The sequence below is a fragment of the Macaca nemestrina genome, chromosome 9 (assembly GCF_043159975.1).
Source record: "Macaca nemestrina isolate mMacNem1 chromosome 9, mMacNem.hap1, whole genome shotgun sequence".
Classification (NCBI taxonomy): Eukaryota; Metazoa; Chordata; class Mammalia; order Primates; family Cercopithecidae; genus Macaca; species Macaca nemestrina.
Genome location: NC_092133.1, coordinates 30,924,508 through 31,054,988, shown reverse-complemented (window position 1 = coordinate 31,054,988; position 130,481 = coordinate 30,924,508). Strand labels below are relative to the sequence as shown.

The 130,481-nt window shown below is 46.6% G+C and overlaps 3 protein-coding genes across 10 annotated transcripts in view; 2 read left to right on the top strand and 1 right to left on the bottom strand.

The window, feature by feature from the left end:
- Positions 1–9,240: 9,240 nt before the first annotated feature.
- Positions 9,241–57,071, bottom strand: LOC105478341 (ARF like GTPase 3). The gene is made up of 6 exons (XM_071069204.1): positions 56,930–57,071; positions 47,225–47,368; positions 40,625–40,741; positions 27,306–27,356; positions 22,402–22,587; positions 9,241–12,486 (listed from the first exon to the last, which is right to left on the bottom strand). Exons 1-6 carry the CDS (start codon positions 56,930–56,932, stop codon positions 12,439–12,441), a joined length of 549 nt encoding a protein of 182 aa, XP_070925305.1. The 5' UTR covers positions 56,933–57,071; the 3' UTR covers positions 9,241–12,438.
- A 123-nt stretch (positions 57,072–57,194) lies between these two features.
- LOC105478340 (sideroflexin 2) lies at positions 57,195–82,296 on the top strand. Of its 7 annotated transcripts, XM_011735501.3 has the most exons (15): positions 57,201–57,333; positions 58,897–58,992; positions 68,542–68,602; positions 68,782–68,855; positions 70,238–70,423; positions 70,613–70,783; positions 72,368–72,466; positions 73,261–73,336; positions 73,665–73,750; positions 75,573–75,633; positions 76,002–76,068; positions 76,710–76,759; positions 77,052–77,101; positions 79,246–79,293; positions 81,046–82,296. In XM_011735501.3, exons 5-15 carry the CDS (start codon positions 70,263–70,265, stop codon positions 81,143–81,145), a joined length of 969 nt encoding a protein of 322 aa, XP_011733803.1. In that variant the 5' UTR covers positions 57,201–57,333; positions 58,897–58,992; positions 68,542–68,602; positions 68,782–68,855; positions 70,238–70,262; the 3' UTR covers positions 81,146–82,296. The 7 variants fall into 7 exon arrangements, with proteins under 7 accessions (XP_011733804.1, XP_011733803.1, XP_011733805.1 ...); XM_011735502.3 differs by lacking the exon at positions 58,897–58,992 and having other exon boundaries at positions 57,195–57,333; XM_011735503.3 differs by lacking the exon at positions 68,542–68,602.
- A 5,277-nt stretch (positions 82,297–87,573) lies between these two features.
- The window catches only part of LOC105478335 (WW domain binding protein 1 like), a 79,319-nt gene continuing 36,411 nt past the window's right edge, over positions 87,574–130,481 (top strand). The window contains exon 1 of one of the 2 annotated variants that reach the window (XM_011735494.3): positions 87,574–87,773. In XM_011735494.3, coding sequence (XP_011733796.1) covers positions 87,684–87,773 — 90 coding nt within the window. In that variant the 5' untranslated portion in view covers positions 87,574–87,683. Of the gene's footprint in view, positions 87,774–117,135; positions 121,204–130,481 lie in introns of those variants that run through there. The other variant, XM_011735495.3, reaches the window with a different exon arrangement.

Here is a 130,481-nt window from a genome sequence, read left to right as displayed (position 1 = left end):
CTGTAATTCCAGCACTTTGGGAGGCTGAGGCCGGTGTATCACCCGAGGTCGGGAGTTCAAGACCAGCCTGGCCAACATGGTGAAACCTCGTCTCTATTAAAAGTACAAAAATTAGCCAGGAGTGGTGGCAGGCGCCTGTAATCCCAGCTACTCAAGAGGCTGAGGCAGGAGAATCATCACTTGAACCTGGGAGGTGGAGGTTGCAGTGAGCTGAGATCACACCACTGCACTCCAGCCTGGGTGACAAGAGTGAGACTTTTGTCTCAAAAAAAAGAAATGGCACAGAATTCCATCTCAGAAGTAGAATGCGGTGAGGGGTGTTCCAAGAACTGAGTGTAAGGGTGGTGTGAACTTCTGGTCCACCTGGAAAAAAAACAGCAGTGAATCATTTGACATCTAAATGTCCTGGGCTGGGCGTGGTGGCTCATGCCTGTGATCCCAGCACTTTGGGAGGCTGAGGCAGGCGGATCACCTGAGGTCGGGAGTTTGAGACCAGCCTGGCCAACATGGTGAAACCCCATCTCTACTAAAAATACAAAAATTAACTGGGCGTGGTAGTGGGCATCTGTAATCCCAGTTACTCAGGAGGCTGGGGCAGGAGAATCGCTTGAACCCGGGAGGCAGACGTTGCAGTGAGCCAAGATCGCATCATTGTACTCCAGCCTGCACGACAAGAGTGAAACTCCATCTCAAAAAAATACATAAATAGGGCCAGGCTCGGTGGCTCACGCCTGTAATCCCAGCATGTTGGGAGGCCAAGGCGGGCAGATTACAAGGTCAGGAGATCGAGACCATCCTGGTTAACACGGTGAAACCCCGTCTCTACTAAAAAATACAAAAAATTAGCCGGGTGTGGTGGCGGGCACCTGTAGTCCCGGCTACTTGGGAGGCTGAGGCAGGAGTATGGTGTGAACCTGGGAGGCAGAGCTTGCAGTGAGTTGAGGTAGCGCCACTGTACTCCAGCCTGGGTGACAGAGCGAGACTCCGTCAAAAAAAAAAAAAAAAAAAAAAAACAACCCCATAAATAAAAATAAATGTCCTGGCTGCCTGGTTGTGAATTGGATGTTGCCATCAGACACTATCCATGTGGACGCCTGCTGCAGGGCACTGAGCTGGGAGGGGGCATGAATGCAAATGGGCAGCTTGTGGCCTAAGAGGGACTTACCAGCCACACCAAATGCCAGTCCCGCCCGCTGCAGCTCCCCAGTCTCCACCCAGCACACCATATACTGGAAGTCAGTCCGCCCACGGCCTGTGTGCTTCCATGCCCCACTGGCTTCAGACTTGCTGACCCCTCTACCTGGGCTGACTCTCTAGCCTCAAAGTCTCACCTCTGTGCAGCCCTCCTGGCCCCGCCCCCTCTGCAGAGAGTGGCTAAGGGGTAAGGAGACGATGTATGTGAGTGCCAGGTCTGGTGCTGGCATAGGCGACTTTCAGGCCACCGCAGCTATCACAATGTTTATGTTCCTTTGGGCCAGCCATACTCCCATGCACTTCGCTCCCTCACTTTGGGTTTTAACTAATTGTGGTTCACAGGTTAGGTTGCAAGCTGCCTGGCTTAATGTCCAACTAGCCTGTGAATGCCTGGAGGACGTGAATGTGAATCAGCTCTGATTTTTTTTTTTTTCAGAGCCTAGCACAGTGCCTGTATGTTTGTTTAATTAATTCATTCAGCCATTAAGTCATTATTGAGCTCCTTCTTGTGCCAGGCATTCCTTCAATGTCAGAGATATAGCAGTGAACAAAACAAACTCTGCCCTCTTGGAGCTGATCGTCTGTGGGGAAAAGCTAGACAATCAGCCCTAAAGAAGTCACCATGAGAGGCCGGGCATGGTGTCTCACGCCTGTAATCCTAGCACTTTGAGAGGCCAACGCGGGCGGATTGCCTGAGCTCAGGAGTTTAAGACCAGCCTGGGCAACACGGTGAAACCCTGTCTCTACTAAAAATACAAAAAAATTAGCTAGGCGTGGTGGCGCATGCCTGTAGTCCCAGCTACTCGGGATGCTGAGGCAGGAGAATTGCTTGAACCCAGGAGGTGGAGGTTGCAGTAAGCTGGGATCACACCACTGCACTCCAGCCTGGGCGACAGAGTGAGACTCCATTTCCAAAAAAAAAAAAAAAAAGTCACCATGAGGCCGGGCACAGTGGCTCACACTTTGGGAGGCCAAGGTGGGCAGATCACCTGAGGTCAGGAGTTCAAGACCAGACTGGTCAACATGGCAAAACTCCGTCTCTACTAAAAATACAAAAATAGCTGGGCATGGTGATGCATGCCTGTAGTCCCAGCTACTTGGGAGGCTGAGGCAAGAGAATCACTTGAACCCAGGAGGCAGAGGTTACAGTGAGCCGAGATTGTGCCACTGCACTCTGGCCCGGGCGACAAAGCAAGACTCTGTCTCCAAAAAAAAAAATAATAATAAGGCTGGGCGCAGTGGCTCCACATCTTAAAGTGTAATCCCAGCACTTTGAGAGGCTAAGGCGGGCAGATCACGAGGTCAGGAGATCGAGACCATCCTGGCTAACACAGTGAAACCCCATCTCTACTAAAAATACAAAAAATTAGCCGGGTGTGGTGGCGGGTGCCTGTAGTCCCAGCTACTCGGGAGGCTGAGGCAGGAGAATAGTGTGAACACAGGAGGCGGATCTTGCAGTGAGCAGAGATTGCGACACTGTACTCCAGCCTGGGTGACAGAGCGAGACTCCATCTCAAAAAAAAAAAAGCCTGTAATCCCAGCAGATCACCTGCGGTCAGGAGTTCGAGACCAGCCTAAACAATATGGTGAAACCCTATCTTTACTAAAATACAAAATTAGCTGGGCATGGTGGCGCATGCCTGTAGTCCCAACTACCTGGGAGGCTGAGGCAGGAGAACTGCTTGAACCTGGGAGGCGGAGGTTGCAGTGAGCCGAGATCGTGCCACTGAACTCCAGTTTGGGCGGAAGAGCAAAACTCCGTCTCCAAAAAAACAGAAAAGAAAAAGAAACTGAGGCATGGAATGTTCCTTCTATGTGCTAGGTATGTGAAACTCCATCTCAAAAAAAAAAAAAAAAAGGCAAACAACAAAAAAAACAAGTCACCATGAGTTGGTGATAAGCACAGTCCAGGAAGGCAAAGCAGGTTGGGGACACGGGGGATGCCAGGAGGGGAGGGGGTATGGAAGTGTTTATAGGGAGGACTGGGCAAAGTCTGGTTCAGGAGATGGGAAACCTCAAGAATGTTGGGGGGCAAGATCTGGGGGATACTTGGAGCAAGAGTGTTTCTGGCAGAGAGAACCAGCACAAAGGCCTCCGGCAGAAACTGTTGTTTCAGGAACAGTCAGGGGGCGAGGGCAGCTGGAAAGAGTTGGGGGTGGGAGAGAGCAGCGAGTGATGAGGTCAGACAGGCAGTGAGGGGACAGGGCTCAGGCCATGGGAGGGGTTTTGCTTCTGCTCAGGAGATATTTGCTGGATGAAGAGTTTCACAGGGAGAGGGTTAGAGGGTACCCGGCTGTCCTCTTAGGGAGGTAGGACTTGAAGCATGCCCTAAAGGAAGGGAAAACTCAAAAGAGGGGGCAGACATCCCAGGGAGGAGGTCGCTGTGAACACAGGTGGGAAAATGAAATTGTGGGGATTATGCTTGGGGGAGTAGTGAGCAGAGATTTGGGCACAAAAGCTGTGTGGAGTCCATGGCTGATAAGTCCATTAAAAAGGTTTGGGGTCAGATCAGCAGGGCCTTGAATAACAGGGTAAATGGTTTGGCTTGAGGGACCCACAGCAGCAGGGCCTCTGAAGGCATCTGAGCAGGGGACTGCATTTTAATAATGGAACTAACCCCTCGAAGGAGGAGCAGGCAGGGGAGTCCAGACCAGGCTGGGAGGCAGTGGGAGGGCCAAGGGAGAGACAGGTGGGGTTCAGGGTACACCCTCAACCCAGTCTAAGGAGCGGGAAGGCGGGTGGCTGGGTGTCCAGGTCCTGCTGCTCAGCTAAGGGATGGAAGCCTGGATTAAGCCTTCCCTTCCCTGCCAGCTAGCCATGGGCCCCCGAGTCAGCAGAAAATCCCGGCTCCAGGGAGGAGGCGGCGTGGAGCCAGAAGCTGCTGAGGGAGCACTGGCAGCAAGATGCCATTGTACATCCGCAATCAAGATGCTTCAGAGGAAATCAAAGCACCAACTGGGGAAATGATGTGTGCACTCTCTTTCTCTCAAACACACATACAAACTTCTGCCTCCAAAATGGGTCAAGTGAAGGCTGTGGGCGTGGGTTGGGGAGGGAGGGCTGGGAGAAGTGAGGGCCTGGGAGCCTGGGAGCAGGCTGGGCCCTGGTGCCCACTCACCCTCCTGGCATAGGGGATGGCAGCAGCTGCAGGGTGGGGCGGGATGTGAGGATAAATATACACCTCCCATGCATATGGATCATGCTCACAGCTGCCCTCCTTGCTTAGTGTTCATTAGGACCAACTGTTTCAGGAGCAGTGGCAGGCGGGTGGGAGAGGGTGAGGTACCCATTCACAGACTGGGGGTAGGGGGGCTGCCTGCAGCTGTGCAGATGCCTCCCCCACTGCCTGGATCAGCATCTCAGCCCCTGAATGCCCCTTCCTCCCGCTTTCTCTTCTCCCGACCTGCTGCTATGCCAGATCTGGAGGTCTCAGGGTGGGAAAGGGGCCTGGGGCATGAGTGAGGATGAAATCCAGGCTGCATCCCCATAGGAGCTGGGGAGAGTGAGGGGAGAGTTGGGCTGGATTGGATCCCTTGGTCCAGGATGGGCTGTTGTTTACAAACCAAAGCTTCTTATCCCCTTCTTCCTAGAAGCCATCTGTAGCATTCCAGCAGGAAAATGGCTTTGGCACTGTCCTCTGGAGGCTCAAGGGAAGCCCCATTCCTATGTGACAGCCCTAGACCAGGCTTGCTCTGTGCCTCCAAAGGGAATCCAAGGGGGCTGAGGTTGGTGGACCAGCATCATTCTGCAGGATTCTGACGTCCTGGCAGCAAGGAGGGCTAGGGAAGGAGAATGCTGACCTCCAACCCGGGAGCAGGTGCTCCAGGTGGGCCTGGGCCTGGGCTCGGGGAGAGTGCTGAAATGCAGGCCCAGGGAGGGGTCTGGCTGGTGTCACAGGCAGGGCCAAATGTAGCTATATAGCTTGTGCCCTACCCAAGGGAACTGGCTGAGGGGTCTGCAGCTGGTGCCATGCCTTGTACTCTGGTGTGGGGCGTCATCTCCCACATGGGTCAGTGGTGGTCTGGGTGACAGGCCTCTCTAGTGTTAGGAACATGGCCAAGAGGAACTGCCTGCGGACAGAGCCCGTGTGTCTCCTATGGTCAGCTCTTTCTCCTCCTGCTCCAGCGGTCCGAGGCGGCTCCTAGGGCTGCACCTCCAGGGGGCTGGCACAGGGGCTTCTGAGCCCTGGGTGGGAGTGGAGGCAGCTGATCTCAGGCCAGAGCCCCAACGGCAACAGCCTCCCCAGGCCCTTTTCTTGGTTGTAAGGGTGGGGCTGGGCACTTCCTGCCCCCTCTACTGGTGGCATCCAGAGCAGCAGCTGACTCTGGGACCCCAGGGCAGGGTCTTCCGGATCCTGAAAACAGGGTGAGTGGCAAGGATCGAGGGCCACCTCTTGCCTACCTCCCTGGGGTGGCATCATGGAATAAAATGGGCTTTCAGCAAGTGTGCTGGCAGGAATCGCAGTCAAGCCATTTCCTAGCTGTGTGACTCTGGGCAAGTGTCTTAACCTTTGTGAGCCTTGGTTTCGTCATCTGGGAACTAGGGGCAGTAAACGGCTATCTGGTAGGGCCAATCAAAGGATGAGACCCACTAATGACTCAAAGGAGAAGCAGTTGGCTTAGCTAAATGGGATTCCGCCTGCAACCCTGTACCTCTCAGCTTCAGGTATCCAAGCAAATTTTCCCTGCCCCCTCCTGGACGCAGCTTGCTCTCTGTAGTCCTGTCATTAATATTTCATTTCTTTAGCAAAGGCTTTTTGTCCCTGGGACACTGCTATTCACTCTGGAGGAGAAACCGCTCCGTGCAGAAGGATTCCTTAGCTCCTTTTCTGACAGCAGAGCATTACGAGCCAAAAGCAAACAGGTATTGTGGTATGAATCTGGGACCCAGCAGTGAAACAAGCCTGGGTTCAAATCCTGACTCTGCCCAGTTCTTCCTGTGGGATCATGGACGAGTGATTCGAATTCTATGAGCCCCATCCCCATACTGTGAATGACAATATCTACAGTTAACAGTGTCTTTGCGAGGATTAAATAAGATAACTGTGAAGTACCTGGTGCAAGTGGCTACCTCCTTAACTCTTTTCCCCTGGTCTGACACTGCGGGGGCCTGGTTGTTTGCTGCACTTCCACGCCTGTGTGTGGCTGGTTCTGGACACACACACACACACACACACACACACACACACACACACACACCAGTGCTGGACCAGCAGAATGACTGCAGGGAGCCAGGGCTCTCTTTCTTTCCTTCCTGCCCCTGCTCCTGGTGGCTGCAGCTTCTCTGTGTTCTGCAGTGTTGGAAAAGGAAATTACAGAACAGATTGCAATTAAGGGGGATGAGGGGGAGACAGGGACAGAGGCCCTGAGATGCAGCTTGACTGAGCGCTAAACTGTGTTTGCACCTGGAGTCAATCAGGAGCCTCTGATAAGAGCCTTTCCCACTTACAAATCTAATAGCAGGAGGTGTGGTTGGGGTGGCCCTGGGAGTCCCGAAGGGAGGGGGCTGCTGGCCTTGAAAGTCACAGAGCCACATGGGAGGGAAGGTGGGAGGCAGAGGTCTTGGGGGCCTGGGAAGGTCTGGACTCCAGACTTTCTGCCAGCTGTTATATTTGCTACCATTGATTTAGCACCTACTACTCACTGTACGGACATCTCATCTCATCCTCTTGACAACTGCACAACATGATTATTGCCTAATTTTGAAGATAAGAAACTGAGGGCCAGGCACTGTGGCTCACACTTTATAATTCCAGCACTTTGGGAGGCCAAGGCGCGTGGATCACCTGAGGTCAGGAGTTCAAGACCAGCCTAGTCAACATGGTGAAACCCTGTCTCTACTAAAAATACAAAAATTAGCTGGGGATGGTGGCACATGCCTATAATCCCAGCTATTCGGGAGGCTGAGGCAGGAGAATCGCTTGAACCTGGGAGGTAGAGGTTGCAGTGAGCTGAGATTGTGCCACTGAACTCGTTTGGGCAGAAGAGCGAAACTCTGTCTCCAAAAAAACAGAAAAGAAAAAGAAACTGAGGCATGGAATGTTCCTTCTATGTGCTAGGTATTGTCCTAGATCTAGGCACTTTGTTTACATGAGATCTCTTTTAAATCTCCCTATGCTGGCCTAGTCAACATCAAAATGCTGGGATTACAGGCGTAAGCCACGTGCCCAGCTACACTTTTTAATTGTACTGCACTGTCCCTTTTTTGGGCAGGGAGTGCTGGGAAGGGTTTTGCCAGATTTATCAAAACAAAACCAAAAAGCTAGGATGACCAGTTAAATTTTAATTTAAAATAATGCATTTTTTGAGTGTTATACTGATGTCCCAAATATTGCATGGGATATACTTGAATTAAAAATTATTCATTGTTTATCTGAAATTCAAGTTTAACTGAATGTTCTGTAATGTATCTGGCAACCCTAATTCTTCTTTCTCCTGCTTCCAGCTACCAGCTAGTTCTGCCCACAGCTTGCTCTTTAAAGGCTGGGCGCGGTGGCCCACGCCTGTAATCCCAGCACTTTGGGAGGCCGAGGCGGGCAGATCACGAGGTCAGGAGATCGAGACGATCTTGGCTAACATGATGAAACTCCATCTCTAGTAAAAATACAAAAAAACCCCAAAAGTTAGCCGGTGTGGTGGCGGGCGCCTGTAGTCCTAGCTACTAGTGAGGCTGAGGCGGGAGAATGGCATGAACCCGGGAGGCGGAGCTTGCAGTGAGCTGAGATTGTGCCACTGCACTGCAGGCTGGGCGACAGAGTGAGACTCCGTCTTAAAAAAAAAAAAAAAAAAAATTAGCTAGACATGGTGGTACATGCCTCTAGTCCCAGCTACTTGGGAGGCTGGGTTGGGAGGATGGCTTGAGTCCAGGAGGTTGAGGCTGCAGTGAGTTGTGACTGTGCCACTGCACTCCAGCCTGAGTGACAGAGTGAAATCTGTCTCAAAAACACAAAACATACACACACGCACAAATGGTGAGGCCCTGTGGGACCAGCTGTGCTGCTGTGTCTCTAGCCTGATGAAGGGACAATGAACTCTTCTGCTCCAGAGGGCAGAGCCCGGGACAGCTGCCAACTCTGCACCTTCCATGTAACACTGGGCAGGTCTGTTCCCTCTCGGAACCCTCTGTAAATGGAAGATCCAGTATTAGGTACTATGTAACTGCAAGTCTCCCTGCAGGCCCTAACTTTGCTAATTATTTCTTCTCCCTTTTTCCTGTCTGTCGGGCTGGACCTGGCCAAGGATGAAACCCAGTCTATGGTTGTGCTGTGTGAGCAGAGGACATGCAACACCTGGGGCAGGGAACCCAGGGGAGCAGTGCTTGTCAGAGGCTGAGGGGAGGAGGCTGGGCAGAAGGAGCACTCAGAGGCTGGGGGCTGAGGCTGCTGGGAAATGAGCCACTGACAGATTTTTTTTTTTTTTGCGATGGAGTTTTGCTCTTGTTGCCCAAGCTGGAGTGCAATGGTGTGACCTCAGCTCACTGCAACCTCCGACTCCTGGGTTCAAACAATTCTTCTGCCTCAGCCTCCCAAGCAGCTGGGATTACAGATGCAAGCCACCACGCCCGGCTAATTTTGTATTTTTAGTAGAGACAGGGTTTCACCATGTTGGTCAGGCTGGTCTTGAACTCCTGACTTCAGGAGATCTACCTACCTTAGCCTCTGAAAGTGCTGGGATTACAGGCGTGATCCGGCCCTGCCATTGACTGTTTTTATTCTCCAGAGGCGGCAGCTTGCTGAGCATTCAGACCCAGGCTCCCAGCCCCACCTGCACTGAAAGGCTCTGTGATTTCAGGCAAGTTCCTGAACTGGGGCAAGTGCCTCAATTTCCTCCGCTGCAAAGGGGAACTAATGCTTACCATGATGTATCTAAAGTGCTCCGCACGTAGGAGGGGCTTAATGAAGGGCTATTATTGCTATTGTTGGTATCCTATTTTATACATATATCCTTCTGGAAAAAACCTCTTGAAGAAAGCTAACCCCTGAAAGGACAAACACATTTCAGGCCCTCTCTGAGCTTCGGCAAAGAACACAACACATTCCAGGCTGCCTTCGTTCCAGCTAAATTTTATTTGTCGGATTTTTGACAGACGTCTAAATTATACATTGAGTTTTCCACATGACCAAACACCACGTCTCTTCCTTTGATTATCATTTTCAAAAGGGATTATAAAAAAAGAACCTTTTGATGGATCAGACTGAACCCTGAAACCACATGGAGTGCAGAGCTAAAAATAAAAGGAAGTAAGAACTGGTCCCCGAGAAGGAAAGGAAAGGGAAATCAAAGCAAACTCGGACGGGAATGGAGAGACGAGTCCTGGTGAGGGTGACATGGTGTCACCCTCCGGGCCAGGCCGGATAAGGAGCGGCCAACAGTGAGGGTGGGGCGCAGAGTGGCACAAAAATAGCCACTACTTTAGTCCAGAGGGGAATAAAGAAATTTGTCAAAAGCCAGGAGAGAGAAGTGGAGACGGAGGGAGGGAGGAAGGAAGGGGGCAGGACCGTGTCCTCCCAGCAGCCGTGGGAGCTTCGGACTCCTTTAACCCTGGCACATTTCTAACCGCCGGCATAATCGCTGACTTTCAGCTGTGCACCGACATGTTCCCCAGCTCAGCCCACATCAATGACACCCTTGTTTCCATAGTAACCAAGGGAGAGTGAAGGGGAAAGGGTGTGTTGCACTGGGTGCAGGGAATCCAGCCAAAAGCAGCCACACGGGGTAGGTCGGGAGGAGGGGAGGACTCCAGTTTTTCCCACAACTGGCTTGAGCACATATCAGGAGCGCACCCCCAGGCCTCGCCCGCCCTCCGGCCTCCAGCCCTCTCCCCCGCACATTCAGATGCAATTGTGTGCAGGGCAAAAGTCTCGCTAAGACTCACTGGGGACGGGACCAGGAGAAAAGGGGTCTCCCCTTTCCAGCTTCAAATTCTGTCTTCTGGTCAGGGGGCAGGAGTGGGCAGGGAAGAGGCAAGAGGGCTTTAAAAAGCATTTTGTTTTTAAATGGGAGCTTTCAAACTCTGCCTTTTTCAGGCTTCTCTCATCTACCCCAGAGCCCCAGGAGGGTTCAAAAGGGCTCAAAGGGAAGATGAAAGCGTGTGACATCTGCAATGTCTCTATGTCTCTGCAGCTGAGGAGCAAATCGGAACATTTACAGAGGCCGTTATCAGAGGAGTGGCTTCTGCCTGCTAGCAGAGGCCTTGGGAGGGCTCTTTAAAACAGTCCCCTAAGTTGGTGGTAAAAGAACAAAAATATTTTACAGACCCTCCACCGCCAGAGTCAAAGTTCCATAGTGCAGTGTTCCAAAATTGCAGACCTCCAAGCAGGCATTTTGCCCCTCAGATAACTTGTCCCTGATGAACTATTCGGAAGAAAAAACAATTTTCAAGTGCTAGAGCCACATTTGCAGCCTAGTAGAAGGGGGATTTCTGATTTCTTATAATTCTGTGTTGCCTCTGTTCAAAGTAGGAGAGGAGCTTGGGTGAGCCAGAGAAGCCAGTGGAGGAGGTTGCAGAGAGCAGCTAGCTCTGCAGTTTTAAAAAACCCCTCACTTTCTTTTGTTTTGCAAGTCCTTACAGGTCTGTCCACAGCAACTCCAGGACACCTTTTCACGGCTGGCTTTGTTAATGACTTTCACGCCAGACCGCTTTTGAAGCTGGCTATGCCTCAGTCTCTGCTGCATACTCTTAGCCAGAAAAAGCTGGGTACTGAGGGCCAGGGGCTGCAGTTGCCCCTTCAGTCTGCTCACATGCCCTGATGGGCTTGGGAAGGGCCACCTCCCAGGATGAGAAGGCAGCTGGCCCCCAGGGACCCACCAGTCACTGGACAGTCTCTTATTCATTCTCTGAAAACCCCTGAGCTCAGGCACCAGAACAGAGTTTAATTCAGCAGCCGGGCAATGCTCTGGCCTGTTTCCCCATGTTTGAAGCTGAGGATTTCTGAGGCTCAGGAAAACGAGCTCGTTTTGCAATGAGGGGCAGGAGAAATGTTCTGCTATTCCTCTCCAATCAATCAACAGAGGACAGACATTCTGCTGCAGAGAGGCAGAGGAGCCCAGCAGCTGGGGTGACTCTGGCTTCCCTGGACACGACCCCTGCAGTCACACGTACACCCATGTCCTTCCCAGCAGCAAACCCTCTCCAGCCAGGAGCATCCCACACCACCAAGTTGCCAGCACTGTAAAAATTGATCTCTCTAAAAATCGATCTGCCTGGCTTTTCTCAGTGGAGCAGGTTCATGGTAAAGCTGCATTTATTTCTAAAATCTGATAGCAGCAGCCTATTGTGATCGTTTAAACACAGAATTCTTTGAGCTTTTGAAATCCCATCTATAGGATGGCCACAGAGAAGCCAGCTAATCTCAGAGTCGGCTGCTCACTGCTCCACTGAGCTGGAGAAAGCCTGTTTACGCTAGCCTGAGCCCTCGATGTGAGAGCTTTTTAAGGACCTTGTAATTTTTCTGGAATTAAACCTCCCACCTCTCCTTACATTCCAGATGTCATTACAGTCAAAAGTCATAAGAATTTGCTTCTCTGTGTGGCTGGCTGGGGCGGGGGCGGGGGCAGGGGTGGGTGGGATGGGGTATGTTTCTGTAGTGACTTGTCTGCAAGAAAGGTTTTTTTTTTTTCTTTTTTTTTCTGTCCAAAGAGTGAGGATTACATACGTAGTCTCTGACCTGCGAGACGATGGGATAGTTTAATTATCTGCCTTTTCTCCCCCCACCCCCACCCAGCAGCTTCCTGCCGGACAGACTGAAGCCTGGCTGGGCTGGTGATGGTAAAAATCACTGACAGCAGCAGCAAACACTGTCTGTGGTTTCAAAACCATGGAGGGAATGCAAGGGACGGGTCAGTAAATAAATGAACTCAGCAAAGCTGCTTCTTCCTCTTTTCCTTTTTTTTTTTTTTTTTCGAGAGGAAAAAAAAGCCCACTGGAATTGTCTAAACTGCAATGCAATCTCTTGCTCATTTAAAAGATCTCATTTTCTAATCATGTGCTTTGAGACATTTAATACTATTTCAATTATGCAGAGGAAATAATATAATTCCTTTATTTGAAAAATGATACTGAACCTCAGAGATCAGTTAAATCTACTGCTGGAATGGGGATTCTTTCTAAACTGTGTTGTTCCCTCTCTTCAAACAGCTGTAGCTGTACACAGATGGAAAAACATTTGGTCAGAAAGCAGCAAATTAGTGTTTTTCAGGACCGAATTCGGCTCCCGCAGCTCCTGCGTCTCCATTCGGCTAGATTTTATTTCTTCTTTGCATTGACATTTTTGCAGACCCAGTTCATGCCATCCTTTGAGGGAAATGGGCAGAGAAAGGCAGTGTTAGTTGTAAGAAAAGTGCCACACGCTCCAGCCTGGAGGGGTGGGCGGGGGGGGGGGTCCCAGGCCCTCCCTCCCAGACCGCCAGCTTTAAGGAGTTTGCTTGGTTCAGGGGCCCACCTCAGTGACCAAGGATAGTGACCTCCCAGGAGGAGGAGGAGGAGGGAGGTCTCTGAGAGCACAAGAGGGAGATGGGAGGGGGAATGCCCAGCGCCTGAACTTGAGATGGGTCCTCAGGAACTCCCTCTGAAAAAATAAACACATCTGCCTGCATCCAAAGCCTGACTGAGGAGCTATCAGGAACGATTCCAGCCATTTTTGGCTTTTTCTAAAAGCTGACCTTTGCTAGGGCATTAAATTCAATAAGCCACCCTTCTGGTGCCCCAGTGTGTTTACAGTGTGACAGTGTACACTTGGGTTAAATTAAATTTCTTTTTGGAAAAACAAACCCACTGCAGTGAGTGTTGAGAGTCACACACCAGGGCGATGTGCATTTACTTCTCTTCCTGCAGCACTTCAGATAGGTTTAAAAGGGTCTGGCCCGCTTCTTATAGCTTTAAGCACCAGCATCCAGAGGGACTGGGGAGAAGGTTCCCTTAAAGGCACAATGACCTTGAAAGCGCTCTCTCTTAGAGGGCTGCAGAGGGACCCAGGTAAAAACCACACAATGCCTACAGCCGCCTGGCAGGCGGCACAATTCCTATGGATGCCAGGCCTGTCAGAGGTGAACTCCTTCCCAACCCCCTTTGGAGCTAGCCCTGGACACTGCCCTTCCCTAGAGTCTCCCCAACCTTCAAGAGTGTGTAGAGTTTCCTCAGAAGCCCAGAACAAAATCCAAGGCAGCTGCTGCCACGAGTCCTTCCCCTTGCATCCGTAACAGAGGCTCACAGAGGTCCCAGCTACATCTGCACACATCAGCCATACTGGACACGCCACCGAGTCCCACATTTCCTGTGGCCATGGATCTAGCTGCTGAACCTGAACAGCTGAGACAGCTTACAGTAATAAATATCAGCTGACACCCTTGGCCATTCGGAACATTAATCCCATAAACAATACATCACTGCAAAACAACCAGCAGGCATCCTCTCCCCCAGCGCATCTGACCGTCACCTGAATTTACAGTGATTACAACTCCGCCAGTTGCTGTCAGTGCACTTGGGCAGCAGAACCAGATAATCTGACGGCTGTCCCAGAGCCGACCTCTGACCTTTGCCAAGATGAGGCCGCGGTGCAGAAAGCCCGAAGGTGGACAGCACCTGGCGGCAGCAGGGGGAAGGGCAGAGGAATGCTGAGGTGGGAGAAAGGGGGAATCCAAACGCATCTCTAATTACAACGGGGTCAGCTACTAACTCTGAGAAGCTAAGGGCAATTTTAAGACCATTTTATGAAAAGGATTAATTTAAAGAGAAGCATGTTTAATTTTAGTAGCTAATTGGTTTCCAGGAAAAAAAAAAGATCACCTGCCAAGAGACAAAAAGATTTTACAAATAAAAGAGGGATGAATAAGATACGCATCTTCTCTCGGCTGGGAAGCTGAATAGATCGGCACTTACACGGCACTTTCCACCTTCAGGGGCTCGCACAAGCACTCCAAGGTGGGCACCTCTCCTCTATGGAGGCTCGCAATCAAACCATCTTCTCAGAGAAATCAAGGACAGTGTGCCCACACTATGTGAACAGCGCTTTGCCTTTTTCTTGCTTTACGGCTGATTAAGGAGAGATTATTGCATGTAACTGAACATGAATGCAGGCAAAGAGATAGGAAAAATATTTACTCAGCTGCAGGAGCCCAAAGCAGAAGGTGGAGGGTGCGGGGTGGTTTTATACCGGGTCTCTGTTATGGAGGCAAAGGAGGGTTCAAACGGCAGAGCCCTGCTGAGGGGCAGTGTCTGGTGTCTCCAGATGCCTGTGAGGACCAGCCGTGGTGAAGTCCTTCCAGCCACTGTCCTGCCAACAGAGGGCGCGTGGAGGCCAGTCCCTGCCAGCTGACCCCCAACCTGGGCCCCTGCGGCTGCCGCTGCCGCTGCCGCTGCAACCCTGAGTGTGGGAAGCACAGGGAGTGTAAACAGAGGCCCCTCTAATCTGAAGCGGCTAGGGTTTGGGGAGTGGCATCTTTCTTGTGCTAGCCAGAAGAGAACTGGGCTGGAAGTGGGAGGGGAGGGAAGGGGAGGCATTGGCCAACAGTGGTACCTCCTCAATCACGTGGCCATGGATCTAGCTGGGGCAAGCTTTGTCAATCACATTGGGGCAAGCTTTGTCAAGCTGCCTCCTGGAAAGGAAAGGCAATGGTGGTGCCCAAGCTCGCCCAGGGGAGGCTCCCATCAGACTTGCTGGAGGTTATATTCCCAGAACCTAACATGATGTCTAGCCCACAGCCCACTTAATTCACATCTTTTAAGTCAATCCTTGTAGAAGCCTGTGAAGTAGGTACTAGTGTTATTTCTCTATCACAGCTGAGGAGATGAAGGCACAGGACAGAGCAGGGCAAGGGCAAGCTGTGGTGCCCAGCATGGTGCTCCAAAGCTGCTTACCAGTTCTCCATGGATGTGGGTACCTGCCAGGTGAAGGGCTCTGCCCCAAGCTTAGAGAGGAGCTGGGAAGCACCCTGAAGACAGGAAAGGGAGGAATTCTAGTTTTATCCTCCTCATGACTTCCGCTGAACGCAGGGGCCTGAGACTGGAGTAGCCCCAGCCAAGCCTCCCTGCAGCTCTGATAGTGCCAGAGGCTGCTATGGGCCATTCAGTTCTCAAGATTCCTGGGCTGTGGGTATCTGTGTGTGCAGAGGCCTGGCTATCTACCTGGCTGCACAATCCTCACATATTAACCATCCACCCAGACCACCACCTCCAGTGGAAATGCTACATTTAGGGACAACATACTTGCAAGAGGAGGAACCTTCTGCTTCTCATGTTTAAATAAATGTTCCACACTACTCTTGCTTTCATCTGGCAAGGAAGGTTTTTTTTTGTTTTTTTTGAGACAGAGTCTTGCTCTGTCGCCCAGGCTGGAGTGCAGTGGCATGATCTCAGCTCACTGCAAGCTCTGCCTCCCGGGTTCACGCCATTCTGCCTCAGCCTCCCGAGTAGCTGGGACTACAGGCGCCCACCACCATGCCTGACTAATTTATTTGTAATTTTAGTAGAGACAGGGTTTCACCGTGTTAGCCAGGATCGTCTCAATCTCCTGACCTCATGATCTACCCACCTTGGTCTCCCAAAGTGCTGGGATTACAAGTGTGAGTCACGGTGCCCAGCTTTTTTTTTTTTTTTAAACAGACAACTGAGAAAAGGTGATCATTTACTTGAAGTAGGTTACTGCTCTGCTTCTAAAGAAGGAAGTGAACTCATAGGTTTGTTTAATGGTTGAACTTTTTTTTTTTTTTTTTTTTTTGAGACGGAGTCTAGTTCTGTCGCCCAGGCTGGAGTGCAGTGGTGCGATCTCGGCTCACTGCAAGCTCCACCTCCCGGGTTCACGCCATTCTCCTGGCTCAGCCTCCCGAGTAGCTGGGACTATAGGCGCCCACCACCGTGCCCGGCTAATTTTTTGTATTTTTAGTAGAGACGGGGTTTCACCGTGATCTCGATCTCCTGACCTCGTGATCCGCCCGCCTCGGCCTCCCAAAGTGCTGGGATTACAGGCGTGAGCCACCGCGCCCGGCTAATGGTTGAACTTTTATTGTTAAAACCTGGTTTGACCAATTTTCTGCACATTTGATCTTCATTATGGGGATGACAATCTTACGGTATGAATAGTCCTCCCTTCCTTCCTTCCCCGGACCCTACCCTGACCAATCTTGCTGAAACTGAATTTGAATTGATTACCTTCAGTTCAATAACAGAGACTAAAGAGAGACATGGAATTTCAAATACTGAGCTTTGTTTGGCCTCCTAGAGAGGAAATACAGTTCCCAATGTAACAATATTATTCTCTCCTATAACCACTGGGAGAAACAGCAGGCCGCCCCTAAGCATACGGGGGAAACTCACTCCTCCCAGAGCTCTGCATCCCAGAAGTTAAGGTGTACTGCTTCTTTCCAAGGGAAGAGTGGTCTCTGACTACGCTGCTCTCTTAAATTCGATCTCTGTACATTGCATCCATCACCGCTCAGTAGTTGGAAGGAAGCGGTGGCAGCCATGGCTGGGTGGGCCTGGTTTTTAGAGCCATGCTGGTTACGTGGTCACAGCAGTAACTGCTTTAAGATGACGAGGTGCTCAGATCCTTGCTGAGCAATGCAGCCTACCCCATTGTGCCATCAGGCCCCCACGGTCAAGGAGCAGTTGGATGCTGCGTACATCAAATATGGCTCGCTGTTTTTTTTTTCTGGTGACAAACGGTATTGCACCAGAGAGGTAGCAAAATCGAATGTCCTGAGACTGCTTTCTTAGTCTCCAGAAAGGTTTGAAAATTTAAAAATAAACCTGAGGTCTGACTCACAGGTAATAAGCAGTTCCATATATACCTGGAGTCAATAACAACTGATGCCAGGCCTAGAAAAAAGTGGTAAATGTTGTTTTTCAAAATATTGGGGCCAGGCGTGGTGGCTCACACCTGTAACCCCAGCACTTTGGGAGGCCGAGGCAGGCGGATCACCTGAGGTCAGGAGTTCGAGACCAGCCTGGCCAACATGGTGAAAACTCGTTGCTACTAAAAAAAAAAAAAAAATACAAAAAATTAGCCAGGCGTGGTGGCGGGCGTCTGTTATCCCAGCTACTCAGGAGGCTGAGGCAGGAGAATCACTTGAACCCAGAAGGTGGAGGTTGCAGTGAGCCAAGGTTGTGCCATTGCACTCTAGCCTGGGCAAGAAGAGCAAAACTCCATCTCAAAAAAAAATAAATAAATAAAATTCTGTGGCATATTAGGGAGAAGTCCTCCAAATCAAGGAAAATGAAGCAAAACCAAGAAATGGGAGAGTGAGCATTTAGCGTTCCTCCGGAGGCTGACTCGGGGATGGATTACAGCTCGGTGCTCGGACTACTCATGGCCCCTTCTGTGGACACAAGGCAGCTGAAAGCCTATGTGACCTGCTCATGGCTCCTGTCTTCAGGAGGAGGAGAGGGACGTCGGGCAGACATTACAAGAAAAGGTGAGCATGAGGGGGTGGCCTGGAGAGCAACACCCAGGGCACGATCTGCTGGCTCAAGGCTATGGGAGGAGGCAAGTCTCTGTGGTGACCATGGCCAGAGGTCAGGTTAAAACTTCGGATCTCTGCTTTAAGAGGAAATTCAAAGCCAGTATCATTTTAATTACACACCACACACACACATGCACATTCGCAGTATTTTAGAGAGAAACTGTCTTCAAATGCCTGAAACTATAACAGCAGGAAGAGCTGTGGTTTGGGGTTCAAATTCAGGTCTGCGGGTGGAGGAGGGATGGATTTCTCGATACCTTTCTCTGGCTCTAAGCCAGATCCTTTGTTCACTATTTTCTAGACACCAAAGGGGGAAAAAAAAAGACTGAGAGTCCCAGTGCGAATATTTCATCCTAGGAGGGGCCTTGGCAACTTGGGCCTGACCTCGAGGGTGCAGAGTGACACTTCCTCCATGTTGATAATGGAGTCTAGCTGAGGAAGGTTTTGGTTCTCCCTCCCAGATATGTTTCAGTTTCTCCTCTTTCCGCTTTCATCCACTTGACATAACTAGGTCTCTCCTCATCACTCCCCTGGACAGTGGGCCTCCTGGCAGGGCAGAGTTTCTGAGATTGAGGATCTCCTTCCACTTCTCGTGTCCTTTACCTACTCTCTGCTCCTGATGGTCTCCCACGAAAACCTGCTTTAATTATATGATGGGCTGGCTTCGCAGTCAGCGCCAATCAGGAAAAGAAACCCCGGGTCCATCCTCTCTCAGAAGTCAGTTTCCACACCTGAAGCAGGGGCTGGTGAACAACACGTGGTATTTCCCACCCCTGTAACGGCTTCGTATGTGCTGCCTTCAGGACACCAGGTGGAATGGGACCTTGAAACCCATCCCAGGAATCACTAACTTTCTTTTCTTTTTTTCTTTTTTTTTTTTCTGAGGTGGAGTCTCGCTCTGTTGCCCAGGCTGGAGTGCAGTGACGCGATCTCGGCTCACTGCAAGCTCCGCCTCCTGGGTTCACGCCATTCTCCTGCCTCAGCCTCCTGAGTAGCTGGGAATACAGGTGCCTGCCACCTTACCCGGCTAATTTTTCTGTATTTTTAGTAGAGACGGGGTTTCACCGTGTTAGCCAGGATGGTCTCGATCTCCTGACCTCGTGATCCGCTCGCCTCGGCCTCCCAAAGTGTTGGGATTACAGGCATGAGCCGCCGCGCCCAGCCAGAATCACTAACTTTCATAGTCCCAAATCATGTGTTTAAGCTACTCCACTAATGAGAAGTGATGTACCTGCCCTACTTCATCCACAGAGGGGCGTGGCTCGCCATCTAGCAGCTCCGTGGCTGTTTCCCTAACTCGCCCCCGTGAGGCTATTATTTAGCAGTACAAGACAGGTCTCTCAAATATGTTTTGATTAAACACGTACAATGTATGTGTCTGTCTTTAAACACTTGAAACTGCAACAGACATTCCAGGTCTTTTTGGTTATTTTTAAACCTTTGTATATTTTCTTTCAGAGTCGTTAGAATCAGATGTCACCTGATTTGCCTATTTAGAGCCTAATCATTTGGGCCAGCTTTTGGGGAGGTGGGGTGGGGTGGGATGAGGAGGAAAAAAAATAGGAATTTACGGCATTTCAGTAATTATTGCACAGTTTTCATGTTTGAAAGTGAACCTCAAACCATTAGATCTTAATGATATTTTTCTAGTAAAGTCTTTCAATTTTAGAATATTTTTAGCCCTAATAAATAAAAATCACTAAAGGCCTGTACTTCAACTAAGCAATGCTGGAAAGGAATTCCACTTAAGTGACTCTTTTTAAGGCAAAAACCAGGAAGCTGGTGTGTGGACAAGAGCTTGGGTCGGAGGCACCACCTAAGGGAGGCATATGGTCAACCAGGGGCTCACAATGAGAAGTATTTCCGCAGCCAAACTCCACGACCTTTCTCTGGTCCCCAAAGGTTACCACGAAAGGACAATAGACAGCAGATTCCCTTCTTAATTAACATTTTTATTAAATAACCCATTTCAAATAATGGTTAAATTCTCTAAATTTATATCATTCTATTAACCATAATCTAATCTCATTAACCTTGAAATCCCAGTCTTAACTACCCAATTCTATACACCATGGTACTATCTACTAAACTAATTAAGTGACCTTCAAACTATTTCTCCTCCATACAAAAATCATTTTTTATTTTTTACTCATAGTTTTTTGTTGGATCTCTCTTGATATCATTTCCTGTGAACTTGGTTGCTGAAGGCCCCAATCTGGGAAGAACTTTCTTTTTTTTTTTTTTTTTTTTTTTGAGACGGAGTCTCGCTCTGTCACCCAGGCTGGAGTGCAGTGGCCGGATCTCAGCTCACTGCAAGCTCCGCCTCCCGGGTTCACGCCATTCTCCTGCCTCAGCCTCCCGAGTAGCTGGGACTACAGGCGCCCGCCACATCGCCCGGCTAGTTTTTTGTATTTTTTAGTAGAGACGGGGTTTCACCGTGTTAACCAGGATGGTCTCGATCTCCCGACCTCGTGATCCGCCCGTCTCGGCCTCCCAAAGTGCTGGGATTACAGGCTTGAGCCACCGCGCCCGGCCAGAAGAACTTTCTTATCAAAATCAAATCATATATAATAATCTCACATTACTCACTCAAACTGGTTTATTTTGCAGCATTCCCCTGCCTGTCCCCAACTCCACCCTCTAACTGCCTAGTAGCTTGCTGCCTCTTTTGTGGCCTAAAGATCCTGTGAAGGGCACTGAGTATCTACAGTGGTTACACAGCCAGGAGCATGGAGCTCTATCCTTTAATCTCCACCTGATGGGAGTTGGGGGAGGTCGGGGGGTTGGGAAGAAAATGACAGGAGCTCCCTCTCTACCTCCAGGCTTCTCTGAAGCAGTGTCCTTGACTTTAAATGCCATGGCTCTAAATATTGATTCTAGATTACTCTAGTCTTCCTTTTTCACATCCCTAAGGCTGGCAGAAGATACAAGAGCCTTACTGTTAATTCTTGCTTTGCTTTTTCTTCAACACTCTGGTCAAGCAAAAGAAAGATTCCAGAGTTGTACTCGCACTTTCTTACAAGTATGCACACAAACTGTATTGCTTTTCTTCAGCCCCACCTTCATAATAGCCCCCAACCTCAAGATGCTCTCAGCTTTCTAAATTTGTGTTCTAAACCCTTCAGACAGGCTCATGCTGAAGTGGTTTGCAGAAACACAAGAAAATTACTATCTTTTCATGGGTCTCATCTTCATCAACATAACCTTAGGCCTATGACTTCCATCCTGTGTGCAATCAGAGTAAAACATGTTAGACAAATTTTGATTGTTTATTTTTATTTATTTATTTATTTTGAGACACAGTCATGCTGTCGCCCAGGCTGGAGTGCAGTAGTGCGATCTTGACCTCGGCTCACTGCAACCTCCATCTCCCAGGTTCAAGCGATTCTCCTGCCTCAGCCTCCCGACTAACTGGGATTACAGGTGTGCACCACCATGCCCAGCTGATTTTTTTTTTTTTTTTTTTGAGACGGAGTCTCGCTCTGTCTCCCGGGCTGGAGTTGCAGTGGCCGGATCTCAGCTCACTGCAAGCTCTGCCTCCCAGGTTCACGCCATTCTCCTGCCTCAGCCTCCCGAGTAGCTGGGACTACAGGCGCCGCCACCTCGCCCGGCTAGTTTTTTTTTGTATTTTTTAGTAGAGACGGGGTTTCACCATGTTCACCAGGTTGGTCTCGATCTCCTGACCTCGTGATCCACCCGTCTCGGCCTCCCAAAGTGCTGGGATTACAGGCTTGAGCCACCGCGCCCGGCCTTTTTTTGTTTTTTTAGTAGAGACACGGTTTTGCCATGTTGGCCAGGCTGGTCTTGAACCCCTGACCTCAGGTGATCCACCCGCCTCGGCCTCCCAAAGTGCTGGGATTACAGGCATGAGCCACCGCACTCAGCCTTGATGTTTTAAAAAGCAGCCAGGGCTGGGCAGGGTGGCTCATGCCTGTAATCCCAGCACTTTGGGAGGCTGAGGCAGGCAGATCACTTGGGGTCAGGAATTCAAGACCAGCCTGGCCAACATGGCGAAATCCTGTTTTTACTAAAAATATAAAAAATCAGGTGGGTGTGGTGGTGCATGCCTGTAATCCCAGCTACCTGCAAGGCTGAGGCAGGAGAATTGCTTGAAGCCGGGAGGAGGACATTGCAGTGAGCCGAGATTGCGCCACCGCACTCCAACCTGGGCGATGAGAATGAAACTCTGTCTCAAAAAAAAAAAAAAAATTAGGGGGAGCCTGCTTTTCCGGTACACAGTTCCTCAGTACAAAGCAGGGGCTTTCTGTCAGTAGAAGCCTCCCAGTGGGAAAACAACCTGAAGTAGCAGGAAACAGACACCAACCCTAGGGCCGGGGGAGATAACCAACAGAAGAAACAAAAACACTTCTAGGATGACTAGGACGTGTATGATTGTTGGTGGCTATCACCTTGGAAGGACAGGCAGTTAGCATCCGTAATATTAGACACAACACAAAGTCCCAATCCAATCAATCATCAAAGAATCCTAGAGTTAGAGACAATCCTCAGTCTTCTGTTCTCACATCCCTCCCAATGGCGAAGCTTGCTGCACATGTAGGGTGGCTTACCTGGGGCGCTCTTGGAGCACCTCATGATTTCTGATTGGTTGCTAAGCAGAAAAGAACCAAATTCCTCCATGCCCTTCCTGTCTTGGAATGGCTCATCTGCCCATCAAGATCAGCGCAACCAATGAGACAGACCACCTCGGTTAGCTGTCATGTTGCCAGGTGGCCAAGGCTTCCTGTAATCTTACCTGAACGCCCTCTCCTGTGAGAGCTGAGCAAGACTGGATCTGCCAGACTCGGTCGCGGATGGTATGCAGGTTCAGTCCTTCTGCAATTTCAGAGGCAGGAGCTGCTGTGAGCAAATCCTGCTTATTAGCAAAGATGAGCACTGGCACACAACTTAGTTTTTCTTCCTCCAATAATTCCGCTAGTTCCTGGATTTTGAGAAGGGAGAGGGAGGGAAGGTTAAAATCTATAAATCTATGATATATAACCATATACTATCCTTTTCTCTTTTTCCTTTTTTTTTTTTTTTTTTTTTTTTGAGACAGAGTCTTGCTTTGTCACCCAAGCTGGAGTGCAGTGGCATGATCTCGGCTCACTGCAACCTTCGCCTCCCAGGTTCAAGTGATTCTCCTGCCTCAGCCTCCTGAGTAGCTGGGACTACAGGCATGTACCACCACACCCAGCTAACTTTTGTATTTTTAGTAGAGACAGGGTTTTGCCATGTTGGGCAGGCTGGTCTAGGACTGCACACCTCAGGTGATCCACCCGCCTCGGCCTCCCAAAGTGCTGGGATTACAGGCGTGAGCCACCAAACCCAGCCAACCATGTACTTCTAATCAGAAAAAACATAACAGTTAAGCTGATCAGCTAGCAACTTTCAAGAGTAGTGACTCTCAAACTTTTTTCTTTTCTTTTTTTTTTTTTTTTGGAGACAGGGTCTTGCTCTGTCGCCCAGGCTGGAGTGCAGTGGCGCAATCCAGACTCACTGCAACCTTCCACCTCCTGGGTTCAAGCAATTCTCATGCCTCAGCCTCCTGAGTAGCTGGGATTGCAGGTGCACACCACCATGCCCAGCTAATTTCTGTATTTTTGGTAGAGATGGAGTTTCACCATGCTGGTCAGGCTGGTTTTGAACTCCTGGCCTCAAGTGATCTGCCTGCCTTGGCCTCCCAAAGTGCTGGGATTACAGGTGTGAGCCACCGTGCCCAGTCTGATTATCAAACTTGAACCTGTATAAGATTCCCCTGGCAGATTCCTGGGCCCAATCCAGAGATGCTGACTTTGGAATGCCTGAGCTAGGGCTCAGGAATCTACATTTTTAACAAACTCCTGAAGTGATTCTGTTATAGATGATTCACAGACCAAATTTTTTTTTTTTTTGAGACAATATCTCACTCTGTCACCCAGGCTGGAGTGTAGTGGCACGATCACAGCTTACTGCAGGCTCAGCCTCCTGGGCTCAAGTGATGCTTTCAACTTGGCCTCCTGATCAGCTAGCTGGGACCTAAGGTGATCGCCACCATGCCCAGCTAATTAAAAACATTTTTTTTGGCCGGGTGTGGTGGCTCACCTATGTAATCACAGCATTTTGGGAAGCTGAGGTGGGCGGATCACCTGAGGTCAGGAGTTCGAGATCAGTCTGACCAATATGGTGAAACCCTGTCTCTACTAAAAATTCAAAAATTAGCCACACATGGTGGCGGGCACCTGTAGTCCCAACTACTCAGGAGGCTGAGACAGGAGAATTGCTTGAACCCAGGAGGCAAAGGTTGCAGTGAGCCAAGATCATGCCACTGCACTCCAGTCTGGGTGACAGAGCGAGACTCTCTCTGGAAAAAAAAAATTTTTTTTGTAGAGACAGGGTTTTGATATATTGGCCATGCTGGTCTTGAACTCCTTGGCTCAAGGGATCCTCCCGCCTCAGCCTAACAGAGTGCTAGAATTATAGCGATGAACCAACACCCCTGGCTCATAGAACACATTTTGAGAAACATCATTCAAGGGAGAAGACAAGAAGTGGCTTGAGATTCAAAACTTACTCAAAGTGATTACCTGCAAATAACTTTCAATGTGTGTGTGTGTGTGTGTGTGTGTGTATGAAATTTAAACTGAAAATGACAATTACTTTAGCGATAATTCTGTTTCATCAATCTCTATCTCTAAAACATGCATGCACATGCTTCACATTTCATCAAACCTACATCCTAAGATAACTTTATTGGTCCATCTGGCAAGGTCCCTGATATTTAGGTTACAGGTTGGGGTCTAAATTATATGTGATTCTGTTTACAAAAACTATAGGAGGGGTTGTATATGTACTTAAATGATAGGCCCATCTTTTTCTCATTAAATTCACATTTTAGCTACTTAAAACACGTGGGCTTGGCCGGGCACGGTGGCTCAAGCCTGTAATCCCAGCACTTTGGGAGGCCGAGACGGGTGGATCACGAGGTCAGGAGATCGAGACCATCCTGCCTAACACGGTGAAACCCCGTCTCTACTAAAAAAATACAAAAAACTAGCCGGGCGATGTGGCGGACGCCTGTAGTCCCAGCTACTCGGGAGGCTGAGGCAGGAGAATGGCGTGAACCCGGGAAGCGGAGCTTGCAGTGAGCTGAGATCCGGCCACTGCACTCCAGCCTGGGCGACAGAGCGAGACTCCGTCTCAAAAAAAAATAAAATAAAATAAAAAAAAATAAAACACGTGGGCTTTCAAAGAGAACTGTATGGATCAAGAGGCAGATGACTACATAGGACCCCCTCCACCTCCAAGCTCGTATTTCACAAGAGTGATAATCCAGAAATCATCAGGGTATGGAAGGGTGGTGAGTTGTTTCCAGAAGTCTGGAGGGTTCTCAACTCAGTTTCAAAAAAAAGGACATAAACATGAGAACTGCTACCTTTGGAAGGCCACCTGTGGTCATTCAGGATACAGGCCAAGGACTCTGCAATGAGAACTTTTTAAAAAACTTTTTTTTTTTTTTGAGATGGAGTCTCACTCTGTCACCCAGGCTGGAGTGCAGTGGCACAATCTCGGCTCACTGCAAGCTCCGCCTCCTGGGTTCAAGCGATTATCCTGCCTCAGCCTCCAGAGTAGCTGGGACTACAGGCACATGCCACCACACCCGGCTAATTTTTTGTATTTTTAGTAGAGACAGGGTTTCTCCATGTTAGCCAGGATGGTCTTGATCTCCTGACCTCAGGTGATCCACCTGCCTCGGCCTGCCAAAGTGCTGGGATTACAGGCATGATCCACTGGCCTTAAAAAACATTTTAAAATTAATTTAAAAGTTGAACTTTTTTTTTTTTTGAGACAGAGTTTTGCTCTTGTTGCCCAGACTGGAGTGCAGTGGTGCAATCTTGGCTTACTGGAACTTCTGTCTCCTGGGTTCAAGTGATTCTCCTGCCTCAGCTTCCCGAGTAGCTGGGATTACAGGCACGCACCACCACACCTGGCTAATTTTTTGTAGAGACGGGGTATTACCATATTGGCCAGGCTGGTCTCAAACTTCTGACCTCAGGTGATCCACCTGCTTCGACCTCCCAAAGTGCTGGGATTACAGGTGTGAACCATTGTGCTGACCTTTTTTCTTTTTTTTTTCTTTCTTTTTTTTTTTTTTTTTGAGACAGGGTCTCACTCTGTTGCCCAGGCTGGAGTGCAGTGTCTTGATCACAACTCACTGCAGCCTTGACCTCCTAGGCTCAAGCCATTCTCCTACCTCAGCCACCCAAGTAGCTGGAACTACAGGTACATGCCACCATACCCAGCTAATTTCACTCCTTTTTTGTAGAGATGGGGTTTCTCCATGTTGTCCAGGCTGTTGCAACGAGATCTAAGCACGCTTCTTCAAATCAGTCCACTCCACCCCTTGCCTCTCCTATCAGCAAACCCACCCTGGGTAAAATGTCCTTCACTTCTCTATGTAAAATTGGGTACACAAATCACATCATGTAATCATGTTGACATGCGCCCTGCATTTGAAGCCGTATTTGGGTTCAAGGTACACCTCATCTCCTGGCTTAAAATATAAAAGCAGCTTAGTTTTGGCTTGTGCATTTCTTCCTGTCCTTTCAAATTTGTCAAAGTTACCCCTGAATCAATTAAGTAGGTATTGAAAAATGTAAATAAAAATGAGAAGTGAATTGTTCCTTTGGGTTCATTTTCACATGGCCTGGGAAAAAACCTGAAGAGCCTTTGGGCATAGTGCTAAGTTCCACTCGTCTGTATCTCGTATATTCAATTTGATTAAAGCTAAAAAGCTTTAATTAAAAAACTGTTTAGGCTGGGCGTGGAGGCTCACGCCTGTAATCCCAGCACTTTGGGAGGCTGAGGTGGGTGGATCATCTGAGGTCAAGAGTTCAAGACCAGCCTGGTAAACATGGAGAAACCCTGTCTCTACCAAAAATACAAAAATTAGCCGGGTGTGGTGGCGCACGGCTGTAATCCCAGCTATGTGGGAGGCTGAGGCAGGAGAATCACTTGAACCTGGGAGGTGGAGGTTGCAGTGAGCCGAGATTGTGCCACTGCACTCCAGCCTGGGTAACAAGAGTGAAACTCCATCTTGGGAAAACAAAAAAACTGTTTAAAGAACTCTCAACTAATTTCAGACAACTGGTATTTTTGCTAGCTTGCTAGAATAACTGTCTTGTTTCAACTGTAAAGGTTAACAGACAAAACAAAACAAAAACTTCCCTCACTCTCACACATTTACAAGGTTGATTAATGAATACCCAGTTATTTGGGAACTATCTCAACAGAAGAATTAGTATTTAAAAAATATACTAGGCTGGGCGCGGTGGCTCACGCCTGTAATCCCAGCACTTTGGGAGGCCAAGGTGGGAAGATCACCTGAGGTCGGGAGTTCGAGACCAGCCTGACCAACATGGTGAAACCCTGTCTCTACTAAAAATACAAAATTAGCCGGGCGTGGTGGCGCATGCTAATCCCAGGTACTTGGGAGGCTGAGGCAGGAGAATTGCTTGAACCCGGGAGGCGGAGGTTGGGGTGAGCCGAGATCATGCCATTGCACTCCAGCCTGGGAAATAAGAGCAAAAAACTCCGTCTCAAAAAAAAAAAAAAAAAAAAAAATATATATATATATATATATATATTAGACCTTTGATATAAAACAAAAGAATTATTTACCTGACCCGTCTCTTCAAATCTTTTTCTGTCTGCACTGTCGATTACATATATCTATAAAGGAAAAGAAGAAGGTTATTTCAGTGAGCAGAGATGGAAAAGACAGGGCAATTTCTGCAAAAGAAGCAGGTGATCCCCAATCAGCATATTCCAATTAGCACAACATACAGTAATTCACTGGCGATTCTCATCTCATTTATGAAGGCCAAACAAACAAATACACAAATTAAATAAATAGGGATGCCCAGAAAATACCTTCAGCAACGCTCCAAAGTCTAGGAATTTAGGAAAACCAAGTGGGATAAAATAGCTACATTTAATGGGCACTTGATGTTATCAGTAAACATTACTAGGTCTACTCTATTAACCCTCATTACAACTTTACAATATAGATTTCACTGTTTTCCCTTTTTTTTGAGATGGAGTCTTGCTCTGTCACCCAGGCTGGAGTGCAGTGGTGCGATCTCAACTCTGGGTTCACGCCATTCTCCTGCCTTAGCCTCCCCAGCAGCTGGGACTACAGGCGCCTGCCGCCACGCCCGGCCAATTTTTTTGTATTTTTAGTAGAGACAGGGTTTCACTGTGTTAGCCAGGATGGTCTCGATCTCCTGACTTCATGATCCACCCGCCTCGGCCTCCCAAGCTGCTGGGATTACAGGAGTGAGCTACCATGCCCAGCCTTTTTTTTTTTTTTTGAGACAGAGTCTCGCTCTGTCACCCAGGCTGGAATGCAGTGGCGCGATCTCGGCTCACTGCAAGCGCCGCCTCCCGGGTTCACGCCATTGTCCATTCTCCTGCCTCAGCCTCCCAAGTAGCTGGGACTACAGGCGCCCGCCACCACGCCTGGCTAATTTTTTGTATTTTTAGTAGAGTCAGGGTTTCACCATGTTATCCAGGATGGTCTCGATCTCCTGACTTCATGATCCGCCCGCCTTGGCTTCCCAAAGTGCTGGGATTACAGCTGTAAGCCACCGCACCTGGCCTATTTTCCCATTTTATTCGTAAACAAACATAAGCAGAAAGTCAAGTAATTTGCCCAAATTACATCTGGTACTTGAGAAAATTGGGATTCAAACTCAAGCACGTAAGTCCATAGCTGCTCTTAACCTGTCTGCTAAACTGCTTCCCGGATTGTCAGAATGGAAGGGATGGTGTTTTGAGGCATTTATAATCCTATATTCCTCAAATCTCAAAGTACCATCTGCAGCATTAACTATATGCTGACTTCAGGGGCTGATGACAAAGGAGACACAGCTGGGTCAAGATCAAATACTGGAAATAGTAAGGGCACAGTCTTTGCCAGAAGCAAGAAGTCTTGAGATTCATCATAAACTACAAATCCCACGATTTCTCCCCATCCCTCAATTTTAGTTATTGCATGAATAACATCCTACAGCAATAAGGGAAATAAGGTAACACACACACACACACACACACACACACACACACACTCACACTCACACAAGAAAGAAAGAAAAAAAGAAAGAGAAAGAAAGAAAGAAAGAAAGATCACCTATAGTTATACCACCCAAACACATTAACTATTTTAATTTCCTATGGAAAGCTCCCTTTTAATCCTCCTTCATATGAAAACTAAAAAAGAAACAGAGATATAATTTTGTAGGTATTTTTCATTAAATGATGTATGTTTTCTCACTTGCTAATCTAAAAATTATCAATCTTTCAAAATTTCTTTAAAGACTTTAAAATTGCTATTAGCCTAATGGTATAATGGAAACATTCTCTTTTAAAATAGCATATCCAACTAAAAACACACACAATCTTCAGTTCTCACCATTACATACGTTAAATTATGTAAGTTACAAGCATTTTTTTTACTCAAAGTCAAATTCTGTGCTACACTGAAAATCTGCTCTTTAGAAAAAAAAAAAAAAACACAATTAAAATTCCACCGCTTAATGCTCTCTATTTAGAGTCACAAATGCTAAATATTATACCAGAAACCAATTTCAGCCATTTCCCTCAAGAATACTCTATGTTTTGGCCAGGCGCGGTGGCTCATGCCTGTAATCCCAGCACTTTGGGAGGCCAAGGAGGGCGGATCACCTGAGGTCAAGAGTTTGAGACCAGTCTGACCAACATGGAGAAACCCTGTGTCTACTAAAAATAAAAAATTAGCCGGGTGTGGTGGCATATGCCTATAATCCCACCTACTTGGGAGGCTGAGGCAGGAGAACCGCTTGAACCTGGGAGGCAGAGGTTGTGGTGAGCTAAGATTGCGCCACTGTACTCCAGCCTGGGCAACAAGAGTGAAACTCTGTCTCAAAAAAAAAAGAAAAAAAAAAAAAGAAAAAAAAAGAATACTCTATGTTTCTACTTGGAGAATCATACGAGGAGAGAGGATGAGTATGTTTGGTTTCAATATTTTTGTATGGCATTTTAATTATTGCTCATTATTATTATTGTACTCTGATTCGATGTCAATACATGCACTAATGAGTTCTGCACACCACACACACACCCAACATTCCATGTGTCTGATAAGTCACTCTGCAGAATATGGTGCTTGCTTAGTTTTCCACCAGTGAGGCTCACCTTCTAGAAGTAGCGGGCAGAGTATAAACACAGATGAAGAAAGAAGAAATGCAATGGGAGAGTGAACTTCAAAATAAAAGACCTCATTCAAATTGTTTTATAGTCTATAGTAGCCTAGAATGATTTTCACTCAAGCAATAGTCCAAGAAGATGTGAGGGAAGACCAGGCACAGTGGCTCATGTCTGTAAACCCAGTACTTTGGGAGGCTGAGGTGGGTGGATCACCTGAGGTCAGGAGTTCAAGACCAGCCCGGCCAACAGGGAGAAACCCCGTCTCTACCAAAAATACAAAAATTAGCTGGACATGGTGGTGTGCACCTGTAATCCCAGCTACTCGGGAGGCTGAGGCGAGAGAATCGCTTGAACCCAGAAGGTGGAGGCTGCGGTGAGCCGAGCTCACACCACTGCACTCCAGCTTGGGCGACGGAGTGAGACTCTGTCTCAAAAAGTACACATATAGGCCAGGCGCAGTGGCTCACGCCTGTAATCCCAGCACTTTGGGAGGCTGAGGCGGGCGAATCAGAAGGTCAGGAGATCGAGACCATACTGGCTAACACAGTGAAAACCCATCTCTACTAAAAATACAAAAAATTAGCTGGCGCATGCGCTACTCAGGGGGCTGAGGCAGGAGAATCACTTGAACCTGGGAGGGAGAGGTTGCAGTGAGCCAAGATCGTACCACCGCACTCCAGCCTGGGTGACAGAGCGAGTCTCAAATTAAAAAACAAAAAACAAAAAACATATTTATGTGAGGGAGGAAAGAAAGATCAGGTCATTGCTAGGAGTGTCTGGAGCTCAGAGGGCTGCTTGGTGGCTATGTTCAGGTCATCTGGCAAGAAAAGAATGACAAAGCAGGAGAGAGGTGTGCTGGGGGCAAAGGCTATGAATAAAGGTGAGGGTAGGAAGGAAGAGGCTGAGACAAGGCTGATAATATAGTTAAAGATAGTGGGTGCAGTGGCTCATGCCTGTAATCCCAACACTTTGGGAGGCCAAGGTAGAAGGATCGCTTGAACCCAGGAGTTTGAAACCAGCCTGGGCAACATAGTGAGACCCATCTCTGAAAACAAACAAACAAAATTAGCAAGATGCAGTAGCATGTACCTTGTAGTCTCTGTTACGCAGGAGGCTGAGGCAGGAGGATCCCTTAAGCCCAGGAGATTGAGAGTGAGCTATGATCACGCCATTGCACTCCCCTGGGCCACAAAGTGAAACTCCATCTCTCTCTCTTTTTTTTTTATGAGACAGAGTTTCACTTTTGTTGCCCAGGCTGGAGTGCAATGGTGCGATCTTGGCTCACCCCAACCTCCGCCTCCTGGGGTGAAACCGCAGCTCTTAAAACAAAAAACAAAAAACAAAAAACAAACAAACAAAAAAAACCCAGACGGTTGATATGAAGAAACAGACAGTTGGGAGAGGATGGTGAGAAATGGAAAGATCATTTTAATAGTAGACAAGAAAGATGACCAGTCAAATACCAGAGAATCCAGAGGCTGAAGGTCAATGAGAAGAAAGCTTTAATTTGTACTCATAATTATTTGGTATTTATTGCTTTGACATGAAATTTCACTGCAAGCATTTCCATTACAAGATTAGAAAGGAGGATTTTCCTAAATTATACACCAATTTTTCCTATAATTTGGCATTTTCTCAAGTAACTTTTACAAAATGTGAAAATTACTATACAATCATTCTAGGAGTCAGTCTATAAAGGAAGCATCCCATTTATTAAGAGCCAAATGAAAAAGTCATAGGCACAAACAAATCTCTGGTGATCCCACAAGTGTGTTTTCTGCAGCATTATACTTTTTTTTTTTTTTTTGAGAAAGAGTCTTGCTCTGTCGTCCAGGCTGGAGTACAATGGGGCGATCTTGGCTCACTGCAACCTCCGCCTCCTGGGTTCAAGCAATTCTCCTGCCTCAGTCTCCTGAGTAGCTGGGACTATAGGTCCATGCCATCAAACCTGGCTAATTTTTGTATTTTTAGTAGAGACGGGGTTTCACCATGTTGGCCAGGCTGGTCTTGAACTCCTATCCTCAAGTGGTCTGCCCACCTCTGCCTCCCAAAATGCTGGGATTACAACCATAACCTACAGCGCCCGGCCCTGCAGTGGTATACTCTCATCCTGATTGTCGCCTCCCCAGCTCCTCCCAATGTCTCCATGCAATGTCTGTTTCCTTCTGGACAACAGCTAAAGATAAGGATTACCTTTACTTTTTCAAAAAAATAGCATAGCTATTGGTTAACTCAGTCATGTAAAAAATGTAAAAAGGCATTTTTTTGAGACAGAGTTTTGCTCTTGTTGCACAGGCTGGAGTGCAATGGCGTGATCTCAGCTCACTGCAACCTCTGCCTCCTGAGTTCAAGCAATTCTCCTGCCTCAGCCTCTGGAGTTGCTGGGATTACAAGCATGCTCCACCACGCCCAGCTAATTTTGTATTTTTAGTAGAGACGACATTTCACCATGTTGGCCAGGCTGGTCTTGAATTCCTGATCTCAACTGATCCACCTGCCTCAGCCTCCCAAAGTGCTGGGATTACAGGCATGAGCCACTGTGGCTGGCCTACTTTGTTTAAATTATATTACATTTAAACACAAAGCTGGTATTAATAATACAGTAAATGATTAGTAGTAACATGAATATACCTTGAAAATACATTTATTTTATCTATCAAAAGGCTGTTATTATTTCTGGGTCTAAAGAGAAATGGAAGATACCCTATCCTCTCCCTTCCATCACACTTCAAGTTTTATTTCTTAGTCACTACCCTCAAATTAATAAAGCTGATGTCAGATGTTCTCAATGTCATCTTCCCTAAGAATAATTCTGGTACTTCTAGGAGTTGCCCTTAGTATTTCAAACCTTTTATTTATTTATTTATTTTTTTGAGATGGGGTCTTGTATGTTACCCAGGCTGGTCTCAAACTCCTGGGCTCAAGGGATCCTCCCACCTCAGCCTCTTGAGTAGTTGAGATTATAGGTGTGCACCACCAGACACAGTTTTGAGAACCATTTAATTTAATACTCCAAAGCAAGGGTAGGCAAACTTTTTCTGAAAGGTCAGCAGTCAATATTTTAGCCTCTGTGGCCCATACAATCTCTTTCACAATTCTTGAACGCTCCTGTTATCGTCAGAAAGCAACCACAGAAAATCTGTACACAAATGCATGCGGCTATGTTCCAAGTAACTTCATGGACACTGAAATGTGAATTTCATATAATTTTCACATGTTGTGAAACATTATTCTTTTGGCATTTCTTCCCCCCAACCACTTAGAAATGTAAAAACCACTCCTAGCTTGAAGGCTATACAAAAACTGGAGGCAGCCTGGATCAATTTGTCGACCTGCTCTAAAGCAAGATTTGATTATGGTACTCTAGAGATAATGGGAAAGAATGAACCAGGCAACTCTTGTGTCAAGCCTCAAGCCTGCTCTTCTAGGCAGTGTGGAGTCTGGCGTAATAAGTCTTTTTCAACCAACAATGGAAGACTATTAAACACAGACAAATATAACCCATCCACCACTGCCACTCTAAGCGGCTACAAAACTGGCAGACACGGCTGTGAGTCACAAGGCCTTAGAATCTAACCCCAGGGACTCAGCTGCTCCCCCAAACTTGTTTAATCTCAAACAGCACTGGAAAATAATGAAAGGTTGACCCTCAATCCAAAATATTATCTTGTACTAGTGCCTAGTACAAGGATGTGCTGGAGGAAGCTTCTCTAGGGTTGTTGTGAACCGATTTTTGCTGTATTGTACGTTAATTCCCGGGTACTCTCAGTTCATGTGAATGTGGAATCCAGGGTTACGTTATATTACAACGACCTTGCAGTCTACCCTCAAGCTATTAGAGCTTATGATTTAAAATTACCCTTACCTGGAGACCAGAAGGTTTCTGAGACCTCCTTATGGAGACTTACAATCATTAATGTCCTTATATACTTCTCTTCCTTGGGTATTTCTTTCAAGATACTTTAATCCAGCAGATGAACAGATAGGAATGTAATTTCTCTCAGCCACCTGCTTTTTCCTTACTCTTGATTGAAAGAGGAAAAGGGAGTCTATAGTTTTTGAAACATGTATACACTTTTTTTTTTTTTTTTTTTTTGAGATGGAGTCTCGCTCTGTCGCCCAGGCTGGAGTGCAGTGGTGTGATCTCGGCTCACTGCAACCTCTGCCTCCTGGGTTCAAGCGATACTCCTGTCTCACTGTCTCAGCTTCCTGAGGAGTTGGGATTACAGGCATGCGCCACCACCTCTGGCTAATTTTTATATTTTTAGCAGAGATGGGGTTTCGCCATGATGGCCAGGCTGGTCTCGAACTCCTGACCTCCGGTGATCCACCCACCTCAGCCTCCCAAAGTGCTGGGATTACAGGTGTGAGCCCTCCATGTCTTTTCTTTTCTTTCTTTTTTTTTTTTTTTTTTTGAGATGGAGTCTCGCTCTGTCGCCCAGGCTGGAGTGCAGTGGCCGGGTCTCAGCTCACTGCAAGCTCCGCCTCCCGGGTTCATGCCATTCTCCTGCCTCAGCCTCCCGAGTAGCTGGGACTACAGGCACCCGCCACCTCGCCCGGCTAGTTTTTTGTATTTTTAGTAGAGACGGGGTTTCACCATGTTAGCCAGGATGGTCTCGATCTCCTGACCTTGTGATCCGCCCGTCTCGGCCTCCCAAAGTGCTGGGATTACAGGCTTGAGCCACCGCGCCCGGCCTCTTTTTTTTTTTTTGAGATGGAGTCTCGCTCCGTCACCCAGGCTGGAGTGCAGTGGCACGATCTCGGCTCACTACAAGTTCCACCTCCAGGGTTCATGCCATTCTCCTGCCCCAGCCTCCCGAGTAGCTGGGACTACAGGTGCCCGCTGCCTCACCTGGCTAATTTTTTGTATTTTTTAGTAGAGACGGGGTTTCACCGTGTTAGCCAGGATGGTCTCGATCTCCTGACCTCATGATCTGCCCACCTCGGCCTCCCAAAGTGCTGGGATTACAGGTGTGAGCCACTGCACCCGGCCCTCTGTGTCTTTTCAAGACTTGATAGCTTATATCTTTTTATCACTGAATAATATTCTACTATATGGGTTTATCTATTAACCTACTGAAGGACATCTTGGTTGCTTCCAGGTTTTGGCAATTAGGAATAAAGCTGCCATAAACATTCCTATGCAGGATTTTGTGTGGAATATCAATTTCCAACTAACTGGGTATATATCTTGAAGTACTTCTGGACTGTATGCTAAAACTATGTTTAGCTTTGTAAGATACTACCAACTGTCTTCCAAAGTGGCTATACCATTTTGCATTTCCACCAGCAATGAAGAGGAGTTCCTGTTGCTCTACATACGTATCGGCATTCGGTATTGTCAGTTTTTTTTATTTTAGTCAGTCTAGTAGGTATTAATATGTAGTACTATATTAATGCTGTTTTAATTTGTAAATCCATAATGACGTATAATACTGAACATTTTTTATATGCTTATCTGCCTTCTTTGATGAGGTGCCTGTTCAGATCTTTTGCCCATTTGTAAAACCAAGTTGTCTGCTTATTCTTGAGTTTTTGAGTTATTTGTATATTTTAAATACAACTACTTTAACATACATGTGTTTTGCAAATATTTTCTCCCAGTCTGTGGTTTGTCTTTTTATTCTCTTAGCAGTTTCTTTTGCAGAGCAGAAGTTTTATTTATTTTTTTGAGATAGAGTCTCACTCTGTTACCCGGACTGGAGTACACTGGCATGATCACGGTTCACTGCAGACTCAACTTCCCGGGCTCAAGTGATCCTTCCAACTCAGTCTCCCGAGTAGCTGGGACTACAGGTCCACATCACCATGCCTGGCTAATTTTTTTTTTTATTTTTTGTAGAGACAGGGTCACAGTATATTGTGCAGGCTGGTCTTGAACTCCTGGACTCAAAGCATCCTCCCACCTCGGCCTCCCAAAGGGCTGAGATTACAGGCATGAGCCACTACACCCAGCTTCCAGAAGTTTTAAATTCATTTAAGTCCAATTTATTTCTTTCATGGATTATGCTTTTTGTGTATCTAAAACCTCATCACCAAACTCAAGGTCACCTAGATGTTCTTCTATGTTATCTTCTAGGAGTTTTATAGTGTTTGGATTTTACATTTAGGTTTAAGATCCATTTTGTCAAGGGCCTCAGGTAGAAGGAAAAAAAATCCATTTTAACATTTTAAGTTAAGGGGTAAGGATGGGTCTAGATTTTTTTTTTTTTTTTTTTTGCATGTCGAGGTCCCATTATTCCAGCACCACTTGCTGAAAAGATTATCCTTCCTCCCTTGAATTGTCATGTTCTTTTGTCAAAGAGAGTGGGCCATATTCATGTAAGCCTATTTTGGGGCTTTCTATTCTGTTCTGTTGATCAATTTGTCTACTCTTTCTCTGAGGCATGCTGTCTTTTTTTTTTTTTTTGAGACGGAGTTTCACACTTGTTGCCCAGGCTGGAGTGCAATGGTACAATCTTGGCTCACCGCAATCTCCGCCTCCTGGGTTCAAGCGATTCTCCTGTCTTAGTCTCCCGAGCAGCTGGGATTACAGGTGCCTGCCACCACACCTGGCTAGTTTTTGTATTTTTAATATAGATGGGGTTTCACCCCATTGGCCAGACTGCTCTTGAACTCCTGACCTCAGGTGATCCGCCTGCCTCAGCCTGCCAACGTGTTGGGATTGCGGGCATGAGCCACTGCGCCCGGCCTATGCTGTCTTGTTTACTTGCTTTACAGTGAATCTTGAAGTCAGGTAGTGCCAGTCCTCTAACTTGTTCCTTTTCAGTACTATACTAGCCATCTAAATCTTTTGTTTTTCCATATAAACATCAGAATCAGTTTGTCAATATCCCCAAAGTAACTTGCTGTGATTTTGATTGGGATTGTATTAAATCTATAAATCAAGTTGGGTATAACTGACATCTTAATAACACTGAGTTTTCCTATCCATGAGCATGGACCATCTCTTTATTTACCTAGATCTTCTTTATTAGTTTTGCAGGTTTCCTCAAACAGGTCCTAAATGTATTTTGTTAGATTTATGCCTAAGCATTTCATTTTGGGGGTGCTAAATAGTATTTTGCTATTAATTTCAAATTTCAATTGTTCACTGCTGATAAAAAGGAAAGCAACTGACTTGTACATATTAATCTTATATCCTGCAGCCTTGGTGTAATCACTTATTAGTTCTAAGTGTTTCCTTGTTGATTTAAAAGATTTTTTTTTAATTTTTGAGATGGAGTTTCACCCTTGTTGCCCTAGCTGGAATGCAACGGCACGATCTTGGCTCACCGCAACCTCCACCTCCTGGGTTCAAGCGATTCTCCCACCTCAGCCTCCCAAGTAGCTAGGATTACAGGCATGTGCCACCACACCCAGCTAATTTTGTATTTTTAGTAGAGATGGGGTTTCTCCGTGTTGGTCAGGCTGGCTCGGACTCCTGACCTCACAAAGTGCTGGGATTACAGGCATGAGCCACTGCACTCGGCCTGATTTAAAAGATTATTTATTTTTATTTTTATTTTTATTTTATTTTTATTTTTTGGTTTTTTTCTGATTTAAGAGAATATTATCTTATCTCACCTTATCTTATCTCAACCTATTCTTATCTTATCTCATCTTATCTTATCTTAGAGAGAGTCTCACTCTTGTTGCCCAGGCTGGATGACCACCATGCCCAGCCTTATTTTAATTTTTTAAATTGAGACAGAGTCTCACTCTGTCACCCAGGCTAGAGTGCAGCGGCGCGATCTCGGCTCACTGCAAGGTCCGCCTCCTGGGTTCACGCCATTCTCCGGCCTCAGCCTCCTGAGTAGCTGGGACAACAGGCGCCCACCACCACGCCCGGCTAATTTTTTGTATTTTTAGTAGAGACAGAGTTTCACTGTGTTAGCCAGGATGATCTCCTGACTTCATGATCCGCCCACCTCGGCCTCCCAAAGTACTGGGATTACAGGCATGAGCCACCCTGCCGGGCCAACAGTTTTTTAAAATGCAAAAATTCCTGTCCTTACGGAGCTTACCTTCCAGTGTGAGAGAAAGGTAATAAATAAAAATATGTCTGATGGCAACAGGTACAAATAATTTGCTGATAGATCAGATGCGGGGAGTGAGAGGAGAGGGAGCCAAGAATGACTGCATTGTTTCTGGAGGAATGAGGAACTGAGAAGACTGTGGGAAGAGTAGGGTTGAGTAGGATGAAAACAGGAATTTGGTTTTAGACACGTTGAGGTTGAGGCCTTACCAGCCCCTGAACTAGAGATGTCAAATAGGCAGCTGGCTTATATAGTCATATGTTGCTTAATGACAGGGACATGTTCTGAGAAATGCATTATTAGGCAATTCTGACATGGTGCCAACATCATACAGTGTACTTACACACACCTAGATGGTCTACTACACACCTAGGCTGTATGGCATAGCCTATTGCCCCAGGCTACAAACCTGTACACCAAGTTACTGTACTGAATGCTGCAGGCAACTGTAAAACAATGGTAAGTATTTATGTACCTAAACACATACAAGGTAATGTGTTATGACAGCTATGTCAGTAGGTAATAGAAAATTTTCAGCTCCCTTTTTTTTTTTTTTTTTTTTTGAGAAAGAGAGTCTTGCTGTGTCATCCAGGCTGGAGTGCAGTGGCAAAATATTGGCTCACTACAAGCTCTGCCTCCCAGGTTCAAGCAATTCTCTGCCTCAGTCTCCCGAGTAACTGGGATTATAGGCGTCCACCACCACGCCCAGCTAATTTTCGTATTTTTAGTCGAGACGTGGTTTCACCATCTTGGCCAGGCTGGTCTTGAACTCCTGACCTCCTGATCCACCCGCCTTGGCCTCCAAAAGTGCTGGGATTACAGGCGTGAGCCACTGAGCCCGGCAGCTCTATTATAATCTTAAGGGACCACTATCATTTATGAGGTCAGTCACTGACCCAAGTGTCATTATGTGGCACATGACTGTATATGAAACTCAAGTTCAGGGGAGAATTCCAGGCTAGAGATGATGGTTTGAGATTCATAAGTATCTAAGTGGTCGTTAAATCCTTCAAATTAGACGAGGTCACCTAAGCAGTAACTCAGAGAAGAAAAACACAAGGACTCTGGGGCTCTCAAACATTTGGAGGTTGGGAGATTTAAAAAAATAGCAATGGAGATTTAGCAGAAGTAGCCAGTGAGGAGGAAAACCAAGATAGAATGGTGTCTTGGAAGCCAAGTAAAGACAATGTTTCAAAGACAGCATTACCAATGTTAAATGGGCTGATAGGTCAAGTGAGATGAGTACTGAAAACTGAACCCTATTTTTAGCAATGTGGAATTATCAGTGAGCCTGAATAGAAGGCTCAAGAGTAACTGGGAGGAGATAAAGCAAAGACAGAGCATAGGAAACTCTTTCAAGAAGTTCTGCTATAAAGGGAGGCTGAGGAATGGGACAGTATTGGAGGGGGATGTATGGTCAGGAGGAGTTTTCTGGGGCTTATTTTTTATTTATTAAGCAAGAAAAGCTACAGGATATGTTTATGTTGATGGGAATGATCCAGAAGAGAGAGACACTTAAGAAACAACAGCAGAGGGTGAAGCTGTTTTGAGATGCAAGATGATTTCTTTTTTTTTCTTTTCTTGAGACAGAGTATCACTCTATCTTCCAGGCTGGAGTAGGGTGGCCCGATCTCGATCTGGGTTCACTGCAACCTCTGCCTCCTGGACTCAAGCGATCCTCCCACCTCAGCCTCCCCAAAGTGCTGGGATTACAGGCATGAGCCACCACACCTGGTCTAGATGATTTCTACTAGTAATAAATACATAGATATGGCTGCTATTATTGCAGTTTATTGCCTTGCATCATAACTGATGTAAACACAAACTTTTGGTTAGAGGTTAGTAAAAGTGACATGCAATTTTTCTCCCATCTAAGTTCATGAGTTCCCCTAGTTTTAGGGTATGATTATGAGAGTATGTGGCTGAGGTAGAGTAGATGACAAGATCATTGGAGGAGGGCAGGTGAAGGAACTGAGAGGCTGGAGTTTTGTGGAAATCATATATGTGGACAGTGAAATCTCCAAGAATTCTGAAACAGTAGTGGTCCTAAAGGAAATGACAGTGAGCTGGGAGCTAAAATCTTGGCCTCCAGCTGAATGAATGTTCCCTGCGTCAAGGTATTCCCAATTATGAGGCAGCTTCTTCTACTTCTGGACAACTGTAATTATAGGAAACTTCTTCCTTATTCTGAATTACATTCTACCACCTAATGTTCCCCATCTTGCTCTTGGCTCAGCCCTCTAGAACTATTCAATCCCTCTGACTTAAGATAATTCTTGAAGCTGCCTGGACAGTTCCCAGTGTTCTCTTTTCTAGGAAGAACACTGTCAGGTCTTTCAACCACTCCTTATACATCATGGTTTCCAGTATTTTCACTATTTTGGTTGCTCTCTTTGTGATACACTTGATTCATTGTCTTCCTAGGGGTGACAGTCAGTGGCATGATCTTCTGACTTCCCTTCTGCTATTCAAATCACTATGGCAATTAATAAACACTTTACTTTGCCAAGACGGGTGTGGGTACAACATTGTTACTGAGGGACAGCAAAACATCTTATACAAGTTACACAAAGACATTTTCCCTTTATAATCTGCAGCCTTCTGCTATCCCTGCTAAATTCACAGTGATTAATGTTATGGTGGTGGAATTACTGACAAGAAAGAATGTTACAGTGTCCATATTTCTAATACATGGCAGAAAATACTATGAATTAGTGCATCAGAAGGAGTACTTACAAGAATATCAGTATTTTCAAAATAATTCCTCCAGTATGGTCTGATTTTCCTCTGTCCACCAATGTCCCATACATTCAGTTTAAAACCTTGTGATTGTACACTTTTGATGTTGAAACCCTGAAACAGAAGCAAAAACATCAAGTTTTATTAAACTTTGGGATCATAATTCTGACAAAGTTACATTTAATAACTATGTTTTTTTTATTAATTCTAAAGTACTCTGCCATATGTGATACTGGTAATGCTGAAAATGGTTTGTTGTGACAGAGAATAAAGAAACATATTTATACATGCTTATCTCATCCAGGTTGTGGAGTCAGTGTTAATAATGTCAGGCTAACACAATGTTTTTCTACAATGAACATATATATATATAATTGCTGAGGATAACTCCAAAGGAGAATAGCTCTAATTAATCAACACACATCACATGCCCATGAAGCTTCAGGACAGTAAAATTTAACAGGACATTTCATGTAACTAACAACAACAACAAAAAAGCTGAATCTGAAGACTCAGCAGAAAAGAACACAAGCTAAATTTAAAGAGGCAAAAGCTACAAATCTAGAGGATTAGATTCTTCAAGAGCAGCTCAAAATAAATTTCCTATAGGGATTAATCAGGAAAAAGAGCAGAACTGAGGATGCTATGGGGGAGGCTGGGTTTATAACTCGAATATATCAGCCCAGTAGGGAGGTGGAGCCCTCAGTTACAGACACTGATGGAAACAAACAAGTGGTCACTTAAAATTGTGCTTTCAGGCCAGGCGCGGTGGCTCATGCCTGTAATCCCAGCACTCTGGGAGGCCAAGGCGGGTGGATCAGGAGGTCAGGAGTTCAAGACCAGCCTCACCAATATGGTGAAACCCCGTCTCTACTAAAATACAAAAATTAGCCAGGCACGTGCCTGGAGTCCCAGCTACTCAGGAGGCTGAGGCAGGAGAATCAGTTGAACCCAGGAGGCAGAGGTTGCAGTGAGCTGAGATCATGCCACTGCACTCTGGCCTGGGTGACAGAACGAGACTCCATCTCAAAAAAAAAAAGTGCTTTCATAGGCAACTCTGATGAACTTGAACTTGAAAAGGAAGTCTTCATTTTTTTTTTTGAGACAAAGTCTTGTTCTGTTGCCCAGGCTGGAGTGCAGTGGCGTGGCCTTGGCTCACTGCAACCTCCGCCTCCCAAGTTCAAGTGATTCTCCTGCCTCAGCCTCCTGAGTAGCTGGAATTACAGGCGCCTGCCACCATGTCCGGCTAATTTAATGTATTTTTAGTAGAGACAGGATTTCACCATATTGGTCAGGCTGGTCTCAAACTCCTGACCTCGTGATCCGCCCACCTTGGCCTTCCAAAGCACTGGGATTACAGGCATGTGCCACTGCGCCTGGCTGGAAGTCTTTTTTTTTTTTTTTTTCAGACTTTTGCTCTTGTTGCCCAGGCTGGAGTGCAATGGTGTGATCTCAGCTCACTGCAACCTCTGCCTCCCGGATTCAAGCGATTATCCTGCCTCAGCCTCCTGAGTAGCTGGGATTACAGGCATGCACCACCATGCCTGGCTAACTTTGTATTTTTAGTAGAGACAGGGTTTCTCCATGTTGGTCAGGCTGGTCTTGAACTCCCGACCTCAGGTGATCTGCCTGCCTCAGCCTCCCAAAGTGCTGGGATTACCGGTGTGAGCCACTGCACCTGGCTGGAAGCCTTCATTTTTAAGACAGTTACTTGAGGTGAAACTTTGAGGAAGGTGAGCAAATCAGGGACAGGCAGAATTGCCAGCTGGGGGTCAGTGTGGAAGGAAACAAATTAACAAGCCCTTTGGGGTTCCCAGAGAATGTATGTCATGAACAAGAATTTTTTTTTTAAAGTCTTCTTGCAAAAATTACATAGGGAAACCAGGATTTGAAAAACCCAATCAGGGCCGGGCTCGGTGGCTCACACCTGTAATCTCAGCACTTTGGGAGGCCAAGGCGGGCGGATCACGAGGTCAGGAGATCGAGAACATCCTGGCTAACTTGGTGAAACCCCATCTCTACTAAAAATACAAAAAATTAGCCGGGCGTGGTGGTGGGCACGCCTGTGGTCCCAGCTACTTGGGAGGCCGAGGCAGCAGAATGGTGTGAACCTGGGAGGCAGAGCTTGCAGTGAGTCCACTGCAAGATTGTGTCACTGCACTCCAGCCTAGGCGACAGAGTGAGACTCTGTCTCAAAAAAAAAAAAAAAAAGAAAAGAAAAACCCAATCAACAGCTTGCTACCACAGAAGAGACATTTCAGCCATAGATACGTTTGGGGATGCCTCCACAAACATTTGTTTCATGTGGTAGCCTGTCAACACTGCTGCCTGGCACAGAAGGAGAAGGCACAGTGCAATAGGACAGGAACACTGCCACCCAATTTCCACTGAGGATACACAGTCGCTGGAGGATAACTGGGGATCCTGCTGACTCTCGCTTCTCTAATACGCCAATGACTGAATACATTAGAAGTTCAAGAATTCTAAAGGGAAATAGTGTAAGCTTATTGAAAAAAGTTTCATTGTGACTCACTGGCAAAACTACTTTGGTATATTTTAAAATTTCATACTCAACAATGATATTAAATGTCAAACTCAGTAATACTGAATCCTTTCTGGAATAAAGCAGAAAATAAATAACAGTAAATCTTGGAATACAATAACAGTAAATCTTGGAATTTGACCATATGTATCAATGGGCTTAAATGTCTATAAGTAATGAGACCCAACAAATCTAGGAAGTTATTCTGAGGAAACAATAATAATGAATGGGCACAAACATTTAGAGATGTATATTACATAAGCATTTACATACATAATAACAGAAAGATGTTCATGATCTATTATTAAGTAAACAAGAAGGGACAGGTTCAGTGGCTCACACCCATAATCCCAATTTTGGGAGGTTGAGGTGGGAGGACTGCTTGAGCCCAGGAGTTCAAGGTCTGCCTGGGCAATGTAGTGAGACCCCATCTCTACCAAAAAAAAAAAAAAAAATTAGCTGGGTGTGGTGGCACATGCCTGCAGTCCTAACTACTCAGGATCCTGAGGTGGGAGGATTGCTTGATACCAAGAATTGAGGCTGCAGTGAGCTATGGATGGCGCCACTGTACTCCAGCCTGGCCAACAGAGTGAAACCCCGTCTCTAAAAAAAATCTATATCTAGATATAGATGATACAAACTAGTATATCCTCTATGAGCCATTTTTATTTTTTATTTTAAATATACCCATCATATATATGCATAGAAAAAAACTTGATACATTCCTAAATGTGAACAGTGGTATGTCTGACTGGGCATTATATATAGGTGACTTCTAGTTTCTCAATTTTATTTATTTATACTTCCTAAATTTACTACAATAAGCACTTATTACTTTTTCAAATATAAAACAAAAAACATAATAAAAGTTTGTTTTTAAATAATATGAAATGTTGATGCAATATATTATCAGAGTCACCTATAACACATCCAACAAAGCCTGAAGTTTAGAATGAGAACTTTGGGTTCCTAACTTTGAGTTTATTTCTGTGTTTGCAGCGTGGAAGTCTTCATGTTAGTTCTTGAGAGATACAGTTTATTGCTAATACTAAAAAAAAAAAACCAAAAAACAAAAAAACAAAAGAAAACCCACAAGCGAGGCACACAAAACCTAGTGCTTCTTTTTCCGGCAGAAATCTTGACACACTAATATGTGTTTTCAGCCCTTCTAGGCTAGACTACTGTAATTTGCTCCTCCTCAGGCTATACATTAAATTTGTTCAGAAGCTGTAAAATTGTTCATTTGGTAGCAGTTGAAATGACTTTTCCACAAAGAATTATGAATCAGTAAGACTCATAGGCCAGGAAGTATGCATGCACACCAGCACAGCCATTCAAACCTGACACCAGGGTCTTATCACAGTACAGTGATGGAAAATAACTCTGGTTTTGCTAAAATCTCTAACCTTTAATGCTCAAACACTTTAAAGTGACTAAGACCAACAAGTTCTCCCTGTTGGCTTAGCCAAAGGTCAGGCATTCTCAGGATTTCCTACAGGGAATGAGTTCTAAGAAACCCACTACAGTTTTTCCAATCAGGACTTATCTTCTTCTTTTTTTTTTTGAGACAGAGTCGCACTCTGTCGCCAGGCTGGAGTGCAATGGCACAATCTCGGCTCACTGCAATCTCTGCCTCCCGAGTTCAAGCCATTCTCCTGCCTTAGTCTCCTGACTACAGGCGCCCGCCACCACACCCAGCTAATTTTTGTATTTTTAGTAGAGACGGGGTTTCACTATGTTGGCCAGGATGGTCTCCATGTCCTGACCTCATGATCTGCCCGCCTTGGCCTCCCAAAGTCCAAAGTTCTGGGATTACAGGTATGAGCCACGGCACCCAGGACTCGTCTTTTTTTTTTTTTTTGAGACGAGGTCTTGCTCTGTCGCCCAGGCTGGAGTGCAGTGGTGCGATCTTGGCTCACTGCAACCTCGGCCTCCCAGGTTCAAGTGATTCTCCTGCTTCAGCCTCCCAAGTAGCTGGCACTACAGGCGCCCACCACCATGCCTGGCTAATTGTTTTGTATTTTTAGTAGAGACATGGTTTCACCGTGTTAGCCAGGATGGTCTTGATCTCCTGACCTCGTGATCTGCCCGCCTCGGCCTCCCAAAGTGCTGGGATTACAGGCGTGAGCCACCACGCCCGGCCCAGGACTCATCTTTAAACCTCCACGCTGTGAGCACCATCATTTCCTTATCCTTTATGCTTTGCTTGCTTGCCCTTTTCAGGAAAAAGGAAGGTTGATGAGACTGGATTTAAAAAGGCAGGTAATTGGCCGGGCAAGGTAGCTCATGCCTGTAATCCTAGCACTTTGGGAGGCCGAGGCGGGCGGATTGCCTGAGCTCAGGAGTTTGATACCAGCCTGGGCAACAATGGCGAAACCAGGTATCTACTAAAATACAAAAAATTAGCCGGGCGTGGTGGTGTGCACCTGTATTCCCAGCTACTCAGGAGAATCGCCTGAACCCAGGAGGCAGAGGTTGCAGTGAGCTGAGCTCGCGCCACTGCACTCCAGCCTGGGAAACAGAGCGAGACTCTGTCTCCCCCAAAAAAAAGAGAAAAAAAAAAAAAGCAGGCAATTTTTTTTTTTGTTTTAAAAATTGATACATATTTGTATTTATTAAGTCTGAAAAGTACACGGTAAAATTTTTTCTTTTTTTTTGAGACGGAGTCTCGCTATTCGCCCAGGCTGGAGTGTAGTGGCATGATCTCGGCTCACTGCAAGCTCCACTTCCCGGGTTCACACCATTCTCCTGCCTCAGCCTCCCGAGTAGCGGGGACTACAGGTGCCTGCCACCAGGCCCGGCTAATTTTTTGTATTTTTAGTAGAGACGAGGTTTCACCGTGTTAGCCAGGATGGTCTCGATCTCCTGACCTTGTGACCCACCCGCCTCAGCCTCCCAAAGTGCTGGGATTACAGGCGTGAGCCACCGCGCCTGGCCAGTACACAGTAAAATATTAACCATGGTCTTTCTCAGAGTTTTCTCCTTTATACTTTTTCTGTGTTTTCTACATGCACTACGTTCATAATCAGAGAAGATAAAGCTATTTTTAAAAAAGAATAGGCCGGGTACGGTGGCTCACACCTGTAATCCCAGCACTTTGGGAGGCTGAGGTGGGTGGATCATTGAGGTTAGGAGTTTCAGACCACCCTGGCCAACATGGTGAAACCCTGTCTCTACAAAAAAAACACAAAAATTAGCAGGGCATGGCGGCGTGCACCTGTAGTCCCAGCTATTAGGGAGGCCGAGGCCCAAGAATTGCTTGGACCTGGGAGGCAGAGGTTGCAGTGAGCCAAGATTGCGCTACCACACTCCGGCCTGTGTGACAGAGCGAGACTCTGTCTCAAAAAATAAATAAATAATTTAAAGAAATAAAATAAAAATAAAAAGAATATAGGTACTCACTTAGATCTGCTGGATTTGTCTATATATGCACAAATACACACACGTGTATATATGTACACATATATTTTAAATTGTAAGATAACATGTACAATATGCAGCTGCTGAGGACATGTGTGGGTGGGGAAGGAGGGGCACATATGGAAGAGGGGTGCATGTGCTGAAAGGTGATGTGTGGAGGCTGAAGCCCAGCAGGGTGCAGATGCTGCAGTGCGGTAGCCTGATGAAGTGGGCACTGTGAAGTGTGTCCGTGTACATATTTTAACATTATAACATAAAATGTACCATTTTAACCATTTTAAAGTGTACAGTTCCATGGCATTAAATACATTCACACTGTGGGTCATTATCCACAGAACTCTTTTCATCTTGCAAAACTGACTCACTGTACCCGTTAAACAATAACTCCCCATTCCCCCTCCCCAGCTCTAGTAACCACCATTCTGCATCTGTCTCTATGAATCTGACTACTCTAAATACCACATGAGAATGGAATCTCTTACATATTTTTGAAATCTGGTTATCTTCAGATTGCATAGACTTTTCTCAGAGACAAAATTTGGAAGTGGACAAAACAGTATTTCCCATTTTGTCTTTCACATTGCTATTATCGTCTTTCTGTGTCACACGGCATCTGGAGCCAAGGTAGTGCTCACCTGTGTAGGTGTGATGTGGCTGATATCTTCAGATGCTAGCTGCTTCAGAAGAGTGGTCTTGCCAGCATTATCCAAGCCCAGGAGAAGTATTCTCAGCTCCTGGTCTGGTGCACTTTTCAACTTGCGCAAAATTGAGAGCAAGCCCTTGAACAACCACAAAGGAGACAGATTACTCTGAAAGCACTGACTTTGATATTACTGTATATCAGAATAACTTCTCCTTGAAAAAAGTTCTTGGTTATAGAGAGCTTATGTTATTATTTTTCACTCTAATACCACTTATTCCATTTGCTTCCTCTTTCCAAGTTTCGGTAGAAGTGCTATAGTAAATTCAGCAACTTAATAAGTAGCATGGCTTATTTCTGCTCCTCCTATCAATCTAGCTTAGCAGTCACCCCAAATCTCCTTGGAGGGTGAACTCTACCCCATCTGTGTTCCCAAAGCCCTTTATATACACTTAGAACAGAACACACATCATATCAAACTAGGTAACTGATGTTTGTATTTTTCTCCTTTACTAAAGTTTCTTGTGGTAAGAGCTACACTTGTCCCACAATGGCTGGCATTTATTAAACAGACACTAGATAACACTTATGGAATTAAATAGAATGACACACCCAAGTTAACACAAGATTTTAAGGTGTTATACAAAAATATATAAAAAGGCTATATAAAATTACAGTTGGGCTCTCTGTTAACGATTTTATCTATTTCATCATTTCGTATTGCATGCCTGTACCAAAACATCTCGTGCACCCCACAAATAGGTAACACCATGGACCCACAAAAATTAAATGGAAAAAATTTTTAAAAAAGATTTTATCACCAGGCGCGGTGGCTAACGTCTGCAATCCCAGAACTTTGGGAGGCTGAGGTGGGCGGATCACAAGGTCAGGAGATCGAGACCATCTTGGCTAACATGGTGAAACCCCGTCTCTACTAAAAATATAAAAAATTAGTCAGGCGTGGTGGCAAGTGCCTTGTAGTCCCAGCTACTCGAAAGGCTGAGGCAGGAGAATCGCTTGAACCTGGGAGGCAGAGGTTGCAGTGAGTTGAGATAGCGCCACTGCACTCCAGCCTGGGCGACAGAGCAAGACTCCGTCTCGGGGAAAAAAAAAAAAAAAAAAAGATTTTATCTATTTCAGCTAAAATGTTAGCTGAAATAGATAAATGCTCTACTTCATTAAAAATGTTCTACTATCATCTTTCACAAGACCCTACAGGATAGGTGCATGGTATAGATTACCTGTGTTTTTTAAGATTAAAAATTTGGTACAACAGAGAAGTTAGGAAATCATAAAAGGCATCCATGAAACCAAAAAAACAAAACAAAACCAAAATTAACTAGGGATTTTTTTTACTGTTAATCTAATATTTCTGTTTCTTGTTTTCATTTATTATTATTATTTTTAGACAGAGTCTCCCTCTGTCGCCCAGGCTGGAGCGCAGTGGCGCTATCTCGACTCCCTGCAAGCTCCGCCTCCCAGGTTCACGCCATTTTCCTGCCTCAGCTTCCCGTCTCATGTGTCTCTTTTAAAGAAATAACTAAAAATACTGTTTTTTTTGTTTTTTTTTTCCAGGCAGAGACTTTCTACACACTAATTACATTTTAAATTAAAGAATTAAGAGAAAAACAAGTCCAGGCACAGTGGTTCACACCTGTAATACCAGTGCCTCTGTCTTTTTTTTTTTTTTGGAGACAGAGTCTTCCTGTCTCCAGGCCGGAGTGCAGTGGCGCGATCTCCGCTCACTGCAAGCTCCGCCTCCTGTGTTCACGCCATTCTCCTGCCTCAGCCTCCCAAGTAGCTGGGACCACAGGGGCCCGCCATCACGCCCGGCTACTTTTTTGTATTTTTAGTACAGACGGGGTTTCACCGTGTTAGCCAGGATGGTCTTGATCTCCTGACCTCGTGATTCGCCCGCCCTGGCCTCCCAAAGTGTTGGGATTACAGGTGTGAGCCACCGCGCCCGGCCATGCCTGGCTAATTTTTTTTTTTTTTTTTTTTTTTTTTGAGCAGTCTTGCTCTGTCGCCCAGGCTGGAGTGCAGTGGCCCAGTTTCGGCTCACTGCAACCTCCGCCTCCCGGGTTCACACCATTCTCCTGCCTCAGCCTCCCGAGTAGCTGGGACTAAAGGCGCCCGCCACCACGGCCGGCTAATTTTTTGTGTTTTTGGTAGAGATGGGGTTTCACCATGTTAGCCAGGATAGTCTCGATCTCCTGACCTTGTGATCCGCCTGCCTCGGCCTCCCAAAGTGCTAGGATTATAGGCCTGAGACACTGCACCCGGCCTGGATAATTTTTATATTTTTAGTAGAGATGGGGTTTCGCCATGTTAGCCAGGCTGGTCTCGAACTCCTGGCCTCCAGTGATACGCCCACCTTGGCCTCCCAAAGTGCAATAGGCATGAGCCACCTCTCCTGGCCATTATTCATTATTTTTTTATGGATAGAAATATAAAGCATGTTGCTGGGCGTGGTGGCTCACGCATGTAATCCCAGCACTTTGGAAGGCCAAAGCAGGAGGGCTACTTGAGCCCAGGAGTTCAAGACCAGCCCTGGCAACATAGTGAGACCCTGTCCCTACAAAAAATAAAAAACAAATAAGCTAGGCATGGTAGCGCATGCCTGTGGTCCCAGCTACTCAGGAAGCTGAGGTGAGAGAATTGCTTGAGCCTGGGAGGTCAAGGTTGCAGTGAGCTGTATTTTGCACTCCAGTCTGGGTAACAGAGTGAGACTCTGTCTCAAAAAAAAAAAAAAAAGAAAAGAAAAAGAAATAAACTATGTTGATTTTTAGTTAAGAACATAAGAACATCTTTACAGGAAAGTTATTTGTTCTGTGCTATAGCTGATAATTTTGTTCTAACAACACATGGCTAGAACAAGAGTCAAAGAATCCCAGAGTGTAAAGGGTATATAATTTAATCTCCCAGCCCAAGAAGAAATTCCTTCAAACTGAGTCTTAGAATTATGTAAAACGGTTATATTTGTTACTCACATTGTACCAGGCAATAATTCAAACCAGTTTGTTCACTAAGATCAAACAATACTTCTGAGAAATAATTCTCAACAATTTCATCTTTGGACAATCATATGCAAATACGCATAATTATTAAGAATTCCTTTCTGCCTCAGAGACTCTTTGTTTACCACTTTAGTACTGTATTTGTACTGACTTGCTAAGGACCACATTAAGCTCTCTATGCCTCAATTTTTTCCAGCAGTAAAATGGAAGGTTCAGTCTAAGCTAGACAAATTCTGTGCCAAAAGATTTGGGGGAGAGAGATTGAATAGATTTGAAACAAACAAAAGTCTGGCTTTTTAAAAGGCCAGACTTTTTTTCCTTTTTCTTTTTTTTGGGGGGACAGGGTCTTCCTCTGTCACCTACGCTGGAGTGTAGCGGCATGAACACGGCTCACTGCAGCTTTGACTTCCTGGGCTCGAGCGATCCTCCCACCTCAGTCTCTCCAGTAGCTGGGACTACTGGCTCACACCACCCGGCCCCGCTAAGTTTGTATTTTTTGTAGAGATGGGGTTTTGCCACGTTGCCCAGGCTGGTCTCAAACTCCTAAACTCAAGCGATCCACCCAAAGGCAAGACTTTTTTGCTGTTTTTATCTCATCTGGTCTTGAATATTTTGACAGCATTCCTTCTTAAAACTATACTTATAAGAAGTCTCCCTGGTTTTTATTAGCTATATTGCAGTCACTCATTTATAATATCACCTTTCGGAAAAGTAAAAATTAAAATTCTGAGATCCTTAGGGGACTGGTGACATAAAAAGGTTAAGAAGAGGAAAACTCATTTTACTATTCATCCTGAGTTCCTGATTGTAAGTGAAAAGAAGAGGTCTCATTACCTCTTAAAATAAATTCTAAAACATCTGGAATTTATCAAATTAGTACATTAAATGACATATAGGCAAAGTTCTTCTCATGCATTTTCTGCTTAGTGCAGAAATTATGAAGGAAGATCTGTTTCCTATTTTTAAAAAAAAATTTTTTTTTGGCTGTGTGTGGTGGCTCACACCTGTAATCCCAGCACTTTGGGAGGCCGAGGCGGGTGGATCACCTGAGGTCAGGAGTTCGAGACCAGCCTGGCCAACATGGTGAAATCCTATATCTACTAAAAATACAAAATTAGCCAGATGTGGTGACACATGCCTGTAATCCCAGCTACTTGGGAAGCTGAAGCAGGAGAACTGCTTAAACCTGGGAGGTAGAGGTTGCAGTGAGCCAAAATTGTGTCTCTGCACTCCAGCCTGGGCAACAAAAGCAAAACTCCATCTCAAAACAAAAACAAAAAACAAAACCATATATACATATATATGTATATTGGTTTTGTTTGTTTTTTTGAGAAAAGGTCTCACTCCTGATGCCTAGGCTGGAGTACAGTGGCGAAATCATGATTCACTACAGCTTCAACCTCCCAGGCTCAGGTGATCCTCCCACCTCAGCCTTCGGAGTAGCTGGGACTATAGATGTGTGCAACCACACCCAGCTAATTTTTTGTATTTTTAGTAGAGATAGGGTTTCACTATGTTGCCCAAGCTAGTCTCAAACTCCTGGCTTTAGGCAATCTGCCCATGACGGCCTCCCAAAGTGCTGGAATTACAAGAGTGAGCCACTGCGCCCGGCCTATAAAATATTTTCAAAGTTTAAAATTAATGTTTTAGGTTTTTCCTCATGTGTCTCTTTTAAAGAAATCACTAAAAATGCTGGTTTTGTTTTGTTTTGTTTTGTTTTTTTTCCAGGCAGAGGCTTTCTACACACTAATTACATTTGAAATTAAAGAAGAGAAAAACAAGGCCAGGCACAGTGGTTCACATCCATAATACTAGTGCTTTGGGAGGCTGAGGCAGGAGGATAGCTCAAGGCCAGGAATTCAAGATCAGCCTGGGCAACAAACACTAGACACATATCCCTACAAAAAAAAAAAAAATTATCCAGGTGTGGTGGTATGCACCTGTGGTTCCAGCTACTCAGGAGGCTGAGACAGAAGGATGGCTTGAGCCTAAGTTTGAGGCTCCAGTGAACTATGGTCGGGCCACTGCAGTATGGGCTGGGTGACAGTGCAAGACCCTGTCTCAAAAAAAAAAAAAAAAAAAAGAGAGAAACATAATGTTTATTCACCTTAAAAGGAGAGAAGCAAAGCACAGATAAGAAAGAAAAAGAAATCATTCTAACTATAAGGGTGAGCACAGTGGCTCACGCCTGTAATCCTAGCATTTTTGGAGGTCGAGGCAGGCGGATCATTTGAGGCCAGGAGTTTGAGACCAACCTGGCCAACATGGTGAAACCCCACCTCTACTAAAAATACAAAAAATTGGCTGGGCATGGTGGCGGGCACCTATATTCCCAGCTACTTGGGAGGCTGAGGCAGGAGAACAGCTTGAACCTGAGAGGTGGAGGTTGCAGTGAGCTGAGATCACGCCAGTGTACTCCAGCCTGGGCCACAGAGCTAGACTGTCTCAAAAAAAAAAAAAAAAAAAAAAAAAAAAAAAAAAAAAATTCTAACTATAGATAAACTTTATTAACCTAATGGTGTAGAATACAGTGCTTCTACATTTCTAATGAGTAACTTTCCTTATTAGGAAATAATAACTTCAGATGCTTCACCTTTAAGTGAAATTACAGAGAAATGGAAAGTTCAGCTAATGTTTTCTTCCAGCAAAACAATAAATGGCATTTCAAGCATGGTATAGGGAAGACAAGTACAAATATAATACAGCATCATATTAATCCAACTACTGAGGACAGGGGATCACAGGATTATCAGGGTTTGCTAAATAGGGAAGAGGATATTTATAGAGATCAGGGTTCTGCCTGAAAGGTACAAAGTAAGCTGATTTAAGAGGCTGGATGAAAGAGACCAGAATAAGTCTATTCTGTGCCTCTATATTTATATGCCCATATTTTATTTTAACTGTCAAATGAAGGGAGACAGCGATTAGAAGTTAAATTTATTATGGGGCTGAGTTTTGCAGTATAAATACAATGAAATTAATTTTTAAAGTGCATTTTTTGGCCAAAATATCCATTCACGCAATTATCATTAAACACCCATAATGTGCCCCAAGTACAACAGTGAGCAAAACAGGCATGATGTCTATGTAGGATTTATATTCCTGTGACATTAAATAAAGCGATTTAAGAAACATGAACTTCAGTTAAAAGTATATTGTGTGTTACCAGCATGTGTGTATACAAGTTATCTGCACCCTGGTGGGCAGAAGTGGTTTGACTCAACCACAAAACATTTAAACAAACTTTTCTACAGTCAAATCATGAATAGATGTGCTATGGACTACAGACGTTTTATCTGCCTTGAAATCAGCTTAAACTATTGGCAGAGGCATGGTGCACTGACCTAAAACAATACAAACTAGGTCATTCAAAGAAACCAGAGTGGTGGAGGGGGAAGGAATGTGTTGGTATATGGAAAATATATGTGGTTGTGAGGAGCAGCTAAAATGTAAATTCTGAAATTACGAAGCCAACCGTCAAGTACATACAGTCCCCATAACTAACTTAAATATAACTGACTTCTGTTTGTTTTTATGTCTTTCAACTAAACTCCTATCAGCTTAAAGCTCAAAATTGAGAACTTCATCCAAACTGTGTCTTCTTTCTCATCACCCTCTCCTAAATAAATACAAACAATGTTTCCTGAGGAAAAAAGTCTGGGCATCTGCTCAGGAAGAGTGGGTTCCCACTTCACCAGAGTGCTAATGAAACGATTATGGGCTTTTACACAGACTTGTATTCAGCTTCTGTGTGTGTGTGTGTGTGTGTGTGTATATACACACACATATATATACCTATATATATCTGTGTATCTATATGTGTATATGTGTGTGTGTATATATATATATAAAACACTGAACACAGTTTCAACTAGAAAATAGGAACAGGCTGGGTGCGGTGGCTCACGCCTATAATCCCAGCACTTTGGGAGGCCAAGGCAGGCAGATAATGAGGTCAGGAGATCAAGACCATCCTGGCTAACACGGTGAAACCCTGTCTCTACTAAAAAAAAAAGAAAAACAAAAAGAAAATTAGCCGGGCGTGGTGGGGGCGCTTGTAGTCCCAGCTGCTGTGGATGCTGAGGCAGGAGAATGGCGTGAACCTGGGAGGTGGAGCTTGCAGTAAGCCAAGATCGCACTACTGTACTCCAGCATGAGGGACAGAGTAAGACTCCGTCTCAAAGAAAAAAAAAGAAAATAGGAACAATACTTATTGTTATATCTTGTATCTCTTATATCTCAAGAGATGATGCTATGAGGATGAAATAAGGTCATGTATGTAAAGCATGACACATAGCAGCCACTCAAAACACTACCCCCGTGTTTTTTGTTTTTTAAATAATTTTTCACTGGCCATTTTCTAACTAGAAAACATAAATAACTGTTGGGAACAATCTTCAAATGTTGAACATGCTTGAGAACGACCACAAGCTCCATATATGTAGAAAGTGCTCCATAAATACTGAACGAAGGAGTCATATGTTAAATAACAGTGGATAGTTATATGCTAAAATTACTGTCATTTTAGTAATTCATCAAGAACCTGGCATTGTAAAGCAGGCATAAAATAGCTGACTAAATGCTCAGAGAAACCCATATTTGGGTTTTTGCCACAGTTACCCAAATTTGAAAAAAAATATGTATTTGTCACAGCTGACGTTTGAAATAAAAACCAAAAAAACCTTGGGGTTCACTTTTCAGTTGTACAGTTAACCCTGGGGGCTCATGGGATACCAGATGAGACACACTTAAGTCACACCACTGACTAAATTGTGTTTCACTTCAAGTTTTAAGAATAGCTCACACTTTTGGAGATAGAAAAAAAATGTATTTGGGAAACCAGATAAAGAATCCAGAATAATTTGTCCTGATTTCTTATTGTTCATCTTAGGAAAAAGGAAAAAAGAAAAACAAAATCTGTTTTCATCATTGATCACAACAGTTGTATACAACAGTGTTGTATATACACTGTCAATTTGTTGTATAAAGTGCCAATTTGCACCTGGAAATATGGGCAGTGGTTAATTTACTGTGGTCTCTAATTATAAATTAAACAATCATGGAATTACACAGTCCACTTAATTGATAAACAAACTGGGAAAAGTTAGCCAACTCTCATGCACTTCTCATCTATAACGACGAATCTTAACTCTGTTGGTTCGGCATGCCCTTTTCATTTCAATTCTAACTATTTTCTGGGTAAATATTTATGTTTGTACTCATTTGTTGAGAAAAAAGCCTTTAAACGGACAGCTCACGTATAAATGATTAAGAAAAAGAAATAGTTGTAAAAATCTGTTTAGCCTGAGGTTAAGAAAAAAAAACTGCAAGTGTAGCAAGTGTGAAATGTGATTGGCAACTTCAAATAACCCTACTTCTTTAACAATCTGACAATGTAAAATCAACTGAGATTTTTTTCCTATTTAAAGCTACTCACTGGATAATCTGACCAAACATACATCTATTTCTTTTTCTTCCTGGGCATCTAGCTTTTTTTTATTTTTTTTTTTACTTCTTAAATTGACAGAAATGGCTCAACATTTCTAAAAGTGAAGAAAGGAACTAGGAAGAGAGGTGGAGCAGTAACTATAAGTTTGATGACAGGCTCTTTGCAGCCAACTAACCTGCTTTAAGTGGTTCAAAATCAATTTTTCTTTGATAGCTCTAAAATTACTCAATTCCATTTTAACTCCCTCCAACTAACTGTACAGACATCAACAAGAAACAGAGTGTCAACGGTCATATCTGTCACAATCATAATTTAGAATTTGGGAAAGCTTTAATTAGGGCTGACAGAGAAAAGGCTTGCCCCAGATTGAAGCTCGATCTCCATTTTTAACATCTCGTTCTTTTCAGTTTGGAGACCCCAAGCTAGGATTAAGATCTTTTGGTCCTGGTGTGGTCACATGCAAGAGGAGATTGCAAAAGGTTTCGAAGGAAATTCCAGAGACCGGGCAGTTAATATGCTTCCATCAACATGGATTAAGTATTGAATGAAAAATCGGTCATCACCAACAACCAGGTCTTGCACAACTCTCAGCAAATAACTAAATAATTCGGGACTGAGGAAGCGCACCCGCCACGCAGACACCAAGACGGCGTAAAATCCACCAGGCATCCCTTCCAAGCGGCTCCCCTTTGTGTCCTGGGACTTACTCCCCTACCCCCCGGGGCCCAGACAGCGCGAGAAGGAGGGCTAGGCTACCATCTCCCCTGCTACCGCCAGGGCGACCTCAGAGCCAGCGGGGCCGGCCTTCTCTCCGCTTCTGGCCGGGCTCCAGACGAACCCCACTTTACTGCAGCGCCGGGAGACCGATTGCCCGGGAAGTCTAAGCCTGCGAGCGAAAGCTGCTCTCTGCAGCTCCTGGGATCCGCCCTCACCCCTGTCCCCAGAGTAACGATGGAGCCTGAGCTCCGCACCCTGCCAGCCGCGCACTCTGCCAGCCCCTTCCCCAAGCCTCGGACCCGCCGCAAGCCCCGCCTTCCTCTCCAGGCCCAGGCCTCCCTCCAGGGCCCACCGTCGGGGCTCCCCGCCGACCCCCAAAATCAGTGCAGAACCCAGATAGCAGGCTGAGCGACGTCCCATTCCCTCCTTGGCTTTAAGCGCAGTGCTCCGCCCTGGGCCTGGGGACGGGAGGGGGGTAACTGGCCGGCTCCAAGGGGGCCCAGGTCCCTATACTCACCATCCTCCCGCCGAGTCCCTCCTCCTCCTCCTCCTCCTCCTGCCTCCCCCGTTACCAAGAGCAACTGCTGCGGCGCCGCCCCCGACGTCCCTCGCACGCACAGCGGAGGAGTGGAGCAGCAGTACTGGGCGGGGTGCGGCGCCGCTTTCCCCAGAGTGCGCAAGCGCGCCAAGGCGCCCGCCCACTGCGAGGGCGGGCTACGGGAGCTGCAGAGGCGGCCGCCGGCTAGCTGGGACCTGGGAGTGGAGAAAGGCTGCCCACGTGGCTGGCGGGAGCCTCCAGGCCTGGGATTGGTCGAAAAGGAGGGGCGTGGACGGGCATGGGGGCGGTTCCCCCGCCCAGGTCTCTCCCCAGGCCAGGTTTCTAAGGCTAACTGTAACTGGTGGCATTTGTCCCGGGACCAGGTAAGGGGCCTTGGGACAAGGGCGCTCACCCTGTCTACCTCCAATCCCCACATCTCGGGAGGGAGCTGAGATTTCTGTCCTGACTGTCCAGGCGGGGCTGCAGCGCGGGCTAGACTTCCACCTACAGAAGCCACGTGGCGCGAGGAGTGTGCCCTGGGGCTGCAGATGGGCCCCTCTGCTCTGATCCCCATTGCCTGCGAGTGCCAGGCCGAGGGACTGGGGCGTTACGAGCCGTCCGGGATAGGGGAGTACCGATGGGGGGAGACCGTCTGTCGGAGGGCAAGAAGCAGCCTGGGGCTGGCCCTGAGCCCTGAGGTGAGCTGAAGCACAGGTGAAAGGCGTTTTGGGGATTGGCCCAGTTTTTGTTTTGAGACAGGTTGTCGCTCCGTCGCCCGGGCCGGAGTGCGGTGTCGCGATCTCGGCTCACTGCAGCCTTCGCCTCGCGGGCTTAAAAGCGATTCTCCCGCCTCAGACTCTCGAGTAGCTGGGATTGCAGGTGGGCGCCACCACGCCTGGCTAATTTTTTGTATTTTGTTTTTGTAGAGACGGGGTTTCGCCATGTTGCCCAGGCTGCGCTCGAACTCCTGGGGTCAAGCGATCCGCCTGCCTAGGCCTCCCAAAGTGCTGGGACTACAGGTGTCCCAAAGTGGTGAGCCACCGTGCCCAGCCTCTGGCCGGTTTTGCTAAGCTGCTTTGGACCGGACCGTGCACCATCTGTAGTCCTGGAGGAGGCAACAATGAGCCTGCATTTTCAGCCAAGGAAGAGCAAGAAGGGTACTGGGGTGGGTTGGGAAGTGCTACCTCCCACCCCTTTCCTGATGCAGAGGACTATAAGAAGAGTTTGCACAAACGTGTTAGGCCCTGTTCTAGACGCTGGAGACACAGCAGTGGACAAAATCAGCCCGTATGGAAATTACATCCTTCCTAATGAAATACGTTTCATACCAAATTTCATTTCATTTTCACAACCCCTATAAATTGGTAATTGCGGCCAGGCGCAGTGGCTCATGCCTTTAATCCCAGCACTTTGAGAGGCTGAAGGGGAGGATGGCTTGAGCCCAGGAGTTGGAGACCAGCCCGGGCAACACAGTAGGACCCTGCCTCTACAAAAAAAATTTTTTTTTTTACTTAGCCAGAGGTTCTGTGGCGCACTTGTAGTCCTAGCTACTCAGGAGGTTGAGGCTGGAGGATTACTTGAGCCCAGGAGCTATTATCACACCACTGTATTCCAGCCTGGGTGACAGAGCAAGACCCTGCCTCAAAAAAAAAAAAAAATGAAAACAAAAACCAACATCTGCTGTTTGCATACCTGCTTCAGATCCTTAGAGAGAAAAGCAGTTCAGAGCCTTGACTAAGGAGGTGATGAATGGAGGTGATGATATAGGCACACAAACCCCTATAATCTACTCATCTGTAGACTGTTAGCCCTTTTGTGAAAAAGGCAAGGCAGGTCGCTCTTTCTAAGTTGTCTGGTTTCTAAGAGCCCACTTGCCTTGGAGTCAGATGAGTATCCATAAGCCTATACCTGGGCCTGCTCCTGTAATTATTACTCTCATTTTCCAGCTTGCTCTAGGCAGCCTTGACCCTAATCCTTGCCTGTCTCAGTGGTCTTTGTGTCTGACCTTCTGGGGTCTTTGGCTACCTTGATCTTCCTCTGATGTAAGTACCAGCGATATGTTTCGTTTTTCTCCCTACCTGGGGCTACAAACAGGAATCTTGTGCACTTCTGCTTTTAAGAGGATACCTAGAAGGAATTTGGAAGCTTGTTTTCTGATCTCTGATACCATTTGTCAGAGAAAATCTCTCTCTGGGAAGGATGAGCATTATGTCAGCATTATGTAGTAGTCCATTTCTTTTTTTTCTCTTTTTTCCCTCTCTTTCTTTCCTTTTTTTTTTTTTTTTTTTTTTTTGAGATGGAGTTTTGCTCTTATTGTCCAGGCTGGAGTGCAATGGCGCAATCTTGGCTCACCACAACCTCCACCTCCCGGGTTCAAGCGATTCTCCTGCCTCAGCCTCCCAAATAGCTGGGATTACAGGCATGCACTACCAGGCCTGGCTAATTTTGTATTTTTAATAGAGATGGGGTTTCTCCATGTTGGTCAGGCTGGTCTTGAACTCTCGACCTCAGGTGATCTGCCCGCCTTGGCCTCTCAAAGTGTTGGGATTACAGGTGTGAGCCACTGTGCCAGACCTCTTTCCTTCTTTTTTAAGGAGTTGGCAAGTAGGCTATAGTGGATAGAGGACCTTGGGGAAGTGAGTAAGGCCTTAGCTGTTGTCCAATCTTTGAGGACTGGATCTGTTGATTGTTGGTGTTTATATCTGCTGCAAGCACTTAGTGCAGGGCCAAGTGTACCAAAAATGCCCACCGTGGTGGCCCAATCTGTGTGCACTTTCTAGGCTTCAGTTTCCTTTCTGTAAACTGAGATCTTAGATCACTTGTCTTCAAGCTGTGACATTCTGTTTTTTTTGGAGACGGAGTCTTGCTTTGTCACCCAGGCTGGAGTGCAGTGGTGTGATCTCCGGTCACTGCAACCTCTGCCTCCCAGGTTCAAGTGATTCTCCTGCCTCAGTCTCCTGAGTAGCTAGGATTACAGGTGCCTGCCACCATGCCTGGCTAATTTTTTGTATTTTTAGTAGAGATGGAGTTTCACTGGGTTAGCCAGGATGGTCTTGATCTGACCTCATGATCCACCTGCCTTGGCCTCCCAAAATGCTAGGATTACAGGCGTGAGCCACTGCGCCGGGCCTCAAGCTGTGATATTCTCTAATCCTAGGAGGGAGATACCATTAAATCACTGGTCTGATTTTTACTCCTACCTTGTTCCTAGTAGTGTAACCATAATCCTTCAGAAGTGGGGCTACCCTGGACATGATGATGACCTTTTTAGGGAAGACTAGATGTGGCTTGTGTGGGAGGAGGGACAGTAACTATGGAAGAAAATTTAGAGACCGGTATGACTCAGCACAGGCAAGGTAGACAATTTGCAACTCCATGAAAGAAAGCTTGCTCTTGCCGGGCCTGGTGGCTCATGTCTGTAATTCCAGCACTTTGGGAGGCCGAGGCGGGCGGATCACCTGAGGTCAGGAGTTTGAGACCAGCGTGACCAACATGGAGAAACCCTGTTTCTACTAAAAATCCAAAATTAGCAGGGTATGGTGGTACATGCCTGTAATCCCAGCTATTAGGGAGGCTGAGGCAGGAGATTCGCTTGAACCTGGGAGGTGGAGGTTGCAGTGAGCCGAGATTGTGCCATTGCATTCTAGCCTGGGCAACAAGAGTGAAACTCCATCTCAAAAAAAAAAAAAAAAGCCTGCTCTTAGTTCTGTAACCTAGGCAGGTTCTGAGTTTGACTTAAGAGAGGTGGTATCCTTGATGCCAACAGACCCAAGAAGTTGGAATACATTTCAGGTAAGCAGTGAATATTCTTCGAGGGCACGTGAAAGATGTAGCAGGAAACATCACAGACATGATCCCTATGCTCGTGAGCCTTACAGTCTGTCAGGGGAGGCAGACTTTACACGAATCACAGTCAATGACAAGAAGGTGACAATCACAAATGCCCAGCATGCTGCAAAGGACAGGATGCTGTAGGAGTATATATCACAGAAGGACTTGAGTTTGTCCTGAAGGAGTCGGGGAACAGTGCCCATTGGGGTGCGGTGGGTGTGTGGCGGAAATGTTCCAGACAGATCGTTTAGTTTTTTTTTTTTTTTTTCAGCTTTATGTTTTATTTAAGACAGGGACTCTGCAGTTTCTATCCTGACTTTAGTTAAGAAGGCAAAGGCTCTTGCATAATTAGCAAATGTTTAGTTTACCCCTTGATGATAGTCCCTCCATTCTGAGAAGCAGAGGACTTTTCAATGTTGCGTTAAGGGGAACAGAGATGTCAGAGAAGGTCTGGCGCTGTGTGTATGCGTGTGCTGAGGGACAGGCATAGCATTTTGCTCAGTCAGGCTGTCTCCAGCGTGCGTGAGCCTGGGGCTCTGTAAGCCAAGGCAGCATGTGGTCAGCCAGCCAAGCTGACTCCTTTTAGGTTCATGTAGAGCCTGGGAAAGTGAACTCTTTCCCCTCCTCCCATTCCTGCTTCAGTTGGGACTGAGAGAAATGCCTTTGGTCTTTGAACCAGCCTGCAGGAGGCCAGGTGGCAGGGGAGAGGGGAAGTCTGAGTTTTGGCAGTGGACTCTTTCTGTCTGCCTTCTGACTTCTCTGGAGATTGCTGCTTCAGAGAAGCATCAGGGCCAGGCTAGGGCGCTGTGGATAGTCCATGTTGAGCCTCTCCTCTTGTCCCTGGTCCTTCCTCTTAGGAAAAGGTGTACCCCCAGCATATCAGCTTCCTGATGTCTCTTCCGCCTTAACGAAAAAAATCTAAAAATTGACCACCACTCTTCCTTCCCCAACTCGGTCCCTCCTGCCTCTTTTCTTGAACTGGAACTCCCGGCCTCCCAAAGTGCTGGGATTACAGGCCTATCTGTGCCTGTCTCCACCTCCTTTCTCTCTTCTTTCTGGTGGTTCTTCCCATCTTTGGGGGCTTCCTTTTCTCGGCTTCTTTTTTTTTTGAGACAGGGTCTTGCCCTGTTGCCAAGATGGAGTGCAGTGGCACCATCTTGGCTCACTGCAACCTCCACCTCCCAGATTCAAGTGATTCTCCTGCCTCAGCCTCCCGAGTAGCTGGGATTACAGGCACCTGCCACCATGCCCGACCAGTTTTTTGTATTTTTAGTAGAGGCAGGGGTTTCACCATGTTGGCCAGGCTGGTCTCGAACTCCTGACCTCGTGATCCACCTGCCTTGGACTTCCAAAGCGCTGGGATTACAGGTGTGAGCCACCATGCCTGGCCTCGGCTTCTTTTTTTTTTTTTTTTGAGACAAAGTCTCACTCTGTCGCCCAGGCTGGAGTGCAGTGGCACAATCTCAGCTCACTGCAACCTCCGCCTCCTGGGTTCAAGTGATTCTCATGCCTCAGCCTCTTGAATAACTAGAATTGCAGGTGCCTGCCACCATGCCCAGCTAATTTTTGTATTTTTTTTAGTAGAGACAAGGTTTCACCATGTTGGCCAGGATGGTCTCAAACTCCTGACCTCAGGTGATCCACCCACCTCGGCCTCCCAAAGTGCTGGGATTACAGGTGTGAGCCACCGTGCCTGACCTCAGCTTCTTAAATGTCCTGATTTTTCAGGGTTTGTCCTCAGCTCTCTCCTCTTCCCATTCCGTGTGTGTTCTCACTGGAAAACTTTATCGTAAATCACCTCGATGCTGCTGACTCCGTTTTTTCCTTCTAGCTCTGACCTCTGTTATCTTTCAAGCCTGAATACCCAGGGGCTGATGAACTTCTTATTCAGCAAATACTTGAATATTGTGCTAGGCACTGGGGTGACAGTGGTAAGCAAAATGAACATACCACCTCACTTTACAGGTGAATTATTTAACTTAGTTAAGGTGCTATTTCTAAGAAAAAGACAAAATGACCTAGTAGTAGAAGCTATAGAAGTAAATCTGAAAATTATTTGTACCAAAAAAAGAAAAAAAAAGGACAAATAGGTACTATTCAGTGAAGAGAGGAAACACTGGCTTTTGAGTATGGTGTTTGGAAAGGACCTGAGACAGGATGCAGCCTATTGCATTTAAGAAAATCCTGGGCCGGGCGCGGTGGCTCAAGCCTGTAATCCCAGCACTTTGGGAGGCCGAGACGGGCGGATCATGAGGTCAGGAGATCGAGACCATCCTGGCTGACACGGTGAAACCCCGTCTCTACTAAAAAATACAAAAAACTAGCCGGGCGAGGTGGCGGGCGCCTGTAGTCCCAGATACTCGGGAGGCTGAGGCAGGAGAATGGCGTGAACCCGGGATGTGGAGCTTGCAGTGAGCCGAGATCTGGCCACTGCCCTCCAGCCTGGGTGGCAGAGCGAGACTCCGTCTCAAAAAAAAAAAAAAAAAAAAAAAAAAGAAAATCCTGGCCAGGCTTGGTGCCTCACAGTTGTAATCCCAGCACTTGGGGAGGCCGAGGCGGGTGGTGGATCACGAGGCCAGGAGATCGAGACCATCCTGGCTAACATAGTGAAACCCTGTCTCTGCTAAAAATACAAATAGTTAGCTGGGTGTGGTGAGGTAGGAGAATCGCTTGAACTCAGGAGGTGGAGGTTGCAGTGAGCCGAGATCGCACCACTGCACTCCAGCCTGCAGCCTCGGTGACAGAGCAGGACTCCATCTCAAAAAAAAAAAAAAAAAAAAATCCCATGGCAGGACTGGGGGTGGTGGCTCACTCCTGTAATCCCAGCACTTTGGGAGGCCAAGGCAGGCAGATCCCTTGAGCTCAGGAGTTGAGACCAGCCTGGGCAACATAGGGAGACCCTATCTCTACAAAAAATACAAACATTAGCCGGGAATGGTGGCACATGCCTGTGATCCCAGGTACTTGGGAGGCTAAGGTCAGAGGATCTTTTGAGCCCAGGAGGTGGAGGCTGGGGTAGTGAGCCATGATCATACCACTGTACTCCCCGCCGGGCAACAGAGCAAGACCCTGTCTCAAAAAAAAAAAAAAAAAAAATAGGCCGGACGTGGTGGCTCACGCCTGTAATCCCAGCACTTTGGGAGGCCGAGGCAGGCAGATCACGAGGTCAGCAGATCGAGACCATCATGGCTAACAGAGTCAAACCCCGTCTCTACTAAACATACAAAAAAATTAGCCGGGCGTGGCAGCGTGCGCCTGCATGCGCCTGTAGTCCCAGCTGCTGGGAAGGCTAAGGCAGGAGAATGGTGTGAACCCAGGAGGCGGAGCTTGCTGTGAGCCACGATCTCGCCACTGCACTCCAGTCTGGGCGACGGAGCGAGACTCCGTCTTAAAAATAATAATAATAATAAAAAGTAATCCCATGGCATTTGAAACTCAACATGGAGAAATCAAGCTTACTATTAATATTTTCTCTCTCAAAGCCAATTTTTCTGTGCTCTCTCGGTTAGCACCTATCACCCAAGTCAGAAACCCTGGATATCACTCTGGATATTTGTCCTGTGTCAACTCAAATAAGCTAAACAAGACTCCCCGGATTCCCTCTCTGGTATATTCCAGTTATAGTGGCTACCCAGGAGCACACATGCACCATCTTCCAGCTCTTCAGACGAACAGTAATCTAGGTGCTGCTGTGAGGGGATTTTGCAGATGTAATTAAATTCCTCAATTGTTTGGCTTTAAGTTAATCAAAAGGGAGATTATCCTGGGTGGCCTGACCTAATCAGGTGGAAGCCCTTTAAAGGAGGGCTAGACCACCCCTGAACCCCCTCTGAGGTTCTGGACTCTGAGCCATTACCCACGTTGCTCCCTCTCCCCCGGGGATGGTCTGTTGCTGGCTGCCTGCCCTGCTGACTTCAGGATTGCCTACCCAACAGCCACAGTTATGTGAGCCAATTAGCTAATTCCTTGTGATAAATCAATTTCTATATTTTATCAATATGATATTATGTCAGCTTTATATATATTTAGGCCAGGAGTGGTGGTGCATGCCTGTAATCCCAGCACTTAGGGAGGATGAGATGGGAGGATTCCTTGAGCCCAGGAGTTTGAGATTAGAGTGAGCTATAATTGCACCACTCCACTCCACCCTGGGCAACAGGCTGAGACCCTGCCTAAAAAGAGAAAAAAAAATTATAAAGTTTATATAGATAGATCAATATATATTTATAATATATAAAGTTATATATTTATATATAATTTTGTATAGCTATATGAATTATTTATGTTTATTATGTTTACATATTATATTTAAATAATTCATATCTCTATATAAATAAATTTATATATTATAAATATATGTTGATATATCTATAAATTAAAAAAAATCATATATATTTATATAGATATATAATTTATATATTGATGTAGATATAGAAATTATATGTTTATAGAATATATATTATAGCATACAAATATATTTTAGAAATACATAAAATATGTATATGTGTGTGTCATAGGCCAGATGCAGTGGCACGCACCTGTAATCCTGGCACTTTGGGAGGCCAAAGCAGGCAGATTGCTTGAGCTCAGGAGTTAGAGGAACCCCATGTTGCCCCATGTTATGTTTTGGTATCTACCTATCTGTCTGTCTGTCTGTAATCTACTGATTCTGCTTCTCTGGTTGAACCCTGACTGATACAGTGTTCCTTTTATACCTATTGCTTAGCAGATCCTAAGATTCTGCTTCTTTGAAAGATTCTCTCCTGTTCGTCTCTCCTTTGAGTGCACCTGGGTTCATTTGAGCCCTATGTCTTCTTGCCTGGATTATTGGGGTTCCCTTCCAGCTGGTCTCCCTGCATCCCGTGAAGTCTGGGCACACCCTGTTTATTCTTACGACTACCCAGTTTGTTCTTGGTAAACTACATATCTGATCTTGTCACTCTTCTTCTTAAAATCTTTCAATGACTTCCTGAAGTTTTCAGGCAAAAATTTAAAAGCCGCCGGGCGCGGTGGCTCAAGCCTGCAATCCCAGCACTTTGGGAGGCCGAGACGGGCGGATCACGAGGTCAGGAGATCAAGACCATCCTGGCTAACCCGGTGAAACCCCATCTCTACTAAAAAATACAAAAAAAACTAGCCGGGCGAGGTGGCGGGCGCCTGTAGTCCCAGCTACTCGGGAGGCTGAGGCAGGAGAATGGCATAAACCCGGGAGATGGAGCTTGCAGTGAGCTGAGATCTGGCCACTGCACTCCAGCCTGGGCGACAGAACGAGACTCAGTCTCAAAAAAAAAAAAAAAAAAAAAAAAATTTAAAAGCCTTAGCTTTTTTTTATGACTCCGTTTTCTCTCCTCTCTTAGTGTATCAATTATACTTCTTTTGAAAACCTTTTTAGCAGTTGCCCAGGAGTTTGCAATATATATTTATGACTAATCCAAATCCACTTTCAAGTAACACTATACCACTGCATGGAATGTGCAAGTACCTTAGAATGGAGTCCTCCCAATTCTCCCTTCCTGTCCTTGCTATTACTGCTGTCATGGATTTCTCTGATCCATAAACTACAATCACCAAATACATTGTTGCTACTATTATTTTAAACAAATATATCTGTTTGTTAACTGTTAACAATTCAGAATAAGAGAAATAAACATTTTTACTTATTTTTGTTTGTTTGTTAATGTTTTTTCTGAGACAGGGTCTCACACTGTCATGCAGGCTGGAGTGCAGTGTCACGATCACAGTTCACTGCAGACTTAGCCTTAGCCTCCCAGGCTCAAGCAATCCCCCCATCTCAGCCTCCCAAGTAGCTAGGAACACAGGGACATGCCACCACGGCTGGCTATGTTTTTTTCTTTTTTATTTTTGTAGAGACAGGGTCTCACTATGTTGCCCAGACTGGTCTCAAACTCCTGGGCTCAAGTGATGCTCTTGCCTTGGCCTGCCAGAGTGCTGGGATTATAGGTGTGAACCATTGCACATGACCAGAAGAACTTCTTCTAATATCTTGTAAGTCAGGTCTGCCAGTGACAAATTTCCTGTTTTGTTTGTCCAAGAAAGCCCTTTTTTTTTTTTTTTTTTTTTTTTTTTTTTGAGACAGAGTCTTACTCTGTCACCCAGGCTGGAGTGCAGTGGCTCGATCTTGGCTCACTGCAACCTCCGCCTCCTGGACTTAAGCATTCCTCCCACATCAGCCTCCCCAGTAGCTGGGACTGCAGGTGTGCACCACAACACCTGGCCAATTTTTCTAGTTTTTGGTAGAAAAAAAATACAAAATGAGGTTTCACCATGTTGGCCAGGCTGGTCTCAAACTTTTGAACCTCAGGTGGTCCACCTTCCTTGGCCTCCCAAAGTGCTGAGATTACAGATGTGAGCCACCATGCCTTGCCGACTAGAATTTTTTTTTTTTTTTTTGGACAGAGTCTCACTCTGTCACCCAGGCTTGAGTGCAGTGGCATGAACTTGGCTCACTGCAACCTCTGCTGCCCAGGTTCAAGTGATTCTCCTGCCTCAGCCTCCTGAGTAGCTGAGATTACAGGCACCTGCCACCACACCTGGCTAATTTTTATATTTTTAGTAGAGATGGGGTTTCACCATATTGGTCAGGCTGGTCTCAAACTCCCGACCTCAGGTGATCCACCCGCCTTGGCCTCCCGAAGTGCTGGGATTACAGGCATAAGCCACCGCGCCCAGCCCCGACTAGAAATGTTTTAAGGGATATAAAGCAGTTAGTACTTGAGATGGTTCTTCTGTAAGATATGGAGATAGGTGGAAATGGGTAACGACCAACAGGATCAGATGGTATGTACCCCCAAATAGTAATTCCAATGATATATGAAGACGAACATTCCCACACCATCCCTCACCACGGACTCAGTGTTTCTCAATGAGAGACAGAATTCATGTGTGGAGGATCTGAGTCCAAGCCCTTCTATTGTGTAATTGCATTATTATTATTATTATTATTATTATTATTATTATTTTTAACATTTACTTTAGATTCAGGGGTACATGTGTAGGTTTGTTACATAGGTTAACTTGTGTCACTGGGGTTGTACAGATTATTTCATCACCCAGGTACTAAGTTTAGTACCCATTAGTTATTTATTCTGATCCTCTCCCTCCTCCCACCCTCCACCCTCAAGTGAGCCCCAGTGGGGTCTGTTGCTCCCCTTTTTGTGTCCATGTGTTCTCATCATTTAGCTCCTACTTATGAGAACATGTGATATTTGGTTTTCTGCTCCTGCATTAGTTTGCTGAGGATAATGGCCTCCATCTTCATGTCCCTGCAAAGGACGTGATCTCGTTCTTTTTTGTGGCTGCATAGTATTCCATGGTGTACATATACCACATTTTCTTTATCCAATCTGCCATGGATGGGCCTTTAGCATTTCGACAATTTCTGTTGACACATGTTCAAGCTCACTGATTCTTTCCCTGGCCATGTCCAGTCTACCGATGAGTCTATCCAAGACTTTCTTCATATTTATTACAGTATTTTTGATTTCCAGCATTTCCTTTTGATTCTTTCTTGTTTCCATCACTGCTTACGTTATTTGTCTGTTGTCCACTTTTCCCTTCAGAGTCCTTAGAATATTAACCATAGTTTTATTTAAATAATTAATAATTTTATTTATTATTTATTTATTTATTTTAACCATAGTTATTTTAAATTCCTGGTCTGATAAGTCTAAAATCTCATATCTAAATCTGGTTCTGATGCTTGGCCTGTTTCTTCAAACTGTTTTTTTTTTTCTTTTTAGTATGCCTTGTAATTTTTCACTGAAAGCTGGACATGATGTACCCTGTGAGAGGAACTGAGGGGTGAGGTTTTGTTTATCTAGGTTATGTTTACTGTTTGCTGTAGCTATAGATATAAAAGGCTAAATTTTCTTCTGGTGTCCTTGTTCTTGTCTCCCCTACTGTCTATGGGTCTCTAGAGACTTCTTAAATAGGGCCTAAGACATGTTAGTCTTTTTGTTATCATCCTTGTAATGATACAGGAGCCCTGCTGGTGCAGTGGTGACGTGAGGGAGTGGAGGGATCTACAGTCCTGTGATGAGGTCTCAGTCTTCTGGTGAGTCTGTTTCCTGAACCTTCAAAAGAGCTTCTCAGCCTCCCCTTGTCCTCTTTAGGTGAGGCAGGAAGGCAAGAGGTGGCTGGAGTTCTCTTTCCCTGAGTCAGTTAAGTTCTGGTAAAACCCAAGATGGTTAGGCTGTGGTAAAATAGTTTCCCTCAAGGGTAGACTTTGTTAAGAAGAATGAAAGGGCTGGGCATGATAGTGCATGCCTGTAGTCCCAGCTACTTGGGAAGCTGAGGTTGGAGGATTGCTTGAGCCCAGGAGTTCGAGGCTGCAGTGAGCTATAATCATGCCTATCAATTACCATTCTCTCCAGCCTGGATAAAATAATGAGACTCTGTCTCCAAATAATAAAATAGGCCAGATGCGGCAGCTCACACCTGTAATCCCAGCACTTTGAGAGGCTGAGGCAGAAGGACTGCTTGAACCTAGGAATTTGAAACCAGCCTGGGCAACATAGCGAGGTGCCATCTCTACAAAAAATATAAAAATTAGCCAGGCGTGGTGGTGTGTGCCTGTAGTCCCAGTTACTCAGGAGGCTGAGGCAGGAGGATCCCTGAACCTGGGACGTAATAGTTGCATTGAACCATGATCATACCACTGCACTCCAGCCTGGGTGACAGAATGAGATCCTGTCTCAAAAAAAAAGTAAAATTAAATTAAAAAAAAAAGAAGAACAAACGGCTTTGGAGTTTTTGTTTTGTTTTGTTTTGTTTTGCTTTTCCCCCCCGAGAAGGAGTCTTGCTCTGTCACCCAGGCTCAGGCTGGAGTGCAGTGGCATGATCTCAGCTCACTATAACCTCCGTCTCCTGGGTTCAAGCAATTCTCCTGCCTCAGCCTCCTGAGTAGCTGGGATTACAGGCGCCTGGCACTGCACCTGGCTCATTTTTGTATTTTTAGTAGAGATCAGGTTTCATCATGTTGGCCAGGCTGGTCTCAAACTCCTGACCTCATGATCCCCTCACCTCGGCCTCCCAAAGTACTGGGATTACAGGCCTGAGCCACCGCACCGAGCTGGCTGTTTTTCAAAATGGCTACTTTTCCCATCTCCCTGCCAGAAGCACCCCGGGGTATTATACTGTTTAATGGGTGGGCTTTTGTTCCCAGAGTTCCCCAAGCACAGGCACTGTATTGTCCCCTTTTGCAGTCCCTCCTGCAGTATGGTTAAGCACAGAGCTGACCACCAGCAGGCCCTCAGGAAACACGTGTTGGTGCCCAGTTGCTCAATCTGATGACCATTCACTGGGGCCCTCCCAAGCCGAGTCAGATGATGCCCAGTAGCTGGCGAGAGCAGACCATCTGCAACAGTAGGAGGTGCTCAGGTCCTCTGCGGTGGGCTTTGATTTAGGGGACAGTGCTCTTCTTCCTCTGTCCCTTAGGTCCACAGTTTTTTGTGTGAACAAGATGGAGGCTGACCTGACTGGCTTTAACATCGATGCCCCCCGTTGGGACCAGCGCACCTTCCTGGGGAGAGTGAAGCACTTCCTAAACATCACGGACCCCCGCACTGTCTTCGTATCTGAGCAGGAGTTGGACTGGGCCAAGATGATGGTGGAGAAGAGCAGGTGAGTGGTTGGGGAAGGGGCTGGAAGTAGTAGGGTAACATTGATGGGGTCCTCTTGGGTGGAGGTGGAAACCGAAGATGAAGGAATAGACAGAACTCTTAGGGCTGGGGGCTGGGAGAAGCGAGAGTAGGGAGACTGGGAGATGTTGATCAGGCAGGATGGTGACTGCCTGCTGTCCTTGGGTGGCAGGATGGGGGTTGTGCCCCCAGGCACCCAAGTGGAGCAGCTGCTGTATGCCAAGAAGCTATATGACTCGGCCTTCCACCCCGACACTGGGGAGAAGATGAATGTCATCGGGCGCATGTCTTTCCAGCTCCCTGGCGGCATGATCATCACGGGCTTCATGCTCCAGTTCTACAGGTGGGACTTGGGGGCAGGGCCATGGGAGGTACAGCTGCCTGGATCTGCTGGTCAGGGAGCCATACTGTGATAATAATAATAGTTCTCTTGATTGGTCACTTACCAGATACCAGGCACTATGCTACATTCTTTGCGCGTATTGCTTCATTTAATCCTCTCAACAACCCTACACTATAGGTACTATTGTTTCCATTTTATAGATGAAGAACTAGAGTTCTACAGAGGCTGAAGAACTTGTCCAAGTTTAAACAGGCAGTAAATACGGGTGCCTGGATTTTAACTGAGGCAGTCCTATGTAGAACCCTCAACAAATAAGTTACCCCAATTCCCTCTTTAAAAAGTACTTTTTCCACATTGATTTTAATTATGTAACAACCAAACAAAACAATAGGTAGTCCCTTTCTTGGCTTGGCTGAGGAGAGAATAGACCGCCTCTGTAGCTGCTGGATGTGCGACTCTTCTTCCCACCTCTTCCTTCCTCCCCTGCGTCCCCTACCCCATGCATTGATTGGTTCAGCTATTGAGCTGGGCTTTGGGCCAGGTGTTGGGAATGTAAAGGCTTCAGTAACCCCCCCCATCAAGGAGCTCCCAGTTTTGTTGAGGACACCAAGAAGTAAACAGTTACAGTACAGCTTGGTAAGTGGTAGGTTGGGGGAAGAACATGGGGTTGTGGAAGCAGGAGCATGGAATGACTTACTCTGTCTCAGGAGGGGCAGGGAAGGGTTGGGAAGGTTCCAAGGAGGAAGTGATCTCTCTCAACAGAGCAGGGTTCGGCTACATATGGAAGGAGGAGGGGGAGATATTTGAGGCAGAGGGGTCAGCCTGCACAAAAACCCAGGTGCATAAAACAATATGGGAACAAGCAAGGCATGGTGGCTCATGCCTGTAATCTTAGCCCTTTGGGAAGCCGAGGTGGGTGGATCACCTGAGGTCAAGAGTTCGAGGCCAGCCTGGCCAATATGGTGAAACCCCATCTCCACTAAAAATACAAAAATTAGCCAGGCGTGGTGGTGTGTGCCTGTAGTTCCAGCTACTTGGGAGGCTGAGACAGGAGAATTGCTTGAACCTGGGAGGCAGAGGTTGCAGTGAGCTGAGATCGCACCACTGCACTCCAGCCTGGGTAACAGAGCGAGACTCCGTCTCAAAAAAATAAAAAATAGGCCGGGCGCGGTGGCTCAAGCCTGTAATCCCAGCACTTTGGGAGGCCGAGGCGGGCGGATCACGAGGTGAGGAGATCGAGACCATCCTGGCTAACACGGTGAAACCCCGTCTGTACTAAAAAAATACAAAAAACTAGCTGGGCGAGGTGGCGGGCGCCTGTAGTCCCAGCTACTTGGGAGGCTGAGGCAGGAGAATGGCGTAAACCCAGGAGGCTTGCAGTGAGCTGCACTCCAGCCTGGGCAACAGAGCGAGACTACGTCTCAAAAAAAAAAAAAATAAATAAATAAAAAAATAAATAAATAAATAAAAACCTAGTATGAGAACAGTGTGGGGACCTGCAGATCACGTGCTTTGACTGGCGTGCCCTCAGGACTCCCTGCCATCTGACTTCTCTCTGCCTCTCCTGGCCTTCCTCACTGGTAGGACGATGCCGGCGGTGATCTTCTGGCAGTGGGTGAACCAGTCCTTCAATGCCTTAGTCAACTACACCAACAGGAATGCGGCTTCCCCCATATCAGTCAGGTAGGAGACCTGAGCCCCAGGCTGTCCTCGTGCCTCCCACGAACAGCTTTTCTAAAGAGTTCTGGGCTGGCAGTCCTTCCTGGGCAGCGCCTGCACTGAGCAGGTGACCAAGTTACCGTTTCCCAGGGTTTGGAAGTATTTTCTCAAGCTGAGTAGGAGTGGATCTTCTTCCTAGACCAATTCCAAATGTGTTTATTCATTCATTCTCTAAATATTTCTTCTTGAGTGTGTATTATGTGCTGGGGATGCGCATGGTTCTACATTCTGGGATACATTGTTAAGACGTGTGGTTGGGCCAGGCACAGTGGTTCACACCTGTAATCCCAGCACTTTGGGAGGCCGAGGCAGGCGGATTGCCTAAGATCAGTCTCAAAACAAACAAACAAACAAAAAACACCCAGAAAACCAGGGTTGCAAGGCAGAGAACAGCAGAGCTGTGTCTGTGTAGTTAGGCCACTTAGAGCAATCCCTTCTGTGGAGACGACATTTCAACTGTGTCCTGAAGGTTGAGGGTTGAACGACCCAAGAGCCCAGGGAGCCCCTCGCCGCATAGGTAGCAGCCATGTGCAGAGGCTCTGAGGCAGGAAGGAACTTGGTGTGTTCACAGTACTGAAAGAAGGCCAAAGGGGCTGGGGCTCTGTGAGCGAGGGGGAGAGGGTCACAGATAAGGCTAGGGACAGATCCTGTGCGGTTTTCAGGCATGAAGCCTCACCAGCCGACTTTCTCCCTCAAGCCCGTGGTTTGGCCCTCAGCTGGCAGGCGCCCCACTCCCAAGCATCTCTCTCCTCCCCCAGGCAGATGACCCTTTCCTACTTCACAGCCACAACCACTGCTGTGGCCACGGCTGTGGGCATGAACATGTTGACAAAGGTATGGTCTGGGGCTGCTGCAGCATGGTGGCCACGCGGGGGCAGCAGAGTCCTAGGGAAAACAGCCTTCCCCCAGGGACAGTTCCCCAGGCTGGGTGAGCTGGGAATGGCCAGAGCCCTGCTAGCCAAGTGAAGAGAAATACACCAGGGCTGTCCCCAGGTTGGTTCTTCTTGAGCCTTTGAGGGAGTTTGGGGTTCCCAGAGTGGGTGTCTGGATGTGTGGCAGTAGCAAGGCCTAATTTTCTTTTTTGTATTCTAGTCGTTCAGCCCCCTCCCCTCCCATCTTCCAGCGCATCTCAACAACTCCTACTATTCCCTTCCTCCAACAGAAAGCGCCGCCCTTGGTGGGCCGCTGGGTGCCCTTTGCCGCTGTGGCTGCGGCTAACTGTGTCAATATCCCCATGATGCGACAGCAGTGAGTATAGGCCCCCTTTTCTCCCTACAAACCACAAGATTAGCAGAAAAGGGGCAAGAAACCAAAGCAGTGGGTGGCTTCTGGGGACTGCGGTGGGCATGGGGAGGGCTGCTGGGCTGAGCCTCTGAAGGGCCCTGGGATTGGCTGCTCCCCTGGTGATGGCCCCGGGAGTGGTGGGTGACCGGGTTAGGCTGTGTGTTGAGTCCCGTGGGAGTCCTCTCTTGGGTGATGTGGGATGGGAAAGACAGGGTGGACCTGTGGAGTTTTACACTGGATTATGTCCTTTTGGACCTGTGTTAAAATTGTGAACTCCTCCTACTTCCCAAGCCCTGGGGATGGCATACAGAATGAAAAGTATCAGGCTGAGGTGTCTAAAGATAGCACAGAACCCACAAGCTTTGAAAGAAGCCAGAGGAGTAGACAGAAATTTTCCAGGCACCCAACTCTAAACTTCTCAGGAGAAAAGGTAAAGGAGAAACTTACTAAGTCTCACAGTTCTTATTTCTTGACTAGAGAAATCTCTGTTATGAGGTTTTAATGATGTAATTATATAAAGCACTCAAAATAGCACCTGGAACATAACAGATGTTATATAAGTGTTCACTGTTATTTCTACCATTGTCATCATTATCAATATCTACAAGCCACATTTTCTTGGGACTACCAACAAATGGAAAATGTTCACACTAGCCTTTGTAGAAGGAGCGCTACCAGAATAGTTGTGCACACATGCTGCTCTGCTCATCTTTCCTTCCCCATCCAGTGAACCTTTCCTAACAGGAGCATGAGTCCCTGCCACCTACTGGGGCTTGGGTTGAGTGCTGTCAAGAACTGGCCTGAGAAGAATAGCTGGGGTGAGCTGGGTGCGGTGGCTCATGCCTATAATCCCAGCACTTTGGGAGGCTGAGGTGGGAGGATCACCTGAGGCCAGGAGTTTGAGACCAACCTGGCCAACATGGCAAAACCCCATCTCTACTAAAAATACAAAAATTAGGGCCGGGCACAGTAGCTCTCGCCTGTAATCCCAGCACTTTGGGAGGCCGAGGTGGGCGGATCATGAGGTCAGGAGATCAAGACCATTCTGGCTAACACAGTGAAATCCCGTCTCTACTAAAAAAACAAAAAATTAGCCGGGTGTGGTGGCGGGTGCCTGTAGTCCCAGCTACTCGGGAGGCTGAGGCAGGAGAGTGGTGTGAACTCAGGAGGCAGAGCTTGCAGTGAGCTGAGATTGTGCCACTGCACTCCAGCCTGGGCAACAGAGTGAGACTCCATCACAAAAAAAAAAAAAGAAAAAAATTAGCCGGGCATGGTGGTGCACGCCTGTAATCCTAGCTACTGGGGAGGTTGAGGCAGGAGAATCACTTGAACCCAGGAGGTGGAGGTTGCAGTGAGCCAATATCACGCCACTGCACTCCAGCCTGGGTGACAGAGCACGATTGTCTCAAAAAAAAAAAAAAAAAAAAGAATAGCTAGCGTAATCCTTACCAGGTCCTGTAAAGTGGCGCCAGGATGATCCCCATTTTACAGATAAGCAAAACTGAGGCTTTGGGAGGGTTAAAGACTGCTCAAGGTCACACACATACGCGGCAGTTTCAGGACTCAACCCAGACAGTCCAGGCCCAGGGCCAGCGCTCTCAGCCACTGCCCCAGATCGCTCCTAAGATACTGCTCATTGGAGTGCAGAAGGAAGGTCAAAGGCCCAGGCTACAGGAGGTGGCTTCCTGGAGCTTAAGCGGCCTGGCCTTAGTCCCCTGGCATGTCACGTGGCTGGCAGGCTTCCATCACCCCTTTCCGAAGTCCAGTAACTCCTGTCTGTGTTTAGGGAGCTCATCCAGGGAATCTGCGTGAAGGACAGGAATGAAAATGAGATTGGTCATTCCCGGGTGAGTAGAGGCCTCCCTTTGGGGTGGGAGGAGGAAATTCCCTTTCATACCCTGTCCCCTCCTTAGTGGTCACAGTGGGCACCATTATAGAATTGAGAAGGCTTCTCTGACTTCATCCTCACTCCCTGTCAAATTTTCCCCATGTTTCTCTGTTCAGAACAGGCCCCTTCTGTCCTTTCTCCATCATTTCTGGTCCATAAAAACCTAGCTAGGGGGGAGGGGATGAAGTGAGGTCACTTAGCACTTGGAGGGTCCTTCTCTTCCCCTTTACCATCTCAGACTTGGCCATGATGCTGACCCAGCCCCCTGGTGCAACCCATGTACACTGGATACATCATTTCTGACAACTTACTATTTTCTGCCCTCAGAGAGCTGCGGCCATAGGCATCACCCAAGTAGTTATTTCTCGGATCACCATGTCAGCTCCTGGGATGAGTAAGATGGGGAAGCCCTTCCATCCTGGGGAACCCTGTGACGCAGGGTGGAGGTCTCAGCCACACTCAGGTTTTGGGTGGGAGGTAGGGCCTACCCTCTACAGCCGTGCTTCTCAAACTGTTTTGCTTGATTGCTGCAAGCCTAGAAGAACCATACTAATTCCTAGAACATCAGTTCATCCAAGGTTTGGGGTAGAAAGTTATTTTCATTTTATTAATACTTGTCAAGCATTTGTGTTTAATGTGTAGACAGTGTGGGGTGCTAGGGAGAGTGGTAGAGAAGATAAATTCCCTGCTTTGGTTTGCTTCCAGCAGGGGGCGTATTGCAAAATTTGTTTGCATGAGCTTACAAATGCATTTTTGAGTTTTGACAAGGAGGCTTTGGACCTAGCAGCGCATATTCTCCTGTTACCGCAAGCGTGCAGATTGAGAAGCTTGGGAAGCACTGTTGTGCCGGGACTTTGGGGAGAGAGGTCGGGGGTGGCCATGCCTACTTACTCTTCTGTTCTGCCTCATGGTTAAGTATTTTCTGGAGCTTCTGTTGAAGGAGAGGGAATCACTTGGTTCCTAGTCTGACTTAAGAGGAAGTCCTAGGGAAAGCCTTCCAGCCCTCCCCTCAGCTTCTCCCCTGGTCTCTTCCAGTCTTGCTGCCAGTCATCATGGAAAGGCTTGAGAAACTGCACTTCATGCAGGTATGTAGGGTTTGCCTTGGCATTTTCCCTGCCCAGAGTGCCTCCAGCCACATCTGTCCCTGGGGATGCCTGACATCTCACTCAAGCCCACACCAGTCTCCACTGGCCTCTTGTTTAGACATCATGGCCAGTTTCCTGACCTGGTCTGCAGAGAACAAGGCCTTCTTTGAGGGCCAGGGGGTCCTTGCCTGTGGGTTTTTCTACCTGGCTGATCCATGGCAGAGCAGGGATGGGGTTCACCTTATGGCATAGAAGTACCATGTGGATCTGTCTTTTATCTGTTTTTATACAGAAAGTCAAGGTCCTGCACGCCCCATTGCAGGTCATGCTGTGTGGGTACTTGTAAGTATCATGTTTTGATGGTTTGGGTTCTGTGTGGCTGGAGCACTCGAGATGTGTCATCTTGTCTAGCCTGTGCTGGAGAACGTGTACTCCTTTACCTGACTTTAAAAGTGGTCAAGCTCAGAATACCTATGGTCCATCTGGAAAGCTCTTGCCCCATCTTTTGTGAGGGCTTCAGGCTGGCTAGACTTTACGCACATATCCATGTAGGAAGTCCAGTGCTGAGGTGCCCTCCCATCTGAGGGTCTCTCCTTTGACCTTAAGTCTGGAGCAGGTTTTTTTGTTTTTTTGTGTTTTTTTTGAGATGGAGTCTCACTCTGTCTCCCAGGCTGGAGTGCAATGGCACAGTCTCAGCTCGCTGCAACCTCCACGTCCCAGGTTCAAGCAATTCTCCTGCCTCAGCCTCCTGAGTAGCTGGGATTACAGGCATGCACCACCACGCCTTGCGAATTTTTGTATTTCATCATGGTGGCCAGGCTGGTCTCAAACTCCTGACCTCAAGTGATCCACCTAGCTCGGCCTCCCAAAGTGCTGGGATTATAGGCATGAGCCACTGTGCCTGGCTGTCTGGAGCAATTTTACAGAAGAGATAAGAATGAGGAGACATAGCTTTGGCTGGGACTGTCACGTGTCCCAGACTCACACAGCAGGGAAATGCTACCAGTCATGTCAATGTTCTTGGGTATCTGCCATTAACTGGAGAAGTCCTAGCATTCACCATGCATTTCAGGGCCATGGGACTAATGACAGCAATACTAACAGCTAACGTTGACTGCATATTTTCTCTGTGTCCCCACTGAACCCAATGCTTCACACCTATAATTTCACTTAATTTTCCCAACCTTAGATATCTACGTATTATTATCATCTCCTTTTACGAATCAAGAAACTGAGACTTAGAGTAAGAAACTTGCCCAAGGGTATATAGCTGGTAACTGCTGGAGCTGAGATTTGATCAACAGTCTAACATTATGCTATGCCAACTTCTGCGAATTGAGTAGTGACCATGGGCTGGGTGCTTTACATACATATCTCATTGAATCCTCACAGTAGCCCTGCAAAGTAGGCACTGCAAAGTGGGCTGCAGTAGCCCCAAAAAGTAGGTTGTCCTCCCTCTGTGCCTCTGAGGTAACTTGCCCAAGATGGCACAGCTAGTAAGTGGTAAAACTGGGATACCAACCCAGGTCTGTCAGAGTCCTGCATCCTGTAAGACCTTGCCTCCCAAACCCTGGTCCACGCCAGCATCATTGGCATCCTCTGATAACTTGTTAAAAGTAAAGACTCTGCAGCCCTTCCCCAGACCCCCTCAGTTGGGACCTGCATTTTAATAAGCCCCTGAAGTTATATGCTCAGTGAAGCTGGAGAAACTGCCTTTCACTGTGCTCTGACAGCCTAGGTGTTCAACTAATAAAGAAGCAGGTCTCAGAATCCACAGACTCACTCCTTCCCCTCCATAGTGCCCCTCCCCCTCCTGGTCACTCCTCCCACTACAAGTCAATCTTCCCCCTCTAAGTTGCTCCTCTCGCTCCTCATCACTCCTCCCCTCCATGTCCTTCCTCCCTCTCCATGTTGCTTCACCCCATCCAGTCCAAGTCGTTCTTCCCACTCCAAGTAATTCCTTCCCTCCAAGTTGCTCCTCCCCCTCCAAGTCACTCCTCACCCTCCAAGTCATTCCTCCCTCTCCAAGTCACTCCTCACTCTCCATGCTGTTCCTCCAAGTTGCTCCTCTCCCTCCATGTTGCTCCTCCCCCTCCATGTCCCTCCTCTCCCTCCATGTCCCTCCTCTCCCTTCATGTGGCTCCTCCCCTCCTTGTCGCTCCTCCCCCTCCATGCCAGCAGTGCCTGGGCTCCTTTGGCCCACCGCTCACAGTCCCTTTTTACTTCATTGTCTTCTTCCTCTGCCTGAACAATGCAGTAAAGGGTGGGAATGAGTGATGGGGGTTGGGAGGGTACTGGTTTCATCCCCCTGCCAGAATGAGTATCCTCGCACTGCGGGAACAGGAGAAGGGTTGGAGGGAAAGAATATGGGGCCAGCTGGGAAGGCAGGCCAGGTGCCTGGGCATTGCTCCCTTCCCTTCGGGATAGGGGATGGGCGGGCCTGTGGGGAGATGTCCCCTGATGCTTTGGTTTCTCCTTTCTTGCAGCCTCATCTTCATGGTGCCAGTGGCGTGTGGGCTCTTCCCACAGAAATGGTATCTGCTGTTCATTCCTTACTTGGTTTAACTGACCGCCCTGCCAGTGTGCTCCCTGATCTGCCTGCTGTTCAGAAGGAGACAGGGAAGGGGCAGGAAGGGCAGCACCTGTCTGAGGACAGGTGTCCATCAGCCTAAAGGCTGGGCCTCTTAACCCTGGTGAATTTTGGTAAACCAAAACAGATCTGCGAGGGGCGGGAGAAGCCAGGGGCAGGAATAAGGTTGCTCCCTCCCAGTGGAGCAAGGACTGCCTTGGAGAGAAGGTGGGGGAGCAACAGGAGACTTTCTCTCCCTGCCGGCTGGGTTATTAGGAAGCTCTCCTCTGGCTGGATCTGGTTTTTCACTTTTTTTTTTTTTTTTTTTTTTGAGATGGAGTTTCACTCTTATTGTCCAGGCTGGAGTGCAGTGACATTATCTTGGCTCACCACAGCCTCTGCCTCCCGGTTCAAGTGATTCTCCTGCCTCAGCCTCCGGAGTAGCTGGGATTACAGGTGCCTGCCACCATGCCTAGCTCATTTTCTTTTCTTTTTTTTTTTTTTTTTTTTTTTGAGATGGAGTCTTACTCTGTCGCCAGGCTGGAGTGCAGTGGTGTGATCCTGGCTCACTGCAACCTCTGACTCCCTGAACGATTCTCCTGCCTCAGCCTCACGAGTAGCTGGGATTACAGGCATGCGCCACCACGCCCAGCTAATTTTTGTATTTTTAGTAGAAACAGGGTTTCACTATGTTGGCCAGGATGGTCTCAATCTCCTCACCTTGTGATCCGCCCGCCTCCGTCTCCCAAAGTGCTGGCATTATGTGTGTGCGCCACCGCACCTGGCTTCGTTTTGTAGTTTTAGTAGAGACAGGGTTTCACCATGTTGGCCATGGTTGGTCTTGAAATCCTGACCTCAGGTGATCCGCCCGCCTCAGCCTCCGAAAGTGCTGGGATTACAGGCATGAGCCACCGTTCCCCGCTGGTCTTTAACACTGAATAAGGGGGCCAGTCGTGGCGGCTCACGCCTATAATCCCAGCACTTTGGAAGGCCGAGTTGGGTGGATTTCGAGACCAGCGTGACCAACATGGAGAAACCCCATTTCTACCAAAAATACCAAATTAGCCGGGCGTGGTGGTGCATGCCTGTAATCCCAGCTTCTTGGGAGGCTGAGGCAGGAGAATTGCTTGAACCTGAGAAGTGGAGGTTGCAGTGAGCCAAGATTGCGCCACTGCACTCCAGCCTGGGCAACAAGAGCGAAACTCTATCTCAATAAATAAATAAATAAAGGGACAAGCAGAGGACTGAAAACCAAAACCCCTCTATTTCCTTTGTGTGTCCAAGAAGGAGGAAGCAGGGAGAATGGATGATGGAAAAGGGAAGGGATACATCAGACTGTGGGGCGGTGGGTGACTGGCCCCAGGAGACAAGCGTAGCTTGAATATATACCCAGACGATTCCAGTCTCCCCTTCCTGGTATTCTAGTTCAATACTAGTTCCATGGTCATCTACTAGACATCTCTTGTGTCCCAAGCACTGTGTTTGTAATCTTGTGGAGAAGATGGAAGTTGAAACGAAGAACCATAGCCCAAGGAGGATGAAGTCAGGCCTGAGTAATGGTAAAGCAACATTGTGGTATACAAAGGCCAATAATAATCCTAGTTGGAAAAATCAGGAGGGCTTCTTGGAGGTGATATTTGAGTTGGGCTTCATCTGAGGGTAACTTACTGCTTGTCCCCGGTGGCATGCTCATAATCCCCTTCTGCTCTCTTTTCAGTGAGTTGCCCGTTTCCTATCTGGAACCAGAGCTCCAAGACACCATCAAGGCCAAGTATGGAGAACTTGAGCCTTATGTCTACTTCAATAAGGGTCTCTAAATGCCCCACCTCAGCAAGGACCAGTCTATTCCCATATTCACCAGCTCCTTCTTAGCTACATGCACACTTGTGTCCTCCTTCCTCTTTGCCAACAAGGCCTGAAAGCCAGGAGAGATTGGGGGGTGGGACAATGAATGCCTCATGCCTACACCCTAGTACTGGTTGATTGGACCTCAGGGGAAAAAAGTGAAAAAGGGTAGCAAAGGCCAATGTCTTCTAGCTGCTTCCTCCTTAACCCCTGTCCCCTGGAAACCAGAAGCTGAGGCCCTCTCAGGGAGGAGACACCAAGCAAATCATTTGGAAAAGTTAGGAAACCTTTAGGATTCTGGTTCCAGCCAGGATTGAGGAAAAGACCTTGGATCAAAAGGAAGCTTCTATATCTCTTTCTTCTTCACTTCTCCTCTCCCGAGCAATGGAACCTTTTAATCATGTAATTCTAGCCGAACTCAGGAAAAAGAAGGGGGAAAGGACTCTGTCCCCTTGGGGCTCATCTCCACCCTTCCCCATCCTCCTCCTCGTTGGCCCCTGGTCAGACAGCTTTTCTTTTTTTCCCCCAAGATGGAGTCTTGCTCTGTCGTCCAGGATGGAGTGTAGTGGCACGATCTCAGCTCACTGCAACCTCTGCCTCCTGGGTTCAAGCAATTTTCCTGCCTCAGCCTCTCAAGTAGCTGGGATTACAGGGCACCCGCCACCACGCCCGGCTAATTTTTGTATTTTAGTAGAGATGGGGTTTCACCATGTTGGCCAGGCTGGTCTCGAACTCCTGACCTCAGGTGATCCGCCCGCCTCGGCCTCCCAAAGTGCTGGGATTACAGGCATGAGCCACTGTACCCAGCCCGTATAGCTTTTTGGGGAATGCTGCTAACCTTGAAATGATCAGACACCTAGGAGTTATTAGTGCTAAAAAGGGGACCGTGCAAGGCAGCAGAGTTACATGGTTCTTCAAATCATGTCTGAATCTATTCTTGGAATCTTCTGTATAATAAGGGAAGTTCTCTTTCCCCACTGCCACATATGTCTGTTTTAAAAGATAAGTCCACTAACTGTGTGTAAAAATGATATATGTAGGCATTAACCATACACTTTAATGGGTATAATTTTCTGCCTGCTTCCGTTCCTCAGCCCAGTAGGTTAAACAGCAAAGAAAGACTGGTGTGTACTGAATAGGAAAGGGAAGTTTTATTTGGAACCTTCTGAGAGGAAATCAACCAGGACCAAAAAGCCTTAAAGGACACAGAGCAAAGCACAGCCACTTCCCTTCCCCAGCTTGGCTGCCCTAGGTGATTTCTCAAGCTCCTTGGGGGACTGTTGTTTCTCATCTGGAATCAATGTGTGTATGAGTTTTGTCTGGTAGGATTGCTCTCTCCGTCCAAACAATATCACTGTGAACTGAATAAATTTGTTGAAAGAGCACATAGGCACACACACACACAAACTGTAAACTAAGTTAATAAAGCCTGAATGGAAAGCTGGATCTGGCCTTACTTTGGCCTTGGCATGTTAGAGGGTATCACAACTATTATATAAAGGGAACTCGTCTGATGCCTGGAAGCTGTTGTTTATTTCCCTTATTAAAGGGGAAATCCACCTGTCTCCACAGGAAGCTCCAGAGATCTCCCAGAAAGGGAACTGTGTTGCCCTAGAGCAAGAGTTGGCAAGCCATGGCCCAAGGGGCCAAATCCACCTGCCACCTGTTTTTCTGCAACTGGGAGCTAAGCAGATTTTTACATTTTTAAAGAGTTGTAAAAAGGAACAACAGGAATGACAGAGACCCTTCCTACATGGCGTGCAAAGCCTAAAATATTTACTGTCTGATCCTTGACACAAAAAGTTTGCCCTGCCCTGGAGCAGTGGTTCTTAAGCACATGCATCAGCCAGGTGCGGCGGCTCACGCCTATAATGCCCACACTTTGGGAGGCCGAGGCAGGCGGATCACCTGAGGTCAGGAGTTCAAGACCAGCCTGACCAACATGGTGAAACCCCATCTCTACTAAAAATACAAAAAATTGGCCTGGCGTGGTGGTGCACACCTGTAATCCCAGCTACTTGGGGCTGAGACTGGAGAATCACTTGAACCCGGGAGGCGGAAGTCGCGGTGAGCTGAGATTGCGCCGCTGCACTCCAACCTGGGCGACAGAGTGAGACTCCTTCCCGAGAAAAGAAAACACGTATCAGAATCAGCTCGCAGACTTGTTAAAGCACAGATTGCAGGGTCCGTTGCAGATTCCTAATTCTGTCACTCTGGGTTGGAGCCTGAGAATGCGCATTTCTGGTCATCGCCAGGTGATGCTGAATCTGTTGGTCTCGGCACTATACGTGGAGGAGCACTGCTCTAAGCGGAAAGGGCCTCCTCCCCGAGGCCAAGGAATTGACTGCAGCTTGACACATACCATAAACTTAGTCCTTCTAAAGTATACAATTCAGTGGTTTTTAATGTAGTCACAAAGTTGTACAACCATCACCACTATGTAATTCCAGAATTATTTTGAGACAGGATCTCACTCTGTTACCTGGGTTGGAGTGCACTAGTGCAATCACTACTCACTGCAGCCTCAACATCCTGGTCTCAGGTGATCCTCCTGCCTCAGCCTCTGGGGTAGCTGGGACTACAGGCTAATTTGATTTTTTTGATGGGATCTCACTGTGTTGCCAGGCTGGTCTTGAACTCATGGCCTCAAGCGATCCTCCCACCTCAGCCTTCCAAAGTGTTGGAATTACACACATGAACCACTGCATCTGGACTCAGAACATTTTTCTTAGCCCCAAAAGAAACCCCATACCCATTAGCAGTCACTCCACATTCTCCCTACCTGCCAGCACCTCACAATTCACTTCCTGCCTTTAGAGATTTGCATATTCTGAACATTTCATATAAGTGGAGTAATGCAATATGTGGCCCTCTGTGTCTGGCTTCTTAGGATAATGTTTTCAAGGTTCATCCATGTTGTAGCATATGCAATTTGATTTTAGCTGGTATCTGAACAGAAAAGTCTTTGAGCTAGCTTCCTTAGGACAGGAGACCTGACTTTATTTCCAAAAGCAAATAGGAAAAGAGAAACACTATCAGAGCCAGTCGAGCTTGGAAACAACTCCTGACTGATGTTCTTTCAGAACCTACAATGTTTCCCATTCCTTCTCAGCTCCTCAAGCCTCTTGGATTTCCTGTTCTTTTACAGACAACTGCTCTTTTGGAAATGTCTAGAAGGTATGTGGTGGCTATAATGTTCAGGGACATTCTAAAAAGTGGTCACTCAAATTGCATCTCAGTCTCATTTTGTAACATCTCTCTTCTTTGAGTTGGCTGCTGTGGGATGTTGAACAAGAGGCAGTTAAGGTTACTAAAAGGCCTTGGTGTGGGAAGTGCTAATCCAGACTGTCCTATCCAATAGCTCAGCTTGAGCTTTCAGGTAAAAGCAGAAAAGGAAGTTGCGGCAAAATCCTTGGTGTTTGCCAAATTGAATTGGGATTTCTTATTTATTGAGAGAAAAAGGGTATCACTTTCTTGCCTAGGCTGGAGTGCAGTGGCATGATCATGACTCACTGCTGCCTCAACCTCCTGAGTAGCTTCTTTTTCCTGAGTTCGGCTTGAATTGCATGGGTAAAAGGTTCCATTGCTCAGGAGAGAAGGAGGAAATGAAGAAGAGGTATAGAAGCTTCCTTTTGATTTAAGATCTTTTCCTCAATCCTGGCTAGAACCAGAATCCTAAAGGTTTCCTGACTACAGGTGCATGCCACCATGCCCAGCTAATTTTTAAGTTTTTTGTAGACAGAGGGCCTCACTATGTTTCCCAGGTTGGTCTTGAACCCCTGACCTCAAGCAATCCTCACACCTTGGCCTCCCAAAGTATTGGGATTACAGGCGTGAGCCACTGCACCCCACCTGGGGTTTCTTTTTTTTTTTTTTTTTTGAGACGGAGTCTCACGCTGTTGCCCAGGCTGGAGTGCAGTGGCGCGATCTCGGCTCACTGCAAGCTCCGCCTCCTGGGTTCACGCCATTCTCCTGCCTCAGCCTCCTGAGTAGCTGGGACTACAGGCGCCCGCCACCGCGCCCGGCTAATTTTTTGTATTTTTAGTAGAGACGGGGTTTCACTGTGGTCTCGATCTCCTGACCTTGTGATCCGCCCACCTCGGCCTCCCAAAGTGCTGGGATTACAGGCTTGAGCCACCGCGCCCGGCCGCACCTGGGGTTTCTTAGTGATGATGAAACCTAGCCTTTATATGGAAGACTTACAACTTTTTGAGGCCGGGATTGAGAAACCTTGTGCCATGAAAATAATTTGGTCCTTGCCTAGTACTCAATTTTTACTTCTTCTCTAAGAAGCTTGACTTGTGGGATGGATAAGTTTCTAAGAAATGAGAGATTGGCAAAAATACTTGTCACTTTTTGCAGTACTTGGCAAAGCAGGATCAAGATAGACCCAGAACTATGGACTTTCTTAAGCTGAGGCAAAACTGACTTAACTCTTACCTGTTTCCCATTTTTCCAACACTTAAGCCAAGAACAACTCCCTCTGGGTTCAGATGGGGGCTAGACTGGGCCAGGCTGTAAAACATTTTGACAGGTTTTTGAGAGGAAATTGACTGCTACAGTCAACTGTGTTATTTGCCATGGGTCTTCCTTTGTCCATTTATTTTACCAACTTTTTTTTTTTGCTTTTTTTTGAGACAGTCTCACTCTGTCACCCAGGCTGGAGTGCAGTGGCACAATCTCGACTCACTGCAACCTTTGCCTCCCGGGTTCAAGCAATTATTCTGCCTCTGCCTCCTGAGTAGCTGAGACTACAGGCGTGCACCACCATGCCTGGCTAATTTTTTGTGTTTTTAGTAGAGATGGGGTTTCACCATGTTGGCCAGGCTCGAGCTCCTGACCTCAGGATCCGCCCACCTCAGCCTCCCAAAGTGCTGGGATTACAGGCATGAGCCACCACACCTGGCCTTTTTTTTTTTTTTTTTTTTTTTTTTTGGAGACAGAGTCTCACTCTGTTGCCCAGGCTGGAGTACAGTGGCACAATCAAGGCTCACTGCAGGCTCAACCTCCCTAGCTCTGGTGATTGTCCCACCTCAGCCTCCCAAGTAGCTGGGACTTCAAGTGCGTACCACCATGCTTGGCTAATTCGGCTAATTTAATTTTTTTATTTTTGTAGAGACAGGGTCTCGCCATGTTGTCCAGGCTGGTTTCAAACTCCTGAGCTCAAGGGATTCATCTGCCTCAGCCTCCCAAAGGGCTAGGATTATAAGCATGAGCCACCACGCCTGGCTATTTTACTAACATTGATCAAGCTCCTGGTTGAGCCTTGTACAGAATATTACAGGCTTTAAAAGAAGAAGAAAGACCTGATATGCTATACAAAAAGCTGCATACCGGGCAGGCAGATGTGTTACGAGAATCCAGAAGCAGCAGCAAGGAGTGGGGGCTAGGAGTTTGTAAGCAAGGAACTGTATCTGTAATATGTAAATGAAGTTATTGGGCATCTCTTCAGTGGTCAGTGTGAGTGGAATGTGTGGGAAAATGTAGTGGTGACAGGTGACATAAAGAGTAGACAGGGACGAAGTCACAGAGAGGACCGTGTTGGGAAGTTTGGACCCTCTATTCTGTAGGTAGATGAAGTATTTAAAAGAGGAGGCCATGATATAATAATATTTGGTTTAATGTGGTACGGTTGTGGTATGTGGCAGAAATTTGAGAGGGAAGAATTGGCAACTTGCAGGGCAGCAGGGAAGCCATTTGTATTTAGCTAGAAGAACATGGATTGAAGCAATGGATGGTGGATTTCAGAGCAATTTGTGAGGCAGAACCAGAATTTCGTCCGTCGAACTTGGGGTGACGAAGCACTATGCCTCAGATAAAGGTACTATCTTCTAGGGAATTTAAACGGACCTAAGTTGCTATTTGGGCAGTTGAGACCAAGAGAGGCATCCTGGTTATAGTGCTGTGCTGCAAGACAAAAGACATTAAAAGATTTTTACATTGCAATTGTTTTCCTTTTCAGGAGCGCCTGGTTACCTTTCAGGAATAATTTATTTTCCAGCACCGTTAAGAACCACTATACCTCTTTTTCTTTTTTTTTGCTGTGGAAAACTGGAAAACTAGTACTTCCGCCACACTCAAGATGGCTACATCAGTAATAGCCTTTTCCATCCACCTGTGTGGCCTCGCCCCTTTATGTAGCTACTTCCGCCACTCTCTGCGGGTTGGGACGCATTTTACACCTCGCAGCTTTCAAGATGGCCCAGCTTCCTCCTACTTTTTATTGGCTGGATCGCTTCGTCTTCAAGAGAAGGCGGGACTTATGTTTGATCGACAGCTACATTGATCAATGGGCAAAAGGCAAAGGCCAATGAGGAGCTGGAAATGGAGAGTCTCCCGCGTGTCTGGGAGGGTGTTTTGTGCGGGGCGGAGTGGAGCCGAGCCGGAAGCGGGAGGGGAGAGTCAAACAGGAAAAGAAGGGAAGAAGGAAGAAGAGGGTAGAGGAGGAGAGGGAGGAGGAGGAGGAGGGAGGTGGCGGCGCCGTGGCGGAGGAGCAGGAGCAGGAGGGGGATGGAGAGGAGAAGGCTCCTGGGTGGCATGGCGCTCCTGCTCCTCCAGGCGCTGCCCAGCCCCCTGTCAGCCAGGGCTGAACCCCCGCAGGTAAGGGGGAGGGGGCGTCTGGGCCATGCTGGGTCCTGGAGGTCGTCGAGGCCTGGCTGGAGGGGTCTGAAGGAGTGTTGTTGCCAAGAGTTGAGGGGTCCCGAGAGGGGCGTCTATGCCTGGCGTGGACAGGATCTAAAGGGGCGTCGGTGTTTAGCTGAGGGACACCTGTGACAATTTTGGTGTCAAGGAGGTGGCAGAGGCATGATGCCAAGCGAGTGAGGGGCGTTTGAGACGGCAGGTTGGTTAGGCGGGCTGGGGTGACTGTGGCTGGATAGCGGTGCCAAGCTGGGGATGTGGGCCTTATTCGTGTCCCTCTGTGGAGCAGGTGTCCCAGGCAGCAATGCAGTATGTACGTCTGTCTGTGTAGGGGTACACAGGCTATTGAGTTGGCCTATGAAGGAGGGGATCCTGAGAGGATATTTCTTTCAGGATGGACTGGGGAAAGTTCCGAGGGCATCTTTGTCTCTTTAAAAAAAAAAAAAAAAATTATTATGTTCCTGGGAGAGACTTGGCCCCATTTTTAAATCTGTAAGCCATGGCGCCCTTGGTTGGAGGCAGGACTCTCAGAAGGCAGGTGGGATGAAACAGAGTGGAACCCCTCAGGAGGAGGAGCACTCTTTGAGCTGTAACAAGCTCTTGCCGTTAGGCTGGCTGGCCTGGGAGAGCAAGGCACGGATTCTGATCTGAGCCAGCTCAGGGCTTTTGACCACAGGGTGGTTCTGATGCCAATATGGGCAGCAAATGGAGCACCCCAGCTTTTCTTGCTGGGTGGCTTGCTCCTTACCCAGGCAGAGAAGCTTGCATGTGCTGATTCCAGCTCCAGCTGGCATTTCGAAACCCTAACCAGAGCGTTACTCCTGGTGCCAAGTTGGGTGGGGTGCAGTGGGGGCAATCACCCCTCCTTCTTTGCATTTGGCAAAGCTTTATTATTCTTTTTTCTTCACTTTCTGTTCTTTTCCCCGTTTTTTTCAGAAAGGCATACACACATAGACACATAGCATAATGGCAAAGTCTATACAACTTAGCGCTTGAACTTCTGTTGTGAACAAGAGCAGAAACTGAGTGCCAGCAAAAATACTTATCTTTTCCCTAGGAGTTTTAGGACTGCCTTTTCACAAATACATCTTGTTTTGCCCATTATCCTCTATTTTAAAATACTGATTAAAAAATAAGTTGAAATTCACATGACAAAAAACATTTTAAAGTGAACAATTCAGTGGTATTTAGTACACTTACAATGTTGTGCAACTACCACCTCTATCTAGTTCCAAAACATTTTCATCACCCCAGCAGAAAACCTCGTCCCTACTAAGCAGTTACTCTGTGTCTCCCTCTTCCCCCAGCCCCTGGCAACCACCAGTCTGCTTTCAGTCTCTATGGATTTATCTATTCTGGATATTTTATATAAATGAGATCCTACAATATGTGGTCTTTGTGCCTGGCTTCTTTCACTTAGCGTTATGTTTTCAAGGCCTATTCACATCGTAGCGTGTACTAGTACTTCATTCCTGTTTATGACCAAGTAACTTTCCGTTGTCTGTATACCACAATTTATTTATGCATTGAAGCATCTAATTTTTCTTTAGGATATGTTTGTGTATACTAGAAATACCATATGAAAGGAATGGAGCTCATTTTCTAGCCCAGCGTATTCCCTTTTCTAGGGTTGGGACCCTTCTGTTTTAGCCTTTGTTGGGGTTGTTTTTCCAGTGAAAATCATAAACTGGAAGGAGAAATACATTTTCTTTGTTTACTAGAAAAGTTATAGTCCTCAGACAACAAAATATAGAATATAGTAAACACAGAATTTACTTTTCCTTTGCGCGTGTCTGTTTCTATAAGTATCTTGAAAAGGCTGTCCCCAATAACCAATAAATGACATCAGTAGAGGGTTGGTTTAGGAATGTCAGAGCCTTTGGAGATGGGCTGGTCAAAGATAGGAACTAGATCCACTTTTTCAGCAAGGGGAATGATGGAAAGTGGAGGTTCCTACTAGGTCATGGAGCCTGGGAGGTGTTGTGAAGATGTGGAAGGGGATTGTTAATATTGTATCCTAATTGCAGTTTGCAAACCACAGGCTGCTTTCTTGTATCTCTGGCACTTCTAATACTTAATTTTGGGGACAGGTGTCTTTTGTACTTTGTTGCATTTGGATGAATGCTAGCACTGACCAACAGCTGTTACGTGGTTACAATTCCTGCAGAGGAGGGAAAGTTTTTGTAATGAGCGGTGGCCCTCTTCCTAACCAGCGCCCACATACCCTCACTCCTGACACTCCCCATACACTCCCATCCCTCACCTTATACCCTGTCTCTTTCTGTCCGGGACTACCAGATATCTATAGTGAGATTTCTGTTTTGAATTTTAACCTTTGGAATGCAAGTTGCTATATAATTATTAACTCTGAATCCACCACGATTTAGTCAATGTATTTTTTGGGTTTTTTTTTTGTCTGGGGGGGAAAGGGTTGCTTGTACAAATCAGTAAGGAAAAAAAATCCCAAGGCCGTTTTGGCACAGGGCTACTTCAAGTACCCACTGTCCTTAATTCAACAGTGAAGTCCAGCTAACTTTGAATTCAGGAGGACTTACCTGTACTCATTCTGTGTCGAATAATGATATCTGCACCTTATTGCATTTCTCCCACAAAATTGATCTACTTAAAATCTTTTTTTTTTTTTTTTTACATACACATTTACTATCAGAAATAAATGATATTGGGCAACTTGCTTTCCCTGTTACCAGTTCTGCATTGAAACAGCCATTTCTTGTTATGCAGGCAGGCCCTGGAAAGTTCATCATCTAGTTCATTCTGTGGTTAGGAACTTAGACTTAATTCTCCTATAGGTTATGACATTACAGCTCACAGACATGAATGCTTAAATCTATAAAGAATGAAAAAGGACGGGCGTAGTGGCTCACCCCTGTAATCCCAGCACTTTGGGAGGCCGAGGCAGGCAGATCACAAGGTCAAGAGATCAAGACCATCCCGGCCAACATGGTGAAACCCCGTCTCTACTAAAAATATAAAAATTAGCCAGGCATGGTGGTGTGCGCCTGTAGTCCCAGCTACTCGGGAGGCTGAGGCAGAAGAATCTCTTGAATCTGGGAGGTGGAGGTTGTGGTGAGCCAAGGTCATGCTGCTGCACTCTAGCCTGGTGACAGAGTAACACGCCATCTCAAAAAATAAAAAATAATGAGAAAACAATAGAGACTCCAACAGCCTTGGCATTTGTTTCCTCCAGTTAGATTATGATTGAGATACACAGAGTTTCTTTTGGTTGTTTAGATTTAACCAGAATGTTTGTTTTTGTCATTGTTGTTTTTGTTTTGTTTTTGAGACAGGATCTCACTCTGTTGCCCAGTCTGGAGTGCAGTGGTGTGATGTGATCTTGGATCACTGCAGCCTCGACCTCCCAGGCTTAAGTGAGCCTCCCACCTCAGCCTCCTGAGTAACTGGGACTACAGGTGCATGCCACCACACCCTGCTAATTTTTGTGTTTTTCTGTAGAGATGGGGTTTCGCCATGTTGCCCAGGCTGGTCGTGAATTCCTGGGCTCAAGCGATCTGTCCATCTCAGCCTCCCAGAGTGTTGGGATTACAGGTGTGAGCCACTGTGCCCGGCCTAAACAGAATATTTGACTATGTTTTTTATTTATTTATTTATTTATTTATTTATTTATTTATTTATTTTTTTGAGACGGAGTCTCGCTCTGTCGCCCAGGCTGGAGTGCAGTGGCTGGATCTTGGCTCACTGCAAGCTCCGCCTCCCGGGTTTACGCCATTCTCCTGCCTCAGCCTCCCGTGTAGCTGGGACTACAGGCGCCCGCTACCTCGCCCGGCTAGCTTTTTGTATTTTTTAGTAGAGACGGGGTTTCACTGTGTTAGCCAGGATGGTCTTGATCTCCTGACCTCGTGATCCGCCCGTCTCGGCCTCCCAAAGTGCTGGGATTACAGGCTTGAGCCACCGCGCCCGGCCGACTATGTTATTTAAAATAATGTTTTGGGCCGGGCGCGGTGGCTCACGCCTGTAATCTCTGCACTTTGGGAGGCCGAGGCGGGCGGATCACGAGGTCAGGAGGTCAAGACCATCCTGGCTAACACGGTGAAACCCTGTCTCCACTAAAAATAAAAAAAAATTAGCTGGGCGCAGTGGTGGGCGCCTGTAGTCCCAGCTACTCGGGAGGCTGAGGCAGGAAAATGGCGTGAACCCGGGAGGCGGAGCTTGCAGTGAGCTGAGATTGCGCCACTCCACTCCAGCCTCGGGGACAGAGTGAGACTCTGCCTCAAAAAAAATAAATAAATAAATAAAATAAATAAATAAAATAATGTTTTGGTAGAAATGTCTTTTTTCATAGGGTAACTCAGCCAGTGGTTTAGGGACACATCTCTAGAGATGCAGTCCTTACCTTTCCTTTCCTTTGCCAAGCTTAAAACTTCGAGCTGGATGGGGGCCCCAGTTCCTGCTATTTTTTCCCACCTAACCCTCAATGGCATACCCTTTGGTTCCCACCTCACCTTACTCACCCCCATTGCCCAGTTTTCAGCCTGGAAGCCCTATTTCATTCTTCTTTCTTTCTTCTTTCTTTTCTTTCCTTTCTTTTCTTTTCTTTTTTAGATGGAGTCTCGCTCTATCACCCAGGCTGGAGTACAGTGGTGCGATGTCTGCTCACTGCAAGCTCCACCTCCCAGGTTCATGCCATTCTCCTGCCTCAGCTTCCCGAGTAGCTGAGACTACAGGTGCCCACCACCACGCCTGGCTAATTTTTTTGTAATTTTAGTAGAGACGGGGTTTCACCGTATTAGCCAGGATGGTCTCGATCTCCTGACCTCGTGATCTGCCCGCCTCGGCCTCCCAAAGTGCAGTGATTATAGGCGTGAGCCACCGCTCCATTTTCCTTTCTTTCAAATGGTATGTCAATGCCATCACCATCATTCCTTCTTGTACAATAGTAGGATGCGAGACTTCCAGATTCTAGTCCCTTTTACCTCACCTTCTTAGTGCATTTGATATACCAAAGTGTAAAATCAGCACCTTGAGTTTCTGTAAACTCTTTCAGTGGAATTCAGTAGGCATGAAAGAATGGACATTTACTGAAACGTCTACTCTTTGCAGCAGGCTATTATTTCTGGGCTCTGGGAACCATCAAATGAGTATGGAATCCCTGTTCCCCAGTAGCTGGTAATCTTGTGGCAAGAACAGATAACACATACGGTGAATTGTAATCCAGAGGTTTTGCTGAAATGCAAGTACAAACAAAGGACTGTCAGAGCAACTGATTCTGCTAGGGCAAGAGGAAGATGGGGTGCTAGGAAGAACTTCATTAAGGAAAAAGCATTTGTTCAGGACTTTAAAGGTTGATAAGGATGAGTAGAATATCTATGAACCAGGAAAGGGAAAAATGGATTCCAGTGTGGAAGAATGAAAATGGAGAGTGGTTTTTGGAGGTAGCATGTACTCTGTGGCAGAAGCTTTGTGTGTGTATGTGTGGAGGAGTGTGGAACTGGGGGAGGCTGGAAAGGGAGGCTGTTGTCACATGGTCAGGAGGCCTTTCATCCATTCATCTAAGGCTGTACCATCCAGTAGAACTTTCTGTGATGCTGGAAATGATCTCTCTCTGTGCCATCCAATTCAGGAGCCACTTAGCCAGGTGGCTGCTGAGCATTTGAAATGTGGCTAGGATAACTGAATTTTGAAGCATATTTAATATTTATTTGTTTATTTACATATTTTTATTTTTTAGAGACAGGATCTTGCTCTGTTGCCCATAGAGTTTCTGTAGCTGGAATGTAGTGGTGTAGTCATAGCTCACTGCAGCTTTGAACTCCTGGGCTCAAGCGATCCTTCCACCTCAGCCTCCCCAGGAGCTAGGACTGTAGGTGCGTGCCACCACACCTAGCCCTGTATTTAATTTTTTTTCTTCTCTCTTTTATTATATTTATATATATATATATATATGTGTGTGTGTGTGTGTGTGTGTGTGTGTGTGTGTGTGTATTTAAAATAGAGATGGGAGTCTCACCATGTTGCCCAGGTTAGTCTAAAACTCCTTGGGCTCAAGTGATCCACATTGGCCTCTCAAAGTGTTTGGATTACAGGCGTGAGCCACCACACCTAGCCTAATTTTTTTTAGTTAAAAATTTTTTTAAAGAGAGGAAGTCTCACTGTATTGCCCAGGCTGGTCTTGAACTCCTTGGCTCAAGCGATTTTCCTTCCTCAGCCTCCCAAAGTGCTGGGATTGTAGGCGTGAGCCATATGCCCGGCCCTCCATATTTAATTTTTTTTCTTTTCTTTTTTTTTTTGAGATGGAGTTTCGTTCTTGTTGCCCAGGCTGGAGTGCAACGGTGCAGTCTTGGCTCACTGCAACCTTTGGCTCCTGGGTTCAAGGGATTCTCGTGCCTCAGCCTCCCAAGTAGCTGGGATTACAGGCACTGCCAACACGGCTGGGTAATTTTTTTCATACTTTTTTGTAGATACGGGGTTTCACCATGTTGGCAGGCTGGTCTTGAACTCCTGACCTCAGGCGATTGGCCCACCTTGGCATCCCAAAGTGCTGGGATTACAGGCATGAGCCACTGTGCCTGGCCGCCCATATTTAATTTTTATATCAACTTTATGGAGATATAATCAGGTCAGACGCAGTGGTTCACACCTGTAATCCCAGCACTTTGGGAGGCTGAGGCGGGTGGATCATTTGAGGTCAGGAGTTCGAGACCAGCATGGCCAACATGGTGAAACCCCATCTCTACTAAAAACACAAAAATTCTTGTGCACTTGTAATCCCAGCTACTCAGGAGGCTGAGGCAGGAGAATCGCTTGAGCCCCATAGGTGGAGGTTGCAGCAAGCCTAGATCGCGCCACTGCACTCCAGTCTGGGCAATAGAGTGAGAGACCCTATCTCAAAAAAAGAAAAAAGAAAAGAAACCTTTTTTTTTCTTTTTTTGAGACGGAGTCTTGCTCTGTGCCCCAGGCTGGAGTGCAGTAGCGCGATCTTGGCTCACTGCAAGCTCCGCCCCCCCCCGGGTTCACGCCATTCTCCTGCCTCAGCCTCCCGAGTAGCTGGGACTACGGGCGCCCGCCACCTCGCCCGGCTAATTTTCTTGTATTTTTAGTAGAGACGGGGTTTCACCGTGTTAGCCAGGATGGTCTCGATCTCCTGACCTCGTGATCCGCCCTTCTCGGCCTCCCAAAGTGCTGGGATTACAGGCTTGAGCCACTGCGCCCGGCCAAAAAAGAAACTTTATTGAGATAATTTACATGCCAAAAAATTCACCCTTTTAAAAGTATACATAAATTGGTGTTTCAGTATAGTCACAGAATTTGTGACTATCAGTGCTAATTTTAGCATATTTTCTTTATTTTTATTTATATTTTTCTTTCGAGATGGAGTCTTGCTCTGTGGCCCAGGCTGGAGTGCAGTGGGGTGATCTCCAGGGTTCAAACTATTCTCCTGCCTCAGCCTCCTGAGTAACTGGGACTACAGGCGCCCACCACCACGTCCGGCTAATTTTTGTATTTTTAGTAGAGACGGGGTTTCACTGTGTTAGCCAGGATGGTCTCAATCTCCCGACCTTGTGATCCGCCGGCCTTAGCCTCCCAAAGTGCTGGGATTACAGCCGGAAGCCACCACGCCCCACCCAATTTTAACATATTTTCTTTAGCCCAGAAAGAAACCCCATAGCCGTTAGCAGTCACTTCCCTTTCCAGCCCATTTTCTTCTATCCCTTAGTGACCAGCGATCTACTTGCCATTCCTATGGATTTGCCTATTCTGGTCATTTCATATAAAGGGAATGGTACCCTATGTGGTCTTTCGTGGCTTATTTCACTTACCACAAGGTTTTCTTTTCTTTTTTTTGAGAAAGAGTCTCACTCTGTTGCCCAGGCTGGAGTGCAGTGGCGTGGTCTTGGCTCACTGCAACCTCTGCCTCTCAGGTTCATGTGGTTCTCCTGTCTCAGCCTCCTGAGTAGCTGGGACTACAGGCATGCACCATCATGCCCGGCTAATTTTTGTATCTTTTAGTAGAGACTGGGTTTTGCCATGTTGGCCAGGCTGTTCTCAAACTCCTGACCTCAGGTGATCTGCCCGACTTGGCCTCCCAAAGTGCTGGGATTACAGGTGTGTGCCACTGTGCCCAATTAAGGTTTTCTTTTTTTCTTTTTCTTTTCTTTTTTTTTGGTTGAGACAGGATCTCCCTCTGTTGCCCAGGCTGAAGTGCAGTGGTGCAATCTCGGTTTACTGCAATCTCCACCTCAAGCAAACCCCCTATCTCAGCCTTCCTAGTAGCTGGAACTACAGGTACACACACACACCCAGCTAATTTTTGTATTTTTTGTAGAGACGGAGTTTATCATGCTGACCAGGCTGGTCTTGAACTCCTGGGCTCAAGCGATCTGCTCACCTTGGCCTCTTAAAGTGCTGGGATTACAATACAGCTCACGGCTGTGAGCCACCACACCCGACCAATGTGATATTTACTTATAATAATTTAAACTAAATAGCTGTATGTAGATAATGACTGTATATTGGGGGATATGATCTAACAGCTTTCCAGAGTAGGGGTTTGGTACAGTCAAACATAGTGGTCATGTCATGGGCTCTGGGGTCAGACCACCTGAGTTCCAAACTTTATACTATCCTTGAGCAAGTTACATAACCTTTTTGTGCCTCAGCTTCCTCATCTATAAAATGGGACTTGTACTAGTGTGGGGTTGTCATGAGGTGAAAAGACATAATATATGTAAAGCTCTTGGAATATACTCAGTGATTATTAAGTATAGTAATAATGATCACCATCATTGCTATTTGCATTCCTCAGAGTGTATTATGGTTTGTAAGTTAGTATCAACTCCCCAGACTAACTTCAGGAACTGAGATCTGGAGATTTTGCAGGTGACTTTCTTGATTCTGTTCTATGTCTGAATTTAGGTTTGGGGAGAATTTTGTCCTTCCAGAGGACATTAGTCACTGTCACAGCTTGGGAGTGCCACTGGCATCCTGGAATGCTCGGGACAGCCCCCCACGGCAGAGACTTTTCCAGCCCAAAATGTCAGTGGTGCCGAGGTGGAGAAATCCTGGCTTAGTGGGACCTGCTGTGGCCTTACCAGGTCCTGTTCATTATCGCAGAGCTTGGGGTCAGCCTTCTTGCAAGAACAACATAGCATTGTGAAGTGTAGGAAATTACCTTGGACAGCAGGTTTTCGGTGGGACGGTTTGAAGCTTTGATATGCCGAATCTCACTGCCTTTCAGGTTTGTTGATGTATGTGATCAGTCAGCTCTGTCTTGTCAGCCAACATCAAACATTTTGAAAAAAACACATTTTTTGGTCTGTGATTCAGTAAGCAGGTGAGCCTCCCTTATTTACCCCATCTTGAACTTTCTTTCCTCTTGCTTTGATCTGCTATGTGGTTTTATTTTAAGAACATGATTTGCTTTGGTCCCAGTGAAAACCTGCTGGTCAATTACTTTATTTGCTCAGTGTCCTCCACAGTCCTGCAACCAATCAGAACTGAGTCATGTTCTTAGAACTTTTTCCTTTCCCCATTCCGAGTCCTGGCTCTACTCTGATTTTCGGCCTCAGGAACGTTGGTTTGCTCTCACACACGTTTAGCCTGTGGAAATCATTAGGTGTTCTCAGGGTCTGCCACAAGAGAAGCTAAGTGTCCTGGACCTCAGGATGGCTGTGTCTCAAGGAGAGTCCTCTTTTCAGGCCCCTAGGAGGCAGCTCATCTGTGGATGTTTGAGCCGGCGGGTCTTTGTGGATGCTGTGGGTATCTTGCATGGCTTTGGATTCAAAACTTCACCTGTCTTTTGAATGCCTGTCCACCCATACCCTTGAGAGGACCTCTTCCCTTCCTGCCGTCAGCTATTAGGGCTAACACTTGGGAGATCATCAGGTTCCAGGTGGTAGAATGGCTTGGGTTGGTTCCTTGCTCCTACTACCCCAGACGTGGACATCACTGGGGCCACTGATCCCACTTAACTGCACAGCCAGTAAGAGCAGCCACCGAGTGATGGATTCTCCTGCTTCCGCCTCCCAAGGACCTAGGACTACAGGCACACGCTGCAGCAACAGAGGGTCTTGGTGGCCTGTCTCCTTGGTGGCATACAGTAGACAGGCTGAGGTCTCCCTTTTGAACCATCCTTTTCAGTTCCACTAGGTGGAGCAAAGTCTGGCCTGAAAACTGCATGCTATGTGGAAACCACAAACAAACACACACAAGTAAATTCAGAACATTGCAACCTTGGAGGTCAAGAAAGGGGAAACAAATCCCATCCTATTGAATTTTAAGGCGTGTTGATACAATTCTGAGCTTTCCTGATGTGGGGATTAAGTAGGTCATCCTCTCAGACTTGCAGATCGCCTGTCTTGCATGGTCTGGGTTTTTGGGATATGCTTGCTTACTCAGTTACATTCCCATAGCTGTGGTTTATTTACTTTTGGTTTTCTCCTTTCTACACTTTCTTCTGTGGGAAATCAGAGGAGTTGTTTATCTTCTGCTCCTGGTACTGTTGTTCTCACAGTGCCAAAGCTAAGTTTTGATTCAAGATCTCAGGTGTTTAGAATAATTTAACTTAAACATTTTTGGAAGAGGTAAAAATAAATGTAAGATGTTACAAGACTGTTTGTGGCTTGGAAGGATGGGTCCTAGAGTGGAGAGTTACGAAAACATGTCTGTTTTGATTTTTAAATATCTAGCAAGACAAATGTTACACTGTAACACTTTTATTACACATCCTTTCAGATCAGAGGCATGCATTCATGGAGAAAATACTCGTATTTTTCAGAATTCTACATGTTGCTTTTTGGTTTGCCATTTCCTAATTTATTTTCCTCATTTAAAATCCCACCTGGCAGTTTCTTTTTTTTGTTTTTTTTTTGAGACGGAGTCTTGCTGTGTCTCCAAGGCTGGAGTGCAGTGGCCTGATCTCGGCTCACTGCAAGCTCCGTCTCCTGGGTTCACGCCATTCTCCTGCCTCAGCCTCCCAAGTAGCTGGGACTACAGGCGCCCGCCACCACGCCCTGCTAGTTTTTTGTATTTTTAGTAGAGACGGGGGTTTCACCATGTTAGCCAGGATAGTCTCGATCTCCTGACCTCGTGATCCACCCGCCTCGGCCTCCCAAAGTGCTGGGATTACAGGCTTGAGCCACCGCGCCCGGCCCCACCTGGCAGTTTCATCAAACAGAAACAACAAGCAAAAAAACCACAACTTAGTTTATTGATCAGATTTAAATATTTTTCTCTCTTAGTGGTTCATTTGGGAGAAGAAATTACTATTTGGCTTTCTACACCAGGATGTTGGAATATTGTAGCTCTTTGGAACTTGAATACAGAATTGAATAGTGTGAGTTCATCCTGCTTACTCCTTTCTTTTTCCTTGGATAATTTGTCTTTAAGTTTTGCAAATCCATTTGCTACATTTGGGAGGGGGTGAGGAGCATAAAACCCACCCCAGTGTGATCTGGCACAATGGCTGACTTTCCATTTTTCTTCCTTAGAGCTGATTGCTGCTTTTCTTTGAGCTTTAAGCCTTTTTTTTTTTTTTGAGATGAAGTCTTGCTCTGTCATCCAAGCTGGAGTGCAGCGGTGTGATCTCAGCTCACTGCAACCTCCGACTCCCAGGTTCAAGCGATTCTCCTGCCTCAGCCTCCCTAGTAGCTGGGACTAGAAGCACATGCCACCATGCCTGGCTAATTTTTGTAGTTTTAGTAGAGATGGGGTTTCACTATGTTGGCCAGGCTGGTCTCGAACTCCTGACGTAACCTGCCTGCCTCGCCTCCCAAAGTGCTGGTGCTGGGATTACAGGCATGAGACATTGCACCAGGCCCCTTTTTAATTTTTTTTAATTTTTTTATTTTTAGAGATAGGGTCTCGCTATGCTGCCCAGGCTGGAGTACAGTGGCACAATCATAGCTCACTGCAGCTTCGAACTCCTGGGCTCAAGCGATTCTCCTGCCTCTGCCTCCCAAGTAGCTAGGACTATAGGTACACACTACAGTGTCCAGCTAATTTTGTTTTATTTGTTTATTTATTTATTTATTTATTGAGACAGAGTCTTGCTCTGTCACCCAGCTTTAAAATACCTTTCACCTTTTTTTAAAGAGACGAAATCTGTCTCTGTCGCCCAGGCTGGAGTGCAGTGGCACGACCTTGGCTCAATGAAACCCCCGCCTCCTAGTTCAAGCCATTCTCCTGCCAACCTCCCCAGTAGTTGGGATTACAGGCATGCACCACCATGCCCACCTAATTTTTGTATTTTTACTAGAGATGGGGTTTCACCATTTTGGCCAGGCTGGTCTTGAACTCCTGACCTCATGATCCACCCGCCTTAGCCTCCAAAAGTGCTGGGATTACAGGCATGAGCCACTGCTCCCGGCCTTGTTTTATTTTTTGTAGAGGTAGGATCTTGCTATGTTGCCCAGGCTGGAGTACAGTGGTAATTCACAGGCATAGTCATAGTGCACGGCAGCTTTGAATCCCTGGCCTCAAGTGTTCCTTCTGCCTTAGCCTCCTGAGTAGCTAGGACTGTTACTTTTTTTTTTTTGAGATGGAGTTTTGCTCTGTTGCCCAGGCTGGAGTGCAGTGGCACGATCTTGGCTCACTGCAACCTCCACCTCCTGGGTACAAGCAATTCTCCTGCCTCAGCTCACTGAGTAGCTGGGATTACAGGCACACACTACTACGCCTGGCTAATTTTTGTATTTTTATTAAAGATCAGGATTTCACCATGTTGGCCAGGCTGGTCTCAAACTCCTGATCTCGAGTGATCTGCCTGTCTTGGCCTCCCAGAGTGCTGGGATTACAGGCGTGAGCCACTGTGCCCAGTCTACATTCTTTTTTAATTACACAAAAACAACACATGCTCATAACAGTGTTAAATAATAGAAAGATTAAAAAATGTTGGCCGGGCCTGGTGGCTCACGCCTGTAATCCCAGCACTTTGGAAGGCTGAGGCAGGCCGATCACGAGGTCAGGAGATCGAGACCATCCTGGCTAACATGGTGAAACCCCGTCTCTACTAAAAATACAAAAAATTAGCCAGGCGTGGTGGTGGGCACCTGTGGTCCCAGCTACTCGGGAGGCTGAGGCAGGAGAATGGCGTGAAGCCGGAAGGCGGAGCTTTCACCGAGCCGAAATTGCACCATTGTCCTCCAGCCTGGGTGGCAGAGTGAGACTCTATCTCAAAAAAATATATATATATATATATTGTTTAGAGTAGAAAGTGAAAGTTTGTGGTTTGGTATGCATTTTTGGTGGTTTTTCTGCTTATGCTGCATATTCATAGATATATTAATATTCATACATAAACTTTATGTATATATATACACACATATATATACACACACACACAAATACACACACCCACACATATATATAACCATAAAATTGTTTGGTACAGGTAGGGTTCTTTATTTGTTTTAAAAACAAAAATGTAGGCCGGGCGCGGTGGCTCAAGCCTGTAATCCCAGCACTTTGGGAGACTGAGGTGGGCAGATCACTTGAGCCCAGGAGTTGGAGACCAGCCTGGGCAACAGAGCGAGACTCTGTATCTTTGAGACAGAGTCTCGCTCTGTTGCCCAGGCTGGAGTGCAGTGGCACAGTCTCAACACAGTGCGGTCTTTGCCTCCTGGGTTCAAATAATTCTCAGACCTCAGCCCCATGAGTAGCTGGGATTACCAACGTTTGCCACCATACCTCGCTAATTTTTTTGTATTTTTAGTAGAGACAAGGTTTTGCCATGTTGGTCAGGCCTTAAAATACCTTTCACCTTTTTTTTAAGAGACGAAATCTGTCTCTGTCGCCCAGGCTGGAGTGCAGTGGCACGACCTTGGCTCAGTGAAACCCCCGCCTCCTAGTTCAAGCCATTCTCCTGCCAACCTCCCCAGTAGTTGGGATTACAGGCATGCACCACCATGCCCACCTAATTTTTGTATTTTTACTAGAGATGGGGTAAACTCATCTTTACTAGATGAGACCATCTTTACTAGAGATGGTCTCAAACTCCTGGCCTCAATGATCCATCCCCTTTAGCCTCCCAAAGTGCTGGGATTAAGACGTGAGCCACCACGCCCAGTCCAATTTTTAAATTTTTTGTAGAGACAGGGTCTTGCTATGTTGCCCAGGCTGGTCTTGAATTCCTGTCCTCAAGTGCTCTTGCCTCAGCATCCCAAGTAGCTGGGATTACAGGCACAAGTCACCGCACCCAGCGATACTATTATTCTTGTTTGCACGTCATTTTGCTCTCTAGCGAGAAGAGTGATGGGGTCACCACCAATGCAGATGGGCGCTATTTGTCAAGTATAGGAGTCATCACCCATCTTGACCACAGGGCTAGACCACATGTAGCTCTGTCTGCTGTCGTACACAGTACTGTGCTGCATTGAGGGGGATCCTTGACTTGTGTCCCCAACCTCCATTTGGCATTTCCTGTTCTGAGGGGAAGATGGTTTCTGAGTCTTTTTTTTTCTTTTCTTTGATACAAGGTTTCCCTGTGTCACCCAGGCTGGAGTGCAGTGGCACGATCATAGTTCATGGCAGCCTGACCTCCTGAGTTCGAGCGATCCTCCCACCTCAGCCTCCTGAGTAGCTGGGATGATAGGCGTGCACCATTATGCCCAGCTAATATTTGTATTTTTTTTTTTTTTTTTTGAGACGGAGTCTCGCTCTGTCACCCCGGCTGGAGTGCAGTGGCCGGATCTCAGCTCACTGCAAGCTCTGCCTCCCGGGTTCCCGCCATTCTCCTGCCTCAGCCTCCCGAGTAGCTGGGACTGCAGGCGCCCGCCACCTCCCCCGGCTAGTTTTTTGTATTTTTTAGTAGAGACAGGGTTTCACCGTATTAGCCAGGATGGTCTCGATCTCCTGACCTTGTGATCCGCCCGTCTCGGCCTCCCAAAGTGCTGGGATTATAGGCTTGAGCCACCGCGCCCGGCCTAATATTTGTATTTTTAGTACAGACTGGGTTTCACCATGTTGGCCAAGCTGGTCTTGAACTCCTGACCTCCAGTGATCCTCCTGCCTCGGCCTCCCAAAGTGCTGGGATTATAGCATGAGCCACTGTACCTGCCCCCACCTTTTTTTTTTTTTTTTTTTGTGGAGACAATCTCACTCTGTCACCCAGGCTGGAGTACAATGGCACGATCTCGGCTCACTGCAACCTCTGCCTCCCAGGTTCAGGCGATTGCCCTGCCTCAGCCTCCCGAGTAGCTGGGACTACAGGTGCCTACTACCACGCCTGGCTAATTTTTTATTTTTAGTAGAGACGGGGGTTCCCCCATGTTGGCCAGACTGGTCTTGAACTCCTGACCTCATGTGATCTGCCTGCCTTGGCTTCCCAAAGTGCTGGGATTACAGGTGTAAGCCACCACGCCCAGCCCCCCTTTTTTTTTTTAATAACAGTTTTATTAAGATCTAATTCACAGACCTTAACATTCACCATTTTCAAGGGTATGATTAAGTGGTTTTTAGTATATCCACAAGGTGTGCCACAGTCACCACTATCTTAATTTCAGAATATTTTCATCATTCCAAAAAGAAGCCTTATAGCCATTAGCATTCATTCCCCTTATTTTCCTCCCTCCAGTCCCTGGCAACCACTAATCTACTTCCTGTTTCTATGGATTTGTCTATTCTGGACATTTCATATGAATGGAACCATACACCATGTGGTCTTTTATGACTGGTTTTCTTAAAACTTAGCATGTTTTCAAGGTTCATCCATGTTGTAGCATGTATCAATACTTCATACATTTTTACGGTCAATTAATGAAGGGTCCAGCCCTACGGGGTTTAGCGGGTGCTCTCCCCATGTGCGGAGACGAGAGATTGTAATAAATAAAAAAAGAGAAAGAGATAAAGAGAAAGCAACTGGGCCTGGGGAACCACTACCATCAAGATGCGGAGACCGGTGGTGGCCCTGGCTGGGCTCGCTGATATTCATTGCATACAAGACAAGGGGCAGTGTAAGGAGGGTGAGTCTTCTAAGTGATTGACAAGGTGAAGCAAGTCACGTGATTACAAAATAGGGGACCCTTCCCCTTTAGGTAGCCGAAGCAGAGACAGGAAGCAGCATACGTCAACGTTTTCTTCTCTGCACTTATAAGAAAGATCAAAGACTTTAAGACTTTCACTATTTCTTCTACCGCTATCTACTACGAACTTCAAAGAGGAACCAGGAGTACGGGAGGAGCATGAAAGTGGACAAGGAGCGTGACCATTGAAGCACAGCACCACAGGGAGGGGTTTAGGCCTCCGGATGACTGCGGGCAGGCCTGGATAATATCCAGCCTTCCACAAGAAGCTGGTGGAGCAGAGTGTTCCCTGACTCCTCCAAGGAAAGGAGACTCCCTTTCGTGGTCTGCTAAGTAACGGGTGCCTTCACAGACACTGGCGTTACTGCTTGCCCAAGGAGCCCTCAAGAGGCCCTTATGTGGGCGTGACAGAAGACTCACCTCTTGCCTTCTAGGTCACTTCTCACAATGTCCCTTCAGCACCCGCCGGTTATTCCTAGGTTGTATTAGTAATGCAACAAAGAGTAACGTTAAAAGCTAATGATTAATAATGTTTATAATAATGATTGATAATTGTCCGTGATCATCTCTATATCTAATTTGTATTATAACTATTCTTATTCTAACTATTTTCTTTATTATACTGAAACAGTTTGTGCCGTCAGTCTCTTGCCTTGGCACCTAGGTACTCTTTCGCCTACAAATTAATACTCCATTTTATAGATAGACTCCATTTTATTTATTCATCAGTTGATGAACATTTGAGCTGTTTCCACTTTGGGACTATTATGAATAATGCTGCTGTGAACGTTGGTGTACAAGTTTTTTTTTTGGTTTTAGAGATGGGGGTCTTACTATATTGCCCAGACTGGGGAGTAAGCTATTCACAGGCAAGATCATAGCTCACTGCAGCCTTGAACTCCTGGGCTCAAGTGAATCCTCCTGCCTCAGCCTCCTGTGTAGCTGCAACTACAGGCATATGCCACTCTGCCTGGCTTGATGTACAGGTTTTTATGTGGACTTGTTTTTAATTATCTTGGGTGTATACCTAGGAGTGGAATTGCTGGGTTATTTGGTAATGCTGTGTTTAACTTTTTGAGAGACTGCCAGACTTCTCTGAAGCAGCTGCACCATTTTATACCCCCAACAGCAATGTATGAGAGTTCCAATTTCTCCAACACTTGTTATTGTCTGTCTTTTTAATTATAGCCATGCTAGTGGGTGTGAAGTAGTTTCTCGTTGTGATTTTGATTTGCATTTCCCTAATGACTAGTAATGTCAAATTTTTTTTCCTGTTCTTATTGGCCATTTGTGTATCGTCCTTGGAGAATTCAATCCTTTGTTCATTTACCCTTATCTGACTCAGGGCCCAGAGGTCTTCCCAGTGAGTGATGTCCAGGGTGAGGTTTTCTTTTAAACTGGGCTCTGTCAGGGCTCCGGCATTTCCAGACTTGGCTATGTTCCTGCCTAGTCTTATGACCCTGGGCCACTTAACCTCTCTGAGCCTGCCTGCTTGCTTGCTTTTTCTTTTCTTTTCTTTTCTTTTCTTTTCTTTTCTTTTCTTTTCTTTTCTTTTCTTTTCTTTTCTTTTCTTTTCTTTCTTTCTTTCTTTTCTTTCTTTCTCTCTCTCTTTCTCTCTTTCTCTCTCTCTCTTTCTCTCTCTCTCTTTCTCTTTCTTTCTCTTTCTTTCTTTTTTTTTGAGATGGAGTTTTGCTCTTGTTGCGCAGGCTGGAGTGCAATGGCACGATCTCGGCTCACCGCAACCTCCGCCTCCCGGGTTCAAGAGATTCTCCTGCCTCAGCCTCCCGAGTAGCTGGGATTACAAGCATGTGCCACCACGCCCAGCTGATTTTTGTATTTTTAGTAGAGACGGGGTTTCTCTATGTTGGTCAGGCTAGTCTCGAACTGCTGACCTCAGGTGATCACCCGCCTCAGTCTCCCAAAGTGCTGGAATTACAGGCGTGAGCCACCGCGCCCAGCTGAGCCTTCCTTATTTCTATCAGCATTGCCCAGAGACTGCTCTGAGGCCAGCCATTCCTTGATAAGAGACCTATGTGGTCAGAGAAGTCTCCCCTCTCATTTGGGGAGTCTTAGTGCGTATGCTTACAGTTCAGCTTCTGAACAGTCACACAGTTAGGACATCTATATGAAACCTTTATCCAATATATAAATTGCAAATGTTTTCTCCCGTTCTGTTTTGCCCTCACTTTTTTTTTTTTTTTTTTTAAGATGGAGTCTCACTCTGTTGTCTGGGCCAGAGTGCAGTGGCACGATCTCGGCTCACGGCAACCTCCGCCTCCCAAGTTCAAGTGATTCTCCTTCCTCAGCCTCCTCATTAGCTGGGAATACAGGCATGTGCCACCACACCCGGCTAATTTTTTTTTTTTTTTTTTTTTTTGTATTTTTTGGTAGAGATAGGGTTTCACCATGTTGGCCAGGCTGGGTTTTTTTTTTTTTTTTTTTTTTTTTGAGACGGAGTCTCACTCTGTTGCCCAGGTTGGAGTGCAGTGGTGCGATCTTGGCTACTGCAGCCTCCACCTCCTGGATTCCAGTGATTCTCCTGCCTCAGCCTCTCAAATAGCTGGGATTACAGGCACCTACCACCATGCCGAGCTAATTTTTGAATTTTTAGTAGAGATGGGGTTTTCCTATGTTGGCCAGGCTGGTCTGGAACTCGTGACCTCAGGTGATCTGCCTGCCTCGGCCTCCCAAAGTGCTGGGATTACAGGTGTGAGCCACTAAGCCCAGCCTTAACTTTTTTTATGTTTAATTTTTTCTTTTTTTGAGATGGAGTTTCACTCTTGTTGCCCAGGCTGGAGTGCAATGGCACAATCTTGGCTCACTGCAATCTCCACCTCCCGGGTTCAAGTGAGTCTCCTGCCTCAGCCTCCCGAGTAGCTGGGGTTACAGGCACCTACCACCATGCCTGGCTAATTTTTTGTGTTTTTAGTAGAGACAGGGTTTCACTGTGTTAGCCAGGATGGTCTTGATCTCCTGATCTTGTGATCTGCCCGCCTCGGCCTAATTTTTTGTATTTTTAGTAGAGATGGGGTTTCACCATGTTGGCCAGGCTGGTCTCGAATTCCTGACCTCAGGTGATCCACCCACCTCGGCTTCCCAAAGTGCTGGAATTATAGGTGTGAGCCACTGCACCCACCTTTAATGTTTAATTTTTTAGGAACAGTGTCTTGCTGTTGCCCAGGCTGGAGTGCAGTGGTGTGATCACAGCTCACTGCAGCCTTGACCTCCTGAGCTCAAGCAATCCCCTACCTTAACCTCTCCAGTAGCTGGAACTACAAGTGTGTGCCACCACATCTAGCTAATTTTTAAAACATGTTTTTTTATAGAGACGGGGTCTTCCTATGTTGCTTATGTTGGTCGAGAACTCATGGCCTCAAGCATTCTTCCCACCTCAGCTTCCCAAAGTGCTAGGATTACAGACAGGAGCCACTACAGCTGGCCATCTTTTAGAGATCGCACCACTCCAGCCAGGGTGACCCTGTCTCAAAAAATGAAGAAGTAAAAATAAATAAAAAATGAGTCTCTAAAAGATAACAATGTTTCTCAACATTAATGTCATCCCATAGCATCCCCAGAAAACTTGACAATAATTCCTTAATGTTGTAGGATAGGATCTTGCACTTGAGAATTTAAAAAAGATCTAAGAATAAAAATATTGTTACAAAATTCAGCTAATTATGACAGTTCTTCAGTTTTCTTAATTAGCCCTCAGTACGTTCCTCTACTTGAAAAAATGTTACTCCCAACAGTACCCTCAATCCCATGAGAATCAAAAGTACTCTTTCAATCCCAGCATTCTCAGTATTACTTGACCAGGTCTAGTAGTGGTGTTTTAATGATAACCTTTTTTCCACCCTGCAAAACTTGGTCTTTCATTTTTTTTTTACACACACATCTGTTTCCAACCTTTGCTTAGTGTATAAAGTGAAAGATTAACTTATGACTTTTGCCCTCAATTTCTAGTGAAGAGAGAATTTTGGGGAAAATCCTCTTATCTGAGATTGCATAAATGTTCAGAGAAACATGGAAAAATGAAGAGACCCTGCCAGCGTATCTTCTCTTCTTCCAGCTTTTCGGCAGTGCAAGCTGTGGGTCCCTATCCTGTGTTTGGCTGACTATGCCTACCCTTACAATACAGTACTGGGGGTTTCAGAGCAGGTGAGCAACGCTGCTGAGGGAGAAATGGAACGTAGAATTTAGAGACTGAGGCTGGGTGCAGTGGCTCATGCTTGTAATCTCAGTACTTTGGGTGGCCAAGGTGGAAGGATCACTTGAGGCCAGGAGTTTGAGACCAGCCTGGGCAAGGTGGTCAAACCCTGTCTCTACAAAAATACAAAAATTAGCTGGGTGGTGTGGCTCATGCCTGTTGTCCTAGCTACTTGGGAAGCTGAGGTGGGAGGATCACTTGAGACCGGGATGCAGAGGCTGCAGTGAGCTGAGATCGCACCACTGCACTCCAGCCTGGGTGACAGAGTGAAACTTTGTCTCAAAAAAAAAAAAAAAAAAAAAAAAAAAAAAGAATTTGGAGACTGAAAGACACTGGAGAGATAAGGATACTGTGAACAGATGTTCGGTTAGAGAGTCTGTGCTACTCAAAATGTAGGAGATTTGGGGTTGAGCAGACTCCTGTGTGACTCTTCCGAGGCTTAACTGTAAGCTTATACATTGTGACTCTACAAACGAGATGGTAGACTTTGATTACATGGGCCTCTTATCACAGAAATGGCTGGCCTGGGAGGGGTCTCTGTGCAATGCTGATAGAAGTAAGGAAGGCTCAGAGAGGTTAAGTAATTAGCCCAGAGTCATGAGACTAGGTGCTAGCATGGCCAGGTCTGGAATGCCAGAGACCTGGAACAATTTAGTTTAAAGGAAAGTCTCCCCTTGGGCATCCTTCACTGGAGTCTCATGGGAAGACCTCTGTCCCTTCAGTTAAAACCCTTAGTCTAATCCAAGGTCACTTTACATTTTCAGACCTCCAGTATATACATCTGGGAAGCAGGGATAGCAATATCCTGTTACCAGCTGTATACCAGCTGATAGAAGGAGCAGCTAAAATGGATGGGCAGGTTGTTTATCAACCTTGAATTCTGATTTTATTGAATTGTTTCTCTGTATTTTATTTTCCTTTTTTTTTTTTTTTTTGAGACAGAGTCTCGCTCTGTCATCCAGGCTGGAGTGTAGTGGCACAATCTTGACTCACTGTAACCTCCGCCTCCTGGGTTCCAGCAATTCTCGTGCCTCAGCCTCCCGGGTAGCTGGGACTATAGGTGCACACCACCACACCCAGCTAATTTTTGTATCTTTGGTAAAGATGTGGTTTCACCATGTTGGCGAGGCCAGTTGCAAACTCCTGACCTCAGGTGATCCGCCTGCCTCGGCCTCCCAAAATGCTAAGATTACAGGTGTGAGCCACCGCGCCTGGCCTTCTCTGTATTTTCTTGAAGTTTGCTGAGTTCTCTGCAAGAAGGAGGAGGATGACTTATCGTGCCTCTCACTGGCGAGCTCCACCTTTTCTGTAATTTTGAGCACAGTGCAAGGCCTTGGAAAAGCTTTGTTTCTTGAGTCTCTCAAAGGAGAAGAACAACATTAGTGTTTCTGGGAGGGCCAATGGCTGTGCTGTGATGGGGCATGGATGCTTTCTCAGAGGTACTTTCCCCCAAGCTTTAGGCATGTCTGACCATTTCTTCTGCCTTGTTCTAGTGCTTTCCTCATGATTTAGACTCTGGATGAAGGTGTTTTTGAAGTAGGTTTACTTACTGCTGTCATCCTGTGTCACCTCACTCTCTGTGGCCTGGAAGTGCAGGGTTTCAGGCCTGGCTGTGGGTGGGCGTTATATGACAAAGGGCTCAGCGTCCCTTGCATCTGGTATGATGCCCTCTCTGGTTTCACCACCTTTAGTCATCATTTTACTTGGGGTGTGGACATATTTGTTCCAGGAGCTTCCCCACCCTCTACAACTTATTGGAGGGATAAATTGTCCTAATGTTTTCTTCTGGTGTTTTTAACCATGAAATCTTAGACCTGGAGTAGATTTGGTTACCAAATAGCCTAAGGAGGGAGGACATAATATTTGATTTATGTAAGATCCAGGAAATAAGGGAAGGCACAATGCCATGAGCTGTGCTTCCAGCTAGACCTTATTAAGTTTCACAATCCTTTATGCAAAAGAGACAACTTCCAGGTGTTGCTAATGGAGGTATCTCGTGACCTAGAGACAAAACCAGGAGCAGCTTCCTTCTATTTCTCCAAATCCAAAAACGATTGCTAGGGAGTTAGACCATGGCCCAGCTCTGCTTTGAGAAAGGGAATTTCGCTTTTGAGATGATTGAAGTGCTTTAGATTCCTCAGCTTAGAAATGAGAGACGTACAGATAATGAGACACACGGAGGCTTTGCCGCATCAGACTTCATGAGCTTGGAGAACATGCAGGTGCTCTCCTGACCTCTTAGCTGTTTGTCAGGTTTCTATGACCAGGCAGGTGTTACCAGTACTAATGTTTAGGGATTCAGCTATATTTTAACTTCATTTTTATGATCCTTTTTTTTTTTCCAGACAGGATCTTGCTCTGTCACTGAGGCTGGAGTGCGGTGGTGTGACCACAGCTCACTGCAGCCTCAACCTCCCTGGACACTCAATTGATCCTCCTACCTCACCCTCCCCAGCAACCGGGACTGCAGTCATATAGCACCACACCCAGCTAATTTTTGTATTTTTTTTGTGGAGATGGAGTTTTGCCATGTTGCCAGACTGTTCTCGAACTCCTAGACTCAAGTGATCCACCCTCCTTGGCCTCCCAAAGTGCTGGCATTACAGGCATGTGCCACCACACCCAGCCAGGATCCTCTCTTTAGTCACGTCTTTATCTCTTCATTCGTGTAACAATCTTTTCTTGAGGGCCTGCTTTGTGTAAGGCATTGTGCTTGGTACTGTGAGGGATATGGAAGTGAATGTTTCACATCTTACCCCTAAGTTGCTTACTTTAGAGGAGAAGGTAAGGCTGAGAAGAAATAACTAAAACATAAAGTGTGAAATGGCTTTGTTGAGTTTATGAGTCGCATATAAGAAGTGAGTGGATTTTCCTGTAAAAGCACAACCAAGATGATTTCTTTCTGGACAGTGAGAATGCCTAGAGCACCCAGAACTGCTTCTAAGGACTCAGAGAGTTGAGCTGCCTGTCATAAAATGACCTTGCTGTTAGCCTTTTTCTTGGGTCAGCCATCATTGTACCCACATTCCCACTTAATGTAGACCATGTCTCTATCTCACCCAAAGTTTAAATAACAGTGAAAGATGAAATCAGATTGGTGGAGACCTGGAAGCCTAATTTTCCTAATGGATTCTCTTTCCAAATTACATCTGGCCGAGGTGGGAGGATCACTTGAACCTAGGAGTTCGAGACCAGCTTTGGCAACGTAGGAAGACCCTGCCTCTATAAAAATTTTTAAAAATTAGCCAGGGCCAGGTGTGGGATTACACCTGTAATCCCAGCACTTTGGGAGGCTGAGGCAGGCAGATCACCTGAGGTTGGGAGTTTGAGACCAGCCTGACCAACATGGAAAAACCCCATCGCTACTAAAAATACAAAAATTAGCTGGGCATGGTAGCGCATGCCTGTAATCTCAGCTACTCGGGAAGCTGAGGTAGGAGAATCGCTTGAACCCAGGAGGCAGAGGTTGCGGTGAGCCGAGATCGCGCCATTGCACTCCAGCCTGGGCAACAAGAGCAAAACCCTGTCTCAAAAAAAAAACAAAAACAAAAAACAAAACAAAAAAAAACTAGTCAGGCATTGTGGTAAATGCCTGTAGTCTCAGCTACTTGGGAGGCTGAGGTGGGAGGATTGCTTGTGTCTGCGAGGTCGGAGGCTACAGTGAGCCATGATCGCACCACTGCACTCCAGCTTGGGTGACAGAGCGAGATCCTGTCTCAAAAACAAAGAGCGAGCCTGGCCAACGTGGTAAAACCATGTCTCTATTGAAAATACAAAAATTAGCTGGGCATGGTGGCATAAGCCTGTAGTCCCAGCTACTTGGGAGGCTGAGGCAGGAGAATTACTTGAACCCAGGAGGCAGAGGTTGCAGTGAGCCGAGATTGCGCCTCTGCATTTCAGCTTGAGCAACAGAGCAAGACTCTGTCTCAAAAAAAAAAAAAAAGGCAAAAAACAAATTACATCTGAGTGTGTTTCATGTAGTTGGTGTGATCTACGTCCCTCCTTTTGTTCTTATTCTAATCTTCGGTTTGGAGAGCAATTTGTGAGGAGGCATGAAATGTATCTGGAGACAGCTATGAACTGTAGCCTGCTGATTTTCATGTAATTCTTGGCTACTTGCCAGTATGGCTGGGGTTAAACTGTTTCCAGGGTAGGAAAAACAGGAACCTAGCATTTTGGTATGAAAACAAACAAGGCTGCTTTGTACTTGATGAAGCTCAAGTTGCAGATCCAGTGAGAGCCCATTAACTATTGGTGATGGCCCACTGACAATGGTGAGTTTCAGAGACCCCAGCACATTCTGGAAATAGCAGCGAATGGTTGTGCAGCCTACGAAAGTAATAAATATTTCTGCAGTGATTGTCAACAACAAAATGATTTTCTTGTTTGGGGGGCAGGGAGGCAAGAGGCAGAAACCTTAGGAAGCTGTTGCACACCAGTTTCAGCTTCTGCTACTTTTATTTCTCTCCATTTAAAGCTGGGTGCAGTAGCATGAGCCTGTGGTCCCAGTTACTCAGGAGACTGAGGTGGCAGGTTCACTTAAGCCCAGGATTTTGAGGCTGCAGTATATTATAATGGCCCCTGTAAATAGCCACTGCACCCCAGCCTGGGCAACATAATGAGACCCTGTCTCTCAAAAAAATAAATAAAAGACAGGCTGCTCCAATGACATGGGGTGGAGTCAGGAACCTAGGACTCTTTCTGGCCCACTTTAGAGAGCAGGATTCTGTGAGGTTGAGGTCAATGACTGGGAAAGCCCTAAAGTTCTCATCTGTGTCTTTCTTCTACCTCCTCCAACCTTTGCAATAAAACGAAATCAAATCCCAGATTTACCATATTTTAGTAGTAAATATAAAACAAGCAAAACAAGGGTCTAAAATACTCCACTAAAATAGAAATTCCTATATTTGATATTCGTGCTGCTACTGTAATCATCAGAAAGAAAAAATGTGCTGGTCAAAGGTACTCATTACATGTGTACTTGTGTAGGGCCTTGACATTCTACCTCCAACTAATCTTTGCGTCATCTTTTTCTGCCTTTGGACATATGCCCCATGCGTCCTTGTTTCCATGCTTTTATTCATGATCTGCTCTGCATAGTGCGCTCGTTTTATTCACCAAAACCCTACCTATTATTTTAGTATCCGTCTCTTTGGGGTGTTGTAGTTTGTTTTTGTTTTTGTTTTTGTTTTTTAAGACAAATTCTTGCCTGTTGTCCAGGCTGACATGTATTGGCATGATCTTGGCTCACTGCAACCTCCGCCTCCTGGGTTCAAGCGATTCATTCTCCTGCCTCAGCCTCCCAAGTACCTGAGATTATAGGCATGTGCCACCATGCCCGTCTAATTTTTGTATTTTTAGTAGAGACTGGTTTTGCCATGTTTGCCAGGCTGGTCTTGAACTCCTGACCTCAGATGTTCCACCCACCTTGGCCTCCCAAAGTGCTTAAGCCATCGTGCCTGGCATTGGTTTGTTTTTTAAGAGATAAGGTCTCACTCTGATTCCTAGGCTAGGGTGCAGTGGTACAATCACAGCTCACTACAGCCTCAACCTCTTGGGCTCAAGTGATCCTCCTGCCTCAGCCTACTGAGTAGCTGAACCTACAAGGCATGCGCCACCATGCCTGGCTAATTTCTTAACTTTTTGTAGAAGCGGGGTCTCACTATATTGTTCAGGCTGGTCTTGAACTCTTGGCCTCAAGTGATCGTCCCACATCAGCCTCCTGAAGTGTTGGGGAACCACTGTGTCCAGCTCTTGATAAAATTTTCTTTGAAAACAAAAACCTTCTTTGGCCATTCTGTCCCTCAACAGCATCCCTTCTTTGTTTTCTTTTTTCTTTTTTTGCTGGAAGCTCAGAGGATCATCCAGCATCTCTTCTTTGAGCTCTTATGTCGCTGTGTTTGTCCTCCACCTCACCATGTTTATCATAGAGTACATATGTTTGTTTCTATGTAGCTAACTAAATAAATCCTCCAGGGCAAGACTGATTCATCCAACAGTACATCTTTGTTATCCCCACAGCACATCCTGGGTGGACTGGATGCAACTGTAAATATCAGGTCACAAGTAGGGGGGAAGTGACAATTAATATCAAAATCCTATCTCTATGTGTGTCCAAGCCTTTTTTTTTTTTTTTGAGACTGGGTGTTGCTCTGTTGCCCACGCTGGAATGCAGTGGCGCGATCTCGGTTCACTGCAAGCTCCGCCTCCCGGGTTCACGCCATTCTCCTGCCTCAGCCTCTCGAATAGCTGGGACTACAGGCGCCTGCCACCACACCCGGCTGATTTTTTGTATTTTTTAGTAGAGACACGTGTTTCACCGTGTTAACCAGGATGGTCTGGATCTCCTGACCTTGTGATCCGCCCGCCTCGTCCTCCCAAAGTGCTGGGATTACAGGCGTGAGCCACCGCCCCCAGCCGTCCAAGCCATTTTGGAGTCATACAGACCTGGTTGAGATTCTGGCTCCACTGCCTATTAGGTGTGTGTCCTTGAACGAATTACCTAACGTCACTGTAAAATATGAGATGTCACCATCTGTTGGAATCTTCCCTCTCTGAAATATGTCATTTGATGTTTAGTAGAGGATTACATACTGCAGTTAAGAACCATTTACCCAGCTCTCTTTCCTGAAAGACTCAGTAGTAGGAAAGCACTTATGGGTTTTTACGGATACCTTGTGGAAGAGATAAGCTCTGTGACTTGTAGAACAGAGCCTTGTCCTGCCCAGAAGCAGGAGAGGTGTGTGTTTTCTTGCCTGGGCAGGCCTGCTACATGCCTGCCTTTGTCCAGCCCCAGGACATAGATAAAGCTAGTGTTCTTGGTTTCTAGCAGTTAAGCAACCTTTAGTGTTTCTGCTTGGCAGAGTTCTGGGTTTGGGATTTATCCCCTTGCATTCCCCAAAATAATTACTTCAGGATCCTTTTGTTAATGCCCAGCCTCACACCCATGACAAGAAGATGTCTCAGTTTAACTTTTATTGTGACACTCATGTTGGTTTGAGGTTTAAGTTAGTATTTATTCTCTCCTTTCTTGAGTCAGAACTCTAAGGCATTTAAATGGGTGCGTGCCCAAACCAGAGAAAGATAAGAAAGATCTCTTATCTTAGACATTCTGTGTCTGCCCAGCAGCCTCTGCTCAAAGCTCCTGGAAACAAAATGGCCTTACGCCTGGAGATTATCTCCTACCCTAGAAGCCTGGTAGTTACTGTCCTGTTCTGACAAACTCTCTTTCTTCAGATCCCTTGATTGTGAAATAAGATACCCCTAGACCTTCGCCATCACCCTCAGTTGACCAGATGACATGGGTGTGGGAGCAGCTCACCAGGTTCCCAAGAGCCATGACCTGGGAAGGTCTCCAGCCTATTCCTTGTGTGTAGATCTGTTGTGCATTGGGAACAGATGAGAATGTTAGGGCTTTCCCAGTCATTGACCTCATAGAACCTTGCTCTCCAAAGTGGGTCAGAGGGACCCTAGGACCCTGACTTCACACTCCAGAATGCCACCATCATATACGGTGTGCACGGCAGTCTCATAAACAGGGTTCCAGAGCGCTGACCAGGGACCTGCCTGTCTGCTTAACATTCTCCTGACCCTCAGTTCTGATTTTTGCTGGTTTTTTTTCCCTTGTTTGTAACTTCTTATATTCTAATATCTGATGCCTGCGTGATCATAAAGGAAACAGCCTGTGGAGCCAGAGTCTTCACTCAAATCCTTGCTGTCTCACAGCCAGCTGTGTGACCTTGGGCAAGTTACATAAACCCCATATGCCTCCATTTCTGCAGCTGAGTAATAGGGGATAGTAATAGCCACATCCTAGGGTTGTTGTGGCTTTGAGATGTTGGTTAGATAGAGTTCTTAGCATGGAGTCTGGCTCATGGTCAGGGCTGAACAAATGATTATCTCTCCCCTACCCCACCCCAGAATTTAAAGATTATACATATAAAGACTGCCTACAGAAATGTTGCCAAAACATACTTAAACAAATTTACTACAGTAAAAGAATGAATTCAGGTAGCTGTGAGCATATATGTTGTTGCAGTATGTCTTAATTTAATCCGGTAGGGCATAGTGGTTCATGCCTGTGATGTCAGCATTTGAGGATGCTGAGGTGGGAGGATTGCTTGAGGCCAGGAATTCGAGACCAACTTGGGCAACAGAGCGAGACTTCCTATTTAAAATAAAATTTTAGGGAGGCTCAGTGGCTCAGTCCTGTTGTCCTGGCTCATAAGGAGTGGGGGCCAAGCGTTTGAGACCAGCCTGGGCAACATAGGAAGCCCTCATCTATGTATCAACAAAAAAAAATTTAAATAAAAATTTAAAAAGTTAATCTGAGGCCAGGCATGGTGGCTCATGCCTGTAATCCTAGCACTTTGGGAGGCTGAGGTGGATGGATCACTTGAGGTCAGGAGTTTGAGACCAGCCTGGCCAACATGGTGAAACCCCATCTCTACTAAAAAGACGAAAATTAGCTGGGAGTGGTGACATACACCTGTAGTCCCAGCTACTTGGGAGTCTGAGGCAGGGGGATCACTTGAACCTGGGAGGCAGAGGTTGCAGTGAGCCAAGATCGTGCTACCACACTCCAGCCTGGGTGACAAAACGAGACTCTGTCTCAAGAAAAAAAAAAAAGTTAATTGGAATCCAAAGGGTAATATTTTCAGCAGTACTATCTCTGGGGATTCTCTGAACTGCGGAGGAGGAAACTGCCTCAGTAGAAGGATATCCCAGATGCTGCTTGGGGCCATAAGTAGTTGTTAACCTGCAACTTTTTTTTTTTTTTTTTTTTTTTTGAGACGAAGTCTCGCTCTGTCACCCAGGCTGCAGTGCAGTGGCACAATCTCAACTCACTTCAAGCTCTGACTCCTGGGTTCACGCCATTCTCCTGCTTCAGCCTCGTCCTCAGCCTCCTGAGTAGCTGGGACTACAGGTGCCTGCCACCACGCCCAGCTAATTTTTTGTATTTTTAATAGAGAAGGGGTTTCACCGTATTAACCAGGATGGTCTTGATCTCCAGACCTCATGATCCGCCCGCCTCGGCCTCCCAAAGTGCTGGGATTACAAGCGTGAGCTACCGTGCCCGGCCTTTTTTTTTTTTTTTTTTTTTAATTTGAGACAGTCTTGCCCTGTCACCCAAGCTGGAGTGCAGTGGCATGATCTCAGCTCACTGCAGCCTCCATCTCCCAGGTTCAAGTGATTCTCCTGCCTCAGCCTCCCTAGTACTGGGACTACAGGTGTGTGTCACTGTTTTTAGTAGAGATGGGGTTTCCCCATGTCGGTCAGGCTGGTCTTGATCTCCAGACCTCGTGATCCGCCTGCCTCGGCCTCCCAAAGTACTGGGATTACAAGCATGAGCCACTGTGCCCGGCCCCCCACTTTTTTTTTTTTTTTGAGACAGAGTCTCATTCTGTCGCTCAGGCTGAAGTGCAGTGGTGCGATCTTGGCTCACTGCAACCTCTCCCTCCTGCGCTCAAATGCCCCTCCCACCTCAGCCTCCCAAGTAGCTGAGACAACAGGCATGTGCCACCATGCCCAGCTAATTTTTGTATTTTTTGTAGAGATGGGGTTTTGCCATGTTGCCCAAGCTGGTTTTGAACTCCTGGGCTCAAGCAATCTGCTCACCTCAGCCTCCCAAAGTACTAGGATTACAGGCGTGAGCCACGGTGCCCAGCCAACCTGCAACGTTTTGACAACATAATCCTGCTTAATTCTAATTTAGTATGACTTCCTTTTTTTTTTTTTTTTTTAAGTTGGTGAATTCAACATTGAATTTAATTCTGCATTGGCAGGCGGATGACTAAAGTCATTCGAAGAAGGATTTACCCTACCTTTGGCTCATCATGTATGAGACTGGATCACGTACATAGAAGAACCCATTTTTTCAGGCTAACAGAAATTGTTAATGATCATCTTGCTTTTCAAATGGCAAAGCTGACTACTTTGTCACTAGGTTGTAGTAATATTTGTATAACATGGCAGAAAGTGAACTCACTTTCCTGGGAATGCCTGAATTTGCCAACTCAACCTCTTTTTCTCCTCACCCCTCAGATCTCAGTGCTTAGTGAATGTTAGTGAGGGGCTGTAGGCAAGAAGTTGATTAGTAAGAAAGAAGCTGTTGTCAGCAGTCACTTTTTTAGAATATATTGTACTAGGTGTAATGCCTTGGGTTAAATGCTGCCTTGCACACAGGAATTTATAATCTGTGAGAAGATAAAAATAGACAAATGCTGATTAGAAACACTGTCTTGGGTAGCATCATAAAAGGATGATTCATTAGGAAATCAGGAAGTCTATAATGCAATTTTGATCATTTAGGTTGTATTTTTACGAATTTTTTTTTTGGATTTCTAGTAATTTTGTCGCAATTCCACTTCTTCTGAGATCATCACTGATGAATATTATTTAGAATTATGGGGCCAAGCTTAGTGGCTCATGCCTGTAATCTCAACACTTGGAAAGGCTAAGGCAGGAGGATCACTTGAGGACAAGAGTTCAAGCCTGGACAACATAGTGAGACCCTGTCTCTACAAAAAATAAAAATAAAAATAAAAATATATTAGCTGAGTGTGGTGGCGTGTGCCTATAGTCCCAGCTTTTCGAGAGGGTGAGGCAGGATGATCACTTGAGCCTAGGGTGACAGAACAAAACCTTACCTCTTAAAACAAACAAACAAAAATGGAAGGAAGAAAAATATGGAACACTTCATAGCCCATTAGAGCAAGGTTTCTTGTGTGTTTTGGTCATAGTGGCATCCCCAGTGCCTGAAACAATGCCTGGCACACTGTAGGTATTCAATGAGCATGGAGTGAGTGAATGAATGGTACACTTATGCCATGGCACTCTTTCTGGAGAATTGCAGGTGCCAGTCTGTCTTGTTAGATCAGTGCAGATTACATTGCCCATGAGGTGATGAGGATGCTCTTTCCATCAGTTTGATTGCCAAAGTTAATGCTGTGTGTGTTTTGTGGTTCTCAGTCGTTGCCAGGGAACCGAGGAAGTGAAAGGAAGGGGTTGAAAGCAGCCTCATTGCTCTTCCCTGGGCGGCTGTGCCTTGATGTCCAGCCTCGTCTGTCTGGCAATTTGACCTGGTTGTGAGAGTGGCAAAAAGGCCTGGGATAGACTGACCGTATCTTGAGAATATATATGTGCTAAAGAATGGCTTCCCAGTCCCTAAACCCTGGCAGCAGCAGGAGCCACTTCTTTTACACATCAGCCACCTTTTCCTCTAGCAGTGAGGCTGTGATCCATTCTTTTTGTGAGTCTCGAGGAAATGGCTCAGCCAGTTTGGCACATTCATTTTCTTGTCAGGAAAGTCAATGTGACCTTGACCGTCAGTGGGGACCTGCAGTAAACACGTTGTGTGTCTGGCTGGATTCTAATGATCAAACAGTACTTTTGGCACCTCACTGTGCTGTATGTGTCATGTGCTGCTAATTTATTGTCCTAGGTTGGGGGTTATAGATAGTAATTTGCAAGAATCATTTCTGACTTTCATGGATGATGCCCAGCACAGTGCCACTACCATGGAGGCCTTGGATAAGTATCATGAAAGAAAATTGTTGCAGAAAATGAAAGAAAAGATGAAATATACTTGCTTTGAGTCCTGGACAGTGTAATTAATTTGTAGCCGAGGAAGTTAGTGAAAAGTAATTTTTTTTAATCCCAGCACTTTAGGAGGCTGAAGTGGGCAGATCACTTGAGTCCAGGAGTTCAAGACCAGCCTGGGCAACATGGCGAAACCCCATCTCTACACAAAAAAACAAAAATGAGCTGCGCATGGTGGCATGTGCCTGTAGTACCAGCTAGGGAGGATCGCTTGAGCCCGGAAGGCAGAGGTTGCAGTGAGCCAAGATCATCACGCCACTGTACTCCAGCCTGCGTAACAGAGTGAGACCCTATCTCAAAAAAAAAAAAAAAAAAAAGTAACTTTGGATTTATAAAGCTCCTCTGAAGATTGTTCTCCTTGAGTCATTTCTGGAAATCCAAACCCAAACATAGACCTTTTGTACTGTGCGAGTGTTGTGTTTGGTAGAGGATTCAGGCCCAGGGAGAACTGCTGTGACCTGCTGTTTCAGGGAGGGTAGCCAAAAGGGATTTGGCTTACACCACCGACTAGGGAAAGTCAGAGCAGGACACCATCCCCAGGGCCCTTGCTTGTGCAAAGCTTGCGTTAGAGAACTCTTTTCTCCCTGAACTGAACTTAGTGAAGAAAACACGACAAACCTAAGGCGGTGAACTTTTCCGAACCAAGAGTTGGTTTAAATATAGATGATCTGCCTTTCTGGCAGCTTGGAGGCTGCGGTGGGACTTGTTGTACCTTTTATAAGACAAGTGAGGAAAGATGTTGGCACCTGTACTTGTGTAGTTTGTTTATGAAATATAAACTCTCCGGTGGAAGCGAGGACTTGAAAGGGCAGCGTCCAAGGTAGCGTGTCCTACCTTAGCTGGGGAAAAGGTGCTTCTCCAAGCCGCCACTGTGAATTGCCTCATTCCCTAGAGAAAGTTGGGACAGCCAGGCTTCCTGTCCTATTATGTATTGAGAACTACTCTGGCAGGGGTGGGGGTGGAAAAGTTTCTGTGAAACTGACAGACACTGGACTGGATTTTCTTTCCCAGGGAGGAGAAACAATACTTTAAGAGCTACAAAGTCAGTCCTTATTCAGAGCAGTGTTCCTCTTTTCAATGTTAGAGACTTGATTTATGTACCCCCGAGCCTACTTAGAGCCAAGGGGATGCAGCAGCCTGCTCCCATCTGCAACCCCCACCATCCTCCCACAGTGGGCTCTGGCTCTAGGTGGGTCCAGGGCTGGGCATTGCGGGTCTGCAGCACATCCTCCTCAGTATTCCAGCGCAGCTGTCTGAAGTTTTTTCTGCTGCGCCTGAACTGATGTCATTTCCCACTTGGCAGACAGCTTCGGCTTTGCTGCGTCTGAGATATGTCACGAGAAGGTGGGGGTGGGCCAGAACCAGGCGGGGGGAGTAGCGAGGAGAGCAGGAGACAGTGTGCCTGCTCGGTCCCAGGACTCTGTTTACTTTGCTTTGCTAAGGAAGGCTGGTGAACCAGGACCACCGCGCACACAGGCCCATCAGGGGCAATGCTCATTCCAAGACCTTAACTTTTAAGAGCCCTTTGTTCCAACGTTAGTGTGGACGATGCTCTTGCAGGATGCCTTTCCTTTTGGGTCTTAGACAGGTAATTGGTTCCGCATGGATCGGGTTTGGAAGGGAAGAAGGGGTGGGAGCTTGTTTATTGTACTACTGCTTTGGGTGGAGGGAATATTTTAGCAAATGCCTCTCGGTTAGACCAGGCCAGCTCCCACACAGAACTTTCCAGTCTCCCTTCTTGTTTGCTAGCTGCTCCTTACTTTCAGAGCCACCGTGTTCTTAACCCTCTACGTCCCCGAGGTTTCTCTAGGGCTGTCCAGTTCTGATTTTCCATCAGATACTGTAAAACTGCTTTGGAAACTTCACGGAGAAACAGCTGAAGAGTGGGGCTGGGGAAGGGGAGAGGCAGAGTGCGATTCTTGCTGCAAACCCCTTTTATTCCTTCTCCATTTTGATTTGGCTAGTTAGTGGAGATTTCCTCACAGTCCTCTGGTTCTGAAGGGACTCTGCGCTGGGGGTGGGTCGAGGGCTCCGTTCTTCTTCTAAAGGAAAGGCTTTCTTCCTTTCAAGCATGTGCCTGGGGCTGTGCGGCTGAGGGACGTCCAGGACACCTCAGGGGAAGGGGTGTGGAATTGACCCCATTTTGGCCTTACCGACCGATTTTTCAAACAAACCCCTGTGGCAGAGACTTGATTGCTCGGTGAGCCGCCCTTTGAAGTGGGGGCACTGCATTCATTCCAGCCGGTAAAGCAGTGTGGAATGAGAGAACAGTAGCAAGCCACCAACTGCTGTCTGCTGAGAACACAGCTGTTGCCAACTATTTGTTCCAGGGCTTCTGAGAGTCGGACACCCCCACCCCCTCTTCGTCTGAGAGGCATGTCTGTATCGGAATGTGTAACTGTAACCAGCAGCTGCTGGCTGTAAGGGGTGGGGAGGGAGCACACACCCTCTGCTGCCCGTTCCTGGGTGAGGAAAAGCCACAGATGAGCTCATAGCAGAAGCCCTAGAGGGGAGCTGCTAGGGTCCACTGGTTGCCCTCACTCTGAGAAAAGTGCTACATGGGCAACTCTCCTTTGAGTTGCCTACAGTTCTGTTCAAAGGAAGCTCCTCTGAAAAGCCCCAAACCTTCCATTACAGCTCTTGTTATCTTCAGAGTGTTGCGTTAACACAGCTGATGGGCAGAGTGGTGACCGCTCTGAACATCCCCTCTGGCCCCACAAGAAAGGCTGTCCTTTTTTTTTTTTTTTTTTTTTTTTGAGGTGGAGTCTCACCCTGTTCACTCTGTTGCCCAGGCTGGAGTGTAGTGGCATTAGCTCACTGTAACTTCTGTCTCCTGGGTTCAAGCGATTCTCCTGCCTCAGCCTCCTGAGTGGCTGGGATTACAGGCATGTGCCACTATGCCCAGCTAAGTTTTGTATTTTTAGTAGAGACAGGGTTTCGCCATGTTGGCCTGACTGGTCTCGAACTCCTGACCTCAGGTGATCCAGCCGCCTAGGCCTCCTGAAGTGCTAGGATTACAGGCATGAGCCACTGTGCCTGGCCAGAAAGGCTGTCCTTTTAACCTATGGGCAGAGTGAGCCCTGGAGAGGATTTCGAGCAGTGTTGGAAATAGGATGAAGCTGGACGAAACGTCTCATGCTGTGTCAGCAGGCTGAGAGGGCGAAAACTGCCTAACAGAGTAGAAAGAGTGGGCTGGGAGCTGGAAAGACCTGCATTCATATCCCAGCTTCCCTGGGGTCTTGGGCAGGCCCTTAACTGCTCTGAACCTCATCTGTGAGGTTGCACGGGGATTCCACGAAAGAATGTATGTGAAACGTTTGCACCTTGGCTGGTAGAGAGTAGACATAACTCTTATTTTGATCTACTAATTCCCAAAGGATGCACCACTGCAGGGGTGCAGGAAATGAGAAGCGAAGGGACTGATACCTTGACAGGAGCCAGTTGTGCTGGGTGGGAGCCCATAGTGAGGGGAGTGAGCTCTTGCATCTGTAGTCAGTGACTGCCATTGTGCAGTGACGTACAGCTGGGAGGCCACCTCTTACTCTACCAAGATCCTGTTAATCTTATATACTGAGGTGGCAAGAGGGCGAGGGCTTGCGTCCAGTTACTTGGACATGTAGTGAGAGAATGAAGCAGTGGGTAGCATTTGATTAAACTCTTCAAAGAGAGTGAAGGGTTGGGATGGTGGTTGTGGGGAGCATCTGAGAGGATCAACAGCAGGTGAACCTTTAGCTCTTGTGTCTGAACAGTTGCCTGGTGGCAGGCAGAATTTAGAAGACCTCTGAAGGCCTTTCCTGCCCTGGGCTTCTGTGACTCAAACCTTGCCTGTGCAATCTTGGAGTAGTTACATATATTGTATATTTCTAGTATTTTGTGTCAGACAGTGTAACTATGTTCTTTATTGGAGCCATGTAGAAACCAGCCTTCTAAAGATCACTTGGTGATAATTCTAAGAAAAAATGACACATAATGCACGCACACACACACACAGAAAATTAATCTTTATCATACATATGTATGTACTTTGATTTATTTTTTCCCCTTAATCCATATGATTATTTTTCCCCATAATCCTGTGTCTTATGTGGTAGGATTATTCTGTTTGTACAGAGGTGCATGCTGAGGCTTAGAGAAGTTAAGCCATTTGCCCAGCATTGCTCAGTTGTCTAGAGAAAGGGTAATTGAAGATTTTTGTTGCTGTTTTTTAACTTGAGTCTTTCCCAAATCCTGGGTTTTTCTCACTACCTAGACTGTGCGGCTTGATGTCTGAGAATAGAGTATGATTAATGCATTGTTCTCCTTGGGGCATGTTTCTTTCTAGCCTGCCTAGGTAGGAGATAAGATGCTGCTTACCCCTTAATCCCAGCTATTCAGGAGGCTGAGGCAGGAGAATCGCTTAAACCTGGAAGGTGGAGGTTGCAGTGAGCTGAGAGGCCCCGCCATTGCACTCCAGCCTGGGTGGCAAGAGCGAGAATCCGTCTCAAAAAAAAAAAAAAATCATTCTTGTTGAGTCTCGTTCTTGTCTCCCAGGCTGGAGTGCAGTGGCACGATCTCGGTTCACTGCAACCTCCACCTCCCCGATTCAAGCCATTCTCCTGCCTCAGCCTCCCAGGTAGCTGGGACTACAGGCATGTGTCACCACGCCTGGCTAATTTTTTTGGTATTTTTAGTAGAGATGGGGTTTCACCATGCCTGGCCAGGTTGGTCTCAAACTCCTGACCTCAAGTGGTCCGCTTGCCTCAGCCTCCCAAAATGCTGGGATAATAGACGTAAGCCACCAAGCCTGGCCAAAAAAAAATGTAGATTCTTTATGTCTGGGCCAGGGCCCTGGAATATGCATTTCTGTGAAGTTCCCCAGGTGTTTCTGACCCAGGTTGTTTCTGGTCACACTTTGAGAAACTGTCCTCCAGAGTTGGGCGGCATGGAAGTAATTACAAGCCAGTGTGCTGAGACGACAACAGAGGAACGCCCAGGGACTGGGAGAGCACAGCGTGGGGGCACGTACCTGAATCAGGCTAGGGGAGGCTTTCCTGAGAAGCTGATATCTGATCTGACTCTTGAAGGATGAGTAGGAGAGTTTACCAGATATATGAGTTGGGGAAAGAGCATTCCGGACAGATCAGGTTGGGAGAGTTGTTTTTGTTTTCTCCTGCAGATGACAAGGGAAACTGTCATTCATCTGTTGAGTCTTGGCATTGAATTTGCCTGAGGCAAGATAAGGACCTTAGTTCACCAGGTATGGATGTCTTTTATGGATACCAAGAGGGAGGAAGACCTCAGGGCCCTTCTCTCTAATAATGAGCATGGCATGATTTCAGTGTCTGTAAAGGGCAGATAAACTGTAGGATGTATTAGTCCTTTCATGCAAGGGACAGTCAGACAGGTCACAGAAGCTACAGTGTTGACCAAAAAAATGCTCTTTTTGTGCTTAGATGAGCCAAAGCTCAGAGGAAGATAGTCACCTGCTGAACTTTTTGGGTATGGCACTATATACCAAATTTTAGATATAACACACAATTGGGCATGCTATCCCTTTATTTATTTATTTATTTATTTATTTATTTATTTATTTATTTATTTATTTTGAGATGGAGTCTCGCTCTGTCGCCCAGGCTGGAGTGCAGTGGCGCGATCTTGGCTCACTGCAAGCTCCGCCTCCCGGGTTCACGCCATTCTTCTGCCTCAGCCTCCTGAGTAGCTGGGACTACAGGCACCCGCCACCACTCCCGGCTGATTATTTTTGTATTTTTGGTAGAGACGGGGTTTCACCGTGTTAGCCAGGATAGTCTCGATCTCCTGACCTCGTGATCTGCCTGCCTCGGCCTCCCAAAGTGCTGGGATTACAGGCATGAGCCACCATGCCCGGCTGCTATCCCTTTATTGTCTGACAAGATGAGAAAATAGGTTTTCTGATTAAGAGAAGTTCCATTATGTGTACCTAACAAAGGGATTACTAATTTTCGGAGAACAGTATTGCAACAGAATGTTCTTAGTCATGATTTGAATGACTTCTATTTCATGTTTATCCAGAAGGTATTGATTGGGTAAGGCCGATGCGTTTCTTAGGAGCAACACTCAACAGCTGAAAAGTACTGTGCACCTGTTCTACCCAAAGCATATTGTGGATACAGAGAGATATAAACTCCATCCCTGCCCTCAAGGGATTTACAGTCAGGTAGGGAAAGTAGAATAAGTGCACAGGTAATGAGGACATTCTGCAGGTGGTGGCAAATGACATAAGAAAAGAATAGAATGCCGCAGTTCAGAGGTGTGAAGAGGCAACCCTTCTGGAGGTGGCCTTTCCCACAGTCCAGTCCAGTAGTATCAGTTGTTGCATTGTAGGTACTAGGTGTGTGGAAAGACCAGTGGGTGGTAAGTTCTAGTTGACGGAATGCAGGCTAGATCCATTAAGACACTAATTTTACATCTTGCATCTTGGAGTATTGCCTTTCTCAGTAGGAAAGACCCATTGTTTTCCCAGTTGTCCACACCAATGACATGGGATGGTCCCTGATACTGGGAATGAATAATATCCATCAAAACCCTCTTAGGGTCCCTTGCCCCGGGTTGGAATTTGTCATGGAAAGAGCACAGGGGGCAACTCCTGGCCCAAGGGGCTGTGTGTGTTTTTGAAAGGGTGAGCTGGTCCCTGGGCTGATGCTGAATGTGACAAGGCAACTAGATTGTTGCATGGTACTTACTCCCTGGGCATAGGAAGTGGCTTTAGAGTCTCACAAGGAGAGCACTGGAAAGGCTGTGTGATAGCCAGCTAAAGCTGCAGGGTGGGAGCCATGACTGCAGAGAGGGAAGGAGGGGAATTGCTGGCTTCCAATTTAACCCCTCAACTGCTGAATGTTAGCCAGCATTGACTTGGGGTATTTATTATTTCACCACAGTGGCCACCCATGAGGGAGGAGGTCTTATCTCCTTTTTGCTGTAAGGAAACTGAAACCCAGGGAGAAGTTATCTGTTCCAGAACCCAGGGCTAATGTGTGGCAGGAGGGGCCTGGAGTGCAGGTCTTCTTGGTGTCTGTCTGCCCCTGCCCGTTGTTCTGGCTTGGTACCCATATTCACAGTCTGCTGCAGGCCTCCTCCTCCCTGCCTGTTCTGTGCACAGCAGAGGACTGAATGTTGACTACCAGTTGCTGTTCCCCTCGGGCACCATCTCTTTCTACCAGGTTGAGGACAAATTAAGCAAGATCTCGCTTGGAAGGGAACTAGTTGTATGTAGCAGCAAACAGCAAGGTGACACTTGTTTGTGCTACCAAAAGTTGAAGCCAGAATCCTTATCTAAACTGATTTGTAAAAGTCTTGTGACAACTCCACAGAACACCTCATTTCCGTACTGTCACCAAAGGTGAGAAAGGTGGTGCTTCCGCAAGCCCTTTCAGGTTAATTTTTTTTGTGTGGTTAGGGGGAGGGATGGAGTCTGGCTCTCACTCTGTCACCCAGACAGGAGTGCAGTGGTGCGATCTTGGCTCACTGCAACCTCTGCCTCCCGGGTTCAAGGAATTCTCGTGCCTCAGCCTCCCAAGTAGCTGGTAGCACCTGCCACCACACTCGGCTAATTTTTGTATTTTTGGGAAAGATGGAGTTTTACCATGTTGGCCAGGTTGGTCTCGAACTCCTGACTTCAGGTGATGCACCTGCCATGGCCTCCCAAAGTGCTGGGATTACAGATGTGAGCAACTGTGCCTGGCCTCAGGTTAATTTTTGAACCCTCAACCATTTCTGTTGAAAGAAGCTGCTTTTTATTTTTTTTTAAGGAATGTGGCTTGTTTTTCATTACATCTCTGTTATCAGAGCAAAGAGAAAGCAGTGTACTGGACAGTAACTTAGTGGAAAAGAGGCTGTGGCTGCTGATTTTGAAACATTATCCAGGATGGAGCCAAAGAAAACAGTCACTTCCTCCAGTGACAGCCCATGAGTTTGACCCGCCCCCTCCCACCCCTTTTCCTTGAAGAGGTAAATTTTAGTCCAGGAAAACAGAATACGTTGGGGCTATTTAAAAAAATGCTTTGAAATTCCTTCTTCTGCCCTAATTCCTTAGCACCAGTAAGATACTAGTTTCTTACCTCTTCTTTCCTAGGGCTTCTTGACTCTTATTTCTTGCTAATTTGCAGCAACAGTGGGTTGAAAGAGCCCTGAGAATGGTAACAGAGGGGCACAGATACAGGGGCCTGAGCCATATCTGTGCCCCCCTGTAACCATTGTTTCTCTGGGCAGGGCTCATCTGAACTTGAACCCCAGACCTCACAAGAGGCTTCTATTGCTGGTTGCTGGAAATGGTGATAAAATCCTGCGAGGGGAGGGGCAGTGCAGAGAAGGAGACTTGGCTTTGGGTATGGCTGGAGTGTGACACACTGACTTCTTTTCCTGAAAGTGGCTCAGGGTTTGCCGGGACTGTGTTGCACATAAGACTTTGGTTTCCTTGGGCATTGCATCAAGGAGGCCAGAGTATTATTTATTATTGCTTGGTTTTCTTGCTTAACACACAAGACTTAAGGATCTCCCAACTGTGACGCATGGTCTCGATGTGGTTTCAAATACCGTCCAATTGATCTTGTGGTTTCCATCGAGGGTTTGAAATCCCTTGTTACCCACCAGGCAGGCAGTGGTGTGAATACCTGTGATTTCCCACCTCTCTGGGTGTGGTTCTGGAGTGCCGTAGGGAGGTTAGGACAGGCTGGGGCGGACCGCCAGCACAAATAGAACCTAGTCATTCCTGCGTCTCTCTGTAAGGTTCCAGATTCATGAGCCAGGCTCAGCTTGTGCTGGGTTACTGTAAACCAGGATGAGAGTGCCACGGCTAGAGAGCCACGGTTCAGTCTTGCACTGGTCATGTGAAAATCACACACCCACAGCCTTGCCTTAGGCTTTGGAGGACCCCTTGATGCTGCTGCTTGTACCGTGTAGCTAAGAGGCATGAGGGACGACTAGCTCCTATGGTTACTTGACTCAGCGGTCACCAGGTTCAGGACTTTGTGAAGGCTTTTTGGCCAGGATAGGTATGCTTGTGAGACTGACATCAGCCCTGCTCACGGGGAATTTAGAACGGGGTGGTGGCAGGGAGTCTGTGAAGCAGTCAGGGAACAAGACTGGCTAAAACACAGTTCTGCACAAAATATTGTGGGCAGTTTGGCTAAAACAGGGGTTCTAAACTAGGGACAGTTTTGCCCTTCCCCCATAGAGGACATTTGGCAGTGTTTGGACATTGTTAGCTGTCACAGTGAGGGGAGTGGGAAGTTGCTACTGGCATACCTAGTTAACAGAGGCCAGGGATGTTGCTAAACATCCTACAATGTACAGTTCAGTCTTGTACAACAAATAATTACCTGATTCCAAATGTCAGTAGAGCTAAGGTGGAGAAACCTTGGGGTAGAAATCACAGACTCATAGTAGTCCATTTTGCTTGGGAAGCAGGAGTCACAGGGCTGAGGGAAGAAGTACCATATTGTTTTAATAAAGGGGAAATGGGTAGACCTTTCCTGCTGCTTTCTAAGCAATGTGTGTTCATTATCTGCCCAGAAATTTAGAATTTTGACATTGGTTGTCCCACTAATCACCAGGTACTCTGTCTTATCAATGACAGGTACAGAGTCATTTTTTGTGGGCCAGTAGATATGACCAAGCCCATCTGAAATATGGATATGACCAAGCCCATGTGAAAAGTCGGATGGAACTGACGTTTCATCTCTTACTCAAATAACCTGGATTACCACCCCCGAGGAGGACAGGATCTCAGTAGTACCCAAATGACTTTATACATACAACTTAAAGAACAATTAGGCATAGTTATTTTAGTAGTAGCCCATATTTGAAGCCAGGTACCTATTGCTGTGGGTATAAGAAATTAGCTGGATATGGTGCTGTGCACCTAAGGTCCCAGCTACTTGGGAGGCTGAGGCGGAATGTTTATTGTAATCTATCATTAGTAACATACTGACGTCCACCCGGTCCCCGTTTTCTAAATCACCGAAGTCTATTTTAATCTTCAAGTCCAAGCTCTTAGAGTTCTAAAAGTTCTTGTTTTTTTAAAGTTTTTCTGTCTTTTGGAGACACAGCCTCTGGATTCTGAAGATCCTTTTATCCTGTGCCTGTTTGCAGTGAGACCCTTGTAAATGTGACTCCTTGTCAGAGTTAGAAGTAAACAGTTCCCTTGAGCAGTGCTGAACTTTTTGCTGGCAATACATCTCTGGTGCTGGTCCCAAGACAGACAACCACACAAGGCAAGTCCCATTACGATCTTTGCTCCCAGCAGGGTCTGCTGCAGTGAGGTGGAACTGCTGAGGGAAAAAAAAAAGGGTGTTAAATTTAGAATTATGCTTATAATGAGGAATGAGATGTGGCATATGCCTTTCTCAAATGAAACTGGCAAATCTCTTCTCAAGCACATCAGCAACAAATTAACTTGTACCTTCAATATTTCAGATCCTTTTGAAAACTATACTTCTTTCTTCTTTCGAGGCAAGGAAGTGGATATTCTATTTGACTAAGAGCTATTTTCAAGATACAGTAAAGACTGTTGAGCTGGAGCCCAGTTACGGAAAGTATAAGGAATCAAAATCAGAAGATCAGGGTTTTGACAGTCCCGATTCTGTCATATTCAATCTTAGGTCTAAGTGTCATTCATTTCTTTATAAGATAGGGGGGCAGTAGCACCTCTTCAGAGACCCTTGCAGTTCTTTTTTTTTTTTTTTTTTTTTTCTTTTGAGACAGAGTCTCACTGTGTCACCCAGGCTGGAGCACAGTGGCATGATCATAACTTACTGCAGCCTCCACTTCCCAGGCTCAAGTGATCATCCCACCTCAGCCTCCCCAGTAGCTGGGACCTTAAGTGCATGGCCCACACTCAGCTAATTTCTT

What these genes read in the sequence shown, in the direction of transcription:
- LOC105478340 (XM_011735500.3), top strand. An exon ending in CATGTCAGCTCCTGGGATGA is followed by an intron (nt 76,069 to 76,709) that starts GTAAGATGGGGA and finishes GGTCTCTTCCAG; the next exon opens with TCTTGCTGCCAGTCATCATG. An exon ending in GTCATGCTGTGTGGGTACTT is followed by an intron (nt 77,102 to 79,245) that starts GTAAGTATCATG and finishes CCTTTCTTGCAG; the next exon opens with CCTCATCTTCATGGTGCCAG.
- LOC105478341 (XM_071069204.1), bottom strand. An exon ending in GCCACATCACACCTACACAG is followed by an intron (nt 40,742 to 47,224) that starts GTGAGCACTACC and finishes CTTCTGTTTCAG; the next exon opens with GGTTTCAACATCAAAAGTGT. An exon ending in TCACAGGAGAGGGCGTTCAG is followed by an intron (nt 12,487 to 22,401) that starts GTAAGATTACAG and finishes TTTCCCTCAAAG; the next exon opens with GATGGCATGAACTGGGTCTG.